This window comes from Vigna angularis, chromosome 1 (assembly GCF_016808095.1).
Source record: "Vigna angularis cultivar LongXiaoDou No.4 chromosome 1, ASM1680809v1, whole genome shotgun sequence".
Lineage (NCBI taxonomy): Eukaryota > Viridiplantae > Streptophyta > Magnoliopsida > Fabales > Fabaceae > Vigna > Vigna angularis.
The window spans coordinates 35,263,273-35,407,451 of record NC_068970.1 but is presented as its reverse complement, the minus strand read 5'-3'; the positions used below and the strand labels follow the sequence as shown (position 1 = coordinate 35,407,451).

The 144,179-nt window shown below is 32.1% G+C and overlaps 5 protein-coding genes, 2 long non-coding RNA genes and 1 pseudogene across 8 annotated transcripts; 6 read left to right on the top strand and 2 right to left on the bottom strand.

The window, feature by feature from the left end:
• Positions 1-34,550: 34,550 nt before the first annotated feature.
• Positions 34,551-36,454, bottom strand: LOC108321432 (putative pentatricopeptide repeat-containing protein At5g40405). Its single transcript, XM_017553177.2, has one exon. The coding sequence runs from the start codon at positions 36,447-36,449 to the stop codon at positions 34,602-34,604; it is 1,848 nt and encodes a 615-aa protein (XP_017408666.1). The 5' UTR covers positions 36,450-36,454; the 3' UTR covers positions 34,551-34,601.
• A 16,118-nt stretch (positions 36,455-52,572) lies between these two features.
• On the top strand, positions 52,573-54,646 carry LOC108318779 (homeobox-leucine zipper protein HAT5). The gene is made up of 3 exons (XM_017556392.2): positions 52,573-53,154; positions 53,443-53,825; positions 54,051-54,646. Exons 1-3 carry the CDS (start codon positions 53,031-53,033, stop codon positions 54,498-54,500), a joined length of 957 nt encoding a protein of 318 aa, XP_017411881.1. The 5' UTR covers positions 52,573-53,030; the 3' UTR covers positions 54,501-54,646.
• An 8,252-nt stretch (positions 54,647-62,898) lies between these two features.
• LOC108321391 (protein NRT1/ PTR FAMILY 2.13-like) lies at positions 62,899-65,051 on the top strand (annotated as a pseudogene).
• Positions 65,052-72,818: 7,767 nt separating this feature from the next.
• On the top strand, positions 72,819-76,810 carry LOC108321371 (protein NRT1/ PTR FAMILY 2.13). Its single transcript, XM_017553114.2, has 4 exons — positions 72,819-73,110; positions 73,790-74,007; positions 74,739-75,316; positions 75,803-76,810. Exons 1-4 carry the CDS (start codon positions 72,882-72,884, stop codon positions 76,671-76,673), a joined length of 1,896 nt encoding a protein of 631 aa, XP_017408603.1. The 5' UTR covers positions 72,819-72,881; the 3' UTR covers positions 76,674-76,810.
• Positions 76,811-78,552: 1,742 nt separating this feature from the next.
• Positions 78,553-80,168, bottom strand: LOC128197956 (uncharacterized). Of its 2 annotated transcripts, none has more exons than XR_008250716.1 (4): positions 79,923-80,168; positions 79,157-79,457; positions 78,930-79,058; positions 78,553-78,856 (listed from the first exon to the last, which is right to left on the bottom strand). It is a non-coding gene; the product is annotated as an uncharacterized LOC128197956 (long non-coding RNA). The 2 variants fall into 2 exon arrangements; XR_008250715.1 differs by having other exon boundaries at positions 79,927-80,168.
• A 6,190-nt stretch (positions 80,169-86,358) lies between these two features.
• Positions 86,359-94,727, top strand: LOC108321463 (uncharacterized). Its single transcript, XR_001831495.2, has 3 exons — positions 86,359-86,882; positions 86,989-87,181; positions 94,513-94,727. It is a non-coding gene; the product is annotated as an uncharacterized LOC108321463 (long non-coding RNA).
• A 4,030-nt stretch (positions 94,728-98,757) lies between these two features.
• LOC108321392 (serine carboxypeptidase-like 50) lies at positions 98,758-100,191 on the top strand (the record flags this gene model as incomplete). Its single annotated transcript, XM_017553138.2, has 1 exon — positions 98,758-100,191. A coding segment is annotated over one exon (1,047 nt), but the record flags the coding sequence as incomplete, so codon positions are not given.
• A 27,375-nt stretch (positions 100,192-127,566) lies between these two features.
• On the top strand, positions 127,567-137,777 carry LOC108321455 (probable AMP deaminase). The gene is made up of 19 exons (XM_017553211.2): positions 127,567-128,205; positions 128,499-128,662; positions 129,066-129,273; positions 129,571-129,725; positions 129,901-129,952; positions 130,078-130,205; positions 130,292-130,471; positions 130,609-130,676; positions 130,793-130,935; positions 131,060-131,121; positions 131,209-131,322; positions 133,034-133,174; positions 135,242-135,394; positions 136,124-136,177; positions 136,256-136,366; positions 136,542-136,715; positions 136,832-136,912; positions 137,136-137,234; positions 137,322-137,777. The coding sequence occupies exons 1-19, from the start codon at positions 127,755-127,757 to the stop codon at positions 137,388-137,390; spliced, it is 2,607 nt and encodes an 868-aa protein (XP_017408700.1). The 5' UTR covers positions 127,567-127,754; the 3' UTR covers positions 137,391-137,777.
• The last annotated feature ends 6,402 nt before the right edge of the window (positions 137,778-144,179 follow it).

Sequence of the window (144,179 nt, the reverse complement as noted above, 5' to 3'; positions counted from 1 at the left end):
TCGGTTTCGCTTAAACCGAAGCGTATATTGCGTTTTCTAATCCCTTTTTTTTACTAGTGTATCTAACACCAAAGAAGAGTTAATCATGAACAATTTGATCTCTGAAAGAAGTTGACAGATCAAATAATCAAGTTATAAAAATCATTACATATATAACTCAAGTTGACAGATTTGAAGAATTTATTAATAAAATTTAAAGCAAATGAATTTCCATATAAAACTCATTTACAGGAAAAATTAAAAATTACATATATACATACACTATTAATTATAGGTTTACTTACTTATTAAAATTTATTCTTTAATTTTTCTTATTTAATTTAACTATTAATTAATTTTTCACAAATAGACCTCTTGGACTTAATTCAAACTACAAAAATGTCACCGCGCTTTTATACGCTTCGATTTCAGTAAAAGCGAGGTGTATATAGCGCATTAAAAAGATTTTTTTTACTAGTGTATTTTAATTGCTTCATTAGTGTCACTACACCACCTTGATGTGGTTGAGCCAATCTTCCTTAACTTGTTGAATGTTTCATATTCATGTATCATGTTTTTATAGTTCAAGAACATACACATATAGTTAAGCAACAATTTTGTCATTTTTTTGTGCAAGAAACTACAAAACATTTTTTTTTGTCATAATCAAAAACTCATATGTGAGATATGTGTTTAGCTACATAGCTCCCTCTATCAACAATTGTGTTACTTAAGTCTTGTGTTATTGAAATAAGAGCATTTATTATCATGTATTAAACTATTTTAATTGTTCCATTAGTGTCACTACGCCACCTTGATGTGGGTGAGTCAATCTTCCTTAACTTGTTGAATGTTTCATAATCATGTATCATGTTTTTATGTCATGAATGATTTATTATTCATTCACATAATTTTAGTTTATTCAATATTCTGTCACATCAAAATTAGTTGTTGATTAAAAACTAGGTGAAATTCTTCATTTTAATGCTTCAAGTAGTCATAAAAGACAAAGATGTATTAGATAGATTGTTCCAAGAAAAGATTCAGAAAAAAATTTTGCCTAGTGCACACATGATTGAAAATAGAAAATGAAATTTGTCAAAAGTTAGAAATATTTATAACGTCACACTTTTATTGTCTGGTACTTCATATCCAACTACTAATATTTTCTTCCCAAAGGAATGTCAAATTAAGTTGGCTTTGATGGAATGACTTCACTCTCCCATATCCAACAAATGCTTTAATTTATGGTTTTAAAATTTGACAAGTATTGAGGTGTCATCAGTGGGGTGATGGCTATAGGTATTGTGTTAGACCCTAGTTATGAAATTGATTTGTTGGATTATTTTTTTTTCCAAGATATATAGAGAGGAATCTGATTGTGAAATTGAAAATTTGAAGATTCTTTGTAAGGACTTGGTAAGAGAGTATGAAATGAACATGAAAGGTAATAAGTTGGTTTCTTCATGTCAAAATCAAAACATAAATGTATACATTGCATGTTTAAAACACTTTGGCATATGTCAGCATTATTTGATAAAATCATCGTTAGAAGACAAAGCGTTTGATATGTTATATTTAGATTATATGATCTTTTAAATGCTTGTTTCATAAAGTTGTCTAGGTTACAATGCATCATTTAGTTATGTTGTAGAAAAGCTAACATTTAGACGCTTTATCATTTTGTTAAAACGTTATATCTTTTGTTCAAGCGCTATGCTGATTAGCCACTCTATTAGGAGTTCTATAGCATTTGACACTTTTTATGTCATTGCATTAGATGCGTTTGAAATATTAGAAAATGATATATCATTTGATGACATTTAACGCGTTATACTAATATCTTAGATGATTCGTTTTGTCAAACGTTTAGTGGCTCAACAAGCTTGTATATCAAATCTTAAGAATCAGTGTTTAACTCAACGTTTACTTTGATTATGTTTCCATTATATCATATGTTGTTTGTTGTTGTACAAAATTTACATAAAACACTACATTCGTTATAAATGATTCTCTCCTTCAATACTTTGGATAGACAATTACATTTGATAAACATTTATTTCATTTAGCATATTTAAATGTTAAACGCTACTTTCTATAAATCATATTTCGTTGAGTATTGTTTATTAAACTTCAAAACATGAATATAAAAATATGTGGTTTGATAAACTAGTATAAAAGTATTGAGTATCTATTTTTCCTTGATCTTTTATTTGGCATATTATAGCCATTTCAATTGACTTAAGAAATAAGGAAAAGTTAAAATCAAATTTTGAAAACTTTTGATATATTGTCTTATATTCATTTACATACCGTCTAATAGTGCTTATATAGATGATACAAGTGAAAAGCTGCAAAATATTTTAAACACATTATACCCTTTCTTGTTGTATTTTTTCCAATTTTTTCGATAGAGTTATGTGCTTATTTTAATGTTGTTTGGGTTTATGATTTTACTAATTGTGACAATTTTTTTTTTCTAAAAGGATCTCTGATATACAGAAAGAGTAAGAAATAAGATATTATTTATCATTGCTTTACTATATTTGAATAGTATGCTATGACTCTAACTACTTTTGAGATAATTAGTTAAGTTGGCTTCTTCCTTATATGAGTGTTTATCTTTTTTTTTTTACTAATTAACTTCTGTATATAATGATAATAAGAGTGCTATTCAAACTACTCATAACTCAATCTTTCATGAGAGTGCAAATCATATTGCAATTTTATTATCATTTCACTCATCATTATCTTTAACATGGAATCATTACATTGTCTTTTTACTCGTCAATTCAAATTGTTGATTTATTTACAAAAATTCACTCTTTAAACATTTCATTTTTTTGACTGAAAAACTTTTGATATTTCATATTAATTCATCATGCGTTTGAGGAAATATTATATGGTATGACGATAGTTTAATACTTTTGTTATTGTTATATTTATATCTTTGTTGTGTCTTATATCTTTACACACTCTATTAGAACTAATATCATAAATATTGTTCTCTTCCTTTTCAAGTGTCATGTTTTTTTATTACTTTTATCATTGGTCTTGATGCTCGGTAGTGAATAAATGTCATTTTCATTATAATTAAATAATAAATATACTTATATCTACCAAAATATTCTCTAAATAGTTAATTTTAGAAAAAATAAAATAAAATCTAAGCTCTTATAAGATACCGCATGTCACTTGATAAGTTTAGATAAATACCTTTTATTATATGATATTTTGATTCTTGAGAGCTTCAAGCTCTTAAATATACAAGTAATTGAATTAAAAATTTATTTGATTAATATGTTCTATAATTCAAAAAATTATTTAAATAATTTACATACAAATAAATAAACAACTCCAACATATAACTCGGCAAGATAACTACTAGACGAATAATTTTTACAGAATTCTTTTTCACCATTTTAAAAAAAATTTTCTTCTTAATATTACCGTACTGAATTAATCATATATTCCATAAATAAAAAAGGAGTTGTATGAAAATGTTGTATATAAATACAAATTTCTTAATGAAAAATATCTATTAAGTCACATGTACACAGTTATTCATGTTTGATGCTTGCTTTGTCACAGACCTATATATGTAGGTGCATGCTTTGTCTTTTGTATACGTAGCTAACGAGCAACTTAATAAAATTATTGTGTTTTGGCTTTCATGAATTGCATGTCAATGAAACAAGGACTTGCTTTTCGGCCTTCGCCAACAATTTGACTGGGTCACTAGAAAAAGGGTGAGCATGGCATAGGTCCTTACCTCATCATCTTCCAAACCCTAAAGCTGAAACTGACATATGTGCATATCATACAGGGCTTGTTTTTTTAGTGGATTTGAAGAGATCTGAGAGAATTTGAAAATAAATTTTTTATCGTTTATTTAAGTAATTTTGGAAGTAAATAAGAGTGAATTTAGAAATAAACTTTTTTAATTTGTCACGTTAATACAATTTTATACTAATTTTTATAAATTTTATTTCCAAATTTACTCTCATTTACTTCCAAATTCACTCAAATAAAAGACCAAAAAAATCCTCTCAAATCCACTCTCTCAAATCCATCAAAAGAAAGCGTCAAGGAATTCACACCAACGCTTTTCAAAAAACTTCAATGCAATTCCCGAACTTTCTCCTCCAATCATATCTTATTCAATTCCACTATTTTTTATTCTGTTTATTTCACTGCCTTAATCAATCATCCACACTTCCCCACACATCAACATCATTATATTCATCTATATATACACAAAAAAATAATTTTATTTTATCAAATTAAAACTTCGTACTCTATTAACGAATTCAAAATTTATTTATACATAATTTTTAAATTATTATATTTAAACAAACTCTTTTAAAATTTTCTGAACAAGATTTTCTTCAGGAACATATTACATATTTTTATTTTACTTTTAATTATATTTTAAAATTAAAAAAGAAAACTATCCGAATACTAAAATTACGCACATTTTAGCATCACGACAATTTAATGGGAAACCATTTACATCTTTCAATAACATATTATTCTAAAAATCACCAATATTTGTTGTAAAACTCTATACATAGAGGTTTGTAATTACCTCCAAAACACACACTTTTCTCTTATTCTTCTTTCTCCCTTAATTTCTTCCTTCTCTCTTTTCTTTCTTATAACACATCTTACGTTTTTTTTTCTATTATTTTTGGAATTCTTTGCTATTTTTTTTATATCTTCAAAAATTTTCGTGAAGTCTGTGTTATATCATGGAAGTTTTGCGCAACACCATGCGGAGAAGTCATTCAAAACAGTGGATCTATATGTTTTGAAAAAATTTTGTTCGTAATTTTTATATTTTTTTGTTAGCATTTTGTCACACTTGAGGACTTATCGTTGACACCAACAACCCAAACCTAAAGAATCAAAACATTATTTCTGGAACTCAAATGGCATTCACAAAACCTTTTCTAGATGTGTCGAAAATCGAAGTCTTCTCTAGTCAGAATTTATAGTGTTGACAAAAATTTGTGTCTATCCTTTAGACATGTATGGATTCATTTATTCTCTTTCATCTCCAAACTCAACTTTATTCTCCCTTTAAATTCAAAACAAGTTGAAGATTGGATTCATGCAAATAAGGTATGCCGACATACTTTACTTAATGCACTTTCTAATGATTTGTTCGATGTGTATTTTTTCTATAAGCAAGCAAAAGACATTAGAGATTCATTGCTTCTCAAATACACTCCTAAAGATATCGTCATATAGAGGTTCATCATTAAGAACTACTATTGTTGGGAAATGATTGAAGACAAGGATATAAAGTCTCAAATTAATGAGTACTACAAGCTGCTTGAAGATATCAATACGGAGACATTCTTTTACCGGATGGATTTGTTTCAAGATTTATAATCGAAGAATTATCACTTCCAGAGCTCATCACACACATAATTATTGAAGATACCAACAGAAAAGAATGTGCTACTACAAGGGCCAAACTTTGTTTGCAAAAGCAAATATGGTAAAAGACAAACTTGCTCCAAAAAGATACGAACACAAACTTGATCACAAAAGAAATAGTTTTCAAAAATCTTGTCCCAACGGATCTAACCCCACTTTTAAGAAGGAAAGAAAATTATTCATGTGTGAAAAGTTAGGCCATCATGAACCTCAATGCAAGCACATAGCAAGAAATGACAATCTTCCTAGGTCAAATATAGTTGAAGGAGATGATATTATTGTTGCGTCGTTTCTCAAGTAAATTTGATGACCAATGTGAGCAAGTGGGTGGTAGACTGTGATGCTACTAGGCATATCTATACACACAGAAGTGTCTTTACCTTCCACACTAGTGTAGGGAATGAAGAAGAACATGTTTACCTTGGTGATTCCAAGACAACTCTTGTTCTGGGAAAATGGAAAGTGCTACATATGTCATCAATCAGAGTTAATTTAATATTTGTAGCACTACTGGGGAAAGTGTGGGTTAAAGTGAATTTGACAAGATTGTAATAACAGAAAATTATGTTTTGTGGTAAAGAGATATTGTGATCAAGGTCTCTTTGTACTTTACATTTTTCAAAATATTAATGAATCTTGTTCTTGTGCTTATATTGTTGATTCATATGACATGTGGTATGCTAGATTTGGATATGTGAATTCCTCATATGTTATTAAATTACAACGACTAGGATAAATTAATATGTTTGATAAATAGAGTATTAAATGTGATATATGTGTATAATCTAAAATAACCAAGAAAACCTATTACTATGTAGCCCGTCAAACAAAGTTGTTAAGGTTAATTCATAATGATCTAGCTTATTTAAAACAAACCATGTCTAGAGGCGATAAAATTTATTTTGTAAGCTTTATAGATGATTATTCTAGCTACATCAAAGTGTATGTAATCAAATATAAAGATGAAGCCTTTTCAACTTATAAAGCAAAAGTAGAAAATCAACTAAATAAGAAAATTAAGAGGTTTAGATTAGATAGAGGTGGTGAATATGTACTGTTTAATGAATTTTGTGTTAGAGAAGGTATTATCCATGAAGTAACCCCATTATATTCACCTGAGTATAATGGAGTAGCCGAGAGGAAGAATATAACTCTTAAGAAAATTATGAATGTCATACTTATTAGTTCTAGTGCACCTACTAACCTTTTGGGAGAAGCCTTACTTACTACATGTTTTTTACAAAATAGAACACATAATAAGAAAACTAGTAAAACTCCCTATGAGTTGTGCAGATGTTATCAACCTAACCTTAAATATCTAAGAGTGTGAGGTACCTAGTTAAGGTGATGTTACTCAATTCTAAGAAAAGGAAAATAGACTCTAAAACCTTTGATTGCATGTTCTTAGGCTATGTTGATCATAGTACTGCTTATAAATTTTTTGTTCTTAAAAGTGATATGCTTAAGAGTAATTTTATAGTGGAGAAAAAAAAATGCTAACTTGTTTTACATGTTTTTCCCTTAAAGGTTAGTGAGACGTCTGAACTTGTTAATAATCATAATAATGATGTCTTGAGTGATGATTTGAGAAAAAGTAAAAGACAGAGGAAGGAAAATTCCTTTGATAATGATTTCTATATTTATCTTATTTATAATGATCCAACTAGCTTTGTAGAGGTTATTAGTGCTTATGAGGCAAAATAGTGGGATAAGGCCATTAGGACTGAAATTGAATCAATCCAGAAAAATAGTATTTAGACCTTAGTAGATTTGCGTATGGGAGAAAAATCCATTAGTTGTAAGTGAATATTTAAGAAAAATTATCACTCTGATGAGTCCATAAAGAAGTATAAAGGAAGATTAGTACCAAAAGACTTTACTTAAAAACTCAACATAGATTACTTTGATACCTTTGTCCTTATGACTAGGATTTCCTCCATTCAAGTGTTCTTAGCCTAACCGACTATCCATAAGCTAGTGATACACCAAATAGATGTTAAAACTACCTTTTTAAATGGTGATTTGGAGGAGAAAATTTATATGACTCAACCTGAAGGGTGTTTTGTACCTACGACAAAAATACTTGTGCCTACCCGCGGATAAAATCCATGATAAATAGTTAGTATCTGCAGGTATTTTCATATGCATTTATAAACGGATCGAGTGTGGGTATTATATTACTCGTACTCGCGAGTATTCGCTAACCGCAAAAAATAAAAATTTAACTTATATTTTATTAAGTTAAATTTAATTAAAATTAAAATTAATTCATATTTTATCAAGTTAAATTTAATTAAAATTAAATTTTAATTTATATTATATTTTATATTTTTTTGTAATTTTATTTTTAAAATTTATAAAATATTTTTTTAAAATATTCGCGGGTATCCTACCCGCGAGTTTTAAAATTTTCACAAGTATTTTTTAAACGAGTATCCATGCGAGTAGTTGTGGATTCTTTCGTTCGGGGATGGGTAGCGGGAAGGCACTTCCTAACCCAACTTCTTGTCATCCTTAGTTGTACCTGGTCAAGGGAATAAAGTATGCAAACTTTTAAAATCTTTGTATGGGTTGAAACAAACACCAAAATAATGACATGAAAAACTTGATGATGTGCTTCTTTGTGATGGTTTTTCACCTAATGATGTTAGTAAATATGTGTACTCTAAATCTTAAGATGGTGATTGTGTCATTATATGCTTGTATGTGGATGACTTGTTAATTTTTGGTACATGCAATGAGATTGTCGCTATAACTAAAATATTTCAAGGATCGAACTTTGAAATGAAAGACATGGGTGAAGTCAATGTAATGTTAGATGTTAGAATCATAAGGAAGAAAGATAGTATATTACTATTCCAAGAACAATACATTAAGAAACTTCTTAAGAAGTTTGGGTATTATGACTTTAAACCTTTGAGTATCCTTTATGATGCTAACTCTAAATTAATGAAAAATATATGAGAATCTATATCTCAGTCTCAGTATGCTTATATAATTGGAAGCTTATTGCATTTAATGAGCTTTTCTAAACCTGATATTGCTTATGCAGTATATACACTAAGTAGGTACACTCAATGTCCAAATTAGGAATATTGGGATGCACTTGTAAGACTTATGAGATACTTAAGAGGTTCAATGGATTATGCTATTGAATATAGTGGATTTCTCACTATATTAGAAGGGTATAATGCTGCTAACTGAATTTCTGATTTAGATGAGACAAAATCCATTAGTGATTATATATTCACACTTGAGGGTGGCACGATTACATAGAGATCAGGCAGACAAACAATTATTGCAAGATTAACAATGAAATCTGAGTTTGTTGCTTTTGAGATGGATAGTAGAAAGGCTGAGTAGTTGAAAAACTTCTTAGCGAACATTCTACTAGGAATAAACTCAACCCCATCGGTGTCAATACACTATTGTCAACACCCAATTTTGTCCGGCTAAATAAAATTCATCACAAAAATAAATTCAACACCCAATTTTCTTATCACACCCATTCTCCACATCACCTTCCACATCACCCTCCACATCACCTTCCATATCACATACATTTTTCATTTACTATTAAATTTTTTATATATTTATTTTTATTTAATTTTCTTAACTTTTGTAATTTTTCCACTTACCTTTCTTTATTATATTTTATTTCACCTTATTTTTCACCCACTTTTTATATTATTTCTTTCACTTTTTTTCCACATTAACTTTTACTATTTACGATATTTTATTTCACATACTTTCTCCATCAACTTTTTATATTATTTCTTTCACTTATTTTTCACATTAACTTTTACTATTTATTATATTTTATTTCACCTACTTTCTCCACCAACTTTTTATATTATTTCTTTCACTTATTTTTCACATTAACTTTTACTATTTCCTATATTTTATTTCACCTACTTTCTCCACCAATTTTTTATATTATTTTTTTCACTTATTTTTCTCATTAACGTTTACTATTTACTATATTTTATTTCACCTACTTTCTCCACCCACTTTTTATATTCTTTCTTTCACTTAATTTCCACATTAACTTTTACTATTTACTATATTTTATTTCACCTACTTTCTCCACCCACTTTTTATATTATTTCTTTCACTTAATTTCCACATTAACTTTTACTATTTACTATATTTTATTTCACCTACTTTCTCCACCCACTTTTTATATTATTTCTTTCACTTATTTTCCACATTAACTTTTACTATTTCCTATATGTTATTTCACCTACTTTCTCTACCCACTTTTTATATTATTTCTTTCACTTATTTTCCTCATTAACTTTTACTATTCACTATATTTTATTTCACCTACTTTCTCCACCCACTTTTTATATTATTTCTTTCACTTAATTTCCACATTAACTTTCACTATTTACTATATTTTATTTCACCTAATTTCTCCACCAACTTTCTATATTATTTCTTTTACTTATTTTCCACCTTAACCTTTTCTATTTTTCCACTCATTTTTTAAAAAAATTATATTTTATTATCACTTTCTCCATCCTTAACTCTATAAATACACATTCATTCTTCACTCCATTTTTACACACACAATTACATAATATCCATCTCTTCTCTCACAAAATCTCTTCATTCCATCCCAAAACTCTACTTCATTTTTCTCTCACACTTTACCATTTACTAATCCCTCTATACACATTACAACTCATACCACATTTCTACTCCAAGGTCATCTTTTTCACCTTCCATCTACCTCTTCTCACAACTTATTACAAGTAAGGTTTTCCTCCATTATTCAAATCCTCAACAAGGTACACATATTCTTCTCATTCCCTTTATGTATGCATTTTAATAATTTTTTTTATGTTTGTAAATTTATCTTGTTTTCTACCACATTTATTTTATTTTATGCTTTTTACATTTGTATGTAATAGATCTTTTAACTCATCTCTTCTTAAAAAAATAATTAAAAAATAAATAAATAAAACTGATAAAAAATGTAAAAATATATAATAATATAAAAAGTCGTATAAGTACTCGTGCGGTCAACCTAGTACTTATTACGCAAAGCAATAAAATGAAACAGAAAGTCATATGAGTACTCGTGCGATCAGCCTAGTGCTCGTTACGCAAAATCTAAATATTATATCAAAATACCAAAAATATATATATATATATATAATCTCCAAAAAGCTAAGAAAAATAATCAAATTTTCATGCATTTAATCTATGCCAGAACTATGTGATCCTTGATTCTCCATAAAAAATGGAGATACGTAGGAGCAAGGCAATGCCTGGTTAGGTTCATCTGCCTAAAACTCCAAAATTTTCCTCAATCATTTTCGAAACAATTTCTCAATTTTCTAAACACATTTTTCTTTTATTTGTATTGTCTTGTACACTGTTATTTTCGTGGAAAAATAACCATTTTGAAAACCACATCAACTTTGCATGTTTAATTAAAGGTACTGCTTTCAGGCAAACACTATAGGGGCTAACACCTTCCCTATGTGTAATCGACTCCCGAACTCAAAACTCTGATTTCGTAGACCATGTCTTTATTCTATGGTTTTTCCGTAGTTTTCCAGAATAAACTATGGTGGCGACTCCAAACTCTATTTTCAAAGATTTATTATTTTTTAAAGAGTCTCGCCAGTCATTCCTCGTCGCAATTCCAGTTGCGACAACTATGATTTCCAATCGACAACAATTATGATTAAAAACAAAAATTATAATGGAAAGAACATACATATACAATTGAGACACAATTTAGTGAAAACAACGGCTAAATAGTGGAACTGTTTTCATTGATTATGTGAAGTCATAATGGAATCTAACTATGATCTTAGAAACATCGAGGGGAATGAGACTTAAGCCCCTTGCAAACAAACAAGTGATGAACCCAACCTTTGTGATTAGCGATCCCATGAATAAGGTCCATGTGAGTATAAATAATTCACTTGGTAGTGTTGATAATACTAAATTGATTTCAATTATGTTCATTCCTATGGTGTGTGTTAAAGTGCTAGAGACTGCATTATTGAGAGGTTAAACTTTATAATCAAAATTTTGTGTGGTGAAAGAATTTTATTTTAAACAAAGTTTTGAATGATTTTCATATCTCTTATGGGTGGTGTATGTTCTCCAGCATATACTTGATCAAATTATCTATATAAGTGTTAAGTGAGGCCGCTTGCATGAGATCTTAGCATGATCTCTAGAGCACTCATGAATATCAAGCATGCGCATGGTCTAATAAGGATAACACGAAGGATTATGGAGGTGTATTATGATTGATAAACCTTTAACACACATCCAGTGTCCTTGGTTCATATAGTATGTTATATCAACTACACTGTGGTTTAAATTTCTCGATCTATGACTGGTTCATATAGCTTGCTATACTAACTATACTGTTTCTTAAGTTTCTCGATCTAGGACTGGTTCATATAGCTTGCTATACCAGCTCTAATGTAATACATCTTATAAAATCTAGGATTATTCTTTCTTTCTTACAATCTTTCTTTCTCATCTTTTGCAATATGTAGGGGATTTTTGTAAAATCTATGTCTTATATAGCAAAAGGTTGCTTCCAAAGATTACGGAAGAACGTTTCTTTATTATGTTAAACCACTTAGAGTCAAATCCTTGTTTGCAAGGATCGAAAATGGATTTTGTGTGAACGATTTTGACCAAAACCACAAGGTGCAAATGCAAACTGCAAGGTTCTTCCTCAATTCAAGGAGTTTTCTCCCAATGTTCTTTTTTTATTTGTTGAAATAGTTTCTGACCAGCTCCTCATGTGAGATTCTTCCTCTAATCTTGGGATGGTTGACAAACTCTATAAATAGAGGCTTGTGCTCAGCGCTAAAACACATTTTTCTCTGATTCTCATTTTCCTCTGGATTTCTTCCTTCTCTCTTTTCATTCTTATAACATCCTAGGTTTATTTTTATTTTTTTCTACTCTTTTTAGAATTCCTTATTAGTTTTAATATCCTTAAAAATTTTTGTGAAGTTCTTGTCATATTTTGGGAGCTTGTACAACACAATGAAGATAAGTCTTTAAAGACAATGAATCTACACACCTCAAAAAATCTTTATTCATAGTTTTTATTATTTTTTGTCATTGCAACACTAGTTTTCTATTTACCACCATTATTGATTTTATTTTCTTAAAAACTTGTAGAGAGTGTATATATATTTATATTATATATCAATTATTTCTACCAAAGGGAAAAAGATCTTTCATAGTTAATTAAAATATTAAATTTAATTAATGATAATATTATTCAATATTTTTTTTAAAATAATTTTATATTGTTAAAAAAATATATATTTTAAGTATAATCAATTTTTTAAAATTACTTTGTAAAGTAAAATCTATACATTTATAAACTACAATAAATAATTAGCATGCAACTCTTTTTATTTAATAAATAGAAATGGCTTTACTAAAAATTGAATTTTTCGATTGTGAATTGAGTAATATGTCCTACCCTCAAGATAATTGTGTAGTCAACAACATTTTAACTTATATAAATTTTCATATGCTCATATTAAAGATATTGAGGATGAAAAAGAAAACCTTTAATAAAAGATATTAAAAATTGAATAAATAGCCTTAAAATAGACTCCAATATGATCTTAGTCAAATTAAAGTTAATGCAATTTTGTTTTAATATAGGTTGGGGTATACATCAAACTTATTTTCGAAAGTACAATATGATTGTAATCAACGTCAAATTATGCATTGGTGGAAGGTTTTATAGGTGAAAGTATGGCGTTGAAAAAATGTACCTTATCTTTTTGTGAGAACAGTGGTTAAACCACAGCGCGCCACATTGCTGACAGAGGCAATTGCTAGCCGTATATCTTTGCCCATAATGGAGACACACAAGTATGAATCAAAGATTAAACAACGCGGTCTTCTTAACTATATGAAAGCTCTATATATATACATGCATGCATGTGTACTCTGCGAATTGTAGCATGGCACGTGTATCTGGTTTTCAAAGGTATATATAACCATTCCAAACCACCAAGTTAATGCATGGTTATTGTACAATCTATCATTGTTCATTACTTTTTATTATTTTCTGCTTTCTTTTATTTTTTTTTCATGATAACTTATTTTTTCAATTTTTAAATTAGAATAATATTGTGAACAAAATTAACAAGGTCATCTTAAAAAAAGTTGTAAGTTAATTATATGGTTAAAACTTTAGGATGATACTCATATTTGTACTTAAATTTTTTAATTCAGTCTTATTTTTCAAGTAATTTTAATTGGATTTTTATTTTATAAAAGGTGATGTAGTTTGATCTTTTGTCTTAATACATACTAATGACGATGTTAACTCAGTGTCACGTTATTTCGTGATTTTTTTTATTTAAAAAAGAAATTAGTCATGTGTGAAATGAGGATTTTGTCATGTGGTAAAGATAGTATGATGTAGTAGTGACAATCTCCTGTGTTATGATTGAAAAAAGTTTCATGTAAAATACTTCAATTTAATTCTTTTATTGTGTATTTTGTCTTAATTCAATTTTTTTTAAATTGAAATAATTTCATTTCTATTCAAATTAAGACCAAATATAACTATTATATAAATATATAATGATATTTTCATTAAAAAGACACAAACTAACACATGATATTGAGTTAATGTTATCAGTACTAATAAAAATGGATAAATTGTATCACATTTTAAAAAATGAGGATTCAATTACTTAAAACATACGAAGAACAAATTGAGATTATAGTGCAAATATAAATACCATGGAAGAATTTTAATCTTAATTATATAAATACACATAATAGTAATTATAATATTTCTATTCTTAATTAATAGGAATAAAATATACTTGTTCACCATTTCTAACTTTTCAGTGTTATCAAGAACCAACTTATACTATTCAACAATATCAAATGCTACTTTCTAATATCACTTGTACAAATAAAATTTCCAATCCAACAAAAAGATCTTTAAATATATTAGCAAACCATGTATAAATTTAAACAAAAAACATAAAACTATAAATTATCTTAAATTCTTTAGAGATTCTTCTATTGAATAAAAATCAAGTATTAGTAGCAAAGTAATAATGCAATATAATAAAAATCACATATGACATTTTTCAACATAAGAAACACTCATATAATTTGCTTCTATTAAAGATATCCTAAAAAGGTTTGATTGGAAGGTTTTAGGAAAACTTTGTTATAAGTTTAAGCTTGATGGACAAAAAATTTAAAAATAATAACTTTTTAATAGAAATATTATTATTGAATATATAATACGTTATTATTAACAAGTAAACATTACTTTTAGTGTGGATGTATCTAGAAGCCTAAGTTTATTGATTTCATTAGAGACTCATTGGCTGTACGTTATTAACATGTTTAAAGAAAAAGTCCATAGCCTATTAAAATCTTTAGGATGTAACAAGTTAGGCCGAGCTAGAGAAAAAACAATATGTTGAATCACATTAGATATAAAGGCTGTTAAACTAGACTTGGACACATAACCTAACCTAATTTAATATATTTCCAACTGTGATAATCATCCAACGAACATTTCATATTGTTTTAAGAGAAAAAATTATTTACCTTAGTTTAATAAATATATATATATATCATTCAGAAGGATAAATATAGTCCACTAATTATATTGATCTTTCATATGGTATATATTATAATCTATGTTTTCACATTTGAGCATTGAGTAGAGTCATCTTAAAAATAAATAGTCCACTAAACTATATTGATGTTCATATGGTATATATTATAATCTTTGTTTTCACCCTTGAAAATTGAATTGAGTAGAGTCATCTTAAAAAATGTTTGGAGGTAATGCAGTGAAAAATGAATTCTCCGACCATAATAATTAAAATTAAATAAATAAAAAATTGGTGTAAAATTGTGGACTTTTAAAATTTGATGGTCTTCAAATAATTGGAAGGCTTGTGGAGAGAATCTCCTTGCACATGTGGTTCAACAAACACTACAAAGACATTTAATGTACAATTATAGAAATTGGACTACAAAGACATAACCAATATGTGGAAGACATTTAATGAAGTAGATTTTTTATAAATATCACACAAAGAATGAAACAAAGTTTAAAATCATACAAAAGCACATATATATATATATATATATATATATATATATATATATATATATATATATATATATATATATATATATATATATTACTTTTAATTTCTATATAAAAAAATATAGTTCTTAGTGTGAGAGCTTCAGTCAACTTACTCTCTTCGCACATGACTTTTATATCAAGCATATCACATTTAATAATTTTATATTATATATATATATATATATATATATATATATATATAATTTTATATTTTCAAGTTTTAGATTTTGAAACATCCATCTATAATTTTAATATCTGATTCGCAATAATTTTATTACTATAACCTTCTCAATTTAAAAACATTATATTTTATTTATTAAACAAATAAATCATTCCATTTTTTATGAAAAAGTATATCTCATGTTATAATTATAACTTTTTGGAAGCGATATCTTTTTATTTTCTTTTACATTTTAAAAATTAATCTATCAAAAGTATGCTATAAATATGTAAACTTAATTGTATTGGTAAAATTTATATATTTAGAAAAACATAATTTTTTTTATGAAATTAGAAAATAAATAGACAAATGCCACTAAGCCTATCATTTCATATTTAAATTTTCTTTATTGTATGGCCATAATAAACTGTCAAAAGAAACCATTTTTGTAATGAACATTTGTAATAATATTATATCCATCACAAATTGTAAAGACATTATATTCTCAATTTAAAAACATTATATTTTATTTATTAAACAAATAAATCATTCCAATTTTTATGAAAAAGTATATCTCATGTTATAATTATAACTTTTTGGAAGCGATATTTTTTTTATTTTCTTTTACATTTTAAAAATTGATCTCCATAAAATTTGAGATAAGAATTGGATCATGAATATTTGTGATAAGTATAGTAATGAAACTGATTCGTTGTTAAGTACATCATCACACACAAAAATAAAAAATGATGTTATCTTAATGACAAAAATTTGTGACCATAGTATAGTACCTATTGATAAATATTACAAATCTGTTATAAAATATTCACTGTTTTTTGTTATTTGTTGTGTATCACAAAATTCTTACCACCAAATCTTTATACTGGAAAAATAAGTATACATTTTTGGAAGGTAGGCTTGACATATACTTTGTTAGGGTTTTGAGCAAGAGTAAGTTGGACAATGCATAGAGTTGCAAACTTAACTAACTCATGGTTTACGGCCTAGTCCTAGTCTATCATTAAAAAAAACTCCTTCTCGGAGACTCCATGAGAGCCAAAAAAGATTCTTACTCTTTGAATTCTTATCTCAAATGGGATAGGTGGTAGATTTCACACTATTATAAGACTTTAATTAACTTTTAGAAAGAATATCGTTTATGCATACATATAAAATTTTATATTTTATTATATATATATATTCTAATATGTTGTAATATAATTAACTTTAAATCAATATTTTTATATCATACATAATATTATGTTATTATATAAAATATATAATATATAGTTTAATATAGTTATTGATTATAATCTGTTTATTAATTTTATCAATTTTTTAGAGAAAAAAACTTATAATATTTAATAAAGTCATAACCTCAAGAAACCACTTAGGCAAGAACATACTAACATTATGGTTGACTAACATCTTCGAAGTTGAAGAAACACACACTAGTGTAAAAACAAGATATAACGTCATGCGTTTAACGTCGAACCATTAAATAGCCAACGTTAAAAATGACCGGTGGCATTTTTGTAAATAAATGTAATTATTAAACGTCTTTTATAATTGTAATTCGACGTAAAAAGATATAAAACGTCGAATGTGCTAGCGTTAGACGTTAAAAGATTAGTGAATTTAATAAAAATTTGAGCGGGAGATTGAAAATTCATTTACTTTATCTTAGCGCGCGAGACCCTCTTCTCTTCTCAAACTTTTCTCGAACGAAGTTTGACGACCATCACAGGTAATCTTTCCTTCATTTGATACAAATGCATGTTAATTAACTACTTTATGTGTGATTTTCTTTTGTTTTAACCGATTATTTTCGTGTTCTTGTCCTTCATAGATGCATTCTGCTTTCTCTCTCACGAGTGACGACACTTTATTCCGATGAACCCACATTTTGAAGGTTAGTTTTCGTTTTCGTTGAGGAACTTATTTGTTGAACTTGTTTGTTGTTTTTTTTTTAACTTGTTTATCGTTGTTGTTTGGTTGAACTTGTTTGTTGCTGTTTGATTGAACTTGTTCATTGTTGGTTATTTTTGTTTTTCTGTTTTTCAGATCTCGTAGAGTTGTTGAAAAGGATCACAATTAATTAAAAAAAATTGATTAACATCGAATATTGACAAAATTCGACGTTAAGATAACGTCGTATATTGACAAAATTCGACGTTAATTTAACGTCGAATTTTTTAAAATTCGACGTCAATTTAACGTTTCCTGATATGACGTCGTTCGCGAATTCACCGTTAAAAGCCCAAAATATTCGACGTTGTACGCGATTTTTGTACTAGTGACATGATTTTTCTATAAAAACATATCCTTGTTTTATTAATTGTATGTTGATTTTGTAGTTCAATTCTAGAGAGTTCTTAGAACTCATTGTAATACATTTAGAGAGAACAAAGGGAGGAGGACAATAACTCCTTGTGCTTGTATAATAAATCATTATTACGAGGATCTAAACTCTTTCTTCTAGGATTGAATGTAACTTTTCAAACTCTCTGTACTCATTAGTGCAAAAGTAGCGTATAACGTCACGCGTTCAATGTCCAACCACTCAATAGCCAACAATAAAAATGACCGGTGACATTTTTGTAAATAAATGCAATTATTAGACATCGTTTAAAATTGTAATTCGATGTAAAAGGATATAAAACGTCGAATGTCTCAGCATTAGACGACAAAAGATTAATGAATTCAATAAAAATTTGAACGGGAGATTGAAAATTCATTCACTTTATCTTAGCACGTTCTCTTCTCAAACTTTTCTCGAACGAAGTTTGACGACCATCACATGTAATCATTCTTTCATTTGATACGAATGCATGTTAATTAACTACTTTATGTATGATTTTCATTTGTTTTGATCGATTATTTTCGTGTTCTTGTCCTTCATAGGCGCATTCTGCTTCCTCTTTCACTGGTGACGACACTTTATTCGACAAACCCACCTTTTGAATGTTAGTTTTCGTTTTCATTTTGAAGAACTGGTGACGACACAAAAATGGTTTGAGTTTAGATCCAATCAAATCTCCTAATGTTTGTTAGATGTTAGGAATATATCTAAGGTTTTAGCTAAATCAAATCTCCTAATGTTTGTTAGATGTTAGGAATATATCTAAGGTTTTAGCTAGATAAAGAGTCTTGCTAGTAATAAGTCATTCAATTAGGTATGAGAAATCACACCAAGTATATAATCTTAGATTCTAAATTTCAAGGATGAGTTTATAATTGTCATAAAAAATACTTCTAGAAACACTGAAGTAATAAAACCTATAGCTAGTTAAAGACAATGAAGTAAAGGAAAAGTGTCCAAATTCAATCCCAACATCATTATCAACATCACTTACTTTTATTATTTAGATCAAACTATGTTTTCAAATTGTTTACTTTTATCACTATTCCATTAACAAACTTAATTAAATCATATGTTCCTGTTTTATTAAACTAAATCTTTTTGATACAATCTTGTTGTACCACAATTGAATTAGTACACTTATTAAAAAAATTAGATCCTCATTGTGCAATCAACAATAACACACCCTCTATTCTTAACATACAGTCAAATCATGAATCAACACATACATCACCTATAATTTCCAAACATACTCATTTTCCATCAACCTCTTATTTGCAACTCACTATATGCGTAGTTTAAATCCTAATTTCTTTATTAATTAGTCTACATTTAGGCCTTAGTCAAACACTATTTGGCAACCTCCACACCATTCACTAGCTAACACATATGCTGTATCTACTGAAAGTCTAGTTCCATCATCATCTTTTATGATCTAAATCCTTCGATATGGAGTGTTGACAATGATGGGTATTAATGGATGCATCTAGGTTCACAAACACATAAGCAACCTCAGCATTCAAATCACTAAATCAGTGTCATATTTTTTAAAATTTGTACGTCCCATTAAAATTTTCTAATTTTTCAAGTTTGATTCCCCTCACCCTGCACATAAGATTTTTTGGATGATACAAGGGAAATCCAAGGGAAGTTGGGAGACTAATGGAGAAGTCAAAAGTGACAACCTAGATATGGCAAAGATATCATTTGAATAATTTTCAATATAATTATATTATTGCTAACCTTTTTGCCGTGATGATTATGTATCAATGTTCATTATATATTAACTTTCTTAACTTTGTCCATATCAATATCTAAATGTTTGCAATATGGAGAAAATATTAGTTGTCAGTACATGACATTAAAGTTAAAAAACATACAAACACAAAAGCCTCTGAATGATATGCAAATGATATGCATAGGACTATGCATATGTTGATTTGGAGGATTGGAATCTCGCACTTGTGGCACAACAATTAGAACAAAAATGTAGTAACAAGGATTGACAAAATAGAGCAAAGACTAATGCTCATAAAAAAATGTCCTCTTACGGTTCATTACATGTTGCAATATCTTTGCATTTGAGCATTTTCAGAAATTGATATGTAATACAATTATCATTATTTTCCATTAGTTACACACACATTGACTCTTTTTTTTTTTATCAAAAACAAAATGGTCACACTTCAACATGTTGGGATTTTCTTAAGAGACCGATGAAACTTCTTAAGGTGGTGCATGAGTATCCTCTAAAGGCTTAGATAATTGTGGTATGTTACATTATTTTGATACCACTTAAAGATTATAATAATTATTGTATGTAAATGGTGCATAAATGATGTCTGATTTGAATCTTGGGTGATTTGAATTATTCAGAATTTAAGTTACTTTATCATTTGCATTAATTATTCTTGATTTTCTTGAACATTTTTATTTTTAATTGATAGATAAGTGGAGATTATATATATATGTTAAAGGTTTACAGACTGATAAATACATGTAAATGAACACATGCAAACAAAGTCACCTAGATCACATGCTTTCTTGCTTAGGTGAACATTTTATTGCACTTAAGCGATCATATAAGTACGCACCAATTTGAGAAGAAAAATTGTCACACTTAAAGAACCTTCAACCTCGCTTTAAGCACTTAGGGTCACTATAAACTATCGACACAACCTCTCTCTTAAAGTGTATAGTATATATGACTTAAGAAACATGCTTTGATACTCTCCAACTCACTTAAATCTCACTCTACCTTACTTACACGTCTATTAACTAGCTTAAGTGAGACAATCCTTTATCAAAACACACGTTGCGTAAAACCACCAAATTATCACTAAAGTGATTTCCTATTTTTGTGATGAAACTTTCAATAAGAATTTTTTAAGAAAATTTCCTTTTTATTTAAAGAGACATGTATCCTTCTTGTAAAAGAATTAATCATTTTGTGACGATATCATGTTTCATCACAAATTTTGGAACTAATATATTTGGAACGAGTTTTTTCTTATTATCTTGTGATGAACGTTTTTCATATATAAAGTTATTCTCTAGTAGTGATAACAACCAATTGAAGATAAAATATATTACAAGATGGTCGAACTTTGTAGTTTAGTGATTTTCTTAAGTGCATAACATAGCACACTCAAATATAAAACAATTCATAAAAAAAATAAAGCGAATAAAAAACATTAACGAGATATAACATTTTGTAACAAAGTTCAATGAACTACGAATGAATATTTAATAAGGTGTATATATATATATATATATACAATGAATTAGTTAGGCATAGTTGGGTAATGAATGATGAACATTTTGTTAAGTGGTAAGTAACAACTAAATTTGTACCTTGCATGATTTTAGACATGGTTTTTATTTTCATCCACTTTTCAATTCTCTTTACTTCCTTGGCTTCTCCTTTCCGTATCTTTAGCATTGACTTTAAAAGATATATTAGACCCTGTATCTAATATGTGTCTGTTTCACAATTAAATGCCTGCATTGTATTAAGCGTGCTTCTATCAATATTTGAGAGTTAAGGAAAGAAACTCGTGAAAAAATTTCCTCATTCTCTTCCTAAACCAGAAAGTCTTGTATGAAATGAAAATCAAGTTGGAATTTGAACATATGTTGGGTCAATATTGGAGGATACACCCTCTCGGCTTCTTTTGGTAAGGTCATATTACCAAGATTTAATCCCAGTGAGTAGTAAGTAAATTTATATGACATCAAAAATATAATGATTTTTTAAACATTTTTACTTTTAATAGATGAATTTATAAGAAACTACTCATTACAATTGTTCAAGAAAGATGAGAAAGATTGGAACGATTTTGATGTCAAATGACTCAATAAAATCGGTAATAAAACATAAAGTTTTCTGTGATTTTTTATGAAATTAATACACTTATTTTTTATTCCTTCATTGTTCAAATAAACTGAATCTGATTAATTAAGCATGCGCGCAATGCTTTATTTGGATTTGTCAAGTCGAAGAATGGATGCTTGATTAGTGCCGTGGCATTCGGGTCAGAATGCAATTGCGATCACACTGTAGCTAAGGAAACATTAAAAGATTCAAATTCTCACTAAGTAATGCGTACAAAAACCTAAACCAATCAATCTATGGTTTTTCCTATTTTTTACTTTTCTCAACTCATGTGACCACACCGTTTCCATTACCCATCTACTCACTCACGAGTTCCATGATCAATAATTAAGCACCTCTACAATTTCTTCAATTTTACGGACTATATGCTCATTAATTGTGACTTTTAAACTGTGTTTAATATATATAAATCTTGTTAGGAAATTAATTAGGATAATAATAAAATTTTATTAACAATCGATGTGGATTTTTATTAATGATATAAATATTTTACTTTTTAAATAGAAATCTTATTTAGCTTCTTAATGAATTGTAATAGACAAAACATTGATTTATGACTAAGTACATATAGTTGTGCTGTGTGCATGCATGATGATAATTGATACAGGTTTTGTGGGTCCAAACTCCAAAGGCTAATAGCCTACATATATATGCCTATGTGATAGATATGTTAAGCTAGCCCCTTTAAAAGATTTTTCTTGATAACTTATTTCATGGAAAAGTAGTAGTGCTGTTCATTTTCACCTGAAAGATCTGCTCTTCAAGATCTTACTGCATGCCCTTTATAAGTAGCTTTTACTTTTCATATATATAACTAATCTTCAGCTTACTTTTTTCTTAAATTAAAAATAATTTTAAAAAAATAATTTTATTTTATAATATATTATTTTAAAATATAAATATTTAATAATATTATAATTTAAATCATTAATATTTACAAATTAATTTTCAGTTATTGAGTACATTAAAACAATATAGTATATATATTTGCATCTTTCTAAAAGATTAAACTCACTGTATAATGAAAAGAAATACTTTTAATGGGAAATTAAGAACCTTTGCAGATAAAAAACAACAAATTAAAATCCTCTGTGGTAGGAAAAAAATGTTTGGCTAAATTAACAATGAGTATAAATGAATCTTTGGTAATAATTATGACATTATGAATTGCATAAGAAGTTAGTCATAATGGATGAGTTAGGAAGAGAAGGAAGGTACTAGTTTGAATAATTTGTTTTGAAACACTATCATTATTTTAAGAACAATATATGGTGAACCCTGCAATTTCCCAATATATGTTCCAACACTGCAGATGACATCATAGTTTGGAAGGCAATCATAAGTGGCGCCAACAAGACATAGCTCTTGTTTTATTGTGTGGCTCACCACCTCTTAAAGTGGTTGCTCAAAGTAACTTTTTAGAGTTTCCTCAGTAACATGACAAGAGCAGATTTTCCACAAAAATATCATAATCCATTAGACAATGTGGTACGAACAGATGCCAAATCAGAGGCTGAAAAGTGAAGAAGAGAGCTCGCAATTTCGAACAAACATTCTCGTGATATTGAACATGGATACATAATGACACAATACAGACAACTACTGCTGTAAAGATATATAAACAAAACCCGACAATTAAGGAATATCTTATTTATATATATATATATATATATATATATATATATATATATATATATATATATATATATATATATATATATATATATATAGAATTATATAGAATATGTCACTCAGTATATTTGTGGAGCATGAAGTTCAGATGAAATTAACCCATAAAAATGGCATGGCACCACTCCTGTGACTGATGATGAGTGAAAACACATATTTTGGTGAAGTACTGAAAACCTGAAAAACTGCAAGAACTGCATGGCACACAGAAATTCTCATTCAGTGGCAAACAAAGAAAGTGGCATCTTCCCAAAATGGAATTTTGTGACATCTTTAGCTGCTAGCTAGCTACCCTTGCTTATGTGTCCGTACATTTATACGGTTTTCTCTTTCTTCTTAGGTCACTGAATAGGAATAACCCTGAAAGTTCACTCAGATTCATAAGTTTTGCTTTTCACTATCTTTGTTCTATTTGTGTGTATACAGTGAACATCTTCCCCAGATGGTTATTCGTGTAATCATCACAAATATCAAAAAGTGTATTTACTGTAAAAGAATAAAAAATAGAGGATAGGGTTACTCCTGCTCTTCTGGCCATTCTCATCAACATATTCTTTTTTCTTCCTTTTTTACATTTTTTTTTTGTTTCTCCTTTTTCCTTTCGTCTCTTTCAAATTTTCTGAAACAACCAATACTTACACAGAATTCTTAAATATATTTTCGTATTACTACAAAAAGGTACATCAATTTAATTTCTAACTCATTTTTAAAGTAAACAGACATAATCGATTACGCTGTTTCTTCCTATATTTAACTAATTTTCTTAACTATCCACACAATTATGTAGCTTGTAGCACGACTACTAGTTATCAAAACGTTATGCTTAAGTATATATACTTATAATCTTTTATAATATATCTATAATTTGTGTATAATATTTAAAAAATAAATAAAGAGTTTCTATATTATTCAATTTCTGATATCATTTCTTGCTACCTAATCGTTATTAACTATTTTGTATTGCAATTTTTCGTTTAAACATGCTTCATTTTTATTTGGTCGATCATATCTTGTTCTCTATTTTACTCGTTAACTCTGCAATCACCTAAATAGATAACGACAACTAATGTAAAATATTAAATATTTGTTAAAAATAATTTTAAAAAGACTAGAAAAAAGGGTAAGAATATCATAAATAGTAAAAATATATTTAAAAACAATAATTACTAAATTATTTAATGTACTATCACTTTTCAATTGGTAAACACATCAATTTAAATATTGGAAAACTAGTATTAGATTTATAATAAAAAAAAGTTACATACATATAAATATTCCCTCAACATGAATTAAATATATTTGACTAGTAACATGCCTAAATCATTTTACGATTTATTTATATTGAACATGTAATTAAACTAAACAAAAATTTAGAGAAATCATAAAAGATAAAAAAAAATGTTTTCATAAAAGGTAAAGAAATAATTTTCATAAAAGAAAAAAAAAGGATATTTCGAAAAGGTTAATAATGTGTTAAATATATGTTTGCTCCTGTCAACTAATAAAAATTTTATTTTGGTTAAGATAAATACTTCATAGTTTTAAAATTTGAAATCGATATTTCCAAATGGTGATATTTACATGGATTTTTTTTCTTGGAGTTTCATGGATAACCGTGCTTATTTTTTAACTTTGTTTTACATAGTAGAAACACGCGTTTATTTATTTATTTTTTACAAAAAAAAAATAATGAAATTATAATTATAAAAAGAAATATAAATAATTTCTATAATTTAATTATAGATATTTTTTATTTATTTTCTAGATAATTATTATTTATTTAATTTAAAACCATAGTCAAATTTTAAAAATTAATTAAATTTAAAATAAGGTTGAAAAGTAAAAGTGAAAAAAAAATACACAAAAAAAAAAAAGAATTTCTTTTATGTAAATTAATTGATGAATAAGGTATCAATACATTTATTATGCCTCCATTTTTTTCCTATTATATATTGAAAATTTATCTACATAGCCCCTTAATTTTTACAAAACTCATTATAAGAATATTAGTCTACATTCTTACTATATATTGAAAATTTATCTATAAATTAATTGTCCAGAAAAAAACAGTGTCGGTGGGCAAATAAAATCAACTATGCTATTAAAATAAAAATATTTTAAAAAATTTGTATTAACTTTTGTACATAACTCTAATTGATTCTAGTATAATTTATTTGATACGATGCTAATTTTATTTAATTTTAATGTTTATATTTATATATATTTAAATTAGTATTGATTTATTTTATTTATAATATTAGTTTATGGTATTCTTACTTATAATTTATTTAAATTAATATCAACTAAATTAATATTCATCTTATTATTTATATTTAGTATTGATATTTATTAATTTTATTTATTTTCAATATTTATTTAAATTATGATACGTAAGGATTTAATAAATCACTTTAGATAAAAATTAATTTAAAATTTAAAATGAAATATTTGTGTCAACTGGTGTTGTTTATTGATCTTTAAAAAATTAATATTAATAAATTAACATTTATTGATTTTATAATTCTTTACCTATGTACAAATCTAACATTATTAAATAATTAAGGTTAATCTACTTATGCAAACTTTCATCAACAAAAGTAATATTTTTTGACAAATAAATGTTACAAAAATTTTCAAAAGATAAAAGTTGAACCTAGTTCTCAAGACTCTTATAAGTGCACCAATTGGATACGTTATTATTTGATTCTTTATTTGTTTATATGGATAAAAATAATCATCACATAAGAACAACAAACACAAGATATAAACATAAAAGAAAGTAAACTATATTATAAAAAGACAAGCATGTAACAATTAAATTGATTTCATCATAAATAAAATAACATGTTTCAAACATCCATATAATAATCAAAACATAGAATAATAGACTTTCTAGACTCAATTATTCGGATATATGCGTCTGATCATATAACTCATCATATTATTCATGAGTGTGAATGATTATCGGAGTGTTAGGATATCTTTCTATTTAAATTCTTTCATCAATGCATACACTAAAAAAACGCTAATATCGAATCTCCCCACGAAATTCTTGAAATTTGTCAAATTCATACATTCTTCCATAAAATATGATTCCACATCAAGTTTTTAATACTAAGCAATTAGTCATATTTGTATTCATTAACACTAATTTACTATATGTTCTATTTTGCTATTTTTTACTTACTCTACTTCCGTGTTTTTGTTATTATTGTTATGGTTTAATCCTTTTCGACATCCCTATTTATGTACGAATGTCTCAATTGGATCTTCGTTCTAAAGTGTATCAAAATGGTCCCTAATTTTGAAAATTGGTCTCAATTGAGTCCTTTCCGTTAAGTTGGCTGGACGGCGTTAAAAAAATTGATGAGTGGATGCTGAGATGACGAACGAACGCTCGTCCACCAGCGAACGAACGCTCGTCCATCTACGAACGAACGCTCGTCCATCAGCGAACGAACGCTCGTCGACCACCGAACAAACGGTCGTCCAGTGTGGAACGAACGGTCGTCCAGCAGTAAGAGGTGGACGAGCGTTCGTTCTCTGGTGGACGAGCGTTCGTTCGCTGGTGGACGAGCGTTCGTTCGTCATCTCAGCATCCACTCATCAATTTTTTTAACGCCGTCCAGCCAACTTAACGGAAAGGACTCAATTGATATCAATTTTCAAAATTAGGGACCATTTTGATACACTTTAAAAAATGAGGACCCAATTGAGACATTCGTACATAAATAGGGATATCGAAAAGGATTAAACCTATTGTTATTTATGAAATGGTTGATAGATTTATAAATGAATAGACATGTTGATAATGATATATAAAATTGTGATAATGATATGCTTGTTAATGAATATGAGCTAAAACCAACATATATTTTCAAACATACTCATATCTATAATAAACATACAATTTCATACATCATAATCATAAGCAAATGTTATATAGGATGTAATTTAATGTCATTTGTTTGGTTCTTTTTTCAACATAATTTAATGCATCAAGATGCTCCAGTTTAACATATTTAATTAAGATTAGGCCCCTAAAGAGCTGTACACAAATGCTGATAAATGTATAACTGAGTTTTATACCTAGAAAAAATGTAGTCAAGGAAAAACATAGATATAAATAGAACTTTTATTAATTATAAGTTATTTTATATATTTATTATTTATCCAAATTGTTATACTTCAAAAACACCTAAACTTTACAGAATCTCTAATCAAATGTCTCTATTTAATAAATGTTAACATAAGGAAGGATAATGATAAGCCAGATATGAAATTTGCAATTACCTGAGGTTGAAGTAAATTCTCGTGAATGTGTCCTTGACTTCTTCGGTCGATTGTTTGCCCCTCACATCTGTATTAATTTAACAATAATTGTCAACAAACTAACAAATAATGAGTGACTTTACACATTATTTTCATCAAAGGCTAATATAAAAATTTAAGATAAAATGCAGATCAAAGGTTAACCATATGTACGATTTATTTAACTGAGCCCATTATAATAGCTTTAAACCATTTCCTTCTTATTAACCCACCCATATAATTAATATAAAATATATTTCTATCACTATTGTAGGTATTATCACATTTAACGCAGTCTTAATAAAGAAAAAAAATATTCTATCACTATTGTAGGTATTATTTTTAATGCAGTCTTTCTTTTATATCATATATATATCTTACTTTTAAACATTAGTTGGTCTAATTTTATTCATTGGAAAACTTGCATATATAATGATTTTCAGTTATTTTATAACAACTTATTATAATTTAAAATTATAGAAAAAATATAATTAGTAAGTAAAAGTTATAATTATTATTTAAAAACTACCAATATGAATTAAAAAATCATAGATACACATGTTTTGAATGTTTAAATTACGTGTACACTTTTCTTATTTCACATTTTGTTCTTAGTTAAAAGATGCTCATAATTATAATATTTAAGACATGTGAAATTTTGTTTAATGATATATATATATATATATATATATATATATATATATATATATATATATATATATATATATATATATATATATAAAGAAAGGAAAGTTTATATTATTTCAGTAGAAATTTCATCTTTATAGAATTATGATTTTCTACAAATTGTCTCTAAGATTAGAGGTTGGCAAGTGATTTGTTGTGCTAGAAAAAATTATTTTTTGAAAGGTAGTAACTAGAAGATCGAGATAGTTTGAACATTTTGTAATAGAATAAGTATTTAGTTCTTTATTGTTGATTCAAATCTACTTGTTTTCTTTCAAATAATGATTGCGAGGTACTATAGTGATTTAAATTGAGACATTCTAATAATCCAATTGGACCTTGGTATATGGGTTGGAGTATGATTACATACATAATTTAGAATTATAACATATTATAAGTAATTTCTTAATTGCAATGATATTAAATATAGTAAATGGTATTTTTTCAAGATATAACCTCTTAATGGTTATGAGAGGACAAAAACTAAAAGTCATCTGGTAGTTTAGTTTTCGACCATATTATAGAGGTAGAAGAGGGGGCGCTAATGCAAGAAGAGGATAATAAAGCTTTTGGAGTTGAAATCTCTATTGTTCCTCTATGCATTTTCCTACTTCCCATATTAAAGATTATTTACAAAGTTTTCATATTAAGTATTTCAATCGTACAACTCTAGACCATGTAAGCTATCTTTTAATTTATGTTTAATGAAATTATAATAATTACATTTAAATTTTTTATTATTATGTTAGTTATTCTAATACGAGTATGAAGCAAGAGAAATGAATAACAGGACAGAAAATGAAATGAATAATGGGAAAACAGAATCCATGACTATTTATTTACGGATACTCAACTGATAATGAAATGAATAACGGAACAAAAAGTTTCAAGATGTCTTAATCCATTATCATTCTTGTATCCAACTATTATAATAAAAATAATCATAAGAATTTAAATTTGATTATAACGGTTCCGGTAGGGTTTGGAGGTTCTCCGCTAAAACACTCTTGGTTGTACTGAAGACTGGATGGGCGTTAAAGATCGGACGGACGGACGTTGCTCGCTCTCCCTCCTCCTAAAAATGTTCTGTAGGGTTTGGAGGTCTCCCGCTAAAACACTCTTGGTTGTACTGAAGACTAGATGGGCATTGAAGACCGGACAGACGGACGTTGCTCGCTCTCCCTCCTCCTTCTCCAAGTCAGGCGGACGGACACCTGTCAAAGGCACTCCGGCGCTCAAGTCAGTAAAATGACCGAACGGTTGGCACCACAAATAATGCATGTGGTGAGCATAATGAGCAGCCTGGTCCAGAAATCATACCTGTGATTCTTATTTATACTGGTTGTAATGGGTTTTTACCTTTTTCCGACCTAATGACGACTCAATCACGCCTTAATCTTCATTAGAGACTAAATGAGTCATTACCAGTTGGCACAACCTAGGTAGACGGTCATGGGAGAACGGTGGACGACCTGAGAGGTCGACATAAGAGGACGACCTGGGAGGTCGACATAGGAGGACGACTTGGAAGGACCGTACGGAAGAACGACCATGTGGGAGGACCATACGGCCAAGTCTGAGGATCGTACGGTACAATAACTAAAATTAAAATTAAAATACTAATATTGAATTTTATTATCTAATACAATTATTTTATAAAATTATTCAAATAATACTTTAAATCGGATAATTGTCTTTCTCTAACAAATTAGCATTTGTTGAGTAGAGTGTGCGCCGAAACTTATGTGAATTAACAAAATGTTTGAAGTGTCCTGGTTATAAGAATATTGATTGGTATCAAAGAATGCTTTGTTCTTAGAACTCAGACCGAAAATTCTATCCATGAATAAATTTATTGTATCACTTTATTTGCAAAATGAAATTAATCCTTTCACAAACAAATTTCGTACTTAGGGACACAATCACTAATAACTTATCCTACTACATTTTCACCTTAACCGTGAAATGGCATAAGTAAAAAGTGTTGTGAAATGGCATAAGTAAAAAGTGTTGTAAGATGTTATTACGGAAAAGACATAACTCTTGTTAATAGGGAATAAGAAATATTATTTGAGTCAAAAATATATTTCCTACCGTTAAAAAACAATTACAGTTTAGTTGTCTCACCATCCTTTTATGAATTAAGTTTGTCACATACTAAAACTTTTAAAAAGAGACATAATTGGTAGTTGATTTAGGACAACTATATTTAAAAATAACACCCGTGGGTGACATTGTTAATTGTAAAGACCTTGTGTTCAATTATGAAAAAAATATATATCAATAATACTGAATGCACAATAAACTCTTATTTAATAGAACAATTATTATTTTTTAATAGAATAATTTCTAATTTCTTTTAGAACATAAAGTCGAAGTTTATTTGAATTTATCATTGGGAGCAAGATAGATTATCGGTATCTGATCTTCTAATCATAGAATACTTTAGATTACTCGTTAATTTCTCTTTTAAGGGAATGAAAAGAAAAAAATTATAAAAAAAAATTGTATGTGCTTAATAGGAATCATGACTCCTCTAGTTAATCTTTGTTAGTTATTTTTTTTCTTAAATTCTAGTATTTTTAATATGATACTCAAAAAATTAAAATATTGTTGTTATAGTCCGTATATAATAAATGTTTATGTCTTTTAGCCATAACTTAATTATTTAAATCACTTTAATAAATTAACTAATAAAATATAATACTTTTAAATATTTAATAATTTATGTTTTTATTGTTCATAGAAGTAGATAGAACTTCTTGTGCGTTTGGTACTATTTTAAGTCTTTTAGAATGATTTAATCATCTAAAAAGTAAAGAAGTTAATTGTCTTTTTTTGATGTTGTTGATGCTTTGATAAACTGTTATTCATCTTGAATTTGATATGAGATCGGTAGTCTGTTATGAAAAATTCTTGTGGGATTCTTGTTGTATGAGTTCTTAATTTGATGGTATGTGAATGATTTAAAGTGTTATTTTTATAGTTGATTAAATAAATATTGAAATCAATTTGGGGTATTATTATGGTGTTTTGTTAAATTTCTTAATTTGGTTGAAATTGATGTTGAATTGTGATTTGGTATTAAGTTAGAATGCTGGTTAGAAATTGGTTTAGAATTGGTGTTTGACAGGTGAAATTATAGGGAAGTTGTTTCTTGAGTGAGTTAGGGTTAGAAGTTTAAGCTTATGTCATTTAAAACTTGATTAACTTCTTGTTTTATTGAAATATGATATTTAAGTACTTTAAGTTGTAATTGAGCTGTGATGAGTGTTGGTTTGATCTAATGGACTGAGTCATTGACCTATTGAGAAAAAACTGATATCCAAATAAAGGTTTTCAAACATGTTTTCCCAATAATTACAAGTGTTAGGATACCAATTTGGTCATTTGGATAAAACTTGAGTACACAAAGATCAAGAATCAGAGTTGTTGGTTTCTGGTATGGAATTGAGAGGCTTGTAGTGATGTTGAGCGCTACAAAAATAGTGAGTTTTCTGTGTTATGGGCGTTGAGGGGGACACTTTGGGTTGCTGAGCATTGTACTTTGTATTTGTTGGGCGTTGAGGAGTAAGGAGTGGCATTGAGCGCCACTTCTTTGCTGCAAGTCTGAATATGTATTTCTCTTAATTTGTTGGGTGAGAGGTTAGGCTCGTTGAGCGAGCTGTTTGCATGAGCACTACCGTTGAGTGCCAAAAATGGGTGTTGAGCGCTCCCTGCTTCAAATGATATTTAATGCTTTTAGTGTTATTTTGATTTTAGATCTGTTTGAATTGAGTTATTTTGAATTATATGTTTATGTTTAATGGATGCTAAATATGGATATGATTATAAGTGGTATATGATAATATTGTGAGTGTGGATGATATATGGCATGGGAAGAATTTTAAGGAGAAGTTCTTAAGTTGGTTATGTATAGTGTATGTATCGATATAGTAACTTCGTATTAGGGTTTATCCTGACACTCTTAAATAACTTACGATCTCAAGTAGAGAAGGATGATTATGAAGTGAAAAGTGGTAGCAGGTCCTTAGCCTAGTGGTTGTTTCTTGGCTATAGATGTTTGACGGATTAACCTCGGTGTGTGTAGTATGTGTGGGCGAGTTGTTTCATCATCATCAAGTGTAGGACTTCTAGAGTTCGATATATATCCGGATAGTCAAGTTTAAAGGAAAAGATTGTATATATGTCTTAGGATTAATTGATTTATCTATGTTATATATCTACTTGTATAAACGTGATATATGATTGTTTTTGTACATTAACTTACCCTTTCTTTTCTGTTTGTCTGTCTATGTGTTTCATCTTGTTTGTAATGATCACTTTAATGGTGTGAGTATATGAAGAGGTTTCAGTTTATCCAGTGCAGGACGAATGTTGAAGTTTAGAGTTAGATTTCCTATCTTATTAAATTTTGTAAAATAGTAGTAAACTTTTGATTTGGTGTAATAATATTGATAGAAGTATAAAATCTTTGTATGAATATGTTCAATTATTGTTATAGTTATGTAAGATATAAGTGTAATAGGCTTTTGTATGTATTTTTTTTGAAAAATTTGTCCTCTCATTTTTTTTATAGATGATGTCTCTTTTAATAGTTGTATACTATTATAATAGGATGTTACACGTTCTTAAATGTTATAAATGAAAAAATTTACATGTTTATCAAATAAAATTAACTTTAATAAAAAAATATTCTATATCCGTTTTACTTTTGGTTACTTGTTTTATACATCCAAATTTTGAGCTCTAAATCCAAGAAAAATAGTAGCAATTTTTTTCTTTGTACTTTTGGTTTGAAGTTGATGGTATTGTCATAATAAATAAAGTACATTTTTTAATTTTGTAATGTAAACATTTAATATATGTTAATATCTCATATATAAACCGTGTTGAATCCATAATTTCTAATACTTTCTTTTTTAAAACACATACATAGTTAGTATTATTGGTAACTAAATTTCATAGTTTTATCATTCACAATATGTGTGTGGAGGAAGAAAAACTTGTCGCACTATATCTTGTGATGCATGAAGAACACATTCTAATAATTCAGCATCAAGTTATATATTAAAAATAAGTTTAATTTAAATATATTATTTTAATCATAAAAAATTATCACTCAATATCATGTTACTCTATATAACTCTTTTGGAAAGAAAATATGGAATCGAATATTTTTTTTTGTTGATTTTCATAATTTGTTTTTCAAAACAAAATTTAAAATCCGAGTTAAAATAATATTTTGAAAATGAAAAATAAAAATCGTTTCAAACTAGCCATATTTTAAGACTGATAGACACTTTGCAAAGACCCAAAGTGAACTAAATGTAGATGGGAGTGCAGTTACAAGTCTTGAACAAGTTGGGTTTGGCGGACCCAGCTTCTTCTTACGTCCCATCAAATTTCTTCTTACACCCCATCAAAACTTGGGGAAATTTTTATCCAGAATAGGATTGTGATGAGTGTCTTTTGGAAAAAGTTTTCCGGAATTGATTTAATGTATTCTGGAAAATAAAATCCAGAATGGGTGCCCGAAGAAATGTGATGGAGTGTAGAAAAAAAGCTGCCTTTGGTTGATTTTTAAGAGACCAATTGGGGCCTTTTTAAATATACTTTTTGGCAGTGTATCCTTTCAAATATAATACGTGCCAAAGTTCATTTGTGTTTTAATTTTTGAAAATTTTAAATTGCCACTATATTTTTAATTTCTTCCCTATTTAAAAAAATTAACTTTATTTTATTTATTTTCTTTCCCTTTTTACCAGCAAAAGCATGAGTTATTTTCCCTAACTAAAGCTGTGATATAAATATCCTCTCGCGTGAAAATTGTAGAAGATAGCGAATGCAATTGAACATTCTTTACACACACTAAAAAGAAGTAACATGTTTGAAGAAAACAAAATCATTGTTAATGCTGATTCGTTTACCAATAATCTTTACAAGAGCATTCGCCTTGCTTAAAATGATGAAACCTGTTTCTGTCCCTGACAATAATTTCCCTGTTAAAAATTTTGGATATCATCTTTGCTACATTATGGCAATCCCAGCAAATCCTCAGGTTCATAACAACCCTAATGGGAACACCCTTCAAACTAATTAACCCAAAAGCAATGGCTATCTTCTCACTATGTTTACTCAAAGCATCCTCCTTCTCCTCTTCTTCTATATCAAAAAGCACAGGGTTAGTGTCAGCCACATACCCTGCTACCCTTAAACACCTAGAGATTTCTTCCAGCTTCAATTCAATCTCACCATATCTTGGGTGAGAGTTGTCCCCAACAATGAACTCATGAACTTCACCATCAGCTTCTATGACACTACAACCAGGGAGCTTTCTCACACCCTTAGCCTTCATGGTCTGCCTCAAACTACTCACCTTTTCCCAATTCTTATACTCAGCATATATATTTGACAAAAGGACATAAGCACTATCGTTTTTGTCTTCTAGTTCCACTATCTTTTTCAGTGCAACCTCACCAAGTTCCTTATTTTTACACACTCTACAAGCATGAAGCAAAGCACTCCATGCACCAACATGAGGCTTCATAGGCATGCAATTGATGAAGTTCAAAGCTTCCTCCACACGCCCTGCTCTACCATAGATATCAACCATCAGGCCATAATGTTCAAGCTGGGGGTCAATTCCATAAACACTCCTCATTGCGTCAAAATGCTTTCGACCTTCCTCCACCAACCCAACCACACTGCATCCTTTCAGGACAGAAATAAAGGTGACTCCATTCGGCTGAACTCCCTCTCGTTTCATAGTATAAAAAAGATCTAAACTCTCCTCACCAAGACCATTCATGGCCAACCCACCTATTGCACTACTCCAAGTGTAAACATTCCTCTCCTTCATTCCCCAAAAAACCTCCATTGCCTTATCAATGTTCCCACATTTTGCATACATGTCAAGTAGTGCAGTTCCCAGTGTCACTGTCATCCCAACCTTATACCTCTCCACATATGCATGCACCCATCTCCCCTGATCCAATGCACCCAGTTGGGTACACGCAAACAAAACCAAAACCGTAGACACCTCATTAAGTTTCACACCCTCCAATTGCATCAAACGAAACATATCCAACGCTTCTATGGGCCTTCCACTCTGCGCATACCCCGCAATCATCGCGTTCCACGCAACATAATCTCTCTCAGGCATTTCATCAAACAACTTTCTCGCAAAGTCTACGTCACCACACTTGGCACAAGCATGCAACATGGCGGTTTGAGAAACCAAGTCCGGTTCAGAAACCCCTTCAAACACACCGTAACACGAACTGAGACAACCCAGTTCAGCATACATGAAAACTAAGCCGGTTTGCACATGTGGGTCGTGCTCAAAGCCGTGCTTTATGACTGCAGCATGAACGCACAAACCAGTGACGTGCAGGTGGAGTTGGGCACACGTGCGGACGAGGAAGGTGAAGGTGTAGTTGTCAGGAGAGAGGGTATTAGAGTGAAGAATGTAGGTGTAAAAGTGGAAGCTTTTGGAGGGAGTGGAGCTTTTAGAGTAGGCTCTGATCATGGAGTTGAGAGTGAAGAGTGTGGGGTGGGTTTGTTGGGAATGGAGAATCTTGTTGGCATATTGAAGAAGATTGGTTGTGTTATGAAGGGCTATGGTGGCAACAAATTGGCCATGGAAATGGGGTTTGTTGAGGGTACCCTTAACCACCAACTGACCATGTATTTGCTTCACCTCTTTCAATGTGGTACATGAAATTAGCAGTGAAATCGTAGGGTGCTTTGCGATCCTTTTCAAACACTTCATCTTGCTTTGCTGCATCAACTGCAAAATGCTCACACTCCAATAATATAAATATTGCTCTTATTTTATTAATGGATAATGACACATCATTTTTCAAGAGATATAATAAATGTTTTCTCTCTAAATCTAATTTAATTATTTCTCCTAATTTTAAATGTGTTGTACATGGTTATTTTAAGTGATGTATTGTTCTATTGGAGAGGGTACTTAAAGTAAATAATATTCTTTTGTGTGGTTTGCGAGATTTGTTCAATAAGGCCGTTACGAAATATAATAATTTTATATTGTTCTAAGAGTAATAAGTTAGATTATTGTAAACCAAATGTTATTAAAATGAAGAGTTTATGATAAAAAAACTCATCCTAAAATAATTTTGTATACTGTTGTCAATTAGCTCTTACGAAAGTGACTATATTTCTTGGAAAATGTTTCTTTTTGACATCAAAATTTTGTCAACTATTTAACAACTACACGTGTTCCAATTTCATTGGTTGATTTTTAAAAGGTTTGAAAAAAGTTGTTTTTTGGTGAGGAGAACATATTTGGAAAGAAAATTAAGAATGTCCCTTTCATTTCAGATTTCTTTCTTCTTCCTTTTTGGCTTTGCTCATCACTCTCTCTCGACCATTGAATGGTGTTCATCGTCATTCTCTCTCGTCTTCTTCCTTTATGTTTTTGCTCGTCACTCTTTCTCGATCATTGAACGACGCTCTCGGTCCATCATTTGAGTTGAATTTTTCTCTCTTTGCACGTCGTTGTATCTTCACCATTGTCAGCACATTTCTCTCTTTGGACGTCCCTCTCGCTCCATTGATTGGAGTTCGGTCTCCATTTCACTCTCGCTCCATCGCATTGTGGTTGGCGTTATTTCAAAAAAACAAGAATCAACTCATTTCGAGTTCGGTGAAGAAAGTTATGAACAAAACAACCAGCATAGGTCAGAGGTGACATTAATGTATAAAATGTTAACTTTAAGGAATTAACTACACCTACTAAGATGCCCAAAAATCACAAATTAGTAGTCATTGCAAAGAGTTTTTGAGTCTATTTTCTAATAAAAAAAGAATAACGTCATTTGGAGGTTTGTGGGAAAAGTTATGTTTAAAATAGTTAGCAAAGGTCAAAGTTGACAACATGTTATCTCACTCAAATTCCCTTTGGGGAGTAATGTTCTCACAGCTGGGTTCAAGACTTAGCTAACATGATCATCACACCAACATTGGGTCTTTCCTCCCCATGAAGGGTTTTGCTATGTTTTTGCTCATTTTTTTCCATTTTTTTAGATGAGTGAGTAAGTTGAATGTGAATGGTTATTTTTTAAGTGCAATGATGGTAAAATATTTTAACATTCAATGATGACCATAGGTTCATTGTATTCCATTACTATTAACCTGACCATGTTCATTACAATGATACCATTATACATTAATCATAAAAAATAATACAGTCATCTTAAAAAATAATACAATTATCTTTATTAAGCGCACATCCATTTCCTTGAACTCTACAAATTTTTCTCTAGAAAAAAAAACGCACCACTAGAGTCTACCTATCTAACTAATAACTCATTCAACAAATTTCTATCTAGCTTAACATTGTCACAATTGTAAAAACCAACTGAATGTGTCTTTTGCAATTAACTTCCTCTGGTGCAGGGTCAATCTTCCATTCAAATCACCAACATACTTCGTTTTGAAAGAATGACGCACATTCAACTGCATGAAAAATAAATCAATGACCAAAGGGTAAAATGAAAATGGGTACATTGAAAATGCTAAAGGGTAAATCAAAAGGGAGTAAGTGAAAAGGGGAAAGGGGACATGGGAAAGGAGAAATTGACAATGCAAAGGGGAAAGGAAATAACTTCTTGCCAGAGTTTTCCATTGCTTTAGCAAAGTCTCATTGGATTGTCTCGCCAAAGAAGATGACCTTTTATGCTTGCTTCATGAGAGAGAAAGGATAGGAACCATACGCTCTGAGAGAGAGCACACACAAAATGAAAATGAAAGTGTAGAGTAGAGAGAGGATGAAAACGAAAGTGACAGGGGTATTTTTGGAAACCAATTTCCAGCATCCTTCCACGCTAGCTTTTTCAAAACAATATTATTTTAAATGACCCAATAGCATTTTCACACATGTCTATTGTCAAAATGGTGTTAACAATTCGTTGTTAACATATCGGGATCCATATTTCTTTAAGGGAAAATGTCACCTTGACAACTTTTTTTGACAACTTTTTAACAACAACCTATGTGGTAGCGTATGATTGGTTTGTTTCAAATATACAAACTATTAAAATAGTGACACATTGTCTTTTATCAAAAAGTTGTTAAAATATCATGTTCTTCTTTAAGAATTTTATCTTGATTGTAGTAGTCAAGTGACAATTTATCAAATAGTACTTATTCCAGAGGAAGAAGACTTTTTAAGTGACACATTATTTCTTGGTTAAACCATCGTCCTTATTTATGTGAGTTTTTCCTACTTAGATCCCTGTGTTATTCTTTTTCCCAATTTAGTCCTTAAAAGTGAAAAATTGACTCAATTGGATCACTGTTGTTAAATTGGTTTAACGAGATTAAGTTTTTTATAACCTAACACATTGACGTGGTAATTTTTTTGTACGTGGTAATTTTTTTATACGTGGCATTCACATAGTTCTATACATGAAATTTGATAATATTTAACATTTTAAAAATAGGCATTTTTGAAATGTATAATGTGATTAAGAATTAACTTTTATTTGCATTTATTTGCATTTTATATTAAATGCCAGGTTCTAATTATTTTTTTTATCAGATTTACCTAAAATTTAATCAAATTCTTTTAGTTTGGTTATAAATTCCTAAGTCAGAGAAATTAAATCTGACTAAACCCTAATTAATTCCAAATTGGGAAATTTCTCTTTTAAGAACAAAAGCAACGTCCTAGTGGTGGCGCAAAGCAACGACACTACGGAGGCACAATTCAGACGGTGTTCTCGCCTTCGATGGAGGCTAGAGGTGAAATCGCAAGGCCTTCGTCGCCCAAGGGGCACTATCTTCTTCTTCATTTTTCTCTCTTTTCTCGTTCTCGACAACCTCCTAAGGAGGGACAACTTTCTTCTTTTCTTCTCATTCGCGGATCTAGTGGGGGGTTTTGCAGGTAGGACATAAGTTTTCCAATGGCTAGGGCGCAAACCCCTTCCTCGCGGCATAGTGAGGGGCTATAGCGGTGGCGCAACGATCATCTGAGCATGGGCATACCCGGGCAGTGGGAGTCGCGATGGTGGACACAGGTTCAGTTTTGACCGTGCCGGAGTGCGAACGACATCGCGATGGCGGAAGGAAACGACGGCGACGCGTCGATGTTGGGAATGAGCCGTGAAGAACAAAACCTTTGGGATTGTAATGTTTTTGGGTTTTGATCTTATGTTTGGGGTTGTTGATCTGAGCTTCTCTATAGGTTAGGGATCTGCGATTGGTTTTTTTTGAATTTGGGGGTATTTGCTGCTTGTGGGTGGTTTTGTAGGTTGGGCCGTGAGGGAGAACATGATGGTGGTGGAAGGAGATCATGTTTGATATTCTGGTTTAGGTGGTCCGATGTTGTGTTGGGATAATGTAAGTACTGATTATAGATTGTGGTTGAAGAAGGTCTGCCCGTGATGTTGACGATGGTGGCCATGATTGTTGACTGTGGTTGAAAAATCCATCAACAAACCTTATTTTTAAAATATTAAATATTATCAAATTCCATTTATAAAGCTATGTGAATGCCACATATAAAAAAATTACCATGTCAACGTGCCAGGTCATAAAAAACTTAACCTCGTTAAGCCAATTTAACGGTAGGGACTTAATTGAGTCAATTTTTCACTTTTAAGGACTAAATTGGGAAAAACAATAATATAGGGATCTAACTGGGAAAAACCCACTTAAGTAGGAACTGCGTAAGTGGTTTAACCTTATTTCTTTCATCTCCTAAAGACTCCTGTCCATTTTCTTTTTCAAATTGTTGTCTTTTCTATTCAACTTTTGTTCTTAGTTTCTTTGTAATCTTGTATTTGGAATTATAAACTAAAACTTATTGGACAATTTATGAATGGAAACAATAAAGATGTTCAACTCTACTTAAATTTTATGTTTCATATATTTAAAGTTTCCTTTATTTATGTCTCTTACTATTACTTTACCTCACATCATATATACACCATACCAGCACACATACATTAACACTAATTTTTAGTCAATATTGAAGGTGCGAAGAAACACTAGAAGGGGGTTTAATAGTGTTTCCAAACTTTTTCATAATTTACGATCTTATCATGATGTACATAATACTTGTATGATACTTACGTTCGGTTAGTAAACGCTATCCTACTGAGATCGTTTACTTAACCAACTTTACGCACGTTGTATAAGAGTGAGCTTGGGAGAGTTTGACAAACTACATCATCTATCTATAGATAAAAACACACAAGATATTTTATACTGGTTCACCTGTTAGGGCTACATCTAATTCTCCTCTAAATAAACTTAGAGGGTTCCAATAGATATTCAATGAAGTACAATTGAATTTAACTCACTCCTGATTGCATAGTATTATTCACCACATCTGGTATGTTTCCCTGCCTTCTGGTTGTGTAGTATTATTCACCACTCCTGGTATCCCTGATCAACAAATAACCTCAGTTACCCTAGATTAGTTGATTATTCGCACCACTTTTGATACTCAACTACCTGTCAAGATTTCCTTGAGTTTCACCCACTCCTGGTTATGCAGTATTATTCACCACTCATGGTATCACTGATCAACGAATAACCTTCAGTTATCCTAGATGAGTTGAGTATTCGCACTACTCCTAGTACTAGATGATCTCGCCTAGATTTTCTTAACTTGTCAAAGTTAAGTTGTAAGTGTTTTGATTCTCTTCAAAATTGTAATCATAGATTGCTTACAAGTTGTTCAAACTATAACTCTCTATGAGAGGATTTGAATACAATACAAAGCAGTCTAAACACTCTCAGGTGTTTCTCTCATCTATCTTTTTCTCTCCTTATAAAAGTAAGCATACAATACAATGAGGTACAAGGGAGATGCTTTACTTTTCTCTTTCTCTCTTTCTCTCTTGTGTCAGACACAAGCAAATATTACAATGAAGCTTGAGAGACTCTCTTGTTTTTCAATCTTTTACTCTTTCTTCAAGTGGATATTTTTATGAAGCTTAAGATTATTCTTCTTTTATTTTGCTCTTCTCTTTCTCCTTTTCCTTAATAGCTTAAAGAGAATTCATTGCTCAATAAATGATGAGATATCTTCACATCTTTATATTTTCTGTCCTATTGTCTCATTTTCACTATTTGGACTTAATTTGACTAATAATTATTATTTTAATTAATTTGAATTATTTGGGTTTTACTCCAATTATTATTTGCAAGACCATTTTGGAATCATGTATTGGGACAACAAGAGTGTGGTCACGTCAACATTATAATTTAATTTCGTTTGGAATTCGTTTATAATGTAATTGGGTCAAACTTTATGACTTTGGACCCATTTTTGATCAAAATTAGGATTTAAATGTCTTTTGGGGTTATAAAGACCCAAAATCAGATTTAGGGGTCTCTCTCTTCTCCTAAATTCACATTTTCTCTTGGGTTTTTGGAGCTTGGGACATTTTTCCACCCCCTGTTTCGAGGGTTTAGGTTTTGTTCTCTTTTCCTTTCCATTAATGAATGAATCTCGTTTTTAATTTGTAATTGCAATTTTGTTTATGATTACTGTTAAATTTTGCATTTTAATTTCAATTTCGTGCATTTCAATTTCGTCCAGAATTTCGTTTCCCATTGCATTTTTCAATTGCGTTTTTGTTTGCGTTTTTTAAGTCTATTTTCGTTCTAGAATTGAGTTTTCATTTATTCTGTTATTGGTTTTAATGAATTCACTTCGGTTTTTCTGTTTTAATCTCGCTTTAATGATAGCTTAAGTGTTCTTGGTTGGTCAATAGTGAAATTGCATCGTTTCCATGAGATTTCTAAACCGTAATTATGTTTTTGCTTCTCCAATTTGGCTAATATTAAATTTGTTTGTGCACTTGCAATTGAGTACATGCTTAGTTGCCTAATTGGTTTTAATCTTTGCTTAGTTGATGAAACTGTGTGGTGCATAATTTATTGAATGTTAGCATTGTGTTTGCTTAATTCGCTTTTATGAAAACATGGTTAGTCTTCGCTTAGTTGGTTAACTTGTGTTTGATTAGCAGTTAGAGTAATGTGTAATTATTGTTAATCTATGATTGGAAGCATTGTAATTAAGCTAGTGATCCACCGTTTCAAATATGCATTTGCATTTGTGTTTAATTTCGTTGATTTTAGTTCACAAAATTGTTCACAAACACCCTCCCCCCTCACCAAGTGTTTGATCTAATGACTAAACCAATATTTGGTCCTTGAGAGACAACCTAAGAGTCACTTGCTAGTCTATACTACACTTAATTTCATATTAATTTGATTCGGGTACGGTCTCGATCAAACATTATCGGTGGAAAGAAGAAAGGACGACTATATGGGGCATGACAACTTATTGTCAATTAAAATGCTGGAAGAGGTATATTGAAGCACTAACTATTTGCATCCAGCACTTCTGGCGAGATTGTTGTCCACCTCAAACAACAACTACAAGCTCATGACCAAGTTTATGATGCATTTCTTCAAACATTTGAGAATCTAAAAAATCTGGTGATGACATTGTTGCCTCAACAAGGACAAACTCAATCCACCCATCATTGTCCTAGCAGCAACTCCCTCCAATCTAGCCTACCCCAGTACAACCATCTCCCTTGTAACAATCACCTCTCCAACAACAATCTCAACAACATAAAGAAAAAAATATGATTCAGATGATAATAATGATTATTAGGACCTTTTGTTGTAGTTTTACAAACATTTATACAGACGGTAAGACTTATTTGGTTCTTCTTTTGCTTAAATGACACAATAACTATGATATTTAATTATATGGATTTTAATGATGATTGATGATTAATGTTAATTATCGAAGGTGATGATCTATCAGTAATTCTTTTTCTGATAAGGCGTTTAACATTATTGAGGGTCATGATCCTTTGAAAATTAACATTATTGACGAATTTTAGTGCTTACCAATGGATTTCTTTTGTCTAGAAATAAATTTTTTTTGTAGTAGATGTAGTTTGATTGTAAAGGGAAATGTCTGATCACAAAACAATATTAAGAGAATGTAATGTTGAAACCGATATATCACAGCGAAATGTTTAAAAGCGTGTTCGGACAAAACCAAGAGGAGAGAGAATTGATTCAGTTGAAAGTTGCTTCTCTTAAATAGATTATTGCTTCTAAAAGTTTCTTTGATAAATATGAAAACTTACGTTGAATAAAAGTAGATAAATAAAGTAAAGAAGGATGGAGAAAAATAACACAAGTAATTTTATACTGATTCGGATCAAAAGACCCTACGTCCAGTTATTAATCTCTCCAAAAAGGGGATTAACCTTTCCACTAAAATAAATAACAATTTACAATAGAGAAATAAGGATTGAGATTATAAATCACCTCTCTTAACAGATAAGAGATGAAAGACACCTCTTTTTGACGCACAAAAGGATGAACAGTTTGACTCTACTTTGTAAGTATACTCCACCACTTAGACACACTAAGAACGAACACTTCCTCCTATAAACACCAAGTAACACAAGCTCCCTTTTCACAAACAAAGAGTTTCTCTTAGGTGCTCTAATACTCTTAAATGAAAAGCTACTCTCTAAGAATTGTGGAGAACATTACTTATAACCCAAGGTTCGAGTTGAGTCAGAAACTGAAAAGACATCTCCCTACTATCAGTGATAATTGATTACCAAAAGTGTGATAATCGATTATTTTTTATCGTTATAAGGTTTTTGAAATGGTGATGATCGATAATCGATCATTGCCGGACCCTGGACAATCATAACTTTCAGTGATAATCGATTATCTTGAGAGATAATCGATTATTGCCGATTTAAAGTGTTTTCTCGTTTTACACATGATAATTGATTATCTCTCATGGTAATTGATTATTGCCGCAACATAGCTATACTAAAAAACAATTTACAAGTCTTCTTATGATGTACAAGTGAAAGCAAAAGCCTAATACAATGATTTCTATAAAAATGCTTTAACAATGTATATAAATAATTCTTCAAGGTTTCAAGTGCATCATCATCAAAATCTGTTCAAAGCATCAATGTTTCTTATTGGTAACATATGTAAACTATTTAAAAATCTTTTTGAATCAATCTATTAATATATTTTTTTAAATATCTAGTTTTATATTTACTTTAAATTATTTCTTAATCTAAACCGTGTGTCTTACTTCAATGATAAACTCGATATTCAATCATGATGTAAATAAATGAGTTTAAATTTCATTTTGGAAATGTAGATCTAATTGATGAACCTTTTATGATTATTGTTTAAACAAGTAAATTCAAATATTTTTATAATTGAGTGTATCAATGTTTATGATAGAATGTGAGAGTAAATATTCTTTGAAAAATACTAATTATATTTATAAATGATTATTGTTTAAACAAGTAAATTCAAATATTTTTATAATTGAGTGTATCAATGTTTATGATAGAATGTGAGAGTAAATATTCTTTGAAAAATACTAATTATATTTATAAAATGAATATGATTATGGACTTATATTTCTATTAGAATAATACCTACATATGAGAAGAGAAGAAGAATAATAACAGTGGAGACATATGACCCTTACTTGAACCCAAAACCTGAACAATGGAGAATGCTACTCAATGCTATAAAATAGCATTTCAAAGGTGGTTAAGACTTTGCAGGAAATACAACTAGCTTGAAAGAGAAACTCATCATGTGGCAGCAAGCCAGAATCATACTTCAAATATTTTCAGGAAACTTGAAATAGTCAGTAAATATTTTGTTAATTTTCTTTCTTAGGTGCTATAATATTTATTTATACATAGAAAATTTAAAGCAAAATACATATTTTGGGGTTGATAATGGCATAACCAGTACCCCTCCTTGCCATATAACTGGGTTAGTTAAATCAATATTTAGCTTAAGCACAAACAGATTTTTTTTATTTTTTTTATTGGTTTCTTGTAATGACCAGATGAAACATCTATGACCTAAACGACTAAACCAATCCTAATAATTTAGCATAGAAAGCTTTTAAAATAGAGATGTGGACTAGTTTCCTATTAATAAATGGTAGAAGTTTTCCATCCTAGATTTTTTGTAACATACAATAGGTAGTAAAATTCATTAAAATAAACCAATGAACAGATATTGAGAAAGATTGTTTGAAATTAACTAGTAGTCTTAAGAGTTTAAGATGCAACTACGTAAATATTTATTTAGAGAGAAAACTCTATCATCCATGACTCGAGCAAATTTCAATGGACCATAATTTTGATTTAAAAAAAAATACTCCAAAACAAATAACCATAATATTAAAGATAAAAAGTTGCCATGCAGGTGTAGATTTTTACGTTTCTGAATTATAGTTAACTCTGAAGGAATGATAAGAGAGTTTAATTTAGTAGGTCATTTTCATTTCTATAAAAAAGTACGAAACTCTTAAAATCAGCATGAACTTACCAGTCCTGAAATCCACAGATTGATAAATGGTTTTGGTTTGTTCTTGCATGTGCGGCACACTTTATTCTGCTTTAACAAAAACTAGCAGACAGAACCAAGTGAACAATATACTTGAAATTATCCTTGCATTCATGTGTCTTGTCTGTTCATTTAACAATGACAGGTCCATCAATGGGTTTATTAATTATAATTCAACTTCCTTGGGTGCTCCAACTTGATGTCTGCATTTTCTCCAATTCCACCGATGCATGCTATGCAGCAGAAGCATCAAATTCATGTCTGCATTTTCTTCATATATTGAAACCAATGAAACAGAACATTTACAAATATCTGCTATTTACGAGTACGCCGATATTAACACCATGCAATATCTTAGGAATCTGTCGTAACCACAAACAAACTGAGTCGTACCATGCATAAAGACAAACACCCCAACTGTGATTATTCGCCAGAAAAAGAAAGAATTAAAGCGCTTCTCCACCTTTTCGTGGTACATTTTTCATTTTTCATTATTTATTCTTGACATTTCTCTTTCACCGCTAATTTTCTCTGTAAAGGGGAAAAAGGAGGATCCATACTGTAAAGGAAAGGATCAACAAAACTCAACCACACATACAACACAAGAGATTTCACCTCTTGGAATTACTTGTTAGTGTATATATATATATCTGACATAAGAATCTGTGCTGTTACCAGCCCCAATAATACGTCATTATCATATACCTAATTTATGAAAATCGTAATAGATCTATTCATGTCAAAGGAATCTAATTCGTTAAGAATTCTTCAAAGCGATCGAATTTGCTACGTGTTTGCATTATATTGGGTATTAGGACTTGCTCTCACAAACTCTTATATTTTTCTTAATTAATATGATAGATATGTGTAATTATTATAAATTGCTTTTGCAATTTGAAATGCAATATATATTAATGCTACCATTGACCCCACAACATAATTGTTGTTTTCCGAGTTTATAACAGCATTAGAGTTGTTTTTTCGTTATACTGCTTTTGTTTTCAAAATATATATACATCCTCCGATACTCTTTTAATAATTTACTTTTATTTATCTTCTTTGTATTAAATAAGAAAATATAATTAATCTTAAGAATATCAAATTTATACATTTTTTATGTAAGTATGAGATGTCTAAGAAGTTTTAAGACAAAGGAAACTATACCATTTGGATTAACTTGTTAATTACTTCATTTATTATACAAAATACTTGGATAAAGTTTTTAACTATTTTATTTTTCTAAAATATAAGTATTTTAATGTTATAGTATATATATAAGTAACTAATAAATACTCGATTACCATAAATATATACAAAATATCCTAAATTTTTAGTTAACTTGGAGCAAGTCTACTTGAGTCAATTTGAGCTGAGTTAAATTAGTTTCATTTCATATTGAATCAAGTCGAACCCATCTTTAGTCAAGTTGTGTCAAACTCACTTTGGTTGAGTCATTTCAGGTCCACCTTTGATCGAGTCATCTTAGGTTCATCTCTAATTGAGTTCGGTCAGACTCACCTTTGACCAAATCAAGTTGAATTCACCTCGAACTAAGTCAAGTCAAGTCTACCTCATACAAAGTCAAGTTGGACCCACCTCTAGTTAATTCATGTTGTGCCCATCTCAGACTAAGTCATGTTGGGCCCATCTTAGACTAAGTCATGTTTAATCCACCTCAGACCTAGTAGTCAAGACCATGTTTGGTTGACTATAAAGTTGTGTTTATGTTAGGTCAAGTCAGAACACAACAAATTGAATCGCTCAAGCTGATGTTGAACTTAGTCTAGTTGGACTTAGATAAGACTAAGTTGATTCCATTTACTTTGAACCGAGTTAAGTGATACCTTGGTTAATAAATTTATATTTTTTAATAGAATTTGGACTATTAATTTTTTTAAATAGATTATGTGATTGTTAAGTGGCTTACATGGTTATCTTGAGTTGTGGTCACATATTATTTTATTATTTTAAAACTATAATTTGTAATTTATAGGTTTATAATTTTAAAATTTTATAATTCATGGTTTTATAATTTTAAAATTTTATAATTTATAAGTTTTTGTGATTTTATAATTTTATATCTTAATAACTTATAATTTTATAATTTTGTAATTTTATAATTTCCCTAGTTGCGATGACTTTTAGATTTATCAAACATCGATTTGTGGCGCCTTCCATTTATCCAGGTTTTCTCTATTTTTTAAAAAATTTCTAATTTTCTGTTTTTAACTAATTACAATTCTTAAATATTTACATCTATTCTATTTTCGAATCATATAATGTCTCCTTCATCCACACTCATCTCTCCTTCATCCACTTTCATCTCCATCACTCATACTCCTCTAGCATTTGAACTAGATATTTCATTATAATATTAAGGTTGATAAAATAAATGGACAATAAAGAAAAAAGATATATATATTGTTAGGCCATGAATGGGTGAGAAATATATGAGCTACAAAAAGGGTTTACAACTCATTGTTAGTAGAACAAGAAAATGTGATTGTTTATTTAAATTGTATAGTAAACTAGTATGCAATGGAGGATGGTGGGTTGCGAAGGTAATAAGTGTAAATTATAAGGATGATACAACAGTAAGTTAAGTTATCCATATGCTCACTAATTGAAACTTAATGAGCAGTTCATGTTCGTTAACATGACTATGAGTTTGGCAAACCCTGTAAATATTTTACTAATTATGAAAGAGAACAATGAAAATAATGTCACCATCATAAACAATGAGTACATATTGAAGATAAAAAAAAAAAGAATAAAGAATCAAATGTAATAATTAATGATGTTGGAGTGTGACATGTATATTCACTAAAATAAGTGTAATGAAATCTCGGAAGTTGTTGTAAATGTTTTTTCTTACACACAGAAATTAAGTGAAATTACTTAAAGCATTTAGTATTGTATTATTAATACATACAAGACGAATATATATATATATATATATATATATATATATATATATATATATACATATATATAAAAGTTTCTTTATATAGGTTTCTTTCACTTGAGATCATTTGTGATATCCATTGGGTTAGCTTCCTTTATGGTTCTTGTGTTATTGACAACATAACGAATTTTTTTATTTATTTAGTGTCTTCAAAGGCTTTTAGTATTGTTTTTTATAGTAGATGTCTTCCCACTAATTGTCAGTGATAGAGATTTACTTTAGTAAATACAATTAAGATCACTTTTCCTTAAGCTTTTAACCTTTATTGTCAATTTCATACTAATAAGAACATTGAAGTAAATGTAAAACTTTAGTGGATTCCATAGAAGCGTGGAAGGTTATGTCTCTCATAAGAAGCATGTTGGATTATCAAATTGCAATAATATTTTGAAATTGCTTGTTCCTCATGGTTATTATTTATTGAATATGTGTTCAATGTATATTTCATGCATAAAAATATGTCTTTACAATCCAAAAGGACTTTTTGAATCTAGATAAACATTTTGGACTACATATAAAAAATATATTTTAGATTTTACAATTTAAAATATATGTTTAGATTAAAAATACATTATAGATTATACAATTTAAAACATATTTTTATGTTGAAAACATTTCCTGATCACAATATCTATAATAAGTTCTAAGATTCTATAATCCAAAAATGTTAGCATACCAAACAATCAACAAAATCCACAGAAAAAAACAAAATGAAGTAAACCTAATTTTTCAAGGCCACCACACAACGATTTCATGCAACACTAGAGCAACAACACTGGAATGAAAACGTCACTAGAGTGGCAAGGGAAAAAGGCGGACCGATGCAAGGAAGCATAGGTGTAAGGAGTGTGGGAAGAGATAGAGGAAATTGAGTTATCAAGTAAAAGACCTTTTGGGACTTGTACACACCTCCAGTGAGGTGAAGAAGAAAACTATCCGATGCAATAAGAAATTGCCCAAATAAAAAATCATCAAACTTTAACAAGCAATTGCCCAAATAAAATATCAACGATAATTTACGAATTCCATAAATACTTGTAAATATTAAAAATAAAAGTTTACAAATGTTTAAAATAAAATCCAAACAAAATTAAAAAAAATAAAATAGAATGTAAATTAAATTAAATATAAATTTAAATTTAAATTAAATTTAAACTAATAAAATATAAATTTAATCCAATAAAATATAAATTTATTTTTTTATGGATAACAAGTATTCATGAATAAGATAACAAATAAGATAATATGATATCTATATCCAATCCACAAATATCTATTTAAAGTATTCACTTAACTTTATCTATATATCTATATATATATATATATATATATATATATATATATATATATATATATATATATATATATATATATACCCATTATAAGAATCATAAGAATGAAGATAGAAATAAGTTTATATTTAGAAAATGACACCGAGACAGTCCAACTCCTTATTCCCGGGACTCTAATATTTTTCTCTTTAAGGCCTTTTTCTAATTTTAAATCAGAGAATTTACTTAGATCTTTCGGTACCGACACAATTGTATACATGATGTAATAGAACCAAATAGGACAGCCAGGGAAATTTTCAAAACAAAGTTTAAGAATAAATTGGAATAAAATTAAAGTTTAAGGAGTATATGTAAACTATAAAATGAGTGAAGTTTAAGGGTTAAATGCTCTTTTTCCTTTTTAAACATAAACAAGAGCTTTATATTTTTTATATAAAAAAGAATAGAATCAAATCAAACCATTTCCAAACCCTTTTAAATAAAAACTTACTCAACCTACCACACAAAGTTCAAATAGTTTGCTTTTAACCATAAAATGTTTGTTTTTTTAAGTTTCAAGACATGGTCAGAAATAAAAGATTTTAAAATAATTTCTTGAATGAATCTATTTAAAGACATTTGTCTCATCCAATTAATACATATCTTGGGAGGAAATTCTTTTATAAGAATAAGAACAATAATTTTAAATGGAATAATCATACACAAATAATCAAAATTTAATGTTGCAATGTAAACATAAAAAAAGAAACATAAGATGAGGTGTTGAATTTTGTTTAAGATAATTTTTCAAAATCTCTTTCAAAGAGTATATATTGTGTTGAATAATGGTTAGATCCAAGGAGCAGATGAATTGAATCACAAAAGTCAATTTAAGAAAATCCTTTGAAGGGCAACACTGACTGTAAAAATGAAATGATCACAATATGGAAGTATATATTCTAGAAAGACTTCATCTAACCATGTCAAGCTTTGAATCCTACAATCATATATTCCAGTGAGACTTTACTCACAATGTTTCACCTAAAGATTACCTTTGTTTGGAGTTTTGGCAGTGAGAATTCCGGTCAAAGATCCCTTTTTAGTGGTTTCTCTTGAAAGCTATATTTGGTCTTCTGCTATGTTTAAATTGGAACATTTCCTATTTAATTGATTCACTTTTCTTTATCCTAAGTCTGTCTTGTCCATACATAAACAAGCAATTTGATTCCAAGTCTATAAATTAGGCTTTAGAGTACTAGGATTATGAGCATAATGCAAACCTATTAACACGAATTTAACTACCTGAGCTACTCTTCAATTTTCATTATGATGTAATAAAATTAGATAAAAACTAATGGTGCAATTATAACATTAAGTTCTTGTTTTCATCAGCCTCTGGCGTTCGATCAAAGAAAAATGGAAGGAAAAGTTTCAACATGCAAGGCGTAATCGACATTTAGGTATTAGGTGTATATAATTACGTTTACCTTTCCAATATTGATTGAATGATGAATAAATGTGGACTTTTATCATGGAACCAAAGAGTACTGTTTGGGAGACATAATTGATCACAAAACAGGGGCCAAATCGGAGTATGACTAAGGACAATAGAAGATAAAACAAGAAATAACCTTCGGTGTGAAGGCGGAGATGCTTCGGACGCTGGTGCAACAATGAATTCAAGAGCGACGGCGGCCCTAAGAGTTCCGGTGAGACGGTTGCGCTGGTCCACAGCCTCACGACGGTGCGCTTGATGCTAGGGACTAGTAGGGAGCGATTCAGTGTGACGTGTGATGCGTTAAGGGTTTAAGAAGGCGAAACGGAGCGAAAGAACGATAAAAGAAGAGATATTTTTAGCATTACTTAAATTAATAAATAATTAAAATTTAATTATATTTCGTGCTATTTAAATAGGTAAATATTTGAGAAGGAGGTTAACAAAACCGTGTTATTTGCATGCCTTTTAACAATTTGAATAATCTCAATTAAAAAAGTTACTTTAAAGAAAATATGAAAAAGGGAAAGAAAATCTCTTTTCCTAAATATAAAAAAATAAGTGTATATAATAAAGTAGTTTTCTTAATTAAATGAATTGCTTAAAGAAGGAAAAAGAAGTCTCTACTACCTTGATGGAACTGGTTTTTGAAGAAAGAAGATTCCAAGAAACAAAATATAAAAAATAAAGTTGTGTGTGGTTGGAGGGGCCTAGTTTGTGAATGTTTCCCCAATCGCTTCACCATTCCATGACTCTCCATATAAACCCCATCATAGTTCCCCACTATCATCAACAGAATCTCCCTTTACATCACTTCTCAACTCAACACCAAATTTCCAACTCCCATCAACACACAGATAAAACTCTTGCTTCTCCCTCTCACCATGCTCTCTGTCTCTTTCAAAACATAGAAGAATGCACCACCCTTCGTCCTGCAATTTTGATTCCTCTGTCTGTTATGGATATGATGCTCACTCCCCACTCTCACTATTCCCACGTCACATTCTTCACCACCACCTCCACCTTTCACCCTTCATTTTGATCAAAATAAACACCCTCATCCCTCTGCTCCTTCTATTCGCTATATTTGACTATGACCCTTTAGTTTTTTAAATTCTATCAACAATCTACACCTAACAGTCTTGCAAGTTCTACCTATATATACTATTAACTCACCAAAAAGTTTCCATAAAGAAGGCCATGGCTGGTGAGAAGCTGAATGGGGGTTCAAGCATGACGCTTCTACTCCAAAAAGAAAGGCTTCCATGCTCCCCTGAGCATATCCAAACCTTTTGGGTTCAAAACTCTCAACCTTCTTTCCAAGGTGATTTGCTATGATCATGTTGTTGGTTTCTTGATTATTGTCTCTGGCATGTGCCTTCATGAGCTCCTTGGAGTTGCTGATTTCTTTTGCTCATCAAAACTTCTAAACTTTTAGAAAGTATTTTTCTTAACAAAATCAGAATTGGGTTTCTTGTAGATACTGGTTTTCTTCTGATATAGAATCTTTCCCATATGAAACCAAGTTAAAAAAGATTTTTTTTTTCACTGAAAACCGTTTATGTTTGAACTCTTTAGCTTGGTTATTATCCTTTCTGATGTTTGAATTCAGGCTCAAAATCCTTGGTTAATGTTGTGAATGTGAGGGATAGACCCTTCTTCCGAGGGGTTGAGAGAGAAGAAAACGATGATGATGAGGATTTTGAGGTATTCCCACATCAACCCGGTAAGAAAAGGAGGCTCACAAGCGAACAAGTTCAGTTCCTTGAAAGTAACTTCGAGATGGAAAACAAGCTTGAACCCGAAAGGAAAGTCCAACTTGCAAAGGAACTTGGCATGCAACCAAGGCAAGTGGCCATATGGTTCCAAAACCGTAGGGCAAGGTTCAAGACCAAACAGCTAGAAAAAGACTATGGCATGCTGAAAGCTCGCTTTGACATTCTCAAAAGGGACTATGACAATCTCGTTCAAGAGAATGCCAAACTCAAGGAAGAGGTAACAATGGTTAGACATAAATAAAGTCATCCATTTAACTTCTTTTTTGTGGTCTACCAATCAAAACTAGTGAATCTCAACAACTTGTGGTTTAGAAAAGATTCCACATAGTGTTTTCAACAATAATAACAAACACTCACTCAAAAAATCTTCTTCTGCTCTTTCTTTCCTCTGTATGAATTTAGTTCTTTAGTAGATTATCAGTTTAGTTTTTCCTTGTTACAGGTTTATTCTCTGAAGAAGGTGATTCCCAGAGAGAAAGAGAAACAGAATTTGGATGATACCAGCTGTGATGCTGTCAACTCAGGGCATAAAGAGCAGAAGGATTTGATCATAAATGGAGGTTCTGAAAATGAATCCAAAGTGGCACTTCCTGTTATGGTAATAAGCAAACAGAAAGATGCTAATTCAGCTAAAAGTGACGTGCTTGATTCGGAGAGCCCACATTTCACTGACGGAAACCAATCCTCAATCTTTGAGCCTGCAGATTCCTCTCATGCTCTGGAACCAGACCACTCGGATTTCTCACAGGATGAGGAAGACATCCTCAGCCAAAACATGCCACTCCTACCAAAGTTTGAAGTTGAATATGTCTGCTATGATGAACCACCTGAAAATCCTTTCACGTTCCGGTTCCCAGTTGAAGATCAAACCTTCTGTTTTTGGTCTTGTTAAGCCCTCACTACTACTACTACTACTACTACTACTACTAGGAGAATCTTAAGGTTTGCTACTTGTAACTCCCTACCAAAATCAACAAAATTGGTATTGTTTTTCTACTTTGGAATGAAAGTTTATGTGTGCACACCACACCACCTTTATTACTGTCTTTTGAATTCTTCAAAACCGTAACCATTGCTTTATTCTCAGTATTTACGATTACATTAGTAACATTTACTTCATCTTTACCTGTTTTCTTCCATGAATATGATTCGCAAGTAATTTCAAAACTCAGCAGAACCAATGACTAATATATATTGATGTGAAACTTGTTCTCTCAAACAATATTTTAACACTACTATACGTGTTAAAGATAGTAAAAAAAACACCAATTCCTAGGTCTATCTAACAGCTTAAACCTTTTTACCATCCGCACCAAACTCTACTAGACGGTCATAGATTCACATCTTACTGTTACTCTTGGTGGATTTTTTGGGCTAAGTTTTTCTGAACCAAAATTTCAAAATGAAACCTTTTTTCTTCTGATGAGACAGGAGTGGACCAATAAAGTGTTACAACGGCATACCCCATTTGATATTGTTTACAAAATCAATGAATACGGTCACATTGAAACTGTTGACATCAACTGCAAGTCTTGGAGCCTGCTCGTGTGGAGTGAAGTGAGACACTTGAAGGTTGTAAAAGTTGTTACAAAAATCAATGGATTAATAATGCTTGTTCCTTAAGAAATCACACCCTTGGGAGAAGTGTAATTAAATTAATTGTCAGGAACAGTATGTGAAAAACCGGACTTTTACATCAAATTGAGGAAAAAGTAGCAAACGCAAAACATGGTGAAATACTGAATCTGCTGTGCAAGTCAAGGTTCAGGTGTGGTTCACTGAAACAAGTTTGATTGGTGTGGGAACATTTTCCCAACTAGCTCATTCAGGATGTTAATTGAAATATTGGTATAGTTTATATCGATCTTACAATGGTTTCAGTTAAATAATTATTAAAAGATATATTTAAAATCGTATCAAAGCATTAAATGGTTTAAGAAAAATATATTCCAACGCGTTCTACTAAAAACCTCACCTATGATTCCTTAACAGTGTCCTAAGAGTTCTGATTACCATTGAAAATTCATCATACTTTGATAGCACAAAACAATTTTATGTTGTTATTGAATTATAAACTTGTGGTCACTTGTATTCAACTACCAAAGTCATACAGACAATATCTTGTTTTAATCAAAACTTGTCCATTAAATTTCACTTAAAATTTTAAAAACTAAATTCATTAAAAACTTCAAATTATTTAAATGAAAAAAAAAATTATAATATAAGGATTTGAATTCAAAAATGAATAATGAGACCGAACTTCCTTAACTTTTTAAAAAATTATAAATTGGTTACTTTTAAATGAGAACTTGTACTTTTGAAATTGGAACCCATGCAACGTACGGGTACTGCTCAATTATTAGCATAAAGGTTTATTATTCGGAAGTATGACTTTTGTGCGTCTTTATAGGTATCATCAGTTTTCCACTATTGATGATCTTCCATTGCTACTGCTGATTAATATGAAGTTCTTCGACCCAATAAGCTTATTGCAACGTAGATCATGATTTCCTTTTTATCAGTAGGAATATATTCTTCATCGTTTGAAACCATGATTTATTTCTTCACGAAATCTTGTCCATGACCATGGTTCGCCCATGACAAAGTTCAAGTAAAAGTTCTCACCCTTTAAAATATTATCTGCTTTCATATTTTATTCAGTGGAAATAACTTTTAGGATGTTGTGTGTTTGACATAATTCACGTGAAAAAAGGTATTTTATATTCATGATAATAAGATGTGTAATAGCTGTGTGTTTTCAATCTAATAATGAAAATGTTTTTCTTTTTTTTTATATATTTAATAGTTCTAGACATTCTAAGAAAATGAAGGGGGACAAAAACTAAAGAAATAACAGTAAATATTGAGTTAATTTGTTGGTTTTTTTTTTTAAAAGATTAGATGGGTATACTCTAGAAATTGAAAGAAAGTAGGCATGAATGTCTTGCTCTTGCGTGTGTTGGAAGATATCATAATACTTTGGGATTCTTATTGAGCTAAGGTGAAAAGCAGGTTTGTGATCCGAAAAGAAAGAACACTTGTAATTTAACTTTTAAACATCTGTGTTTACTTTGATCTAACTAAAGTGAAGGTCAAGGTTGATGAGCACTAGCCAGTTCTTAGTTTATTTAATTATTGGATTATAAATGGATACGGTCAAAGGGATAAGAAAGTAAAACTGGTGGAAATGAATTAGTAAAGAATGCAAAAGGTAGCTTAAGATGTTGATATTGGGAAGGTAGATATACATTAACATAGAATATACTAGATGTAAATTTGTTGAAGGACCCACTGGCAACACGGAGCCTAATCATAAAGTTAAATGTTTTGGCATTTGGTGGATAACGTGTGATTCTGTGTACATTTGTGATTGATCTCCTACAAACAACCAAATGTGGTTTATAGGTAAATAAACCTTAGTAAGAAAACCAACTATTAATTTTTGTAGAATGTAGTTTTAAATAGATATAGCAACGTGCCTCATTTGGTTTGTAAAAAACTGAGTTGGATTGGTCTATGTTCTTTGTACAAGAACTGTGAATTTATTTTTTGGCACACCTAAATATTTTACATTTATTTGACACTATTTTTACTTCCTTTTTATTCTTTTATTTTTTAAAACAGTACAAAAATTTACATTTTTTTTACTATTTTACCTTTATAGTCTATGTCAAATGAATGTAAAAATGTATCATGATATCATTATTCCATTTGTTATTATTAATATTTGTTTAATTGTTTTTTAATTGTTGAACTTGTACCTTTTTCTCTTCCTAACCATATGTTTTAGTGAAATTGTCTGGTAGTGTTGGATTAAGTGACTTGGTTTTGCCTAATATGTACATATCATTTTGTAATGTATTTGACTTTTATTTCCAAACTTATTTCTTACAATTTTATGGTACTCTTTTGTGGTACTTAAATTCACCTTTTGAAGGTATAGCTAAGAAGAAGTAAGGTCTCTTTTGTCTTTTGAATTCTACTAAGAATGACTTGACTTGAGTGCATTTACTTAATACTGGTCCTTTTTTCAATCAATGTTTTTCCATATTAATAACACTTTGCATGATATATTGTACAATAATATTGTTATTAATAATATTTTGAATGATTCCATGTTGTGGCATTTAAAGTTTGGTCATGTCTCTAACAAAGTAATAAAGCAAATATTTTTCTCATTATTATAAAATTTCCTTTTCATAAATTTGAAGTTTGTGATGTTTGTTATTACTCTAAACAAAAGATTTTGTCTTTTCCAAATAGTCATACTGCATCTTCTAGATTTTTTGAACTAATGCATGTTCATTTTTGAGGTCTTTAAGTATCAATTATTTTCAAGGTCATAATTTTTGTTAACTATCATTGTTAATTACAACCATTTCATTTGGACTCATTTATTAAAAATTAAATCTGAAGTAAAAGTCACACTTTCCTATTTTATTACTCTCATTGAAGAATAATTTGATGTTTATTTGAAACAACTCAAGTAAAAGATTTTATCATTTTTTTTTCAAAATAAAAGTATTTTACAAGAAATTTTATGTGTTACAACAAAATTGAATTATTGAACATAAGCATTAACACAATCTCCATGTACATCATGCTTACTTTTTCGAGTTAAACTTTCACAAATTTTGGTTCTTCATTGTTGAATACACTATTCACATTATTAATAATCGGTTTTCAACTCGCTTGTTACTTCAAAAAGTACTATTAGATATGATTTATAATTGTATTCCTTGTCAGAACCCTTAAAACCCCAACTTAGTGGAGTACATGTGTAAGCGAAAGAGGTGTTTGAAATTCAGAAAGTGGAAGACAGGTGTGTGATGCAGATTGGACGAACGGTTTTGACGGTAGGAGTAAAACTTAAACTTCAAATTGTCGTGCCACTTCTCTGCATGCACCATTCATCTTCAACCTTCTAAATCTCCTCCTTCTCTCTACCATCTCCACCTTCTCTCTAAGAAAATCTCATCTTTTCTACTTCTGATCACCTCTCAGGCACTGTTTGAACTCTCCCGGCATCAAGGGCTTTCGTTTAAACCGATCGAGTTGTGGTTCTAAGTCGGTGAGTTACTTTCTCCTTAGCACGTTCGTTTCTTTTCGCATGCAAACCCATATTTCTAGTTGCCTGAGCGGATCATATTATTCTGAGTATTTCTGGTCTTCTGTTTGGTTCAGTTTCTTAAAGCGTGACTGTCGAACGTTAAGGTCTTTGGTAGTGGTGAGCTATATTCTGCATCCGTGAGCGTTCGGTTACGTTTAGAGGTAAGGGAAGCTTATATAATTTGATTAAGATTCTTGTTTTGAATGGTTGTATGTTTGTATGATACTTTGTTTGATTATTCGATGAGTATGAAATATGCGTATTACTGCATGTTTGAATGTGTGGATGGATGACTGATAAATGGTGTGAACTGAGTTGAAATAGGGTTTGATCTTCAAACTGCAGTATTCTGAGTAAATTCTGTAATTGTGGTCGAGCGTCATTCGTGATCGTTCGATTCTTCATGTAAGTGTAGGGTCTTAACTGAATTCTCATGCTTTAGGGATATTGTTTGAGAGTCACTCTATAATACTCTGCAGAATTATGTAAACTGTAACCGAGAGTCAGTATTGACCGTTCAGTTTTCCTTTGAGCGTCCGTCTAAACTAAATTCTTCTGTAGAGAATTTAGTTAATGACGATCAATTTTATATTATTAAATATATGCAAATGAGTGTTTGGTCTCCGTAGTGCTTCTGTTGTACTAAGCGCTCGTTCTTTGTAAGTGTTTGGTCTTAGATCAACACTCGTTCAATATGGTGCTCGGTTTTGTATTAGTATTTATGTTAGTAATAGCGATCGGTATTATTGAGTTGTGTGGTCTCTTATGAGCATTTGTTCTTATACTAGTGCTCAATATCTTACTTGTACTAAGTTGGTAGTGTTCGGTCTTAGAGTAGCACTCGGTCTCTTTAATGTTAGTCTCATACTAAAAGCTAAGTATAAGTAGCGTTCAGTTTCTATAGGGCTCGATCTTAAACCAAGCGTTCGGTTTCGTTTCAGAAATCTATTATTACCGTTTTTAAAGTAAGAGTCTTCGGCCAAACTCAATAGCGTTCGTTTCTTCATAGTATCTCATCAGTTATTAGTATTTAGTGTCAAACAGTATTGGTCTTTAAAGGGTGTTCGGCCTAGAGTCTTAGTACTCGGCCTAGGCTTCGTGGCGTCCGGTTTGAACTCTTAAGGGTTTGTTCATTGAAGCGGATAAATTCGTAAATAACGCTCGGTCATTATTAGTTTCTAAGAAGTGTTATTCCATTCGGACTTGTGCTATGATGAGAAAGTGTGATCTTATTTCAGTTGAATATATTGATGATGAAGTATAAGGGAATTTGAAATGTTATGCGAATGAAATAGTTTGGTTATGAAAGAGTATTCTAGGGAGGAATATCTCAGAAAGTGGTTATTGAATGGTAAAGTATGAATGTGGACAAAGCTTAGCCGGCGTTTATCCTGATATTCCTTGATTACTCATTCTCACGTAGAGAGGAGTAAGTCATGTGTGGGAATAGCAGGAGGTCCTAGTCCATAAGGTTAACTTGGACGGAACAGATTAACCTCGGGTGGCAACTGTTGAGGGTGTCCTAGTTACTACATCACCCGGGTGCACAAACGTCGTAGCTACACAGGATTCATACAGTCCGGACAGCCAGAGTCAAGTGATCGGTCTTTGCATGCCATGATGTATGAATTATGATTTGGTTATTGTTTGATTTAATCAAGAAAATTGTATGTTTTATTGAATCAATTAAATTACATAAGCTTACCTTGTTTATTATCTTGTCTGTGTTGTACATTCGGTTGTTGGTCCTGTTGCAATGATCATCCGTGTGGATGTGAGCAGAAGGAGAAGAGTTGCTGGAAGAAGCACTGGAAGAGGTGAAAGTGAAGGTCGAACCTTAGGAACGTTCGGTTAGTTGTTGGCCTCTTCTTTTGTAGGACCATTCGTTATAAGTTTATTTTGTAAACTGTTCGGTCTAGTTATAACCATTGTACAGTTTTAAATTCTGTACGATTTTGTAAGGCCATTCGACCATAACTGTGCTTCTGATCTTTCGTAAGACTGATCTGTCATATTATTAATATGTGATTATTCTCATATATGGTTTATACTGTATTTTTAGGATGTTACATTCCTCACCTCACTAAACTCATAGATGTTTGTTGTTTGGCTTTTGCGACCATTTTGTTTTGAAAGAACTAAGTTTGATCGTCGTGCATTTAAATGCATTTCTTTTACAACAAAATTGGTACTAAAGGTCTTTTTCTTTTCAACTTACCAAGTAAATTATTTTTAATTTCTAGTGCTTTTACCAAAATTTGCCAAGTTGATCCAAAGTGGAAGGAACCAGCTACCAATGTATATTTGAGCCTCTCATCGCTAAAAAGGAAAAATCCACTGTAAGGACTCCAATTTGAATTTAGAATAAGTATTAAATTATATGTGATAGAGGATATTTATATGTTTTCGTAGATGTGCTAATGTCCGAAAAATAATAACAAATAAATAAATAAAACTTAAGATATAACAACATATTAATAAATATAATAACTGAATTTAGTTTATTAATCTTAAATTATGTTTATATTATCATAAATATTATTTTTTCTTGATTTTAGGATTGTTAATATTTTTTTCCAAATTTTACACTTGGATCTTATATACTTATTGAACCGTTATGGGCTAGACAATAATAACATATATTTTTTTAACAAATATAATTTTATAAAAGAAATGTTTATTTTTGTTATAACTAATATTCCACACTATAAGTTTATACATAGTTTTTTTTTTCAGTATAAGAGTTTTGTTTTGTACAAATATAGTTTTACAAAAGAAATGTTTATTTTTAAATGAGCTTTTAAGACTAAAAAGGAATTTTGAAGATAATTTCCTGATTTTTAAAAATGTTATTTTTAAATGAAATTTAGAAGTATTCTTTAAATAAAATATAAACTGGACTAAACAACATATATTCCTTATGTATACACAAGAACCACTAAAGTTAAGAATATGTAAACGTAAGAAAGCTATTAGGGGTAAAATGGGCCACAGTTCGGCAAGTTTTGAACCGTTCCGTGTCTGGACTGAACCCACAGACTTCTGTATCACAAATTTTTTAAGAAATTAAAAAGTTTTAACTTTTTACACTATAATAATACTAATTCAATTTGTCAAGTTTAATTAAACGAGTTAAAGTATATGATAACTTAGCCAAAATATAAAATTAAAATTTCCTATTAGAACAATTGGTTTATTAAATAACAATACATGATTATTTTATTAAAAAAAATTTCTTTTTTCTGAAAAAACTTTAAACAAGCATACCCTGAATAACCTTGTTGTCATGTCACTTTTAATTAAGTGGGTTTAACTCAATTATTTGTTTGAACATTCTTTTTTAGAAGATATGTTCACTACACGTTTTAATTTAGTAGCTAAATAACTACAATAAATTGTTTATTTATTATTTTTCTTAAGTAGAAGCAAGAGTAGTTCCAATGTTTTTTATTAGACAGGTTTAATTCATTTATCAAGATTAAAAAATTAAATAATGTAATTATAAATAATAAATTTATATACTTTTATATAATCACCCTCACATTAATGAAACATATTTTAATTTTTGAAATTATTTTTATTAGTTCTAGTAGTTATGTTAATGTCTTTCATAATTAATCTATCCATCGCTTCAATTTTTGTTGACGAGAATATTAAAAATTAATTCTTGAATGATCCTTGTAGGATACAAGATTAGATTATAAAGAAAAGGCAAGAAAGACATTAATACATTTGATTTGTTACTCATTGAATTTAGAAAACGATTAGTAATTAAGGATATTTTGACAGAAAATAATATAACTAAATCTTAATAAAAGTAACTAGTCTAACTTTGAACTTGGTCAAAGTTCTACAGAAGGAATTATAAGAACTAAGGAAGGCATTTAATTAATGGTATAGTTAATACATTCAAACGTTAAAGCAATCCTAATCATAAAATGTAGTAAAAAAGCACTTCTTAGCAGATTTTTCATGTGATGACTAAAGCATCTGCATGACAGATCAGCACTTGTACCTTTTTTTTAGTTTCTTACTCTATAGGCAAGACCAAGAATTTTGTGTTATATAAGGTCCATAGTTTTGCAGATTTTCTACACAACAGTTGCAAAAACTGATTAAGCTATTAACAATGGATAGATTGAGCTCACTCTTTTCATTTGCTAAACGAAAACGCACTTCAATGCCCTCTCTGCAACAGAAATTGCTAGATGAAGAAAGCCTTGCTCAATCAGAGCCAAACACACACTCTAGAAAGCCTGGATGGAAAGCCATGCCTTACATTCTAGGTCTGTCTTGTAACTTCTGCTACTTGAATTTCATCTTCTAAATTTAGTGAGTTTTTTGCACTAATTGATTCTTTCACTAGTGTTACTTTTAACTTGTCACATTTTATTAAGTTAAAGAGACCAAAATGGAAATGTGCTTGGGACTATAATTAGAATGAAATGTGCAGGAAATGACACAATTGAGAGGCTAGCAACGTTTGGAATGCAGGCGAATTTTGTGGTGTATTTGATGAAAGTGTATAACATGGATCAGGTTCTTTCAGCAAACATTTTGAACACATGGATTGCTGTGTCCAATATTACTCCTCTGATCGGAGCCTTTTTTGCTGATGCCTACTTGGGAAAGTTTCGAACAATTGCCCTTGCATCCTTTGCCAGCCTTGTGGTACCTATTATTTTCATTTGGATTGATTATAACTTCTATCTCAGGTTTTTCATACACAATTACAATAAAACCAATGGTGAATGTATAATAATTTGGATTTTAACTTTTGTTTCTATTTGTCTAGGGCATGGTTACTGTGATGCTAACTGCTTGGGTGCCACAATTTCATCCTGCACCATGCTCCGTTGAGCAGCAGCAGAATGGTGCGTGCCAAGGTCAATCAAATTTCCAAATGGGTGTGCTAGTTTTTGGTCTGTTCTGGTTATCGATTGGTTCTGGTGGAATAAGGCCTTGCAGTGTTCCCTTTGCCGTTGACCAATTTGATTTGACCACTGCTGAAGGAAGGCATGGAAGTAGCAGCTTCTACACTCTGTACTACACCACACAGACCCTGGTCATGTTGATAAACCAAACTGTATTGGTTTATATTCAAGATTCTGTTAGTTGGACCCTTGGTTTTGCACTGCCCACTGTGTACATGATTGTTTCAATCCTTTTCTTCTTTGCTGGCTCCAAAGTTTATGCCTATGTTAAGCCTAAGGGAAGCAACCTTTCTAGCATAGTTCAAGTGCTAGTTGCAGCACAACACAAGCGCCATTTTCGTATGTATGCTGCCAGGGACACACAAGCAGCACTTTACGATCCACCACTCGAAAATGATTCAGAAGGAAAGCTGCTTCTTACAAATGATTTTGGGTAAATGATATATCTCAAGTTAAATGTTAATCTAGTCCCTGAAATTATAATCTGCTTCTTAAGATTACAAAAAGGTAAATTCCTTTGTGGGGTCGCATAATTTCTTGTGTTACTGATTGGTTTTTGTTTATTAGATGTTTAAACAAAGCTGCTATAGTGGTGGAGAACGACTTGGACAATGATGGATTGAACAAAAAGCCTTGGAGACTAAGTAGCATCCAGCAAGTGGAAGAGCTGAAATGCTTGCTGAAAATCATGCCGATATTCGTGACCAGCATCATAGTCAACATTCCCTTAGGACAACAAGCAATATTTGGAGTATCACAAGCCATGAAAATGGATAGGCACTTGGGACATAACTTCGAGATTCATCCTGGCTCAATAAATGTGATAATGCTGCTGTCAATAGGCATATTGCTCCCATTCTACGATCGAATTGTTGTTCCTGCACTGGAGAAAGTAACGAAGCAAGAAGGGGGACTGACAGCCCTTCAAAGGATTGGATTTGGACATGCTTTTGGTTTTCTATCAATGGTGGTTTCAGGGTTGGTGGAGATCAAGAGAAGGGAATTGGCCATTTCATCTGGGGCATCGGATGGGGTTGCACCCATATCAGTGCTGTGGCTGGCTCCTCAGTTCATTCTTTTAGCATGTTGTCATGTTTTTGCAACAGTTGGTCACACTGAGTTTTTCAACAATGAGTCCCCTGAGGGCTTGAGAAGTATTGCAAATTCATTGCTATGCCTCAATGTGTCAGCTGCTAGCAACTTGAGCAGCTTCATAGTAAACATTGTGCATTCTTTCACTGGGAAGCAAGGCCAACCAGATTGGCTTGATGGAGACATTAATAAGGGCAGATTAGAGAACTTCTATTTCGTGGTTGCCGCATTTGGATTGTTAAACATGTTATGTTTCATAGCATGTTCACGTAGCTATCATTATAAGGTCCTTGTGAAGAATAACTGATGGAGAAAACTTTATTCTTTCGATGTTGTTCGTGTTATTCTTTCATTATAAATTGAAATTTCATTTAAGCAAATATAGTAAAACTCCAATTCTATCAATACCAACGCTTGTACATATTGGATTTATGATAGAATGAAGTTTATATTATTGGCAGACAAATCATGTTCCACCATGGTATCTGTCTCTAGTAAGTTAGGTTGCACATTGCAAAAACACCATATATTGGATTTGATATTCACTTTTTGTAATTTGTTTTCGATCCAATAGAAACGATACAGGTTTCTTTTTTAATCGCTTTGAGAGCTGCTTTCTTACGAAATTTCATCGAATTAATAAATATTTCTATTGCGAAGCTAAATGTGTCCATTGCTAAATTCATAGCACTATATATAGTGAATTTATATATATTAAAACAGATTTTGCAACACAAAGGTTACTTGCGAAAATCATAGTAATTTGTGGGATCGTTGGAAAAATACTCTTGCTAAAATCTGATTTTAATTTTAGTTGGATAAAACCCGTCGAATAGGACATATAAGCGAAAATTTCGACAATGAAATTCAAAGTTTTAACAGTGCAATAAGAGTACGAACTAAAATTTATATTTCAATCTAATCTAACAAAACATTATATACTACTAACAAGTCCAAAACATAGCAAATCCCATATTTCAACCATGATTTAAAAGTAAATCCTCTTATACCTTAATTACTATATTATTGGATTAGTTCAAAAGCTTAAAAAAATCTGGAGAATTCCTAACTTGTTCTCATGATGTTTGATTCAGAAACAAAACATATCCACGCATACCTATTTTGATAGAGATTTATTCATTTGGGTATGATCTCACGCCCAATAACAGAACTCTACAAATAGAATTATAAGGTTGATTTAGTAGGAAAAGTTTGAAGAGAGAAGGTAAGAAAAGTTGTGGTTCCCACATTATTTAAGAGTTTTAAGATTAATTTAAAGGTTTAATTGCTTCCTTTGTCCCCAGTTTGGTTGAATTGTGTCAAATTCATCCTCATTTTTAAAAAAGTTTCATTGTCGTCCTCACGTGGTGTAAAAGTGTCAATTGAATCCAAACATAGAAAAAATTTGTGTCAATGTAGTCATCTCCGTTAAATACACACTAACGGTGTTAAGTGGCTGATTATTTGGCACTAGAGAATTAAAACGTGGCAAATGAGTCACAGTAGTGGTAATGACGTGGCAGTCCTTAGGAAGGAAGAACTCGACGATTGAGATTTCAGATTAACCTTAATTAAATTCAATTTGGAAATTTCAATTCTAGAAGTCCAAATCTTTCCTCAATCCTCGTTTCTGTTCTTGAATAACCCAACTTAGGGTTTGTTTTCTTCTTCTCCTCCCTGTCGCGGCTTCATAAGAAGATGGAGGCACCCATTTTCTTTTTTTTTTTGTCGCTTTGTTCGTTCCGCGGTGAGGGAGGTACCCATTTTCTTTTCCTCTTCCTAATTTCTGGTTCGTGCTTCGCAGGGAGGGAAGACTCCCTTTCGCTTCTCCGTGGCCGGTTCGTTCCTGCAGGGAGGGAGGCGATTTTGAATGGCTCAGGCGCGTCTTTCATTTTATCGCGGCGTGGTGGATGTTGAAGCCGCGACGCCTTTGCAGCAGCGGCGCCTCCGCGCTAGGTTCGTGTTCCGGCGTATTCGCAGTGAAGGGAAGTCGCGTCTGACTCGAAGTTTGGGGTTCCTTATTGTCGCGACTTGGAAATTTGGGGGTTTCTGATTTTGCGATTTGAGTGGGTTTCTTGTTTTCCTCTCTGTAGATTGGTGTTCTTCATCTTGTAATTTCAAAATATTTTTTTCCTTTCTTGGCAATTTTGGGCAGGTTGAGTCGCGCGGAAGAAGACCCTGTCGCATTTTGTTCTTGATTATTGTTAAGAAGCTGCGGGCAATAGTTGATGGTGTCGCAAGGAGGCGTTAGAATCTGGATGACTCATTACCACTACTGTGACTTATTTGCCACGTTTTAATTCTCTAGTGCCAAATAATCAGCCACTTAACACCGTTAGTGTGTATTTAACGCAGATGACTACATTGACACAAATTTTTTCTACGTTTGGATTCAATTGACACTTTTACACCACGTGAGGACGACAATGAAACTTTTTTAAAAATGAGGATGAATTTGACACAATTCAACCAAACTGGGGACAAAGGAAGCAATTAAACCTAATTTAAATGTTTAGAAGGAAGAGTGGGACATGTTATATGTTCAACTCTTCACAATAACAAAATTCTAACATCTCATTTAAAAAAAAAATCTCTACAAATGAGATTTGAGTACACGTTTAATAAAAATTTTAATTGACCAAAATCACTCACCAACATTTTATATTAGAAAAAAGTTATAAAGAATATGAAATATGTAATTTTCTAATTTAGGACGTCATGCGTAAGTAAAACAATGCTTATTATTTTAAAAAAATATAACTCTTATACCATCTCGTGAAAATTTGAAATTTTATTTCATTATGGTGAAATAAACAAAAACATTAGAGAATATTAATTAATGTAATTACAACTTCAAATAACGTACAAAAACATAAATCATTTAATTGTCTAAGAATGTTTTGAAAACTCTAACAATAATTTTCCACTCGTCTCTCGCTCTACACAACATCAACAATCTTCTTTGTAATATCATCTGGTCCCGTATAAATATGATCATTATAGGTAAATATTACCAATATAAATGTGAACTAACAAAATAAACATCAAAACAACATATAATAATATGATTATCAATTACAATCTAAGCTCATAACACTCTTACTCAAATCAAATCCACCACACAATCAAACATTGTCAATCCATACTTCAATTCAAACAGACCGTGTTATCATCACCACCAACTATGTTTATTTCTGTACTTCGGCCACTCGGCTTGTTTACCAAAACATGACTCACTTACCAAAACATCACTTCCACAATCCTTTTTACCAAAATAGGGCCTACTTACCAAGATATGACTCTCTTGTTTACCAAAACAAGGTCCACTTACTAAAGCAGTTATTTTTTGATCCTATTTATCAAAACAAGGCCTACTTACCAAAGTAGAACTCTCTTGTTTATCACCATAACATCATATTAAAATACTACAACTTCCTATAAAACACCACGACAACATATAACAATACCACAACTTCATATACAATACCATAATATCATATAAATATATTATGACTTCTTACAAAACACAACAACAACATATAAAAATACTACAACTTCATATACAACACTACGACATCATATAAAATATTACGGTTTCCTATAAAAGTCCACGACAACATTTAAAATACCACAACTTCATATACAATACCACCACAACATATAAAAATATTATGACTTTCTATATAACACCACGACAATGGACTCATATACAACACTACAACATCATATAAAATTATTATGGTTTCTTATAAAACACCACGACAAGATATAAAATACCATAGTTTCATATATAATATCACGATATAAATATATTACGACTTCCTATAAAACACCACGACAATATATAAAAATACTAGAAATCATACATAACCTCATGACATCATATAAAAATATTACAACTTCTTACAAAATACCATGATAACATAATGACATTTGGATAAAACAAATGTAGTCCCCTCACTTTCATGGCACATACATAACCAAAATATACATGCACTCATGCATAATTACTCAAACATAGATATTGAAGACTAGCTCCACTTACATGCACTCATATATATATAATCATAGTGTAGAATTGGTACTGTAGAATTATGCAGTCTTGCTAAGCGAACCGACTTGGTGTGTTGAGCGAGTGGGCTTTAGCTGAGCGAACAAACTTGGTGCACTGAGCAAGAGATGAGTGAGCAGAACCCATTGTTTATGTTTTCACACAACGAGTTTGGTGCACTAAGTGACTAGTCCAGAACCTGTTTTGAATATTTCTTTATTTTATGATAACTTTGAGCTATGTTTTGACTTTGAGGATGGTGTATAAAATATTTAAAGTATTCTATGATGGTTTATTGGTGAAGTTATGCATGTATTTGATGTATGATATAAAGATGAGATATATTGGTATTCATTGTGAAAGTAAAGTGACATATGTTCATGGTTTCAAATGGTTTTAGGGTTGGTAATATGGGTTCCACGGGAAACTCCTTCGGTATGATTTCACGGTTGCTAACATGGGTTCCACACAGGGAACTCCTTCGGTATGGTTTCAAGTATTTTAGAATGTATACAGGGAGCTCAACATCAGGGTTATCCTAACACTCTAATGGCCTTTCATTCTCAAATAGAGAGGATTAATACATGTGGTGAGAGTACTAGGAAGTCCTAGTATAGGCGCTACCTGGAGGCCTATCACGCAGTAAGGGACTAACCTTGTGTGTGTGGTAGGGTTTAGCTTAGGGATTCACCTTCTTAGTTGTTCCAGCTAGAGGTGAGGGAGAAGCATATGAGTTGTTAGATAGATCTACAAAAGTAGATCTCTATTTTGAAAGAGGTTTTTTTTACCTAGTTGTTCTTGTAGCATCTACGTAATGTTTCGTTTTGGTAGTTTGATACTATTAAAATGGGATGTTACAGAGTGAATTGATTTTGTATTAAAAAAATGTTCTTTTCAAAACCTTTGGAAATCTTTAACCTTTTCTTGAAACACAAGCAAATAAAGATTGTAAAGCAATAAAAGAGATAAGGGATAGAAAGACAAACACCAAGAATTTTATACTGGTTCGGCCTAATGCCTACATCTAGTCTCCTTTAATCAATCTGAGATTGAAAGCCACTTCACTATAAAGATTAAGTTATACAACAAGATATACAGAGACCCTCTCTTAATGCAATCTCCTCTTCAACTTCAAATCTAATATAGAAGAACACAAAACAGAAAGAACAACCCTCTTCTTACAGAAACCCTTTGAGACACCTCTCAAAGAAATCAGAACCTCACGTTCTCTTCCTGGCCACCGGCAACAGGAAAACCACAATCCACATACTACAAAATCAACACTGGTATGATTTAGAACACCTTAGAGTGCGGATGATGATCAGGAAACGAAAGCACAACAAGAATTCCTTCAAGAATCCTTTGAATCTTCCAAACTAACGCTTCTTAGTTCTTGGAGAATAAGCACCCCTACAAAATCTTATCTCAACTCACTTGATCAGATATTAAAGATGAAAGATCAAAAGTTAATTATCTATGTAGAGAGCTATGCATTAATATATAGTTTTCTCAAGTCTAACGCATCTTAATCGATTACCATATTAATGTAATCGGTTAACCAATTAACACTGCTATACCAGAATTATATTAAAATATATTTAACAAATTACGCATTTAATGTAATCGATTACACAATTAATATAAGTCAAAAGAATTCAAAATATGATCGTTATGTTAGTTAAGACTTATCATGAAAACAATTTTCAGTGTGCACGAGATTTAACTGATTAAGAAAATCGTGTAATCGGTTAAGTATGACACTTAAGCAAATTTGAAAACTTTTTCATCTGAAAACACATCACTGCACTCAACAATCAGGTGTAAGCAAAGACACGAGTTTTAATCGATTATACATATAATGTAATCGGTTAAAACTTGCAGTTTGTCATAGTTAAGCATTTGTTGATATCTAATGAATCTAACTGATTACATAAACATTATAATCGATTAACTCATACAGATATGCCTTGTGCAAAGAGTTTCATCATTCAAAACAATGAACATGCATACCACAAATATAAACCCATGTATAACCACAATAAGTATCCAAACCAAACAATTCAAGCACAAACACACATGTAAATGCAACTTTGCATATTAAAACATTTATGTTGTTGTGCAAGTAACTTACTGAAACATTTCTGTTGTTGTCAGCATAAAAAATACACAAGGGTTTGGGTTTAACTTTCACATAGCTCCCCCTATCAACACATTTAATTCAACTTAAACATGCCAACTCATGTTATCAAATTACTTAAAACTTAAAGCAAGGTATTTAACTTCCCTTACCTTACAAACACTAGTACAAAACCAAAGTACAACGTCAAATATTTTTGGCCTTTCACGTCGAATTCGAGAACGACGTCATATTGAGAGAGGTTAAATTGACATCATACGACGTTAATAAGTTTTTTTATATATTTTTTTAATTAATTGTAATCCTTTTTTACAACTCTACGAGACCTGAAAATCAAAACTATGAGGGTAATATAGAATCAACAACAAATAACAATAACAAACAACAAACAAGTTCAACAAATAAGTTCTTCAAAACCAAAATGAAAACTAACCTTCAAAAGGTGGGTTCATCAAAATAAAGTGTTGCCACTAGTGAGAGAGAAAGCAGAATGTGCCTATGAAAAACAAGAACACGAAAATAATCTGTGAAAACAAAACGAAAATCATACCTAAAGTAGTTAATTAACATGCATTTGTATCAAATGAAAGAAAGATTACATGTGATGGTCGTCAAACTTTGTTCGAGAAAAGTTTGAGCAGAGAAGAGGGTCGTCAAACTTCGTTCGAGAAAAGTTTTATTGAATTCACTAACCTTTTGACGTCTAACGCTGAGACATTCGACGTTTTATATCTTTTTACGTCGAATTATAATTCTAAACGACGTTTAATAATTGGAATTATTTACAAAATTGTCACCGGTCATTTTTAATGTTGGCTATTAAGTAGTTAGACGTTGAATGCGTGACGTTATACGCTGTTTTTGCATTAGTGAGAGGATCCAACTGCTCTACAAGAGCTAAGACGACTCCACCAGTTCAAAGAATTCTATCTGCACCCACAATCACATAAACATGATCAAGGTATACCATTAGAATCACTGATCAGCAGATAGTCTTATAAAAGACTCAGATGACACATGCAAAAATACTACGGTTTGTACGCAAAGGAAACAAGAAAGATCAAAGAAAAATAGTATAAACTAACTTACTCTTTTGAAGAAACCAATCAGGTAGACTTGAAGATCTAGTTGTTGTTATTACTTAAGCGATCTCTGATATTCAAATAGATGAACACATGAGAAAAGCTCCTGGAGAGAAGTTCCATAACTCTAAAAATGTAGTTTATAGAAAGATTTTGTGTTTAAACCAATGTCACGTCTAAAATGTAATTTTTTATTAGATGTTACGTAGACAACTCTATTTTATTTCCATTTACAATCAAGTCAATCACGGGTCTTCTACAAAGTTAAAAGCTGAAATTTTTTGAATAAAACATTTTTTCTCAGTGATTTTTAGACTAACGACTTGGCGCCTTTTTTCTTTTGTAAATATTTGGAATGACCTAAGGTTGTTAAAGCAAATTGGTTCATCACATTTGAATGTGTAACTTTGTGACGAGGGATACAAATTGGAAGAACTTGGTCCCCCTCACCCCACTCCACTACTCATGATGACAAACACGTTACGCAATTATCATAAGAGAAAATTACGTTTCTGGTATATGTACTTTTGAATTGATAAATTTAATATTTCAATTTTTAAATTTATGAAATGTTAGTTATTTCTTATGTTTAAATTTTCGAAAAATGTTTCTCGTTATGAAATTTATATATATACATGTAATATCATAAATATTGAGGGGGCATGAGATCATAAATAGTTATAGTGGAAAAGAGTATTTCTGAGTATAGATTTATTAGAAATTCAGCACCATATGCAATGTTGCCCCACAGCACCGTTCAGACATATCTTTGTTTTTTGCATATAAATATGGGTCTTGTTCCTCAGCAATTTCATCCACCAAAACCTAGTTATAACACTCAGATACAGAACATTTTGGAATGCGCCGATGTCGGCCAAGACAACCAAACAAGTGAGAAATAGTGAAAAGATGTTGGGTACTCATGACCATGATAATACTCCTTCTTGGTCGCTTGGAAGATGCATTTCTTCATGTTTTTCACCATCTGTAAAAATGGAGCCAACCCTCAGAAACCTTCCTAAAGCCGCTTCTGAATTACCACATACCAACCGCAAGAAGAAGCGTGGAGGATGGAAGGCCATAACTTTTATTTTAGGTCTACTTCTCTTTTTTTATCTTGCTACATATGATTTTCTCTCCACTACTTCATTCCTTCATGCATATATATTCACACTCTTTTCAATTAAGATACAACTACAGTCTGTCTCAGATAGCAAGAGAAAGATAGTAGAGAGTTCTTAACTACACAATTCCAATTGAGTTTAATCACACAATTTTAAAAAACCAAAACTTAGTACAAAACTTCACTTAAGAGATTCAACTCAATAATTTATACTTCTTCTACCTTATATTTTAGAAAACACTGTTCTAATTCATTTGTCTTTTTTTTAAGATTCTTGTCTAATAATTTCTTACATTAGTTGTTTTCTTACTAATACTTGTAATTGTTTTAATTCATAAACATTATGAACTGTCTCCTTTTTACTCTCTTATCTGGAAAATTTAAGAATGTAATAATTTTGTTATCACTTTCTCTCCTTATGATAATAATTTTTTAAAACTACCATAATTACAGACAAATTTAGCAGTGTATAAAGCAATTATCATTATCCTATGTTTAAGAGAGGAGAAGTGACTTTGAGTGAAACTCTTACATAGAACTGAAGCTCAAATTAGAAAATAACTTAAGAAAATCATTAAACTACAAAGACTCTTCCCAGTAAAATACTGATAATCAATTATTGTTTTTTGTTGGATTTTGGTTAACGTTGCAGGGAATGAAACTTTTGAGAGGTTGGCAGTGTTTGGTTTATTTGCGAACTTTATGGTGTATTTGACAAGAGAACTTCATTTGGACCAAGTTACTGCTTCTAACATTCTGAGTTTATGGTTTGGGATCACAAACTTTGCCCCACTAGTTGGTGCCTTCATTTCTGACGCCTATGTTGGTCGTTTCCGGACCATAGCTTTTGCATCATTTGGTACCCTTTTGGTAAGCTCTCTCATATTTTTCAGAATAAAAAACAAAACTTTATACAACTTTTCTTTTTAGGTCTAAATTTAATACAACTTGCACATTTACTCACCTCGCCTTTTTTTGTAGGCTTCGATATAAGAGGAAGTTATGCATGTGCCATTCAATCAACCTAATAATAGAACAATTATATTAACATACATTTTTGGACAATATTTTCGCATAATATATAAAATGTTGTTAAAATATGTGTTAAAATATTTTTTTAAATAAATACATGTAGTCAAATATTGTTATGATTGAAAAAAAAATAATTAAATAATTTGGGAGACAATCAAACGTGGTTTTCTTGTTTTCTAAAGTCATAAAAATTCTTTAACAGTCCCTCAGAGCTACCATTTCACTAGTTGTTTTCCTTTCTCAAATTTGATTGATTTCGTACAACTATTATGCAATTCTAGTTTATTCAATAATCAATTTCATATATGAACGACAAATTTCATAAACACCCACATGTCCTACCTGCGTTAGCATTAAATGTTGAAGGTGACTATTTTTCGTATTATTTATTATAAGGAAAAATGTGCAAAGCAAGCATCATACAGACAGGTGCACTGTACGAACACAAATTTTTCATGCATTTAATAATTCTAGTTTTTAAAGTTTATGATAATGCATAATCACTTCTACTTCTTTTTATATTTTATTTTTTTTGGTATAATATATTTGAATGGAATGTTTCGCAACAGGGGATGGTGGTGGTGACTTTAACATCATGGTTACCACAGTTGCACCCTCCATCTTGTAGCCCTGAGGAACTGGCATCTGGGAAGTGTGTTAGGGCAAGCAATTCTCAAATGGGTGTGTTGATTTTGGGACTATGCTGTTTAACCATAGGTTCTTCTGGGGTTAGACCATGCAGCATCCCATTTGGTGTTGACCAATTTGATCCAACGACTGAAGAAGGGAAGAAAGGGATCAACAGCTTCTTCAACTGGTACTACACCACATTCACCATGGTCCTTCTGGTCACTCAGACAGTGGTGGTCTACATCCAAGACTCTATCAGCTGGAAAATCGGGTTTGGGATACCTACTCTCTGCATGCTCTGCTCCATAATCATGTTCTTTGTGGGAACAAACCTTTATGTACGTGTGAAGCCTGAAGGAAGCGTTTTTTCTGGTGTTGCTCAAGTTCTAATGGCTGCTTATAGAAAGAGAAAACTCAGGTTTCCAATGAGTGAGGAGAAGCAAGAAGGGTTTTTCTATGATCCTCCACTTACTGGGACCACCGTTGTGTCAAAGCTGCCTTTAACCAAACAATTCAGGTCAGAAACGTTGCTGTCATTAAGACTAAAATCTTCATTTGAGTTCCATTAGCAAAACTTTTATACATGTGGTGGAGGAACTTCTCTTATGTTTTTAATACATGTATATATATATATATATATATATATATATATATATATATATATATATATATATATATCATTGCCCAATGATTATAGTTGTTATGTGCCATGAATATCATGAAAGATGTCTACTAATTGCTTTCAAAACCTCAATTATTTTAACAAACTTCTACACGAAAAAGCAATTCGCTTTATAATATAATAATATCTATTAATACTTTACAGAAACTAATATCTATTTAAGAAAACCATTTTTTTTTCTTACAAAGACTAAATTAACAATACCGCACAGATTTAAAAGTAAATTTTATGATTTACCTTTTCTACTTTAATTAATCTGTAAACAAGCATTAAAATACTAATTAACATAGTGAACTTATGTTGATACTTGGATTTTGCTAGGGCCTTGAACAAAGCTGCTTTAATAATGGAAGGTGAGTTAAACACAGATGGGACCATAGTGAATAGATGGAGGCTGGTTAGCATCCAAAAAGTAGAAGAGGTGAAATGCTTAGTCAGAATTATCCCAATTTGGGCAGCAGGGATCCTTAGTCTCGTTTCCATGGTACAACAAGGGACATTTACTGTGTCACAAGCAATGAAAATGAACAGACACCTGGGACCCAACTTCCAAGTCCCAGCTGGTTCAGTGACAGTCATATCATTAATCACCATAGCTTTGTGGCTCCCATTCTATGACAGATTCTTAGTGCCAAAGCTCAGAAAAATTACCAACCATGAAGGGGGCATCACTCTACTCCTAAGAATTGGAATTGGCATGGTTTTCTCTATTCTTTCCATGGTTGTTGCTGGCATGGTTGAAAAACTGAGAAGGGATTCAGCAAATTCAAATCCAACACCACTTGGAATTGCTCCCATGTCAGTCTTTTGGCTGGCTCCACACTTGATCCTTATGGGGCTCTGTGAGGCATTCAATATAATAGGACAAATTGAGTTCTTCAACAGACAATTTCCTGAACATATGAGAAGCATTGGCAATTCCTTGTTTTCCTGTTCTTTTGCTGTTGCTAACTATGTGAGCACCATAATAGTGAATGTGGTTCATCACAGTACAAGAAAATCTAGCCACCCAGATTGGTTGACAAATGATATAAATGCTGGCAGAATAGACTACTTTTACTATCTTATAGCAGTGTTAGCCACCTTCAACCTGTTCTTTTTTATATTTGTTGCTAGAAGATATCAGTACAAGGGAAGTGTGGACTTCAATGATGAAACTCACCAAGTGGAGCTTGGATCTCACAAACCCTAAGTTTTAAGAAAGATAATAAAGATAATGTAGATATACATCTATGTGTGTATGTATATAGGAAGACATCACACAAATAAATTGAAAGACTTTTATATATATATATATATTCCTTTCAGAAGTTACGTTACAAAATAAAACTTAAATATGTTTTTCTCCTTAACATTTATATTTTCTTTTTCTCCTTATAATAAGAAAAGTATATTTGACTTTTCTTCTTGACAAAATGTGTTAGAATTGCTATTAACATGGATTATTACCGGAGTGCATATACTCATTGATTGCCATGTAACTCAAACGCCTTGTAAAAAACGTATAACACAAAATAAATCTATCCTTTTCTAATTACTCTACTCTTGCATCCGTGTTCAATATCTTATATTAAATGAAACTTATAAGTCTATTTTATGATATTGAATATCAATATCTACTTATTAAAATGCTATCAGATTCTATACTAATCAAATAAAAAAGTTCTTCAGAGACTATTATGATACTATTAAGATTCATTAATTAAAAATTTGTTTATTATACCATTACTTTTCTGTTAATTATCTAATAAATCAATGTGAGGATCTTTATTAGTGTTTCAATAAAAAAAATAAAGATACCTAATAATTAATTTTATCATTTTTTGATAAGAGTTAAGTGTACTTAGACTTAATTTTATTATTTGAGGTTTCTTTTATCTTTATTTATAATATAATACTACAAAAATATATAATTTTTGCAGGAGTTATTTTTAGTCTTACCGGCGGTTTTAATCCCTGAAAAATTTGTTTCACGCAATTGGAAAAAACCTCTGGGAAAAGCAGTGTCGTTAAACATTACCGGTGGTTTTTTACGAAACTGTCGCAATTTCAGGAGTTTTTGAAAAATCGTCGGATATAGTCAGGGTTTTTTGTAGAAACAATCGGAAATAGCCGGGGTTTTGCAGAAACCGCAGGGAATAGCCGGGGTTTCTTATAACTGCCCCTATTTTCAAGGGTTTCTTCCAAAACTGTCGAAAATGTAGTGATAGCTCAAATTTTTATTTTTATTTATCAATATATCTTTTTCCCAAATCATTCCATCAAAGCATCCACCCAAAGATACTTGAACTACTGGTTCTTCTTGATCACCAATTTCCACACAATAGAATTTACTTGGGACTACATTCTCCAGGGCCTTGAGGCTAATGCGAATTTGGTGTGTCCTTTCGTTTATAGCCTTTTAGTTTTTTAGTTTTCTTTCTAATACTGAAATACAGTCCTTATCAGTATTATTTTCCTGAAATTTGGAACTTCTTTTAATTATACATTCATTTAAATGATGAGATTGTTTGTCTATGTTTGTAAATGTTATTAGTGAAAACACGACTTAATTCATGTGCAGTTTGTAGTATATGTATTATGTGTAACTTAAAATGTTTCTGCCCTTGCCTATTTACAGGTGTTGAGCATATCCCTAGCTGCACTTGGATATTTGATGTGGCTTCGAAAAAATAAGCCCAAGACCCTCATCCCTATTATTTATTTTAGTGCTGGGATTGTAGCAACAATTTCATATTCATATTTAAAAAATTCTACTATTTTTTTCCTATGCAATACAAGTCTTTATATATTCATATTCATATTTATATGTAAATGTGTTGGTTGCTGTTAGTACTATTCTGCCAATACAAAATCAATAACACTGCAAAGCTAATAACTTGAGTTTTCTCTACATAAATCATGCTCAAATTTTTATTATAGAATTTAAACATAATTTCTTACCTCTGCACCAAGCTTATTATAGATACCATTTTCGGTCAACATGGCAACGAACAAGATAGCACCATAAAATCCAAAACAAATGAAACTCATTCATCAGAAACAACCATATTAATATTTAGAAATAGCCATAATAAAATTAGAACTATATTTAAGAGAGACTAACAAGAAAAGTGATTCAAAAGATGAAATATACATGGAGACTAGCTCAGGGACTAATGAGGATGATCCCTCCCTTGTTTGGCAGCTTTAGGAAAGCACTTAAAGATACTAGCATATCAATACATACACAACTAAAAGGATGACATGTGATATTTGCTTCCTCAAAACTTCATACATTGCATATCAATCCAGACATAACTAATTGTTCATACATGTCTAATTTTCTTCATCTTCATTACATTCATTGTTTGGCACGCTTCCTTAATTAGATACCTACAATATAACATAATAGTTAGTCGGTTATATATTTAAAAAAAATCATACAAATAAATATAACAATTATTACCGATTATTGAAATGAGGCAAACTTTGAAGGTAATTGACCCTGATAAATTTGCAACATAATTGCTATCATTTCCTTCATTTCATTGACTTGTGATGTCATGTCATTGACTTGTGATGTCAATGAAGATACCTGTAACAGATGAAATTATTTAAAAAGTAAGAAAAATTATACCTAACAAGTTAATCATAAAAGGAACAAACCAAGTAATTGATAAAATATTCATTAACCTGAGTTTGTAATTCATTATTAGAAGGGGCAACTGAAGATGATCCACTATGAGAACGAGCTTTGACTCCAAAGACTTTAGATAAGCAAGGACCCAAACGTAGATCGCGAACGCGTCCATAATGCTCTTGGATTCCTAAAGCATGAGCCAATGAATCTGAACTGGATATTTTTTTTATTGACAACATCGTCAAACTCGTTAGAATGAGAGATTGGTGGACTGTTCGTTCCAGTTAAAGAAGCACCACCGTTCAAAGGTTCACTGTTGTGAGACAGTCTCCCTGACGTTAATGGAGACACTTCCTGTCTCACACATTACGCATTCGGTCATGTTCAAACCAAAACGATGTGGTATAAAGAAAAACAAAAAATAAAACAAAAACTAAGCAAAATGAGAAAGTCCCTCAGAACCAAAACAAATGAATTGGGTTTTCCTAAAATTTCTTAAGTGTAACAAGATCCGTGAGGAACATCTTCCTCTGCTCCCAACAGTGCAGACATGGTTCCAAAAGGCTTCCTCGTTGTTTGTGTTGGAACAGAGCTCAAGAGATTCATCATTCCCACCCCTTGCCTTGCCTCGCCTCTCACTTCCTTATACTTCACACCCTTCTCATACATTAATATTCTTAGAAAACACAAGACTAATCAGAAACCTAAAATGTGCTTTTCTATGGTTTCAATTTCGAGAGTAATCATAAGTTCAAACACGTAGAGTGAAAATGAACGGGAAGAAAAACGAATCAATGAATGGAATGAAAATGAAGTGACCTACGCAGATGCGAGGAACTCTGAGAGCGAACACGACCTACGCAGCCACAACGCCTCGACGCCTCGACAACGAACACAACGTAGGGGAAGACCAACAAGAAGATGGTGCGGGAAAGGGACTTGGAGAAAAATAATTATGGTGAACTTTTAGAGGAAAATGTATGAAGGCAGAAATGATTTGAGAGAGAGAATTAGGGTTTGGGGAAAATTAGGAGCAGAAATGAAGGCGTGGTGGATATTTTTCAAAGGAATGTGTCGTGAAGTATTTTAGGGGAAGGGAACGAGTTGGGTAGATATTTTTGAAAATTTATTTCAAAAATAAAAAAAAAATTATAAACGGTTTCTATTATGAACAGTTGGAAATTTTTTGGGGTTTCCATAATCGCCAGAAAATAACCCCTCTTAAAATTCATTATTTTTATAGTGTAAGAAACTTTAGTTAAAATTATATAATTTAATTGAATCTTTAGTTATAAATATTTTATTTCATACTTATAATGTGACTAAACGAAATAAATAAACTTTAAACGAAATAGTCATATTTTATGTCGTTACATCAAAATATGACTATTTTTCTTTTTAATTTTATAAATGATGTAAAATATTATTACTTTTCGATTAAACATGATAAAACTAATGTTAAAGATGACTAATACACACTATCATTATATATATATATATATATATATATATATATATATATGAAAATTATTGTTTTTAAGTTTAACTCGAACCACCATAAATGTTTATTTTAAGTCATATGCATGTTGGATGTAAAAATGTGATGACTTTTACAACACAGTACACTAGTGCATAAATGACCTTTAATGTCACCCCTAAGACGTCGGATCCCACAATATCCAACGTAAAAGATTGATCAGGGGCATTTTGGTAAATAAGTTGGCCTTGGCGATGTCGGTTCATGGGGGGCTCGACGTCTATACTTTAAACCACGTCAGTTCGTACAATTAGACGCCAAAAAGGTAGTGTCAGAATGTGAAAAGTCTTTTTTTTCACCATTTAGACGTCATATCCCACCACACCGACGTCTAGATAGTCATTGAGACGTCGGTCCCCCTTACATTCGACGCCTAAATGGCCTGACAGGGTAGGTGAAAAGTTGTTTTGGACGTCAGCTCCTCTTACATCCGACGTTTATATACACCGCAAATATTAATCTTTAAATCGAATGGACGTCATATTATTGAGGTCCTCGACGTCTAGTCGAGAATAGACGTCAGGAACTTGGGGCACCGACATCTTGATTCCTGTTAAATCAGAAATCGCGAACCCGCGGTTACGCGCACTTCATCGGCTTCCTCCTCGCCTTTTCTCTCCGCGGCATTGCATTTCTAAGTGTGTTTTATCTCTTTTTAACCGTTTAAACTTACTTTTACTCCGATTAAATTAGTCTTTGATGGATTATCTTCCATTTGAACGATTAAAATGAGTTTTTGTGCAGTTTTTCTCGTGTCTTTGGGTAGCATAGTAGCACCTTCTCCCTTTGCTAGTTTTCTCGTAAGAAAAACTTGCGTCTTTTGGATCTCTTATAGCATTTCAACCCAAAATCGAACCTAGGTCCTTGCCTAGTTCTTATGTCACCGTATTCTTTTTTCATTGGCAGTTGGAATGGAACTAGGCAAGGACCCAGATTCGGTTTTCGGTTGAAATGCCATAAGAGGTCTAGAAGACGCAAGCTTTTCTTATGAGGAAACAAGGAAGAAGGTGCTACTACGCTACCCAAAGACACGAGCTGCAGTAGACGTTGGTTAATGCCATGTTCAACATCTATAGTGCCCTTAGACGTCGGTTTTGGTGTAATCCGACGTCCCATTAACGTAACCCATAAAGACGTCGGATCAGAATCTGACGTTAAAAGCCCAAAATAACAGACGTCTAAAGCCCTTTCTACACTAGTGCGTATGAACATTGGTTCGTCATCTGGAGTAATTAAATGATTTTTTTAATAGTAAGATGGTGTAATTAGATAATAAAAACCTTATTTTGCACTAAGGTTTCGTAGAACCTTTACGCTACTCACATGAGGAGGCACTTCACATTGCTTAGAAGAAACAAATTCTACATGATTGTAAAAAGGACAAAGAAAAGCCCACTAAGTGACTTTTCAAACACACAGCCAAACTAAATCATTCTAACAAGATGGATGATGTCGGGCCTGCATTTTTTAGTGATTAAACACATCACCATAGATATGTTTCTCTCTTGTTTGGACTTAATCTTCTCTTATTCCACGCATATGTCTCCAGATTTCATCCTTTTTCACAAATTTGTCAATTTTTGTGCTTTGAAATGTCGGTATACTACATATTTCAAATAGAGGACATGATGCCAACCATTTCTCATTCGCCTCATATTATCTAAATTACCATACTAACAATAATTGTTTTAACTATGGTTATTAAACTTGTGAGTTAAGTAGTTAACTCGAATAATTTTATGTTCATACTTACGGTTTTCGACTTAATTTGGAAATAAATTTATTTTTCAAGTGAACTCAGTAGAATTAGACGTAGACTCAATTCACTCGATCAAACTTGCGAGTTTGGAACGATTTGGCATTTTCGATGAGGAAAAAAAAACATTTAAATGAAAATGGTTGTTTGGAGCGTATTTATGGAGAAAACTCTCTAGGATCAGGGTTTGGGTGTTTTTTGATTCAAGACTTCTTCATTCCTTTTTCTGAAGCACTTTTCATCATGCATTTATTAGACCTTTTCTTGTTATGGTGCTTGTCATCGCAATTGCTTACTATCACTTGGTGTTCGTCGCACGTTGGACCTTGCGTCTGTGGGTGCTCGCGTTCATGAGTGCTCATGTTCGTGATGGTGTTTGTGGTTTACAACCTTCTTATACTGCCTTCCTTTTGAGCACATAAGGTTGTTGCTAGTAAGGTTGATGTGTTGGTAACTTAGGAAGTCAAGGAAGATGAAATTTGTAAGATAGGGTTTCTACTAGCATTTAGACTCAAAGTTTTTGGATCTCAAAGTCTTCACATAGAAAAATTCAGACATTTTTTGTATTATATTAAATATTAAATATGATATGTAAAATTAATAAATTTATTTTAAAAAATAGTTAAAAAAATATATAATAATACAATATGATCAATTAATAATAATTTTAGTGATATTTCACTAAAAAATATAAACCTATTTATAATATCATATAACAATATATTAATATATTATTTATGAATATTTTAATACTTGTTTTTTTATGTAAAGTAAACTCTTACAAGTTTATGAGTCAAGTTGACGATCTGCATTTACCGAACTCCCACGAATTTACGTAAATTTTCGAGTTTAACAACCTTGGTTTTAACCATTTTGAGCAAGGAACTACTAAGATTCTTCATAAATATTACAAGCGATACAACTAAAGAATATTATAGCTCCTTCAAAAATATGTTTTTGCCAAGTCTCAAAACCAAACAGCAAAGAAACATTCAAAAAATGAATTAGCTAAAGATTCCACATTCTTTCTACATAAAGAACATATGGAGTTCCTCTCTTTTACACATCGAAGTCAATAGATCTTTATGAAGTAGCTTCCATAAAATCAAAGATCTAGCTGGTGACAAAACATCAAACAAAATCAGCTTAACTCATTCTACAACATATGAACATGATGAGTAAAAATAGGTAGCAAATTTATGTGACAACAACCTAGAATCCTAAAAATACAATTAGGCACATATTCGTCTCCATTATCAAATAGGAAAAGAATAGCCTCTAGATACTCTAACAAGGAAGTAGCCTTTGGATACTCTAACAAATAAAGGAGAAGTAGTAGATTTGTAAAATTGACTTTTAGTAGGATTATCCCATTGAAAAAAAAAAACAAAGATATCATTGACATATAGATTATGAGATGGGAATCACATTCCCCTAACATAAACCATAGGTAAAATAAATTTAATAGAGATTAGAGTAGAAATATCCCTACTCAAAACCTCCTGAACCAAACAAAAAAGCAAGGGTGATAAATGATCCCCCTGTCTAACCCTTTTACTACAGGTAAAATAGCCAACCAAACTATCATTAACCTTATTAGAAAGATGACCAAATTCAAAATATGAAGAATCCAACTTGAGAAATGCTCTCTTGAAATCCAAAACAATGTAAGACTTTAACTAAAAATTTCCAAATTAATAGTATCAAATGCCTTGGAAATATTAATCTTTAAAGTCGCATTACCTTTATTGACCATCTTAAGAAGAATATTAATTACTTCAAAAGCAAGTTAAATACAATAATTAACACTCTTACCCTTAATAAAGTCGTTCTCATTTAGGAGAAACAATTCTACTACTATCACCACAAGCCTATTAGTCAAAATCTTAGAGATCATCTTGAACCAAAAATTGGCCATAACAATAGGATGAAATTAAGTGATACCTTTTGCCCCATCCACTTTGGGAATAATAGAAACTACATTAGAATTCATGCCAAGAAGAATCCAATTTTGGAGAAAAAATTGTTGAACAACTTTACAAACATCTATACCAACAAGCTACTTATGTGATGCTCTCCCATTGATATTAATAATAGTGTGGCCTCTAAGTTAAATACATTATCTTTTAGAAAATACCTATGTACTAGCTTCTAGGAAAATTTCCATCTTTGTCTCATCTTGGGATCATGTAACAAAGACAAAAAATAACATCATTTGCAGATGATACATTAGTACAATTTCAAATATCTTTTTTTATCAACTTTTATTAATGCTTATTTTAAATACTAATTGTAACTATAAAATTTGCAATCATGTGTTTACTTTGTCATCCTTAGATGCATTATGATATCCCTAACATTGGGATATTGATATCAAAGATTCATTCTTCAGTCACAACAAAATTTCATCAATTTTACTTTAAACAAATACTAAACTATGTATGTGGGAAATGGAATGATCAAAATCCTTATACCAAATACATAATTAATGAAGAAACTTGGTAAAATTTATCAAAAACTAACATATTGAGAAATGGTAAGTAAGTACAATGTACTTAGTTTTTCATGTTAATTTTTAATTATGCACACTACCTACTAATTAATAACATTGTGTAATTAGTGATAGGGTGTTGGGAAAAAAGTACAAGTTACTCAAGCACATAACATCACCCCACACTTATTGTCTTATATGGAGCAAAAGCTTGAGACCATCACGTAGGACTAACATAAAACATGACTAGCAGATTCTACTAGTATAATTCAACCTCCATCACCACTTCTCGACATGAAAAGTGAAAACATGCTTGTGTTAAACATTCTGGTATTTATAATTTTAAGGACTCATAATGTGGATTGTAAGTAAATATCTAATAATTTATTTTTTGTTATTTATTATGTAACACTTACATGCTACTTTTATTTGTTTATTTTTTACAATTCTTCGGTTGATTAAAGTAAGGTACTTTACTTCTCAAGGTTGTCAAAATATACTAAGTATTACCGTTTAATGACCTTAGCACCTGAATCTATTTGTGCTACTATTACAAGTGTGGGAATTAGATCCTACATCAAAGCAAAATCTATAGAGAATCCTTATTTTTTTTTTAATGCCTTAGGTATAAGTTTATGCAACAACTAAGATAAGAAATAAAGAATGAGGTTACGCTAAATGTGACACAAAAGATCACACAAGAAATGTCACATTTAAGATTAGTTTGAACATCTTTTTTCACTTGGGTTTTCACAACAATAACTATTATAGAACTACCTAAAGTTTTTTCCTTAAATATATTGAGCACAAATGAGAGTTGTGCTATTGAGAACCCATCAGAGGAGGAAATTGACTCCACTATTCATATGTTCACGATGATACTTCACCTCGATTGGTGGCTCTTGGGAGGATATTTAAAGGAGTAATTATGTTACATGTAAGACCAAAAAAAATTGTAAAAGTTAGAAATAATATTGTAAGGAGATATGAGTATGTTTTTATGGAAATTGCATGTTTTTCACAAGGTGGTATGTAACTCAGTTGGTGAGAGCTCTTTAATGGGCTAAGTGGTCATGAGTTCAAGTCTTAACTAAAGCATAAATTCTATGTTATTTATTTAATTTTGTTTTACAAGTGAAACACACGTGGTTATATGGTTGTTAAATTTGTGATGTGTGTTGTAACTTGTTGATATAGATGTTTATCCAAAATTGAATGGATATGGGTTCAAATCCTAAAGGGCAAAGTTTTAAAGGGGGGAAACCTTTTGGTTTTTTTATATTTTTTATTAAGGGCGAGAAGGTCTTTTCCTATTTAATGATTTAGGTTAGAAATTATAAGTGGGGGTATAGGAAGTAAAAGCATGCAGAAGCGTGAGTACAGGTAGAAAGAGTCAAAGGGAAGTTTATGTTTTTGAAAACCAGTTGAACAATATTAGGGATCATGATCTAGGCAATTTTCAAGGATTGAAAACATATTGTAGGGAAAATATTTTAAAAGTAGAAAACCTTACATGAAATATTGAGAGGAAAAGAGAGAGTGTGTGTGTGACAAAGATGCTACAGGGACATGAGACTAAAGGAGAGTATAGGCTTGTTGTGATCTTATGTGTATAGAAAGTCTAGTATTGGCCAAGGTATAAGGAAGCTTACCCAATCTCCAATGTATGATGACCACTACAGGAAAAGCGATTTTTACCGGCGGAAATTTAACGACGGCCTTAGAGCCTTCGATAATGAGTTGGTGAATTAAAATACTGACGACCTAAGAGCCTTCAGTAATGTCTTCGATTAATTTTGCCCCAAATCACGATCTTCCCCCTCTACAACTCATTTCCCACCAACAGCTAATGTCCGTCCCTTCTCCAAGGTGAAAAAGAAAACACTAAACCCTTCTCCATTGCACAAAACACTTGGTCGAAGACTTGGTTTTTGTATCAATTCTAGCTAGGAAACCGTTGGATGAGTGCTTTGTAGTGATCTCTATGACAACGTGGTGGGTATTTGCCTTCTTATTTTATGTCAATTCCTTGCACGAAATCCTTTTTTAATTTGTGTTTTCCCCCAATCTGACCAATGTCTTGGGGAATCGTGGTGGGTAGGAGGCTCCATTAGAGTTGAATCATCGTGGGACGAGGGTTTAGTGGTTGGCGGAGGCTTCATGGTTCGTCGTCGTTGGCGTAAGGAGGCGACAGTGCTAAGGAAGGGCTCCCTGGTCCGTTCAGCGAGGCGGAGGTTTGGTGCAGCTCTGGGCTTGGACGAATAAGCCATCTCGTTCTCTACAAATCGAACCAGGTTAGTTTTATTAAGGACGAAAACGCCTATTTGCAATGGAATTTGAATCATGCTGATGTTTGATGTTTGTAAGTTGTGTGATTGGTTGTGGTAATTGAACTGTTTCTGCTTCATGATCATGTGACACTTCTTCCACTATGGGGTTTAGGGCATCAACGAGAGTTTTAATCTGGAGAAGAATTTCATTTTCCATTTTTATCCCTTCTTTTCACCTACTTGGTAGCAGATTGATTTTCATACTTTCTCTCATCTGGTTTGAGGACACAGATCCTGTAAAGTACAATAAAGATAAATTACGATCACCTAAGTATATTTCAATCTTCATTTAAAACGAGTAGAAAAATGCAACAGAAGAAGGTCTCGAATATATAACTCCACATGTACACATAGGAGAAACAAACCATTGAGAAAATAGTTCTTTTAAATGATTTTTGCTTTGATAGAAGTCAACATTCTAGGTTGATTGATCTAATCAACCTCACTAAGTAGGATACGATTTGGTTGTTACTATAAATTGGACATTCCTTCTTCGGCCAACAAAGTGAAATAAGACATTTTTTTTAGTGTAAAACTTTTGTCTTCTTCATTTTAACTAGATATAATGGATTTAAAAAAACTACACAATTTAACCAGCAATTGACTCACATAAACTAGCACAACACACTCACCAATGAGAACACATGCTACAACTAAGGAAGGGGAAGGAGTCCCTTAAGTTTGTACAATAAAAAGTCAACAATGAAACCAAAACCAGTTCCCTTGTCTTCCTATGTTATGACACATAATGATCCATTTCAAAACAATAAAGCTATATTCACTAATACTTGGGCCAATTGATGACCTTAGTACAAGCTCTAAATCAATCAATAAGAAACATGGGAAAACTCACAAACCCCATGATCAAGCTTATGATAAATTTTGGACAATCACAAGCACCCTCTCCTCTATTCCCACCACAATCCCAAGTCGTACAAAAGGGGACCAAAACAATCTAACCAAGTAAAAACTAAAACTACAATAAGTAGCAAATAAAACTAGAATGTAAGTATCTAGAACCAGGTTCGAAGTGCACTAGTGAGCTAAGTGTTTCCTCTTTTAATTCCACACTGTTTCAAGCTTTCCTTCACTGTCTTTGCATGTTCTGTTATTGTTCCATTGAAAATTTTGGGTTTATAGGTTTTGTTTGAGTCTTTGTTTCTGTGCCAGCTTTAATTTGTTTGTGTTTCTTCATTTTAATCGCTTCATTTGTTGTTTTGAGTCATTTTTATTTGATCATCCTTTCCTGTAATGTTGTTGTCATGTGCATTTGATTTTCTATCTTTAAATCTGGTTTAATTGGATGTATTGTTGTAATCTGAGAAATTTGAATGAGTAAGCACTATTTGCACATTAAAAGAGCTATGACAAACTCCATGAGGAGCTCAAGTGCATGAGTTGTGTTAACCATTCCAGTTTCTAAAACCAGTGCAGTAGTATAGTTGTTGGTGTTTTTTGTATTTGAATTGTTGAAATTGGATCTATGTTGGAGTGCCAAATTGAGCCAGTACTTGATGCACACCATATAAGCACTAATTTGCTTATCCAAAAGGTCCATTCATTCAGTGTCCTAAAATCTGGTTGGTTAAGTTGTGCATTTTGCTACATAAAGAGGGTTGGACGAGTCAAATTTTGAAATCATATGATTCTGCATCAAAAGTTAGTGCCAACAACTTTGTTTTGATTAATTAAATTTGGTTAGGCAAAGCAATTTGGACTTGTAGCAGCCCTACACAGTTTCACTATCCAAACCACTAGTTTTAGTCAACATTTTTTTAGCAAGGTGCCTATTATAAATTTCATTCTTTAATTTGTTTTGGTGCATTCTAATAGTTTAAAACTTGTTAGAAAAAGCTTGGCCAAGAGTATTAAATATGAAAAACAATTAAATAGAAACGAATATTAAAAAGCTTTTGTTTGTCATAAATTCTGAGTATTCAGCTACTTATTTTATTTATTTTTGTGCATCAAGAGAATTTGGATTGTGAATACATTTTGTCCATCTTCAAAGAGCTATTAAATTCATTAGAATGAGCTCGATGGCAAATGTGCAATCAGGTTTTGGAATTTAAATCACTGCATTGAAACTGTTTGAATAAATCTGGTATTGTTTTATTGGCTCTAAATTTTGTTTGAGCAAATATGTTAAGAGTTTTATGTTGGCCAAATTCAATTGCATACCATATGAGCCATGAAATTCTTAGGCATAGCTTGGATGCATTGAGAAAAATTCAGCAGCACTCTTAAAAGTAGTTGGTCAATCTATACTTTATTTGTTAGGTCATTTTTGTGTTTTAAATCTGGTATGAGCATCTAAATCTTTACTAACCATCCGATACGTTTTTCTGCTACTTTGAGCAACTTTTAATTGTTGTTTTGGAGTCAAATTCATTGTTCCAAGTCTGATTAAAGTGTTGTTTCAAAATTTGGATACTAAAGTTGTTTGTTTTGACTTGCACATGAACTAGATATGCCAAATTGTTATATAACTTGAATCTGTCAAGAAAAATCATTCAATCAAGTTTATATTGATCAACCAAACATTTTTGTGCAAAGCTAATCTGATTATAAATGATTCTGTGCATTTTCACTAGCGAACTCATCCACTTTTAAGCACTTTTCTGGCTCAAATAATTTGCTGCAGTAGAATTATACTGTTTTAAAAATTGATTTGGTGCATTGAACATTGTTTGTAAGTTGTAGCAAAAGCTTGAGTCCATATAAAAGAATTAGAACATTCAAAAGAATTGGAATGAAATTAAAAAGCTAATTGGACCAGTGCAACCATTTTCGAAATCTGCTTGATTTTTGAATTCTTGGCCAGTCTGCACACAAACTGTTCGATAAAAGGTTGTATGCTCCTGTCATTTTGAGTCAAACTCCTGGCAATGTCATAGTTTTATATTGGCCTTTTAGTGGTGTTGCGGTGATCTGTGTAAGGTGCTTTATGTAGTGCACCATAACCAGAAACTTATACATCTAAGGTAGCCTCTTAGGAAGTGGAGTAAGGGCGGAATCAAGTGTTGAATTTTCCTGGTGCAGCAGCTTCACGGTGATACTAGACAAAGCAGATTATACAAAAAACACCCTCTAGCAGATTATCACTTAATTATGCCTAGTCCTTACCGAAGGCCTTTGTCCTTCGGTAATTACCGAAGACTTTTGTCCTTCGATAATTATCGAAGGCTTTTGCCTTTCGGTAATTACCAAAGGGAAAAGGCCATCGATAATTGTTAGCGATAAACAATTTATCGATAGAAAACAGGTCGTCGCTAATCTGTCGATAATAGGCATTACTAATGGCTTTTTAGCTGTTTCTGACGGACTAGGGTCATCGGTAATGTCCTTCTTTTTATTTTTTATTTTCTGGATAGGTGTAGTTATATGAATGTGGGAATGATTCTTGTATTAAGATATTATGTATATTGTGGCTATCATATTGTTCTCTTATGTATGATGTAATTAGAATGCATGCAACGGTATCTACATGAATGCGTGCATGAGTTTCTGGGTTGGGACTTGATACTTATGCTTGTTGTTGTGAAGTTTTATTTGGCTTGATGAGAATATGGAGAGGATTAATATGATTGCATGGTGTCGTGGTGGTTTTGGGAGGATGAATAAGCATGTACTACGTGGGTATATATAGGATACTAATGTTGAGATTCATAATATGCAGGTTGGGGTTGTATTGTTTAAATCCAGTGGCTATGTTTAGTAGTTCATTTTGTGTTCAGGTGTTGGTCTCTAATATGTATTTTAAGGATTATGGATTATTCTTGAGATATAATGTTAGTATCTAGGTATTTTTCTATGTATCTAGGATGCTTGAATGTGTGCTTGAGGTGTTAATCTTCTTTCTATGAAGTTTAGAGATTATTTATGGATTGTATCAACCTTTTGAATCTTTCTCGTGTGGTTTGGTTTCAGGACTAATCGATTATCGTGAGTGATAATCGATTATCCACGAGTCGTTTTAGAGTTTTATCTCCAGAATAATCAATTATCTTGAGTTATAATTGGTATCTCTATGTAAGTTGAAAACCCGAAAGTTTAGTTTGTAAACCTTACTGGAATAATCGATTATCACTATTGATAATAGATTATCCAAGTGTATTTTCTATGAATTTGAGTTTGGATGGAGAATGGACGAGGACCAAGTTTGATGGGTTGCAAGACATGGTGTTTCACGAGGAAAGTGAGTTAGTTGCTACATTTGGGTGATGTTTGACTCTTGATTGATGACGGAACATGGATAAGTGAATGGATTGTACAAAGGTTGTGGTTAATCGATGGACATGTGAGAGGAATGACATGTCTACTTGTTATATCTCGTAAGTTCTGAATTTTGTGTTATCGACCATATGATGCGGGATAGAGGTTGTCTTTAGCTGTGGATGAGGGAAAAGAGTGGTGTTTGAGTGTGCACCTTCTTCGACCATGTGATTCGGAAAGAGGGGAATGATGTTTTTCCTGGTCTCCAGCTCATTTGTGAGTATAGTACCTGATGTGCGATGCGACAACACTTTTACTCGTATGTCTTTGTGGAGTAGGGAAACAAGTCCTTTAATTGTAAGAGCAAGACGACTTGGACGAGTTTCTTTGGTACAACAGGCATGTGAGGTTAGGTACAATAGTGTGACTAATGTCTTTCATGATGGTGATTAGGTACAACAGTGTGACGATGTTATGATGAGGTTGATGTTGTTATGATGTTCATTATGATGATATAATGAGAATGATGATAGCGTTATTATGACAGATACTATGACATATATAGTTCACTTGTCATAATAAGTTGATCGATAACATCTTCATAATAAAAGTAATCGTTATTATGACTAGTAAAAGAGGACCTGTCATAATAAGGTAATCGATGCAATTTTCAAAATAAAAGTAACACTTATTATGACTGGTAAATTGAGATCTGTCATAATAAGTGAAAAGGGGTAAACTTAATATGACAAGTGTTTTGCACTCTTCATAGAATGTTGGGTGTGGTGGAAAATTTGAAATTATGTTTAAAACTTATTATGACAAGAAGATTTGTCATAGTAACACTTTACCATGACTATTAGTTTATCACATGTCATAGTATGTTTAAATCCTTAATTTATCTATTGTTTCAGTATCCATGAATCCTCTACACAGAAGTCCTCACGCACAGTCCCGCAAGTTGTTGCGTCCCCATGCCATCGACGGAAGATGTCGTCATCTCCCACAACCATCAACACAATGATCTCTACCTTCACTATTTCTCATGTCTTTCTCTCAAACTCAGCACAACTCAAAACACTCTTCAAATCAGAAATCTTAAGGGATTGAACTTCCTCTTTCGATCAGATCTCCTCTAAGGGCTTCACCTTTTCTCCCTCAAGCAAAATGTGTCGTGATTAAGCTTGCCATTGTTGGAACCTTTGTCGCACCTCCGACATAGCCATACATCGTTGCGCCTCTTAGAGCCACCGTTGGCTCCACTATCACCATCGGCGGTATCGACAACATTACTCGCACGAATGAGGAGTGTGTGACCTCTCATATTCTCCTCTTCTCCCTGAATCCCCCTTCTTCCATGGTTCCTCCATTATTGCTCATCTCATGGCCGGCCAGAAGCACCACTAGCAACGTTCGTGGGCCAATTCTATAAGTGTCATCAACTTCCGTGATGGCTCAACCCCTTTTGCTCACACTCTCACGTGTGACATAACTACATTACTTAAGGTCATCGATTTGTTTCAACCTCTATTTGAAACTACGATTGGTCGGTGGCATATTGAAATGTTACCAAAAACACCTTGGCTTCATCGTGCTTCCTTGCATTATGATTTTCTGTTATTTCCTCTTATTTGTTAACAAGGATTTAAGTTTTTCTAGTTTTACTATATTGTGAATGGGTTGTGGGTAATGTAACGATGGGTATCAAAAGGGGAGGGAGATTCAAAATGGCGATGGCCGAATAAATGAAATGGAGCTCCTCGGGTGAAGGTATGCCATGAGTGCAATTAATTCTTCTCTATAAACAATCACCTCCACACCAAGATGTAATCAAATTGGTATAGAGTGAACACAAATGGAGGAAGAGAACGACATAATAGTGACATGGGAGAATTTGCAGGCTAGAGTTACTAGTGGAAAAAATAGAAAATTATTGAATGATCTAACTAGTTATGCACAACCAGGGAAGCTTTTGGCTATAATAGGTCCTTCTAGTTGTGGCAAATAAATACTTCTTGCTGCTTTAGCAGGTATGATAAGTTATATGTGTTAGAAGAATTTGTTTTCTTTATATATGCTAGTTAATATATATAACAATTGTGATTATACGATTGAAACAACAATGCAAGAAGATTGGGATCAAACATAAATCAAACAGGGAAGATTCTAATCAATGCCCTAAAGCAAGAATTGACATATGGAACATCAGTAAGAGCTATACTGATTCTGAAAATAGATAATAAGATTTTGGTATAAAAAAATAATAACTGTGAAAAATGTGAAAACAGGGGTATATGACATAAGACGATGCAATGTTGTCATGTTTAGTAGTTAGGGAAATGTTATACTACTTAGTTGAGCTCCAATTTCCAAACAACATGTCTATAATTGAGAAGAAGGAATAAAAAAATTATACACTAAGAGAAATGGGTCTGTAAGATTCCATCAACACATAAGGGTTGGAGGATGGAGTTGTAAAGGTCTGAGTGGGGGACAAAAGCAAATACTCAACATTGAGATTCTAACACATCCCAGACTCCTACGAACCAACTAGTGGCCTTAATAGTGCAACTTTTTATTATGTTATGACTGGAATAACAAGTCTCAATCTAAAGGATGGAAATCACAGGACTATTGTGGCTTCCATCCACCAACCTAGCAGTCAGGTTTTCTAACTTTTTCATTATCTTTATTTTCTCTCTTTAGGAGAGATAATGTATTTTGGACCAGCCTCTCATGCAAATTAGGTTACAAACTAAAATCCTTTGTAGTTCCACCTATATATTCACTTGATGTTTCTATATATAGTCACATTTTTCCTTCTGTGCAATTTTTCTTTTCCAATGGTTTTCCCTGCCCACCTCTCTACAATCCTTTAGATCATTACTTAAGAATCATAAACAAAGATTTCAATCAAGTACATTTCTTACCAAACTTGGATTTTGTCCCCTACTTTTTACTTGGATACTTCATACACTTAGATAGTGTTTTGTATTTATTTCTTACATATAGTAATAATATACAAAAGATGTAGAAAAAAATTTGACCTTGTTAGTTGTTTAACTTCACTTTTTTTGTAGATATTTAATTATTCATCCATATTGGAAGGTAGAGAGATCGAAGAAATTAGAAGCTAGTGGGTTTCCTTTCTTTTAAGGGCATTGATAACTTGTAAATATCTTAGGTTTACAGTAATTTATAATCAATAATGTGATTGAGCAATGATATGTGCATGATCTCAATGTGTTAGTCAATACACCAGTCCTAGTAGTTAATTATGTATGGATTTTTGGTACTTTCTTTGTGCTTGTGCTTACTATCATAAAAATGCTAGTGATGAATTGAAATAAATATCAATGGAATGATGAAGTAGTTAATTCTAAGATGGAAATATTACAATAAGTTGGTTTTGTGTGTAATTTATTAACGACAGGAACTAAAATGGGATCAACTTGAATCTATTAGTAATTGGATTTAGATGGATGAAGATAACTAGTGGTTAGAGTCGATGAACGTTCATATCTAAAGTGTCAATAGTCAAACTTGTGAGATATAAAATTTATCGTTGGTGACGTTAACGCGAATGCTAATGGCGAAAAATCTTTTTAGGATCACTGCTCCTTGTGAGTAATAGGGATTTTGTCTTCCCCTTTCTTTCTCACGAAATTCAACTCAAGAACCACCATGCCCCATCATGAATGTCACCGCATAGCTCAATTTCTTCTTGCATGCGAGTCAGAACAATATCTAAGATTTTAAATGTTGTCAGAGTTAGTGGCGTCATTTTCTTTTTCCTAATTTTTAACAGAGGAAGTGGGGATGACAATACTTGTTGAGGTGACTGGTACTCATTAAGAGTTTTCCTTTCATTATGTTTTGTGTGTTTGTGGAATTAGATGTATCAATGAATACCTGTTTATTGTGTTTAGATATAATTGTGATTCTCTAGATTTGGGGGAAGAAGCTCAAAATTTCTTACGATTATTTTCCCCTTTTGTGCAAGTTACACTAGTGCAGTACAGGGAAACGACACCGGTTATTTTCGTTTATATGTAGCGGTTCCTGAACCGAGGTATATACAGGCGAGGTAAAAAGGGTAGCCTTTTTGCCTCGGTTATGAACCGAGGAAGTATGTGAGAGTCTTATGCCTTGGTTGGTTTCGAACCGAGGCGGTAGATGTTTCTTTTATTTTTTTTTCAGAAAATTCTGACTTTTGCCTTTCAAAATCATTTTTTTTTCTATTTTATCTACAACAGCGGAGGTGATGAGAAAACAGTGTGACAAACGGTCAAAGGCGACGACGACGAACAGTCAAAGGTGGCGACAAACGACCAAACACGGTGACGAACAGCCGGTGGCGATGGCGAACGACCAATGGCGACAATAAACAACATAGTTTGCGCGAGAGAAGTAGAGGCAAAAACTTGGAACAATAGGTTAAAATTTTTTATCGGGCGGCCAGTAGTGGAGGTAACGGCGATGAACCATCGTGGAGGCAGCAGCGACGACTAGTGGTGAAGGTAGCGGCGGCAGATCTACAAGCTATTCGCGCGAGATGAGAAGCAGCAATTTGTAGGTGAGTCTGAGGTTGAGTTTGACTGGTACGAGTTGAGGATGATGGTGGTGAGAAGCTTGTGGAAGAGGAGAATGAAAGGGAATAATGAAAGGGGAGAATGAAACGGGAGAATGAAATGGGAGAATGAAAGGTCTAAATTTTAAAAATCGAAGAAGTTATTACCTTGGTTAAGTAGATAACCTAGGCAATAAGACTCTACTGCCTCGGTGCTAAAGACAATCGAGGCGTAAACCTTTCAGAAAAAATTCATAATAAAATTATAAATAGAAAAATTTAAAGATATTTCTAATTATAGGCATCGGTTCGCGGTTAAACCGAGGCATAAAAGCCTTATGACATCGGTTCAAATGGAACCGAGGCAGTAGAGGTTGTCAAAATGGATTTGAAACGTTCAAATACAGAGGTTGTCAGCTTTTGGCAGGACATAGTGTCTCGGTTCTGCACAGAACCGAGGCAGTAGACCTATTTTGAAAAAGCTGGCAGGTGAAAAAGTCTGATTTGCATAGGAAAAGCAAGGATTTTTGCCTCGGTTGGTCAGAGAACCGAAGCAGTATACCCTTTAGGCATTAGTTCCAATTGAACCGAAGCGTAACGTGCGAGTTAAAAACCTATTTTTTTACTAGTGTTAGGTTATGCAAGAATTTCAATAGCTACAATTGATGTTCCAATCATCTTATTAATTCGAGTTATGCATGAATTTCAATAGTTACAATTGATGTTCAAATCATTATTGATTTCACTTCTGATTAGACATGAGTGATGGAACGAGATGAAGAAAAACAGAGAGGAGAATGAATGCAGATGTGTGAAATACTTTTTATATCAATGTGTGCTTATGAAAAGTGACACTTTCAATATCGATTCTTGAACTAGTATATAAAGTATGTATCTATACAGTTTTAGAACAAGTATGGAAAGCCTTTGTTTAATTGGTATTATATAAAAGAAGTTAATGTTTATACGTAAATTAAACTTTTAGTATTTTTTAATATCATTACAAAGAATAAATAAATATAATATAACACTAACGGAGTGCTTTAACCCCTTTACAAAAAATGTATATTATATCCTTTCATAAGAGGTTTAAAGGACATAACATCATGAACCACCGAAAAAACAACTTCTTACAAAATAGTTAAAAAGATACTTCTCTAGATAATTGAAAGCCCACATGGGTTTAAAAGAACAACACATACATATTAAGTTGGGTGTGTATACTCTTTTTAACCATTAATGGACATATACATCTATATATTAAGCTTGGCAAGACATAATTAAGGTGCAGTAGAACAAAATTCAAGTAAGGAATGTATACCCCCAACAACTTTTAGATTTGCATCAATCCTAGCCAAAAGAAGAAGTACTAATGTTGGCCATTTGATATTGCTTCCCCTTAAGAAGGTGGATAGTGTTACTTCCTACTGAGAAGGTGGATAAAGTCTGCTCAAAAGGGGGGAGGTACCTGCAAAGGCACTCCGACGCTCAAGTTAGGCGTCTGTTGAAAGAGTTGTTGCTCACAAATGAATATTATGGTAATTGATTATTGTGAACTCAGTAGAGCGTGAGTAGAATGTTTTGGAGTGTCAATTGAGCCTACCTTGTTGATGGTTCTGACCTTGTATTTATAGGTTGTCTCCTGGATCTAATATGATACAGGCCCAATAAAATATAAACAGATTTACCTTAAAATCTGGTTGGTTACCTTAAAATTCGATTGGTTCCTCATAAACCGCCTATCAGATCTTTAACCAGATATCTTTGACTATTTTATCATTCGTTGGACACTTGGTCCAATAATAAGCGCTGGCCCAATTGTGGCCCAGACCGATTGCTCTTGTTGGCTATAGTGGTGATCGAACGGTGATGATCATTCAGTAAGTATAACTGACGAGCGGTGTCGCCCCAGCTTTAATAAAAACGATCGCCCTTATTGGCTATAGTGGTGACCGAACGGTGATGACCGTTCGGTAAGTACAACTGACGAGCGTTGTCGCGGTTTGAGCTGAATGACGAGCGTTGTTGTTGATGAGCATTGCTACAGTAGATAGAGCGATCGGTCTTAGATGTTAACCGGTCAACCTAGATATTATACTATACAAAGTCCTTTTATGATATTTACATTGTGCTTATACCCAACCTCTCTTCAAATTATGTGTCTTTTTATCTCTTCATCTTAGCTGCTGAGTTTCATCTTTGTTCCTCGCTCCTTTCCTTCATTTAGGTGATGATGTTTTTAGATACCTGAAATACTTCTAACAAACAAAAATTACTAGTTCACAAATATTTTAAGCACAAGTAAGGGCATAAACACCAATCACTATATATGAATTTAACATTTTATGTGTAACTTCTTCCTTTAACACTGCATTGTATGGAAAAACTAACCTAATTATACTAAACTATAGTTAAATATAGGTTTAATTACTTCCTTTGTCCCCAGTTTGGTTGAATTGTGTCAAATTCATCCTCATTTTTAAAAAAGTTTCATTGTCGTCCTCACGTGGTGTAAAAGTGTCAATTGAATCCAAACATAGAAAAAATTTGTGTCAATGTAGTCATCTCCGTTAAATACACACTAACGGTGTTAAGTGGCTGATTATTTGGCACTAGAGAATTAAAACGTGGCAAACGAGTGACAGTAGTGGTAATGACGTGTTTTTACCATTTTTCTTCTTCTTCTTCTTACCAGTTTTCCTCTTCCTCATCTGGATATAACGAGATATAACGAGATATAACGAGGCAGTGACGATGTTTCCTGAAATTGAATCAGGCACTCGGAGAAGGAGAGGCGGGTCATGTTCTGTTTTGGCGAGGCGATTCACTGTGTGTTCACAGCCACGACATCTCGCTCTTTTCCCCTCTCTGGCGAGTCACCCAATCTCTCACCCTTCAGCCCAACCCTGGCTCCTGGAACAGAATTTTTGGCCTTCTTTTTCTTGATAGTCCCATTGGATCTGGCTTCAGTGTGGCCTCAACCCCAGAAGAGATCCCAAGAGATCAAAACGCGGTTGCCAAACACCTCTTTGCTGCTATAACCAAATTTCTTCAACTGGACCCTCTTTTCAAGCATCGCCCTGTTTATATTACTGGAGAAAGCTATGCTGGCAAGTATGTGCCTGCGATTGGGTACTATATATTGAAGAAAAATGAAAACTTGGAGGCTTCCGAAAGAGTGAATCTGGCCGGTGTAGCTATCGGGGATGGGTTAACAGACCCCGAAACTCAAGTTGTCTCTCATGCTGTGAATGCATACTATGTTGGATTGATCAACGAGAGACAGAAGAATGAGTTGGAAAAAGGTCAACTGGAAGCTGTTGGGTTGATCCAAAAGAGGAATTGGAGTGCAGCAACAGATGCGAGAAGCAAGGTGTTGAAAAGGTTGCAAGACATGACAGGGTTGGCTACTTTGTATGACTATACAAGGAAAGCTCCGTACGAGGATGATCTGGTCGAACGGTTCGTGAACATTGCGGAGGTGAAGAAAGCACTGGGGGTGAAAGAATCGTTTGTGTATGAGATATGCAGTGATGTTGTTGGGGAGGCATTACATGGTGATGTGATGAAAAGTGTGAAACAGATGGTGGAATACTTGGTGAGGAAGAGCAGGGTGTTGCTTTATCAAGGTGAGTATGATTTGAGGGATGGAGTTGTCCAAACAGAGGTGTGGGTTAAGACAATGAAATGGGAAGGGATAGAAGACAAACTACCAGTTAAAACTCCAGAGACAGAGATAAAGACACGTCATTACCACTACTGTGACTCATTTGCCACGTTTTACTTCTGTAGTGCCACATAATCAACCACTTAACGCAGTTAGTGTGTATTTAACGGAGATGACTACATTGACACAAATTTTTTCAATGTTTGGATTCAATTGACACTTTTACACCACGTGAGGACGACAATGAAACTTTTTAAAAAATGAGGATGAATTTGACACAATTCAACCAAACTGGGGACAAAGGAAGCAATTAAACCTTAAATATACTACAATAAACTAAACAACATTGAACTACTTAGAATAATAATTGGATTGTACTCTTTTAGGATTCAATTTTAAAAAAATAAACTTGTATAATTTGAAATGAATTGTCCTTTTTATTTTATTTTATTTTTATTTTTCCCTTTCTCTTTTACACTAACATGTTACCTTTATTTTATCTATATAAAAATAAAAATATTCTCCTCTAGCTAAAAGAGACTTCATGGACTAATTCTTATGACACCTATGTATTTTCGTCATTATTCTTGGAAATATAAAACTTTCCAATTTTCCTTTCTCAAATAAATATGTAATAAGTTAAATATTTTTAGCATTGTACAATTTAGAAAAAAAAATGAATTATATAATTATAAAGGAGATATAAAACTTTCCACTTTTCCTTTTCAAACATGTAATAATTTAAAAAAAAATAATCGAAAAGTAAAAGTAATTTATGTATTATAGAATTTTCTAATCCAATTCATTTTTTATCGTTGTAATCTAATTCTTTTAGATTTGCACTCCTTCAACGAAATCATAAACAATGATGAGTTATTTTTGTTTTTAAATTATATAATTTAAAATTTATTCTTTTACCTTTTTACTTTTCAAAATGTATAATTTTAGTTTATATAATCTAAAAATAAAAAATAACCTTTCGATTTTGTGATCTATTTTTTTATTTTTAAATTACACAAATAACAAAGTAATAATTTTTATATCTATGAAAGTGTAGATTTCATGAATATAAAAATAATGGATATTTAAAACGTTAAGTGACAGTTGTTAGTCATTTCTATCTACAACACTTGTTTGCACATAAAATTGATTAAAAGGAACATTTCTCTATACTTTTGTCTATACGAAAAATTTATATATTTTTTAGTTTATGTTTTAAATTTTCAAAAATTATGAAATAATTTTTATTTTGAAGAGATAACGTTTGAGGATGAATTGAGACCTTTAAGTTTTATTAATTTGGATGATTGAAGATGTATTGATAAGTTGTATTTTATAACATAACTTATATTTGAAGATGTATTAAATTTTTTAATTTTGTTGTTTAGAGAAGAACTTATGTTTTTAGTAGAGACAAATCTTTCTTGTCTACTTAGTTTTATGTTTATTTTGTTTATAATGAGAACCTATATTATGAATGAAATGGATAACTATCTTGTTTAAATTTTTAATTCAAAAATATTGCAATTTAATTAAAAAACAATGTAATTCAGTTTAAAAGTAATATAGTTAGGAAGTTGAGTTAAATTCATATTACAATCTAGATATAACAAAAAATAGCTCTCTTCTATTTAACTAATTTTTAGTTTAATTTAGTTCAAACAAACTATTTTTTATTTTATTGCAGAAATTCAATACACTTTAGATAATTTAGTTTAATACAGTTTAATTAATTTTGTACACACTACTCCATTTATTTTCTATATTTTCTTCCACGCTCTACATCCTATGGACATATTTATTCTTAATCTCGCATAATACAACCATTTCCATAATGTTTTACCTTCATCTATTGCAACCAATAAGCCGAATAGGACAATAATATTACTTACAAAAATAACTACATGTTTGAATCTGTATAATATTCCAATAATTGCATTTAGAGTAATTTCAAAATTTTCAGTGTTTTATTTTATGGAGTAGAAAATATTAAATTAATTAATTAACACCGACAAATTTAATAAATGTAAAATTAAGTAGAAATTGAAAAATACAAAGTTGTTGATGAAAGAATATTTTTTTACCATCGTATTTTAAAAATATCATATAAAAATAGGAAATATACTTTATACAATTTTTTTATCAATATATAAACAAGTCTTATAATATATTTATTTTATCATATTCTATTATTCTTGTTTACTTTTCTAAGTTAACATTTTACTATTTTTATTCAATTTTACTTAAATCTTGTTCACATATTTTGATTTGGACGAAATGACATTTGGTTTATCATGATTATTTAAGTCTTTTATTAGAAGTGACATTTCAAACACAATCTCTTCAAATCTCACCATATTTCAAAGAATGAAAAAAATAATTACATCACAATTGTTCATTTTTTTTATTGTTTTTAATCATTTAAATAGAACATCATTTAATTTCAGAATCCACTTAAACAAATTAACGTAAATAGTAAATTCACTTAAAACAAACACAACGTAAATCTCTCCTAAACTATGTAAGTTCGTTGAAACAATAGGAAGTGTGGACATAATAACAAGTTGTGCTTACGAGTAAAATTGAATTTAAATTTTAAGTTTTCCTAAAAATATTGACTACTAATAAAAATTGATAGATATTTTCTTCATATAACATGCTTGAAAAAAAAGTGTGGAAAAAGATTTGAAGTTATGAAGGTGCATATTTGTCAACGACAATTACCACGTATTTTTTATCCCCTGACTCATTTGATTTGGTTTGTCTTTTGACTATATTTATGTTTGGTCTATTCTAGACGTCATACTCGATCACATTTCTCAAGGAAAATGTTATACTCTTGGCATTTACTGAACCTTTTCATTAGCCATTTAATCGTGTCATTAATGTGCATTTAATGTAGTTTGAACATAAAGGATGATATCTAGCTTTCCCTTTCAAACAAAGCAAGAAATCTCGTTATCTTCAAGATTCCATTTTGATTAGATATTTATGGTATATAATTTGAATTTTACTTTATAAGTTATTTTGCTAGAATGTAAATAAATTTAAAATTAATTTTTAAAGATAATATCAAAATAATTTTAATGATTATTTAAAAGAAAATATTTTTTTGTTAAAATTTTTATGCCTCTATTAGCCGTATCTTAAAATCAAAAAATATATTAGATAAATTTACAATATATAATGAAACTAAATATAGAGGAAAATGGATGGAGTGGAGTATGGGTAGTGTCTACTACTACTTATTCTTTTAAAAAAATTCATCCTTATCCGTCTCATGTATCATATATGTAAAAAAATATTAATGAATAATCATATATTTAAATTTTTAAAAAACCTATAAATAAAATTGTTTAAAATATAAACTTAATTTTTAAATATAATTCAAGTCAAATTATTTAATAAAATATTAATGCAAATAAATATAGTCTTTCTTAAAAATCAAATTTAAATAAGTTGCACTATTAAATTTTAAAAAATTATATTTTTACAAAATAATTTCAATTTCATAGTTTTGAATAGAAAAATAAAAATATATGAGTTAAATAATTTTTTCATGATTAATATCTCTCACTGATAATTTTATTTTAATCACTGAAATTTAAAAAAAAATCTCAAATAAAACTCATTAATAATTATGAGAAAATAGTAAGTATTCACGGACTGGATACCATCATACTGTATTTACCCATGAGTAAGGGAGTGATTAAATACTCTTATCTAGTGAGTAATTAAATATTCTTACCTACTTTTCACAACTATACATTAAGTATATTTATTTAAATTTGCGAATACATCCGAGTGCAAATTTTTTACTATATCTAAATACAAACTTGACTTGTAAGTTAATTTTATAAAATTAAAAACCTACCTATTTAAAACTTTATTAGAGATGATATTGGTTATTGAGATTTTCTTTTCAAACATAAAAAAAAGGAAAAAATATCCTGAGTCATGGAATCTAACTTCAATTAATTTACGTAATTTTCAATTATATTTGTTAAATTTAATTAAATTAGGATGTAATTTATTTATTTTTATCAATCTAACTAAACTAAACTCAACTAAAATGAATTGAATTGAATTTTTTTTTTTGACTTTATCTTTTTAGTTTCTTTACATTAAAGAGATAAAAGCGAGAAAGTAAAAGATAAGATAAGAAATATTAATCAATTAAATTATTTAAATTAAGAAAAAGATAAAAATAATAATATAAAAAACGGAAAAAGTTTGTGAATTAATTAATGTAATAAAAAATCTTATTAATACACTTCATTCGGTGATTAATTTTCACAAATCTTATGTATTTATCAAATTATTTGACCCATGTAGACCCTACCATTTTTCTTTGCATCTAGACACAAATGGATTCATCCAAACCTCAACAATTTTTCCACGCAATTCCATAATTTCTCTTCTTTCACATTATAACTTTAGAAACAAACAAAACCATCATATCCTGGAATAATCTATATGGAATTATAATCATTTATCAGTCCAATTTGATAAAGATGTTTTGAGTTTAAGATCACGAATAAGTTATTTTTTATAGGTAAATCATTACTAAAACATATAATTTTTACAAGGATTATTTTTAGTATTATCGACGATTTTAATCCCTGAAAAATGTGTTTCTTGCGATCGCAAAAAACACTGAAAAAAGTAGCGTCGTCAAACATTATCAGCGACTTTATACTAAATCGTTACAATTTTTCAGGGTATCTGGAAACCGTTGTAATTTCTCAGGATTATGCTAAAACCGCCGCAATTTTCCAGGGTTCACAAAAATCATCAGGGTTTGATATCAACCATCGAAAATAATCGGAGTTTATTATAACCACCTTATTTCCAGGGCTTTCTTCCAACTGCTGGAAATGTAGTGATGAAAAACTATGATTTATTATGCGCTTGATTATCCAAATGAGTAGCTGAAATTTTCGAAAAGAAAATATGTTCATTAATCAAACATGACTTGACTCCAAACAATAGCAATGATTATAAATGAGTTATTATTACACATAATTTAATGCATCAATTAATTGGCCCACTAATCAAATAATTTTCCTTTACTATAATTCGAAGCATGTTGATTTTGACTGCTTATGGAACTTAACTACTCTACAAACATTTCTTATTTCTCCGCATTCCTTTCAAAACAAATTATGAGACACAAACTATATTAATAATGACTTAAACCCATAGTTTTCACTGAAAATTTACTTTTATTATATCTTCTTTTCACTTTCTTTGTTTTATTAACTTCACCTTTCTTTCACTTAGGAGAATCGAAACCACATATACACTATCATTTTCATAATAAGCTTTAATATAATGGATCATTGTATCTTTCCATTCAAGTCATGTTAGGACATATACTACACATCAAATGATTTTCTAACCAGTTTTTTTTCTCTTGACTTAAACTCCAAACTCAATCCAACATCCATGGCACATAATTATCATGACAGTAGAACAATAAAACCTTAGGGTGTTATAGTTAATTCAAACTATAGAATATCTCACAATTTCCATGAAAGAATCAGAACATATGGGAAAAAATCAATAGAATTTGAACATAATTTCTTACCTATGCACCAAGCTTACTATAGATACAATTTTCAGTCAGAATTAGGATTATCATATATAGTCAGAACATGACAACGAACAAGACAATACCATAAAACCCAAAACAAGTGAAACTCGTTCATCAGAAACATATTGCTGGCCATGGTTATGCCAAGTTCACTTTATATAGGCTCCATTGTGGTTGACATATACTACAGAGTGAGGCTAGCCATCACTATGCCAATAGCCTCAGACTTATTTGGCCTCAAATATTATGGACTCATTTACAACATTATAATCCTTAACCTTCCCCTTGGCTCTTTCCTCTTTTCTAGTCTGCTAGATGGCATTCTCTATGATATGGAGGCTGCTACCCTCATAGAAGGAGGCAACACTTGTATTGGACCTCATTGTTATAGGCTAATATTCATAGTTATGGTTGCAGCCTGTCTTATCGGCTTCTTCTTATACCTTCTTCTATTAATCAAAACCAAGATACTTTACAAAAGAATCTACTTCACCAAAAAATCCAACAAAAACTCACTCACATCAAGTAGGCAATGATATACTAGGGTAAAACACTCTTTGGATTAAGGTGCTCTGCTAGTAATCACATGTATTTTGGGAATAAAAGCGGGTTAATATGGTTTGTACATTCATTATGGGTACTATGAAGCAATCAAGTTACACTCACACCGCTTATCTCCTCCATTTCCTGTTATTTATTCCATTCCTCAATCTCTATCGCAGACAAAATCAAAAGTTCTTTCATCAATCCCAAAGTTGCATCAAATACTTGACCTTATTGTACACATTCATGCATATTTGTCAGACCACATACGCATATAGGTAACAATTTACCAAGTAATTTAAGAACCCTATCCAACTAGCACTCATCAATTCCATTACGTAACACTACCCACCCACCTCATCCACCCTTTCTTCTTCCACTTTCCCTAACATTCAATTAATCTAACACTTTCTTCAATCAACCAACAAACACACCAAAATTAAACACCACCAAAATTATGATTTAGAAGTGTTTATTATCTTTTATTAAACCAGTAATTTATATAGAAAAAACTAACGATCATACCTTGGAGAGAGACGAAAGGTTTAACCGAGAAAATCCACGGATCAAGTAGAGAGAATTTAAAAATGAGGTTGAAGTTGAAGACAAACAACTTGCTTAGCCCAAGCAGAGGAAGACCAACACAAAGTAGTTGAAAATCCACGAATAATAAAGCTTGTGGTGCAGCAAAATGAAGATTGTGATGCGAGCAAGGGGTTTGGGAGAAATGATGTGGGAGGGATTAGGGTTTGGGGAAAAATATTTAAGGAATTAGATACAAAACGAATGAAGGCACGTGGAAAATATTCAGGAGTACCGGCAGTTTCATTAAATAATCGTCAGAAAATTGTTTTAAAAATAAAAAAAAATTAGGGACGGTTTTGTTCTAAACTGTCGGAAATTTTTTTAAAAAAGAAAAAGTTAACTACGGTTTTAGTCATAAACCTTTAGAAATTATTCAAAGTTTATAAAACTGTCAAAAAATAACCTCTTCTAAAATATATTATTTTTGTAGTGAATGACTTATTAATTATCTTATATTTAAGAATGACTTACAATTCTTCAATCTCTTATAACTTTTGTCCTTTACGCTTGATCAAACGAAAAAAACAAAAAGTTGGAATTTAAAAAGAAAAATAGAGAATTATATATATGCATAGAGAATTAAATACAAAGTCAGTTACACTATACGTTGATTCAAAATAGTGTTAGACTATTTATTTATAATTATTAGTAGTGGATTATGATAAAAATTGTGATTTATAATTGCATTTCACTAAATAGATATAAAACAAAAACAAATAAACAATATAGATGTTGATGATTACTGTACAAACTTTCATTATCTGTATTTATTTTATGATTAGCTATACATTACGTAACATTCCAAAAATATCTTAAAAATAATTAATAGTTTTTAAAAAAGTAATATCCTACAACTAATAAATATGATAGTATATAAAAGATATTTATATAATATGTAAGTGGACCTATCATAATAATAAGTGAACACAGTGGCACAATTTTAATTAAAGGAAAAAGTTGTTATATTAGTTATTGAGTGACCTCTCATAGTATATATTTACCATGTTTATTAATTTGATACTCGTCAAGAGATATAAGGTTGATTTAGTGATAAAGTTAAAAAAAATATATGAAAAAGAGTGTAGATTCAACTCTCGCACTGAAACTTAGTGATGACAATCTTCTAGCTAGGTTAGGCCAAAACTAGAAGAAAAGTCATGGAGGTGGGTGAAAGATGACATGGTGCAAAGCTTTGATGGACAAGGGAGCTAGGTTCACGATTTTGATGTTGTTTATGGGTGATGAAGGTGGTGTTTGTGGTGCTCTAAGATAGGTTAAGCCAACTCTAAGAGGAAGATGACTAGAGGGGTCTCATGGATTGCTCTAGTCTTGATCTTAAGATGAAAAGTATGAAAAAAAATGGGCAGCATAATTTTACTCAACATCAAAGATCATTACATGAAGGAGAAACACCTCTATTTATAGGCTAAGGTGTCTCAAAATAAGCATAAACTTTAACTTAAAAGAGTCACCTTGGCTAGCTTGGAGAGTAAAGAGAAATCTTTTCCAATAGAAAGGAGACAAATGGCAAAAGTCATCTCAAATGAGAAGGTGACATGTGGCCACTACCTATGAAAAATACTCTTCATTCCTAGAGTGACATAGGACCACTAACTAGGAGGAAAAACTCTCCAATAGGAGGTTGACACTCGTCAAGGTCATTCACTCTCTCTTGTCCACCAAGCTAGCTAAAAATGTTGACCCCTTGGTCAACTCAAGGTATGGACATCCCACCTTGGCCAACATTGGGCCTTGACCCTTCGTTGACTTGGATGGTCAAAACCCTATTCTACTTGGCCAAAAATAAAAGACCCAAATTAGATCCTACACTACTACGCCCATAATAGAAAGTCCAAATAAATCTTAGACTAATATGTCCAAAATAAAAGGTCTAAAATTATTTTTACTCTAAAATATTCATGATAGCCTAAGATAGCCCAAGAGATAGAGTATATGTCCATCTTCCACATATGACTTAAACTCTTCTTGGAAGTGTTTGGTCATGGCTAAGGGTTTATGCCATCATTCCCTCAATCTTGAAAATAATTTGTCCTTAAATCTTCTTGTTTCTTCATGACAAAAACATTTTTTTTATTATTGGTCAAATTGTGTATCATTCCTCCTAGATCAAAGATCTATATACAGTAACTACCAAACAAAATTTCAGTTAATATTTGTTTCACAAGTAAAATATGTATCGATTGAGTAGATGTGTTAATTTTGAGGGAATTGTTTTGGAATTTTTCAAGGCCTACTTCCCAAGAGTGTGTTTGTCCACCTTTAGTTAATTTTAACCTAAAAGCTAATATCAACTCAAAGTATGACTTTGAACTATCCATGGGGGAGTTTATAGAAATGGAAGAAATATGTAAATTTGAAAAATTCTTATGATTAAAATTAGGAATTCAGAAAGATGAATTAATGCTAAATTTAAAAAAAAAAATCAAAGATTGAAAAACTCCCTTTATTATATTAGTTTCAATTATTCTTTAGGGAGTGGTAGGGTCCTTTAGTAGCATTTTCTCTTTTTCTCTTCTCTTAATCTCTTCTTTTTCTCTTATTTCTTTCTCATCCCTCTCTCTTATATTTTTGTCTTCATACTCTCTTATTTTTCCCTCCTCTTCATCTCTTTGTTCTTCCTTCCTTCTCTTGTCTTCTCTTCTTTTCTCTTTAATCCTCTTATCTTTTTGTTTTAAAATTGTAAGTTCCTCCTCTAAAATAGCAAGTTGAGCCTTTCTTTTAATTTTCTTGTTTTCTTTTTGTATGGCCTCTTGCTTTCTTTTTGCTTCCTCCTCTTTCTCCTTTTTTTATTTCTTTCTTCTTTTAATCTTGTCTAGTATTTTCTTTTGAGTTTCATTAAGAATTATAAGCTCTTCTTCTAAGGAAGCATGATATTTTTCCCTTTCAACTCTTTCTTTTTTCTTTTTGGAGGGTTTCCTACTTTTTCCAAATTTTTAGTGATTTTAGTTCTTTGGCCAAATGTTTTAAACTTGGTTGGGCCTCTTCACTAGAATCATTACCAATTTAGTAAGAAGGAGTCCCAAACATTCTTAAAGTTTTTGAAAAGAAAGATGTTATGCACAAACACATTACTTAGTATTTCAAAAGAAATTCCTTAAGAGACTTAAGGAAGCAAAAGATACATAAGTTCACTTGCAAGAAAGGGAGGTGAATCATAAATGATTGCTTAAGAACCAAGTTTTTCATAGCCAAAGGTTACCTTAGGTACTCATACTGTAAAATTCTCAAAGGAAGTTAAAATTGAAATAAACGTAGACACATATTAAGTTACCACAATTAAAGAAAGCAATAAAATAAGTATGCGGCCTAATGACTAAGTTAGAAGAACTTTGGTTCCTCTAACCTAATTAACTAAAAATAACGCAGTTCACTAAGGTTTAGAGGTTATTGTTAGCAGATGAGATTGACCACCAAAGACTCCCCCAAGACACCTAACAAGGCCAAAAGTTACAATGCAAAAAGGAAGCAAATACAAAGCAAAGTAATACAAACAAATGGTTTTTTCCTCCCAAGTGTTTCATTCTTTTCTTCTTGGCTACCATTCTAAGTTTCAACCTCCCACTACGTCTCCGCCATCTACGATGTTACCTCAAAGATGTTGGCTCACCACAAAAAGAGAACTTGCACCACAAAGTAAGCCACAAAATCGAAATAGAGAACCAAGGAAAAAGCAAGAAAAGGTCTTAAAACAATAATGGCTTTGCAAAAGGAATTTGTGTATGAACAAACGAAGACAACCAAGAAGAAAAGCAAGAAATTAAATGGCAAGAAAATAAGACTAAGCACTCAAAAAGATTACCTAAAGAAAGGTACTAGAGTAGATGCACAAAAATAAAAACTACTAGAATATAAAGGTGGTGCTTCATGTTCTTGGCAATCTTTAAGCAAATGGGGTCCTAAGACCACTCCTTTAACATCATTGGCCAAGACTTAAGCTGCTCGAAAATGCAATAAAATGCGGAAAATAGAGAGAAAAACGTTCAAAACAGATTCACCAAGCAAAACAGTGGTAGTGGTCAAATGCACACTAATTTTCAGCATTTTTCTAGGCTCTCGTTGGTACTCTTTTTGAGGCCTTTGCTTAAAAGCTTTTAGTACTTATTTTTCCACTATTTTTAAGTGTAAAATAAGACCACCACACACTAGAAACAGAGGTGAAATATTGGTTTTGAAACCCAAAAGAACAAGAAACACAAAATAGAAGAAAACCTACTAGAATCAAAATAGAGTTTGACTTCAACAAGACAATAGAAAAAAAATTATGAGCTTGCCAATCATCTAATGGAAAGTATGAACCAAAAACATCAAAGATAAGGTACTCAAAAGGTTGTATATGGTGCAGTTTTGAAATCCAAGTTATATATCATTTTTGGTGATTTTTCAAAGTACTATTAGAGGAAAATGACAATAAAAGGACTACACGTGACTTTAGACAACATGGATGGATTAGAAAATCAAATGACTCAAAATATTGAAAGTGACCAAACATATATGAAGAAAAGACTCAACAAAAAACTTAAAAGCACACAAACAGTAGCCTAAACTATAAAAACAAAACCTGGAAACCTTTGATGACAACATATTGGCAATTATGACCTTTGCTAACTATTTTGATCATAACTTTCTCCACATAACTCTAAATGAAATGATTATTTTTGGAAACTAGACTTAAAGGGCTTTAACTTGACTATAAATATGTATTTTTTAGACCTCTGATCTAGCTGCAATTTAATTTTTAAAATCGTAAAAGTTAACAGTAGAGTAAAGAAGGTTGATTTTGACCATTTCAAGATAGCTACAATAAGACAATAAGGAGAAAACATGAACAACATGGAATTTAAAGACAAAGATAGAGACCAAGATACTTAACTCTTTTATAACCTATGTTCTTGAGACCAAATGATGGCAATCTCCTAGCTAAGTTGGGTCAAAACTAAAAGAAAAGCCATGGAGATGGGGGAAGGATGATATGGTGTCGAAGCTTTGATGGACAAGGGAGCTAAACTCACGGTTTTAATGTTGTTTATTGGTGATAAAGGTAGTGTTTGTGGTGCTCTAAGAGAGGTTAAGCCAACTCTAAGAGGAAGGTGACTAGAGGGGTCTCATGGTTTGCTCTAGTCTTGATCTTAAAATGAGTAGTATGACCAAAAATGGGCAACATAACTTTACTCAACATCAAAGATTATTTCATGAAGGAGAGTCACCTTTATTTATAGGCTAAGGTGTCTCAAAATGGATATAAACTTTAACCTAAAAGAGCCACCTTGACCAACTTTGAGAGTAAGGAAAAATCATCTTCAATAGGAAGGAGGCAATAAATGGCAAAAATCCTCTCAAATGAGAGGGGGATATGGGGCCACTACCTATGAAAAATACTCTCCACTCCTAGAGTGACATGTGGTCACTAACTCGGAGGAAAAACTCTCCAATAGGAGGGTGACACTCGTCAAGGTCATCCACTCTCTCTTGTCCACCAAGCTAGCTAAAAATGTTGACCCCTTGGTCAACCCATGGTGTGGACATCCCACCTTGGTTAACATTGGGCCTTGACCCTTTATTGACTTAGGTGGTCAAAATCCTATTATACTTGGCTCAAAATGTAAGACCCAAATTAAATCCTACACTACTAGGTTCATAATAGAAAACTCAAATAAATTTTAGACTATTTGGTCCAAAATACAAGGTTAAAAATTATTTTTACTCTAAAAGCTTCATGGTAGCTTAAGATGACCCAAAAGATAGAGTATAGGTCCATCTTTCACAAATAACTTCAACTCTTCTTAAAAGTGTTTAGCCATAGCTATGAGATATGTCATCACTTAGAAGATATAATGGTTTGAATAGTTTAATATATATATATATATATATATATATATATATATATATATATATATTCTTATCTATTTGATATATTATTTGTTTGGTTTTTGTCAAGGTGAACACAAGTTGCATGAAATTGGGATGGGATAAAACTTTGACTTACTTTCTCTTTTTCTATTATATGTTTTGGTTATGCATAACATCAAATAAAGATTATTAATTATTTTTGTTTTGTTTTGCATAGTCTTTTTGAAGTTTCTATATCATGGTTTAGTAGAAGAATTATATTTTCCTTTCTCTGTGATGTGATAGTGCAGTTGCTTTAGCACGTCGAAAGTATAATTTTTGAAGTTCTTCTATAAGCAGTAGAATTTTATTGTGTTTGGAATTATGCATGGAGGCTCCACAGTGGACGGTGGGTGATGATTTTCAAATGAGAGAATAGAGAAGTAAGAGTGTTGTATAGTTGTAAGATTAAGCTCAATGTCGCTTTCCAAATTCACTGTAATTTGCTGTGTCTCTACGAATATAGAGAAAAACGTGCCACATCAAGAATCATCAATGGTTTATCTCGAGTTTGGATTTGTTTTAAGACTTATAATGAAATTATAAGAATATATTTTGGACGAACTGATAAAGTACATGTGCAATTATAATAAAACTTTTAGATTTTTCAAAATCTTTCGCAGATCCCATATGGGGATGACAAATGAATTTATGTTTTTATTAATATTTAAATCTATTCTAATTTTGATAGAGAATTATCAAATTAATTATATATGAAAACAACGTAATATTCAAATTTTTGAATTTTTTAAATTAAGAATGTATATATAAATATCCACCATGTCCTCATATCTTCGTCCATGTACACGTTCCAACACCAGTTTTCATTTCATATTCGTTCATGTTTTAGAATACTAAAATATCTTTAATTCATTATATTATCTAACATGTGTTAGACCTTTTCTTTGGTCTTTAGTTTACAATTATAATTTTTTATTTATATTCAAAACTAAAAGAAGTGTTTATCTTTGACTTTTATTTTTTCTTTGCTATAATTTCTGTTTTTATTAAAAATATTATTTAATTAATATTCAAAACAATAAACAATAAGGTACAAATTGGAGTATGAGTATATACTCATTATCTATCTAATGGGATGAGGAAGTGATAAAAATCTCTTACTTGTTGAAGAGATTACGAGGATATAAATTTATATTGTGAAAATGAAAAGTGAAATCCTTACATAATTGGTTTAATTATCGTATTTATTCATATTGAAGAAAAATATGATGAAGTTATAATATATAAATTAATGTTAATCTAAATTTAGTTATACTTGATACAACTATAAATCTTAATTTTATACAAGTGAATGTAAATTTTATTTCATTATAACAAATAAAAATATGATTAAATTAAATTATAATATATAAATTGATAAATATAATTTAATTATTGAATTATATTTAAAATATATATTATTAAAATCTATAAGTGAATTTTACGAAGTTGAAATGAATTTAAATATAATTTATGTCACATCTCATTTAAATAATATAAACATTAGTAAGGAATTATCACAAGTTCAATAAAATAGAACAGTTAAACTTAAGAAATATATATAAAATATCAATACAGTATATTCACAACACCAAAAGAGAATAAAGAAATATTTACATAAAGTCTCTCAAAATATAACTATGCTAAATTAATTACTCTACTCAAGTTATAGATCAGTTGTGTCCCCTCTCGAGGCTTGCTCTACAGATACATCATTTCTCTCTACTCACATCAATTACGTAATCATTGCAAAAGAAACCAATCATATATAACAAACAAACAAAGAAACACACGAAAGGTAAGCTAATGGTAAAAGGCATAAACACAAAATATTAGAATTCATCATACATTACATTTTATATATAGTTAAACAAACATCCTAAGCATACCATGAATCTAGATCTGACCATCGAGATATAGTATGAATGTCAAGCTATGACGAGTCATGCATTTGTCGTGACCTCTACTGCTCTATAGAGTCATTGTCAATGAGTTTCACCCTACCAAACGCACAAGGTTAGTCCATTCCGTGTCTTAGGCCATAATGGAGCACCTATACTAAGACATCTACTACACTCACCATATGCATCACTCCTTTCTAAATGAGAATGAATGATCATTAGAGTGTCAAGATAACTCACAAGATTGAGCTTCCTACATCCATACACAAACTTGAAATAACCACCAAGAATTTCTCCTTATAAACGCATTTTGCATACATACATAAACTCATCCACTACCACAATATATTCCAAATTATATTATTGAACACAAAATAAAGCATCATACTACATATATCCATACATAATAGAGAAAGGAAAAAAGAATAGCCAAGAACACTCACACTGGGTGCCCAATGCCAGAATCCTAGTGCCTAGTGTAGACAGGCTAGCCCAGCGAGAAACTCTCTCTTGCCCAACAAAAGCACAAATAGACAACTTTCCCAGCCCAACGAGATAGTCTCGCCTACTAAAATCCATTACCAAAACTCCACTTTACTCGCCCAACGAGCTATCCATTCACCTAGCTAACCTGTAGAATTTTGCAAAACACCAATTATGTAGAGTTTGCACCCTTCTACTTCACATATTCAAACTCCTATACCTCCCCATGTATCCACTACTTCTATTTGACATTCCTCATCTCAAATTAACCTATCCAAGTGTTCATAGCTCAAATCAAGTTCCTTTAAACTTAATGTTTCTATGAAACTTACACCAACTAAAACACCACTCTATGGTCCATGAATTCAATTCCACCTTTTCTAACACAAAACTTGACCATTTAGGGGTCTAATCAAGTCATAAATAACTCAACAACAGACCTCAAACCCTCTACTTTAGCTCAGACCTTCTATCTTAGAATCTCACTAGTCAAAAGCCACAAAATGAACTAAAAACCATACCAAACACAACTTATTAACAACTAATTATTTCTATAGTATATTTCTACCAAATGAAGGCTCAACCAAGTTGCAAATGACCACAAAATAGATCCAAAAACTCAAGTTACCCCTTTTGACCATTTCTTCAAAATCTCACCTATCAAAACTTCATTTTCAGACTAAAAACTACCTATAACTCAGTTTAATCCCCACTTTTCAACAATGCACCAATTGTATACCATTAATCTTCACAATGACAACACTCATAAGACCAATCAATTCTAAAACAAAATGATCCAACGCATCAAGCATCAAATAGCTAATTACACTCATCAAAATCACAATTTACACTAAAACGGTTATTTCAATTACCACTAAATCAACATAACATACTACCCACCAAAATCATACATGTCAAATGAAAATTAAAGAATGATTACTAGTTTCCCTTACTTGATTAAGAAATTACCACGACTTAATACAATGTACTACCCCTACCTTAGCTTAGGAAACTCTAAAAACGCCTACAAACCACAAAATCGTGATCAAAGTAAGTCCTTAAGACCACTGATCGACAAAGAGATAAAGAAAAGAGAGTAGACGATACATGCGAGAAGTTCTAATTGCATGTGTCTTAAACTAAAAATTAAAGAAAAAAGTAGAAACTTACTTGCTCTATCAAGAAAACTAATTGGTAGACCATGAAGAATTCATCGTTGTGATCTCCTAGACACTTTCTAGTTGTCAATCAAATGAGTCATGAGTTAGAAATCTTAAAAAGAAAAGAGAAAGAACTCAGAGAGAAAGAGTTCTAGAAAGATGGTAAATGTTTTAGATATTGAGATGTGTTTATGAAATTTTATTATATGATTGAATTATTTTATCATTAAAATAATCGGTCTCATTATTTTAAAACATTCATCAACTCTAATACTTTATTTTCTAGATTCTTACCATTTCAAGTAAGGATAAAAGATAATGATAATTTCTACCTAACATTATATAATAAATTTTAGGTTTAAACCCTCGGTTGGTCCTCATTTTTGTATGGTAATCTCAGTTGGGTCCTCATTTTTGCAACTATCTCAATTGGGTCATATTTTTTGTAAAAATGAGCCAATTTTACCCTAATTGTTAAGTGCTCTCAAACGACGTTAAGTTTAGCTGAGCTGTATTTTATATTTGGATGGTGTGGCATTGTTCATTAAAATTGAATGGGTGATGTATTTTAAATCATCAAATCCACGTGACGTTGATGCTTCTTCTTCCCTCCAACCATTGATCACCTTTCACCTCTTCCGCTCCTCCCTGCCGCATGCAAAGTCTCTGCCCCTTTTGCCGCCAACTGTGGATGTGAGTAAATTCTACTACTTTTTTCTCTTCCCATTTAGGGTCTCTGTTGTCTCTTTTCTTTTGTCTTTTCATTTTCTTTATGGTAAATTTCTTCATAAAGATCAATGCTTTTGACTTTTGGATTGGTTAAAGGTTTTACTTTTACAAACAACATTTCTATAGTTTACAACTATTCCAATTCAAATATAAATATTCTAGGAAGTTGATGAAACAAGAATCATATTTCTTTAGGAAAACACAGCAGTGATGACAACAAGCTCAGAATTTTGATGGCAACAAGCTCCTCCCTTTAGAGCACTCACCGCAAAATATTCCTCCACAAAACCGACAGTGATGTCGAGAGCACATGATGGGATGAAACCTCACACCACAAAGCATACAAGAAGAAGCAGCACTATCAGCTAACCACTTTGGAGGCTCGACTTCTAATAGTTCCTTCACATTACCAAAATTGGCCTCTATGAGAGTTTGTGCCATCTCCCTCCAAGCTTGTTCAAGTAGTACACGGCTGGATATCCATGAAAAATTATACATATTAATATCTCCTGATGTCAAAGAAGTCACTTTTCCCTGAGCCACAAGTAACATTTTTTCTAGCACCTCCTCCTACCACCCACCTCATAATCTTGTCAATAATATTAAGGACCATAAACAAAAACAAACATAGAGCCCCAAACTATATCCAGACCCAAAGGAAAATCGATATAATTTTAACTTTAAAGTAACATATTAATTTAATGTTTGTAGATGATCCATGAATAATTCCCTTATTCCTCTCTCTTTCTTCTGGTCTCACTTTCAAATGCAACATGAACACATCAATGTTTGTAGATGATCCATGAATAATTCCCTTGCGTGCTAGATCAATAGCGCATAGAGCCATGAAACACACCATGAATGAGAGTTTTGATGCCATTTCTGGAGAGAGAGAAATGAAGAGAGAGTGAGGGAAAAGGAGAAGTGAGAGAATGGAAGATGAGGTGCTCCGTCGGCGGAGGAGAAGAGGAGTTCGACAAACGCGCTCCAACGGTGAGGTTTTTAGTTTGAGAGGGAGAAAAGGTGTGTGTCTAGGGAGTGAGGGTTTGAGGGTGGGAGTGGGAAGAAAGCAGCTTGGGCGGAGGAGCGGAAGAGGTGAAAGGTTGGAGGGAAGAAGAAGCATCAGCGTCGTGGATTTGATGATTTAAAACATATCACCCATCCAATTTTAATGAACAATGCCACACCATCAAAATATAAAATACAGCTCATCTAAACTTAACGTCGTTTGAGAGCACTTATCGGTTAGGGTAAAATTGACTCATTTTTATAAAAAATATGATCCAATTGAGACAATTGCAAAAATGAGGACCCAACTGAGATTACCATATAAAAATGAGGACCAACGGAGAGTTTAAACCAAAATTTTAATATTTAAAGAACATTGTTTATTTTATTTTATCATGGGAATTAATCAAAGGATAGCGCTACCTATTCTCAAAAATCGAAATGGTCATAACCCTAATTGTAAAACTTGTAATAAATACAGATTTATTAATTTTATTTATATTATTTAATTAATATATCATTTTACAAAGATTGAAATAAATGCAGCATTTTAATTTGGATTAAAAAATTGTCAGTATACACATTGAGGTATATTAAACTATAGAGAAAATAATCCAAACATTAACAATATAAAGAGTTTTTACATTGCTATTTAATTACAAAATGATGATAAAGTAACTAGTTTTTTCAGCTATTATCTTAATAAGAAATCTAACATAAATTTTAATTATTTGACAGTATAATATTTCTATATTAGATGAACTTAAACATTAAAATCTAAAAATATATGGCCACTCTATTAGTTACCCATCGACTCAATTTATTATTTAATATATTTTGCTCATTCTCTAATGAGTTTTTCTTTCGTGTCTTAATAAATAAGACTGATAAAGCTACATAAATTTTACTTAGTAATAAGATGTTTAAAATATATTATAATTTCTTATTTGAAACACAAAATCATTCTCATGATGGCTATGATTTCACGTTACAAAGAAAAACTTAATATACTCGTATATAAACGACCTATTCAGGAATTAGTTTATTTGAATTCAAACAATCTTAATTATTTGAAAAATAAAAATAAAATAGTTCCTTTCTCTCACATAACCTTGTGGCTCAAACGCATAAAAAAGCTAATGCACATATTATGTTTGATTTATTTTAGTATAAAATATTGAAAAAAGAAGATAAGGGTAAATAAGTAATTTCACAAATCTATGGAGGTTGAAATATACGGAGGTGTAGGTAGAAGCTTGGGATCAATTATATGAAGTAATTGGACCAAATCTCCATTTTAAAGGGTGTTTTTTGCACTCCCAGTTTTTTCTTATACATCCATCTATTTTGCACTTTTTTATTTTAGGATAAAATATTTGTTCAATACGAAAAATATTTTATGATAAAATATGTGTACAATGCCTTTTATATACATGTGGTTAGGTGTCCTGTTACATTTTGCCTGAACATTGCGTTCCAGAAATATGCCTCTCAAAGCTTCGAATGAAAGTGTAATGTGTGCACGTGGACAAAACATCGATTGATTTTTCATGTAATAAAGTACTTCTGCTCACTTAATACAATTAAGAAAGTTGAAAGAAGATTAAACTTATTGTATTAAATTAAGATTGTTATATTTTTTATTGTACTAAAAATAAATATTCTAATAATTTTGTATTAAATCTATATTTTACATTTTACTTTTATTTTAGAGTTAAATATATTTAAAATATATTATAATTTCTAACCCATTTCTTAATTAATATTAAAGTAAAAAGGTGTCAAATAATGTAAACAACTCAAATAGTATCATGAAACATATTTAAAACGTAAAATAAATTTAATAAAATTTGGTTTAAATGACTAAATTTACACATTTCTAAAGTTCTGAGATTAAATTGAGTCATAGTTTCAAAGAGTGACTAATTCTAATTTTCACTGAAAATAAAGAAACTGAAAACATATTTAACCATTTATTTTATAATTCATTTAACTATTAAAACATCTATTGCATGTTAAACATATGATATACATGAGATTGTTCTAGTCTAGTAATGTGTGGTAATATTTTTAGAAGAAATATAAGTGAATATATTAATAGTTTTTTTGTGATCTTAAGTATACAAAGTCTTTGTTTATGCAAAATTTATAGAGACCATTTATGCATTGGAACATGTTTGTACTATAGACTTTAAAAAACTTTAAGTGGAATGTGACTCTTTTTTTTGTTTGCTAACATTTTATTCTTAAAGGACAATGTCTTGAAATCTTAAGGGAATATAACATAGATGTATACATATTTGCAACAAAAACTCAAAATTTTACATATTTTCGTTAAGAAAAGTATACAAAGTTTTTGTTTATATAGAATTTATGGAGACCATTATGCATTGGAACATGCTTGCACTATAGACTTTAAAAAACTTTAAGTGGAATGTGACCCTTTTTTGTTTGCTAATCCTTTTATTCTTAAAGGATTCTTAAGGGAATATAACATAGATGTATACATATTTGCAACAAAAACTGAATTTAAAATTTCACATATTTTCATGAAAAAAAAATCATTGGGAGGATAAGTTGAAGAATTTGCATGATTAGAATAAAGAGTAATATAAGTAGTATAATGTCATGCCTATAATTATTAGTTTTGATTTTTTTTTTCGTATTAGGTTTCATATATCTATGTTTTGTGAAGTGTAGAATTTTTTTTCTTACTTTTGTATTACTTTAACATGGATTTGGTGTGGTCCATCCACATTTTATATTCTTTATTCATATAATTTTTATTTTAGTATATTTTTCATGTGATGGCAAATGATTTAAGGTGTCAATCTAACAAAGATGTCAACATACATAGTGATACTCAACAAAATGGTGTAGTCGAACAAAAAAATTGTCATATTTTAGAAATAGCAAGGACATTGTTGATTGAAGCACATATGTCGTCTAAATATTAGGAAAAAGCTATTGGAATTGCTATTTAGCTCATGAATCATATGTCCTCTAGAGTTCTCGATTTCAAGACTCCTCTTAAAGTCTTGAGAGTCATTATTCAATCTCCTTTCACTCATTGTTGCATACCAAAGTTTTCAGTTGTGTGGTCTTCATACGTCTTCGGGCAAAGGAAAGAGAATTTTAGAGAGTCTTAATGGCATGTGGAAATGAGAAGTAATGATAGAATAGGAAGAGAGAAAAAGAAATGGCAGAACGAGTATAGTGTTTACATGGGGAATGTTATAGATGACTTTGTATGGGTAGGAAGAAAAGGGAATGAAAATATGAGGTAGGAACGTGAAATGGTTATAGGAAAATAAGGAATGTGAAAGAGAATAAATAAATAAAGAGTGAGGGTTCTCTTGCATGGTTACAGCGAGTGATATTTGCATGGAAAATAAATTGGGGTTGTGAATGGAATATCTGAAGTGATGTTCCAGAGGATTCTTTAATGGTATATGTATACATATGTTAGGCACAGGGTCTCACTTAGAAAGAAGATGGGAAGTTGGTAAGATGTTATAGTATAAGTGTGGCTAGAGAAATGAGAGAGAGGAAAGAATTTGAGAAACGTACCTTGCATGAAAACATTACGTGTAGAGACTTGGGAAAGGGTATGGAAAACCTCATTAAGGAAGTGGGAAACCGTGTGGTTTAAACCGTTGAACTTACTTTTAAAGGGAGAGGTGCAGATGACTTTGATGGTAGAAAAGGAACTTTGTTCCTTGGTGAGTGGTATTGTTTTTTTAGATATGGTAGGTGGAAGTGGGTACTAGGGGCTGTAAGTGAGAAAGAATGAAAATTGTTTTTGGAGTGAATGAGGGGCTTTGGTAGATAGATTGCTAGCCAAGTCTTGCATGGACGTGTAGAACCATGTTAGTGGTGATCTGATTGGGTTTTTCTTTTCTTTTGGGCCATGTGAAGTCACTATTTCTAGTAGTGTTTATATACCTTATTGATTCATCTTAGTGATCACGTTTACTTTTATTGGTGAATATGGCATAATATTAAGATTATGTATGTAATTGTTATGAGGGTGGTGTACCTTTTATGGATAGAAATACGTATACTATTGCGAATGAGGATGTAAACCTTATGGTTGGGTAAGTAATGCATTCTTGGGAATTGAAAGCTTGAGTTGTATATTGTGTATGCATACTTTGAGGGGTTGTGAGTCTGGGACACACCTGGGGAGTAGTATACTCTTTGATTGTAGGCAGGGGAGTTATCTGCATAGGTGCTTTACGAGGGAAAAAGGAAGGATGGAATTATATAGTTTGTATGATTGAAGAGATGAGTGGTGAGAATCATGTGAACGCATTTTGTAATTATGGAAATGGTTTAATTGGTTTAATTCATGTGATAACGATAGTTGTGGTGTTTTATCATTGAGGAAGTTTCAGTTAATATCTCTTTAATCCGATTGACACTTTTCCTCTTGCAAGAGGGTAGAAAAGTGGATCTCTTCGTCTTTAGGAAGTGATGGAAGAGATAGGTCTCTTCGTCCTTGAGAGGCGGTAGAAGAGACTGGAAATTGAGTGTTACCTTTCCTCTTTCGAGGGAGTAGAAAGGTAGTCCACCTTTCCTTTGGTGAGGGGGTAGAAAGGTGAATCTCTTCATCTTTGAGAGGCGATGGAAGAGATTGGTCTCTTCGTCCTTGAGGGGCGGTAGAAGAGACTGGAATTCGAGTGCTACTCTTTCCTCTTGCAAAAGGGTAGAAAGGGATGAATGTCTCACCCATAAGGTTCTGACTCATGTTGAGTTAAGTGTCATGATGGACATCTTGGAGCAGGGGAGACAGGTCCGAAGCTGTGGTGGAGGACCACTCGAATCGTTTTGTTTCGATAAAATGGAAGATACATGTGGAAATATAGAAGATGATAAGATATTATAAGGGAATTTGGTATAGGCACGAGTTGCCTTTGCTCAACAGGGGGTAGAGTTAATGAGAATGGTACATATTCCGCCAGTAAAGGGAATGGTTTAGGAGAGTGATGATGGTTGTTGTAGTCTTATTGAGTATGATTGATTGTTGGATGTGATATAATTATGATAAAGACTTAACAACTATGATATAAATGTTATATCGATTGATTTGATGATATTTCTGGTTGTTCACTCTAAAATGTTGTGTTTGTGGTTTCTACCTACAATGATCGTGTTTTTACGGGAATAGATAGTTTGTAGATAAGGATAAGATCTGAGTAGCTGATGAGAGTTGGGATGTTATGTTCGAGGTTTTATCATTTATTTTCTATTATTTAAAAGTTTTTAGATTCAGTATTGTTATGAAAAAGTGATATTCTAAGATTTTCCATTGATGTTTATAGTTATAATATAATTTTAATTGAATGTTTTATAGAAAGGTTTTCTAAAAAACTATTACACCGTGACTTTTCAAAAATAGGATGTTACACAATAACTCTTGTATTGTATAATATAACAACACTCTATTCCTATGAAATTAAAAAATGATCGTACTATTTCTTAAATAAGATCGAATCAATAATTTGTTTCAACTTCTCGTTAATGTACGTGAAAAAAAAAACACTAAAGTACCCGCTTATAGACACTACTTCAGTGAAAATTTAATATACCCAAGAACGTGTGACATCCCAAAAATACAGCCAAAACTATATATTCAGAATATCACATTTAACAATAATCCAAAACAGTTTTTCCAAATAAAACAAAAATCCAAAATGAGAACGAACGTCCTTGAGTATAGTCTTACAACAAAGTGGACGAACGCGCTAAGCCGCACGTCCATACAAGAGTTTACAAATTAAAACCGAACGTACAAGACACTTGACCGAACGGTTTACACAAAACAATTACCGAACGGTCGAATTTAACTCAAACGAAAACAAGAGATGGTCGAACGACCACTCAGTTCAACAACTACACTACTAACCGAGCGTCTCATTGCTCGGTCTTCACTTCCACTTCAACCAGATTCTCTTCTTCCAGCACCTCTTCCAAACGCTCGTCTCCTTCTGCTCACATCCACACGGATGATCATTGCAATGACAAGACGGACGTACATGACGAGACAACACAAGGAAAACGCAGGGTAAGCTTACGTAATTTAACTCATGCATCAACATATAAATTCCAGCAAACAGTTCATTTCACACATACATATCAACGTACGCATTCATCACACATCAACATATTTTAACGCACGTACGAAATAAAACTCAACACGACTGACTGTCCGGACTGTATGAAATCTGCATAGTTACAGGCGTTCGCGCACCCGGGTGGTGTGGTAACTGGCATCCTCATCAGCTGCCACCCGAGGTTAGTACGTTCGTCCAAAGTACCCCTAAGGACGACGACCTCCTGCCGTTCCCACGCATGACGTGCGTCCTCTACTTGAGGACGAGCACTCACGGAACATCAGGATCGAACAACCAACATTAACTTCCCACAGTCATACTTGACAAATTCCAACATTTTCCAAGAGTCGTTCCAACTTGGAACGCTCGTTCAATATTCATAACTTTCATTTCATCTCATATACCATTCATCATTCACTATTTATCATTCATTCATACTTTTATTTCATCTCATATACTGTTCATCATTCACCATATATCATTCCATAATCATTTTCATCATTCATAAGGAAACCACCAAAACCGAACGTTCTGTCCCCAAAGACCGAGGACGAACGCTGCAAGTGAGACCAAAAGGACGCTCGTTCGAATCAGAGTACGAATGGCAGAGTTACAGTTACGTTTCGGGAATGGCCAAGTATGGTATTGTTCATTGGACGAACGTTATGACCTTGAAAATCAGTTGAGTGAACTAACGTTTGAGAACTCAAACCGTTACTTCAAGAGTAATTTAAGAAAGAAGGCTCTAGGCCGAATACATCAAACGCGGACGCGTCAGTAATACAAGAAAGGTTTTTATATAAGTACTCGTTATGAATCCTCTGCCGGTTAATGACCGAGCGTTTAGAAATCTAAAATGTTGACGTACGCAAATTTGCGAGAAAGGAACGAGCGCTCAGAATAATCCCGAGCACCATTTAGGGCGAGCGCTCAGTGTAAGACCGAGCCTCATTTTGAGCGAGCGCTCGGTATAAGACCGAGCCTCATTTATAACGAACGCTCGATATAAGACCGAGTGTCAGTTTCAACGTACGTTCAGTGTAAAACCGGACGTTTCCCAGTACGAACGTTAGGTGTGAGACCGAACGTTCAATAACTTAAATTAACAGAACTTGATAAATAAACTAAGGGACTTTTGAAGAAGTGTTTACGAACGGTAAAATACACTATTACACATATACATATAACAGAAAGGAGTTTATCAAAATTACTGGGTACAATAGTGCTTGGCTGAACGCTCAAGCAAGGTATCTCAATACGAGGACGCTCGTCCTCAGCCAGAATTTTATTCAAATGACAGAGTCAGCATTTCAGATATATTACAAGGAAAAAACCGAACGGTCAATGACCGTCCAGAACGAACGCATATTATCAATGGAAGTAAAAACATGGAATTTGTCAAAGAATACTCAGATACAACAGTGCTTGGCCGAACGCTCAAGCAAAGCTTTTGACACGAGGATGCTCGTCCTCAACCAGTGTTCCATTCGGGTGAAAGAATCAATATTTCAACTGTTACTAGGAAAACCGAACGGTCAATGACCGTCCAGTACGAACGTACATTTTTATGGGAATTCCTCTCACACTCCATTTTCATTCTAGTTCATTTCTCATCATACAAATCTCATAGTTTCATGCGTTCATATCAACATCAACTTCTACATTTCATACGAACCATTTCATGTAAATACATATATCTCATTTCATCCAAGTCTCATATATCTCATACATCATACATAAACTTAATCATGTTACATTTCCACTAAATCAATAATGAACGTTCATGCAACTTAGTAACATCAAGCGTCACATTCATATAACCAAATAACGAACGTTCACACCACATACATATCATCTATCATGCATTATTCCCATACAGTAAAATAACGAACGTTCACACATAACATGCATCAAAAACAGTTAAATTAAGTAAGCTTCCCTTACCTAAAAATGACCGAACGCTCACAGACGTACAAAGACACTTCTCCACTCAAACTCCACTCGCCAACGTTCGTTAATCCACTATACGAACGAACCCCGAATACCAAAAATCAGAACTACCCACTTTAAGAAAATAACGGACGCATAACTCAGAATTGAGTTTGCATGCACGGGGAACGAACGTTAGAGACGAAGGGAAGGACTTACCAGCTTCACTAGCCAAACGCTCTCTCTCAGGAAGGCCTGGATGTCGTGCGTCCTTCAACGGTGCCGGATCCCAGAATTGGAGGAGATGAAACAGTGGTTTCTTAAAGAGAGAGAGAGAGAGAGTGCAGAGAATGAAGAGAGAAGGAGGAGAGAATGCAGAGAGTAAGGGAAGAGAAGGAATTCTCAGAAATGAAGCAAAGAGATGCGTGAAGGGGGGAGTGGAGAATAAGTTCAAAAATCTCATATTTGCTTTCTCCTCCGCCAGCGCACGTCCGCACTCGCCAGCGCACTCCACCACGCCTCTGCCAGCCCATACCGGACGGTCGACCACTCTGCAGTTGCCACGCGTCTTCCACCATCGCCGATCGCACGTTCACACGCTGGCAGCACGTTCTCTACTACGCTTCTGACTGCCATGCTGGACGGACGTCCACTCCCAGGCGGACACGTGTATTCCACTACCAGTTGCCACTACCGGTCCAGACTGCCCATGCCGGAAGTCCCTTCTGCAGCGCACGTTTCCACCATGCTCCTGACTTAGCTCCATGTGCGACAGATGGCGTCCGTTAGTGGGTGTCAGGCGCTGTTGTCGTCCATGTGCGGGGCTAAGGTGGCTCGTCCTGTGCCTGCCACGTGTACTCCACCGATCGTCTGTATTTTCTGAGGTCTGACAGAACGTCTTTAATTCAAAACCACATTAATTTAAATTGTTAGAGCTAAGCACGACTTCAATACAATTTAATTCGAAAAGTTAATCAACACACGACTTCATTGTAACTTTATAATATGTAATTAATTCGGAAAGAATTCTCTCAATCACCACACTACTTCAGCTTAATGAAAAATTAAATACATAGAAGTCACATTTGACCCAGACGACTTTAGCATTAACAAAAAAAAATCATCCTCTACTTTTTCAATCTCATTAACACGAATTAATCTGGAGTGAATGATTGTAAGAAAACAAAAAATCACAATGGTGAGATTTTAGAAGGACCAAATAGAGTCATTCCACATACCACTATACCACTTAAAAGTTTTAATTTCAAGCATTCAACAAGTCAAACAGAGGACTTTGATAACACAATTAGGCCTTGTCCGAGAAATAAGAGTTAATGTCTTTTCAGTCATAATAATTTTGGTACAAGGAGAAAAATATATTTTGAAGCTTAATCATTTACCTGATATCTGTCCACTACACCTTTTTTTTTTTCAGAATAAAAGCCTCTAAATCTATTATGAGATTCAACTATGTAACTTACCATATAACTTTCTTAAAACCTTCTTTATAAATGCTCAACAGTATTGTTTTAGCATTCAAAAATTACACTCCCAAATATATATATATATATATATATATATATATATATATATATACATATATATATGATAATCAATGTATTTTTAATTATTTATTGAAATTTAAAATCACTAATTTTTTAATCTCCTAATTCATTCTCAAAAGTCCCCTCTATCTTACACTAGTTTCAGTTAAAGTGATTAAATGGTTAAGTGAGTCTTTCAACATACTGTTGAATAATTGTAAACTTCAAGCGTTCTATTTTTGTTAATAAAAAAAATCATATTATCTATAATAGAACTAAAACATTAATTCATCAAAAATATTTTTATTATCCGTACATTTCACGGGTTAACATCAGAAAAGTTTCAACAAAAATATAAAATAGCTAGCCACGTGTGGCTTCTTCTTGGTTCCCATGTGAGAGAAGCCAACGCATTCAGTTAGTTAGGTCGAGCTAAAGCCACCTTTCTCATTTCCCTCCTCACTTTTCCACTCACACTTCAGATAGTGCGTGAGACCGTGTCTCACTGCTCTTCAATCAACGATCGACTTTGAAGCCTCCAAGTTCATCATTCAAACCAAACGCATTCATAGTCGCTTTCTCCAATGGAACCCTCATCTTCCACGTCGCTCCCTCCATCGCTTCACCTCGCCATGGCGGCGTTGCTCGGAGCCTCCTTCATGGCCATCTCCGCCTTCTACATGCACCGCCGCACCGTCGACCACGTCCTCCACCGCCTCGTCGAAATCCGACGCAAGCCACTCGCCGCTTCCGACGATGACAGTGAGGATGACGACGACGATCTTAGCGGGCTCGGACACGACGACGGAGGAACAGATAAGGACGCCGATCCCAGGAACTATCTCCGAACCTTTTCGAAGTCCGTGGACGAAACATCAAACGTGCTTCGGAGCTATAGGTTTTCGTCTTCGATGCCAAACGTGGTTTCCGCAGCGGATTGGTTCCCCCAGGACACTAAGAATCGTGCCTCGTCGCTCGAAAATCTTCAATTCGCTCCGCTAGGGCTTCCGTCTAATCGAACGGGTTCCACCAATGGTGTGAATGTTAATTCTCGATTTAGCTATCTACAGTTTTTGTTCAGTTCTGTTATGTTTCTACTTTTTGTTAAAATGGGAGTTTTTCTTAAAACTTAATTACCATGCATTTTAGACTGTCATCAAAACATAAAATGTCATATATAGCATGACTGTTGTTTTTTGTTATATTTACTTTAAAATTGTGGTTTTTAATTCGTTGCCTGTACAATAATATACTGATAGTGTTTGAAAATTAAGCTTCTTTTTTTTTCGTTTGTTTAAATGATGTTCTCTTTGATTTGGTTTGGGAAGGTGAGAGTGCTCAGATTTCGCGTTCGTATAAGAGGATAGCTTCTGTTGGTAGAATTATGACTCCGAGGTCACCAGGGAGAAACGCATTCGAAAGTGCTGGGGATTCTGATGAGGAGGAAACACAGCTTGCTAATGACAATACCCTTCCTTTCTCAGATGCTTACGTGAGAATACTGATTTCTTCTTTGTTGCAAGGATGACAACTGTTTTAAACTTTGTCGACTAAAAGTATGGCCTGTAGTTGATTGTTATTCGGGGGAGTTGAGAAAGATGCATCCTCCTTTCAATAATTTTACTTACCGTTTTATCAGGTTTCAAAATGAATGGATATTATTTAGCTTGAGGTCTTGAGTTTCTTTTTGTTTGTCAACGTAGTGCTTTGATGGTTCAGGGTTTCATGGTATACAAACTTCTTTTATTAATAATTTGGAAACTATATAGTATCAGTTGGGTCTGGTGCATAATCATAAATCTTCTGGCTTCCTAATCTATGCTTATTTTTTGAGTGTCATTGTTCATTTTACAGTTATTTCTATCCTTATATTCTAGTGATTCATGATGTTGCAGGGAGTAAATTCAAACATGTGCAATTTGTCTGCTGTTCCATTCATAGGTGATGATGCAAACTGTGCAACAAATCAGATGTATGGAGAGGTTTCAAAGGAAGCGAAAGCTGGTGCAAATATGAATGTGGTTTCTTCAACTTCTGTACATGTAGCTGGGGATGACCGTGTGTTTGCCAATAATGTCTCGCCTGCAATAATCCCTGTGCATGGTACTTTCATGTCACTATCATTATCTTTACTGTTCTACTTAATCCTTCTATATATTGGTTCATCTGAAATAATTTAAGCATTACCCCTGCATTACATGTTATATATTTTTATCCCCTTTTTTCTATCTATAAGTTGATTTTAAATGCCCCCAGTTTTATTTTCCTTTTTTACGTATATCAAACGCTATAGTTATTTTAATTTATTTTGTTCATTGTGTGACTTGTATAATATGAAGCAAGTGGCAAAAGCTAGAATTTAATACATAATCTTTTTCTTACTCTACAAAATATATTCAGAGACAAATATAGAAGAGGATGAAGTATGCAAAATGATTCAAGAGTGCTTAGATTTGCGTGAGAAGTATGTTTACAAGGAAGATATTGCATTGAGGACAGAACCAGTGGAAACTAACTTTGACCCGTATCATTTTGAACCAGTTGAAGCAACAACAGTAAGTTTGCTGCTTCTCTGTTATTACTTTTTTATTAGTCGCACATATTGCTACATGTGGACTCTTCTTGAGCTATTTATGATCAATTTTGTTCTGAAGTGTTCTTTTGCTATTGTTGTATTGTTCTGAAGTGTTCAACTGATATTTTTATATTGACTCTTTATGTTGCAAACAGCACCACTTTAGGATGGAAGATGGAGTCATTCATGTTTTTGCAAGTAAAACTGGTAAGCATGGAGCGTTAACAGCATGAAAATGGAATGGTTTCACTGCTATCTTTATTTTGTCGATTATTTTGTTTGTTAAGGATAAAAAACGTTCAAAGAACTGATATTTCTGTGAAACTGCTCAGATACCGAAGAGCTCTTCCCTGTTGCGAGCTCAACAAGATTTTTTACAGATATGCATTACATTCTAAAAGTTATGTCTATTGGCAATGTTCGCTCTGCATGCTACCACAGGCTACGATTTCTTGAGGAAGTATGTTTTCACAAACTTTAGTCTACATGGTCTCTTTGTGCTTGCCAGTGGCATTTGTTTATAACATTCATCTGATCATTATACAGAAATTCCGCCTTCATCTGTTACTAAATGCAGATAGGGAGTTTCTGGCTCAGAAGGGTGCACCACATCGGGATTTTTACAATATCAGAAAAGTTGATACTCATATTCATCATTCAGCTTGCATGAATCAGAAGCATCTTGTGCGCTTCATCAAGTCAAAATTAAGAAAAGAACCTGATGAGGTGAAAATATACTTTTGGTTCTACTTAATTTTTTTGAGGTTGTAATTTGTTGGTTGTTTCCCCCAACCTCTCTTTCTATTTTACTTTGGAGATTCTTAGTTCTTCCTAATTTTCTTTATCAGTACTTATGTTAACAGGTTGTTATCTTTAGAGATGGAAAGTATATGACACTTAAGGAGGTTTTTGAGAGTTTGGATTTGACTGGGTATGCAATATTTTATTCTCTGATTTTTTTTCATCGTACTATTTGGATAACGAGTTCTGTAAATATTTATTTGCTTGCATGTCGGCACCTTTTCTAATTAATGGAAATTGACGCAGATATGATCTGAATGTTGATTTGTTGGACGTGCATGCAGATAAGACCACATTCCATAGATTTGACAAATTCAACCTTAAGTATAATCCTTGTGGACAGAGCAGACTAAGAGAGATATTTTTAAAGCAGGATAATCTTATCCAGGGTTGGTTGCTGTATATGAATGTTCCATATTATTTTCTTGTATTTTATTAATTCTATTTGAATATTAGAAGTGTTAGTTTTTGCTTCATGAATTCATAATGGCTTAAAGCCACTAAAATTCACAGGAAGGTTTCTTGCTGAAGTAACAAAGGAGGTTTTGATAGATCTTGAAGCAAGCAAATATCAGGTTATTTATCCCCAGTATAATATATTTTGTTTTGATGTCTCTCATCCTAATTCATTTTTTACGTATAAATAAAAATAAAATTTACAGATGGCTGAGTATAGGATATCTGTCTATGGAAGAAAACAGAGTGAGTGGGATCAGCTGGCTAGTTGGTTTGTTAACAATGCTCTTTACAGTAAGAATGCTGTCTGGCTAATCCAGGTACTATTCAGCTTCTAGTGTGTTTTGGTAGAAGTTTTTTTCCATTAAGACACTAACCTACCTTTTTCCTCGTTAATTCTTGAAATTACTACTTCATTCTTTCTTCCTTGTCTTTGAGTTTTGGGACTGTTTCATCTTTTAGCACAATGACAATGAAAATAGTAGTGTTTAGATAGAATTTTGACAAATGCCCTAGGAACTTTGGTGAAAATCACTTCCTACTTAATTTTAGGCTTCTAACTCTAACCCAGTTTCGATCAGATTGGTTTACACCAGTTTCACGTGAATTTATGGTAAAAGAGTTTTCCATTTGACAGTAACATCCCTTTTTTTATTTAATTCTTGAAGGATTAATACTTGAGTGAGTCTTCCTTGTCTTTGAGTTTTAGGACCATTTCATTATTTATCCCAATGACAGCGGCAATGGTACAATGTTTAGGCAGAGTCTTGACAAATGCCCATGGAACATTGGTCAAAATAATTTTTTACTTAATATGAGGTTTCTAACAGTCTATGCATCATATTGCCCATTTTCTCTATACTCAACTTGGTTTTCCATATAAGATTAACTTGTGTATGTCAATATCTCCTCAAGAAGTGTGTAGTAATCCTTTTACACAATTGCGAAACATGTGATGCTTAATTGCATCAGCAGCAACAATATCATTGTTGCAAACAATATTTTCTATTTTGTGATTTTGCATTCTCTCTTATTTTCCGATAAATTTTTCTACCGTTTTGGATGGATCTTCCACCTCTACTTCTTCTATGTTACTTTTATTTATTTGGAGTGTTGATGGTTGCACTAGGAAAAGGCTGCTTGTTGTCAACAGCGTTATCACCAGATTGTCTACATCTGTTCCTTCTTCAAGGCTTGAGAAGTGTTTGAAGTGCTCATTGGGATTAGCATTTTGTTTAACAACTAACATGGTCTCTTAACGTAAGCAACCTCAACCTCAAAAAAAAAAATGCAAAAAGTGGGAGTTAGGTAACATTATTTGTATCTTTGGAACTTGTTAGGAGTTCTACATTGAGTAGATCAGCTACTTGATGTGGTATTTAAGTTATGAGGTTCTCCCACCTAATGGACTATTCTTTTTGGGTTGAGCTCTCTTCTTATGCTTAAATCCTAGCAATGGATGCTTTAATTAAGTGTTAAGCTACGAAAGGGACTACTCATAAGCTGGACTAAGGTGCAAACCGAATACTCATATGGTCAAAATCAATAAAGTGAAAGTCATTGTGGATGTCAGCACTTGAAAGGGGTGACAAATTTAGGAGTCTCACATTATGTATGATGAGCTACTTGATGTGGTACATAAGCCACAAGGTTCTCTCACCATATAGACGGGTCTTTTGGATTGGATATACTAGTCTTTTGGATTGGAGACTCCTTTTGTACTCTAGTCCTAGTAGAACTACATGCAGAAAAGTCCACTTTATATGGTACTGATTCTTATTATATAGAGTGGAATGTATAATGCAACTTATTTTGCAAAAAGTCAGTGACTTTATTTCAGATTGTATCATGAGAATCACCATAAATATGGATTTTATGTATATTTGATTTGATTTAATGTTCCTTATTTGTTAGTGTTTATTTAGAATTTTGTTTGGTGCTTTGACTGCTTTCCCTGTTCTCATCTTTTGATTTGGGATATTTTTCTGTTTGTTGACTTTGACCTTGTTTTGTGAACTTTTATTGGCACAGTTACCACGGTTATACAATGTGTACAAGAATATGGGAATTGTTACCTCCTTTCAGAATATTCTGGATAATGTGTTTATTCCTCTATTTGAAGTCACAGTGGATCCAAATTCTCATCCTCAATTACATTTGTTTTTGATGCAGGTTAGTCATTTTTTTTTCTTATTTGCACACCCTACTTTTGTTTTGCGTGTACATGTATTTAGTTGTATGGTTACCTAATTTTTCAAATGTAGCATTTTAACAACTGTATGTATTTCTTGGTGTTGCTGTTACACTGTGCCACTGGTACATGAAACCTATCTTGTTATATAAGAAACAGAAATAGGCATGCAGTTCAATAACATTGAAAATAGGCATGCTATCAAAAGGCAAGAAATAAGATAGGAAAAGCTGCGAGTGAGGTAGAATCCAAAGTTTTTGAGGAGTTTTCCTGTGATCTTGGACATAATAGGAATATACTTTATATAAGCTGTCAAAATTAGGGAAAGAAGTCAAGAGATTTGAACCAGTAAGATGTATTAAAGATGAAAAATGAAGATTTTATCCAAGCATGATCAATGATCAACCTGTAATATTGAATGATTAGAAATCCAACAGGGATAGCCAAACTTTGGCTTATTATCGTAAAATCCAAGTTGGAAATGGAGTGGTAAAAGAAGCCTTCAAAATTAATAAGAGTAAAGTTGATGTTGATTGTGTTCCTGTTGAAGTTCGTTTTCAATTTCCTTGCAAAGCCATTTAATGGAGTTTGATATCTAAGAAAATAATAAATGAGTGGAGTAGCACTTTGGTTATAAGCATTCTGTCTGCTGCAAAGGGATAAAATAACTACGGATTCATGCTATGGAATCATAGGAAAAAAGGATGGCACAGGTTTAGAGATCAGGATTGCAAGAAATCAATTTGGATTTATACTGAAAGTTCTGCAATCGATGTTATCTTGTATGGGAGCTGATAGAAAGGTACTAAAATAAAGAAAGTGTCTTGCATATGGTTTTGATTTACATGGAAGCAAAAGTATTCAAAATTGGTAAAGACTTTTGAAAAGAAAGGGGTTTGTGTTATTTATATCTACTAGAGAATGGATAGATAAGTATAATGTGAAATCATTCCAGAGATAACTCTTGAAGGCAAGACCAAGGAATTTCCCACAAGGATAGGCTTACATCATCAGGGTTCAGCTTTAAGTCCTTGCTTATTTAATCTAGTCTTCATGTGCTTAGGCCTTACCATGAACATATATTATAGAAGATTACCCCTGAATATGTGGCTTTTGCAGATAATATTGTTTTGATTGAGGAATAGGGGAAAGAGTTAACTCCAAACTAGAGCTTTGGAGAACGAAGTCAGGATCAAGTGTTTTTAACTTGAATACAAGTAAAGGCAGTGGTTTTAACTTGCATATCTAATAAGAAGCTAGGGGAAAATATCTTCGAGGTAAAAAATGGAGAATATATTACAGTGTAGATTAAGTTTAAATATTTGGAATCGATACTACAAATGGGACAACTAACTGGCAGACGTACCTATTGAGGAAAAGATGATAGAAAGTTGGTTAAGATGATTTGGGCACATTCAAATGCCACTGGAGGCATTGGTGAAATGGGCTTGAAGGGTGGGGAGAAGGACGTTAGAAGAAATTAATAGAAGCAATTTTGAGATGAATAATATTCATGAGAAATTGGTTTTAAACTAAGCCCAATGACTTGTGATCCATCTCATCAAGTGAGATAAAGTTATTATTCTGTTTTCAGATGTATTCCCTCTGTTGTAGGATTTTATCTGTTGTTTTTAATCTATGTAAATGCCAGTCCTAACAGTTTACTTTGCAATTCTACTCTTTTCTCTTGTTGCCAATTCTTATTATTCAATTGAAGTTTTAATTGAATCAGCTCCATATCTGTAAAATCAAACTGATTTTCTGATTTTGTTGCAAGCAATTTTTAAAAAACTATATGCACTTGAAAGTAATATAGGGATGTATCTACTGTATTTTTATTTTTTTTATTGCAGTTTATAAATGTAAGATTTTTTTGCTAGTATAGAATAAGTTGAGGACTGAAACGTATTCACCATTAAATTTGTTTCTCATGATGAGTCAATTTTGATTTTTGTTTAAAACTGATAGATGAAGGATATTGATAAAATGAAGCAACTCTGTTCTTTCTAGAGTTTCTTTCTTTTCTAAGTAGCTTCTTCTGCATACAGGTGGTTGGATTTGATCTTGTAGATGATGAAAGTAAACCAGAAAGGCGTCCAACTAAGCACATGCCTACTCCAGCTGAGTGGACAAATGAATTTAATCCTGCATATTCTTATTACCTTTATTACAGCTATGCAAACTTGTACACGCTCAACAAGGTTTATACTATTTCTTTCTTTGTAGAGCTTAAGAGTTTAACAACTAACCATTGCTTTTTTAATTTCCATTGGGGGCGGAGGTTTTTTGTTTAGCTCTATACTTGAAAAAATAGGCATGACAAGGGTATGGGTCATAATATGGCCCAGTTGCAAATAAATTTGGTTCAACATAGGCTTTGAAGAAAAGTAGTTAGTGAGGGGAAGGCTTTCGGCAGGAAAACCAGTTGTAGAGGCAAAGAAAAAAGTGTAACAGGAAGGAAACAGTTAGTTTTAATCATTTTCTGAGGGCTCTACAATTCTCTCATCACGAATTGTTCCTGTGTATCTTGTTCCTAATTTATAGGGATTCTAGCACCTTACTGGGATCCCTATCAATAATATACCATACATTTTTCTTATCTGGTGCCTAACAAATCTTTTAGAGAGCCTTTCTAATCATGGGCAATTTTTTTTTTCCACGGTCAAGTCCCGTCTGGAGAGAAACTTGGTAAGCAATTTATAGGGATTCTAGCACCTCACTGGGATCCCTATCAATAATCTTTTTTTCTTCTATAATTGGTGGTTTGTTTTAGTTGTGGTTGACTTTTTTTTGTTTCTTTTTTTGTGGGGTGTGGTTCAGTTGAGGTCTTCAAGTTCAAGCTACTTGATAGACAACTTAAAACAAGAAGAATAGATTTATAAAATAATTCCTGGTTATCAACAATATTAATATCTCACCATCTGTTTCAGTTGCGTGAATCTAAGGGAATGACCACAATAAAGTTGCGGCCTCACTGCGGAGAGGTTGTTTTCTATTCACAAGAAGCATAGTTTAATTCTTTATGTTCAATATGATATTTATTACCCAATCTACTCATGCAGGCAGGTGACAGTGATCATTTGGCTGCCGCTTTCCTTCTGTGCCATAACATTTCTCATGGGATTAATCTACGTAAAACTCCAGTTTTGCAGTACTTGTATTATCTTGCACAGGTTAGCCCTTAGGAATATCATTTGGTCAACCTTGTTATCTATAAAAGTTTAAACCGAACACTACATATTTCATTGCCATTCTGAGTTTGGGTCCTGTTCTTAACAATACTTTTGTTACTTTCTCTGTCATGATAAATTGTGACAATATATTAATACCATTATGTTATCACTCTAGATTGGATTGGCTATGTCACCACTTAGCAATAATTCCCTTTTCTTGGACTATCATCGCAATCCATTGCCAATGTTTTTCCAGCGAGGTTTAAATGTCTCTCTCTCCTCCGATGATCCTTTGCAAATTCATTTGACAAAAGAGGCACTGCTAGAAGAATATAGTGTTGCAGCAAAGGTCTAGTTTCTGCCAAACTCCTAGCCTCTGTAGATATAAATTGGTTAAATATTCTGTTTTATGTTTGCTTCTGAATTTTGCTTCTGAATTATTTTACTTAAACACGTGCATTGCAGGTATGGAAGCTCTCAGCCTGTGATCTGTGTGAGATAGCTAGAAATTCTGTCTACCAGTCTGGATTTTCAAACCAGGCAAAGGTAAATTAGAAGACAATGTAGGAATATTCTGTTTTTGCTCATCTGTACCAAGGCTCTGAAAAGTTATTCACATTCTTAGGCTTATTATGGACAGTTGTAGGTGTTAGGTTTGATCTTCTTTTGATACATCTTTTTTAAGTTCTTATTGAATCACTCTGTTCTTATTTATGAATGTATTTTCTGTTTATATTAATTTCATAATGTTTTTTTCCCTCCTTTACAGTCACACTGGCTTGGGGAAAAATATTTGTTGAGAGGTCCTGAAGGAAATGATATCCATAAAACAAATGTCCCCAGTTTGAGGATTTCTTTCCGATACGAGGTGAAAAAGACTGAGAAACAAACCATATATACTGTCAGTTTGATTTTGTATTCAGTCTTTCTTGCTCAATTTTTGTTGATTATGCAGACATGGAAAGAGGAAATGCAATATATTTATGCTGGTAAAGCCATCTTTCCTGAAGATGTATACCCATAGGGGAATTTACCATTCACCCCGTGATAACGCATACTTGGGTACTGTGATCAATGTTCTCTTGGGCAGTAGAAGCTTTGGCAGTGAGAAGTTTTTGTAACATCCTAGTATTTGTCTCATATAATGTGGACCGCGTAATTTTACATGGTAGAGACACTTATGACAGTTATTATCAGAAGTAACAAGATCAGCAGCTCATGTGCTTTTGCATGGTAGAACAAGGTATAAAGCCGGAGAAAGTAAAAGAAGTGGGCCTGTAATGCACTGTACAGTAACGCATGGTGACAGATTTAAAATTTCTTATGACTAGATTAGTAGTTATTACAGTACAATTCGTTCTTTATGAATGAGTGAATAGACAGAATGAAAGGTCCTCTCGAATCTCGTTTATCACGTGTCTATTCGATGCTATAAAGGAAGCCACTACACGGCTGTCCTTTTATGTATTTTCAGAGAAAAAAACAGTTTGCATAAAACAGATGTAGCTGACAACGCACACTCTAACTTAAACCTTTGAAAGTGATGGCTGTAGTACGAGTGATCAAAGATGGAGAATGGGATTATATTGCCCATGTGTTAGTGTTTAATCTTCCTTCAAGCAACTACACATCGTTGGTTAAATTACTTTAGTTCTTTGCCAAAACGGGATATCTTACGCTGAACAGATTTTACTGTTCAAGCGCGAATGTGAGCGATGATTTCAAAATGCAGTTGTGTTCGGATGAGAAGAAATGCAAGGAAAGGTGAAGATGGATTTGTGGGATATCATTGTTTTTCATCATCCGAAACTTTGGAGAGATTGTGACTGAAATGTTATATATACCCTCAACATATTATACATTTCCCTATATGTATATAAGCTTTTACGTAGAAAATCGATTCGCAAAAGTTTCATAATCGATTCTAACATGTTAAAAACCTGAATAACAGTTGATAAAAGCTTTTATTACTGATACTTTAGATTCACGAGCAAAGCTTGGTATGGTTGCAGAGATTCCCTGAGCACTGAAGTTGTTTGACACAGTCTTTAAATATGAGAAGCAACGACGGTGTTCAAAGTCTAATGTGTTGGGTTTCTTGACGACGACGAGCAAGGTTTGAGGTAAGGTTAGTATTGTTGTATGTTGGTTGTCCAATTTTCTTGTTTTTGAGTTCTAAGCTTGTAGATGAGGAAGACGAAGGTGTTGATGGCATGAAGAAGAAAGTGTGAAATGGGATCTGCGTGTTTTAAGCTGAAGAAGACAATGAGCAGTGGTTGATGACGAAATTGAAGGCAGCGTTTTTGGTTCCATTTGGAGTATTCGGTTCCAGAGCTCGGAATCATTCACACGAATTGTATCCGGTTCTAGCTCATGAATATTCGGTTCCCCTTTGTCGTAGATCTCGCACATGCTCACTATTCGATTCCCTCTTCTCCACAAGACCTCCGTATTCGATTCCATGAAGGCTATCCGGTTCCATGGTTGTGTGCGACGTGGTGTATTGGGTGTATTCGGTTTGGTTAAAGCCATTGTTGGAGAGGTTGAGGAAGCGGAGGGCAGAGAGGGAGGAGAGAGGCGGAGGGATAGGGCTGAAGAATATATTATCGGCGAGGGAGAGATTGGAGAGGAATGAGAGGTGAGCTATGTCGACAGAGAGAGTCCCAAAGAGGTGGAGACCATGATGTGGAGAGTGGAGTAAGAAGAAGCAGAGGACGGGTGTCGGTGTCACCATAGCCGCGGAGGTCAGGAGCAATTGCTCGGTAACCCACGGCGGAGAGCGACAGAAGCTGGTGGCACCACGAGTACCATAGTTCCGAGATGCCGTGGAGGAACAAAACCACTGGGCCTGACCATTCTATGCTCTATTGACTCCATTTCTTTCTCTTCACTCTATCTTTCTCAATTTTTCTACTTCAAATGGTGTTGCAGGGAATTTAGGTAAGTGGAGACTGAGAAGAGAATTTTTCTTTTCCTTTTCAAAATGATTTTGCATGTAATGATGTAATCCAAGATGATCCAATTCTTTCGAAGTGCTTCACCTTTTCAGACAACTTCACAATGACAAACTATACATATTCCTTTGATTTTTTTTTTGTTTTTTTTTATGTGTATTCTAATAACCACAATCTGCATACTTTTTAAAAATTATTTTTAATAATTATTTTTAATTTTAATAATTATTTTTAATTTTTTACTTTTTATAAATATTTTTACAATTAAATATAAAGTCAATAACTATCATTTTATATTATTTTAATAACTAGGGGTTTTTTTGGTAATCATTAATTTATACCCATTAAACAATTTTTTAAAATTTATCACATCAATCAAATCCTACTCTAATTCTTACAAATTTTACTTCCAAATTCACTCTCAATTACCTTCAAATCTACTCAAACAAACAACAAAAAGTTTACTCTCAAATCCCCTCAAATCCATTCAATCACTCTCTCTCAAATCATCTCCTCCAAATACCCTCAACCGAACAAAGCCTTAAAGTTGTTCTTTTTGTTTGAGGTTCCTTAACTTTTTAAGGCATTATTTTACAAAGAATTTCTTAACAATAAAAATAAAGAGGCTAATTTTTGTGCATTTCTAACATTGTTTAAAAGATTTAGCAAAATCAACTAAATTAATTGCTTTTAACTATCCTCCGAGATGTCGTTGGGAGAGCAGAAGGTGGTGGGATGGAGGTGTGTGCGCAATTCGTAAAAAGGAAAAAAATTAGGATCTCTTTCTTTTTCTATACATGGAATTGTTAATTAAGTAAGGGTGTTGCTCCCTACACCACCACCCCTTACTCTCGTCACCTTCCCATTACTGTTTTGCCCTTCAGTAAAATTTTATTTTTAGGGTTAATATTTTTGAATTTTACCCACTCCCAACCCATTTTAGTGACATATACTTGGTACCCTACATGCAGTGGCAAACACGCAATCTCTTCTTTCTCTTTAACGTTGAATTTCTTCCTCTCATTCGTTGTGTTGTGTTAGACTGCGGTAGAATTTTATTACGTGGTGTACGTTGGAGGTTGCAAAGGTTGGTGGTGGTGGAAGGAATTGATCTAGTGCCAGGAGTCGGTCTTGGTGGTATGGTGGTGCTCGAAGGTTGCAGTGGTGCTTCGTCCAGGTGCGTAATCAAATAAACTCTAAAATAAAGATTTAAACTTTAAACAAATGTCATCTTTTAGCAGATGTCAACATCCGTTTCAAGCCAAATGGATATCTCACATCCGTTTTGGCCTTCGTGGCTCTGAGAGACAACCAAGCACAACAGCAGCACATGATAAACAGATATACAAATTTAAACTAACCTGAGATGGAGATGAAAAACCAGATCCACCGCTAGATCTACGCTTCTCCACACCAGAATCAACACCAACAATGAAAGGAAGCAAAGGGAAAGGGAAGTGGGGAAGAGAAGGTTGAAAGAAAAAGAAAGAGAAGGTAGAAGAAAATCTTGAATGGAGATGGAAAGAGAAGAAGAGTGAAAGATGTGGTGTGGTGGTGGGATGTAGCCGACGCATGAGTGAAAGTGAGAGGTAAATTAAGGTTTTAAAATATGTTAAAATATCCCAAAAAGTAAAAAAATTAAAATAGAAGGATAATTTTGAAAATAAGATAAATTGGAAAGGTGGAGGGAATAAAGGGTGGTGTTGGAGGGAGCAATACCAAATATTATTAATGTTAAAACAGGCCAACCCATTTGTTTTTGGGTTAGTCCAGTAGTGACCCATTAATGTTTTCGGCCAAAACGGGCTAGATTAGAATGCTAAATTTGCTTTCACTGCTGCATCCGCTTCTTTGCCATCTCACTCCATAGCTTAAGTCAAAAGTCAAAAGTCAAAAGTCAAAAAAGCCCTTGATGGGTTTTGTACACTAACCCTTATGCTTCTTCTTCTTCGTTTACTGCGACTTGCATATGTGAGTTTTTTCTACTTGGCCATTGCTGATATTCATCATCTCCTCAGTGTTAGTTAGACGTTGCTTTACAGTCGAAAGATGTTCCTAATCCATTGATTCATCGTCCTTCTCTTGGCAAAGATTTGCATTAATACAGGTATGTTTTTTTTTTCCTTTTGAAATCAACATTCTAGAAATGAGTCAAATTAGGTATTCCAGAATTGGGTTTAGGGTTTAGAATCGGCCATTCTACACTTAGGTAATTATAGACACAATTGGAACAACAAAAGTGTTGGCAGAGGACCTTCGTGTTGATTGTGTTGCAATAGCCATAGAAACCAGACAATGCAACACATGCATTTGAGCTGGTTAAAAGAGGTTTATGATAAAGCATATGGACCATTGTTGAACGAGCTTATTTCTTGCATTTAATGGATTGCACCATTTTTCAGATAAAAGTGTCATCACCCTCGAATCGTTCATCACCTCCAAATATATTAACTTATTTATACTATTATTAACAAAGTTCTTTAAACAATGAATATATATGTCTTGCTGACTTTCACCAAATGAGATATGTTTAAAATATATTTATCACGATTCTCATTAAACCTACACCAATGAATAAACATATATCTCACTAAAATAACATCATCAATTATTGTATTTTAATTTATCTTGCATTGTACAGTTTTTTATGATCATCTGATTCTTCTCATTACGTTCTTTAATAGTTAGTGAAATATTTATAAGTTTCACTAGACTCTTTATCATATAAAAACACATCGAATTTACATTGTGTTAATCTATCACCATATGAATAAGCTATTGTATGATAATTATGATTGCAGAAGACACAGTAATTTCACAATCTATTTTTTACCATTTTTTCTAAATTTTCCTTAGGATTTAAAAAGACACTTACATTTTTTTTCAATTTTTTTTTATATTTTCCTTATATTTGTCTCTTTCTTAATAACCTAATAATATGTAGATCTTCCTTATCCATTTGTTATAATAATAATAATCCAAAATTATAGATAATCTTTACTTGATAACTTCACTCGATCAAAGTATTGATATGCCAATAACATTTATCCCATCTATTTTAAATGTATCCCTATAATCTTGTAGCCTCCATTTATTATCTTGACAACCCTATTTTCATATAAAAAGTCTTTATCCATATTAAATCTGCAGAACTGAAATTAAGCTGCCAAAAAAAGGAAAAAAAAAACCCAACAGGTTTTTCCAAAACACATAATCTAGAATTGAAAATGTGAAATTCCAAAATGAATATAGGTAACATTCCAAAATATAGCATAATACTATATCATAGATTAATCACATATAATAATATGATAGATCAGTTCTAAGAGTTAGTAATGTATTTAACATTACAGTTATCCAAAAATAACCATAAACATTTAAAACTTTAGAAAGTTCTTATACTATTGCAAAACAAAGTAAATAACCGAACGACTATTACAATTATAGATTTGTGACCGAACGGTTTACCAAAAACTATATACAACTGATGACCGAACGGTCTTAATCTAAGCAAGAGGATCCTCGTCTTCCAATGCTTGTTCCGTCGAACACTCATCGCCTTCTGCTCACATCCATAGGATAATTATTGCAAAAGAAATATGACCGAACGGAAAACATAAGACAAGACAGGAAAAGTAGGGTAAGCTAATGTAATTTAATTATAAACACATCTATACATTTCATACAAGTTCAAACCATGAGAGACCAGAAACTACCTCATGCCAACACCGAATACAAGCAATCGTATACAAAATGAACACCACAATTCATGTATAGACCGAACACTATTACTTGACCATCCGAATTGTATGAATGTGTAGCTACAGGTGTTTCTACACTTGTGGTGGTGAAACAGCAAGACCCCCATCAAGCTACCCCACAAGGTTAGTCAGTGAAAATTACCTCGATACCCCGAGGTTAAAGGACCTCCTGCCATTCTCACACATGAGTTACTCCTCTCTACTTGAGAGTAATCATAGAATATCAGGATAAACACCAGCTTAGCACGATACCCACATTCATACTTTATCATTTAATACCATCCACGAGCCATTCCTCCTTGGAATTCTCCTTCACATTACTTGAAAACAAAAATCCTTATCAATTATCATAGCATATCATGCACAATTATATAGACACCCATAAGACTGAAAATCCTGTGAACATTGGAAATCGAACAGTTTCTCACCACCTTAAAGGATATGACTGAACGCTAACACTAGCATAATTACTAGTACAATAACGAGCGCTAGTACGAGACTGAGAACTACCAAGAACGAGCGCTAGTACGAAACCGAGCACTACCAAGAATGATCGCTAGTACGAGACCGAGCACTACCAAGAACGAGCGCTAAACAAGAAACCATCCACACACCTATGGCCGAACGGTCATGAGCGGGTAAGACTAAAGAGACCAAACCCAGTTAATGACTGAGTACAAAACACGACCGAACGATTAACTTCTACAAAATTCTGAATAACACTCCCTAGACCAAAACAAAATATTTTTCTTAACTTCTAAACCTCCAAACATGATTCATAAGTTATTTTAAACCTATCCTACTGAACCTATTTCACACTGACCCCCAACTCACAATTTCATATACTCTCTTTTCCAAAATCATAAAAGACCGAACGCTCTACTGCAGAAAACTCCAACTCAGTTCACAGGTCTCGGCCAAACATAAAATTTGAATACAATTTAATCAAACATACAATTATTCATACATGCAAACATTCAAACAAAAATTCCAAACACAGAAAAACATAATTAAATTACTAGTTTCCCTTACCTTTTTAACCGAATAACAACTCAACCAACAGTAGAATTCGTTCCCCAAAACCAAAAACTTTCTAGA

Coding starts and splice junctions, on each gene's coding strand:
- LOC108321432 (XM_017553177.2), bottom strand. CDS start 36,449: ATGAAGTGTTTGAAAAGGATCGCAAAGCACCCTACGATTTCACTGCTA.
- LOC108321455 (XM_017553211.2), top strand. CDS start 127,755: ATGGAACCCTCATCTTCCACGTCGCTCCCTCCATCGCTTCACCTCGCC. Junction 129,953..130,077: donor TGTTTTTGCAAGTAAAACTG/GTAAGCATGGAG, acceptor GAAACTGCTCAG/ATACCGAAGAGCTCTTCCCT. Junction 137,235..137,321: donor GGATTTCTTTCCGATACGAG/GTGAAAAAGACT, acceptor TTGATTATGCAG/ACATGGAAAGAGGAAATGCA.
- LOC108318779 (XM_017556392.2), top strand. CDS start 53,031: ATGGCTGGTGAGAAGCTGAATGGGGGTTCAAGCATGACGCTTCTACTC. Junction 53,155..53,442: donor CTCTCAACCTTCTTTCCAAG/GTGATTTGCTAT, acceptor GTTTGAATTCAG/GCTCAAAATCCTTGGTTAAT. Junction 53,826..54,050: donor ATGCCAAACTCAAGGAAGAG/GTAACAATGGTT, acceptor TCCTTGTTACAG/GTTTATTCTCTGAAGAAGGT.
- LOC108321371 (XM_017553114.2), top strand. CDS start 72,882: ATGTCGGCCAAGACAACCAAACAAGTGAGAAATAGTGAAAAGATGTTG. Junction 74,008..74,738: donor CATCATTTGGTACCCTTTTG/GTAAGCTCTCTC, acceptor GTTTCGCAACAG/GGGATGGTGGTGGTGACTTT. Junction 75,317..75,802: donor CCTTTAACCAAACAATTCAG/GTCAGAAACGTT, acceptor GGATTTTGCTAG/GGCCTTGAACAAAGCTGCTT.